This window comes from Sphaerodactylus townsendi, linkage group LG03 (assembly GCF_021028975.2).
Source record: "Sphaerodactylus townsendi isolate TG3544 linkage group LG03, MPM_Stown_v2.3, whole genome shotgun sequence".
NCBI classification, from domain to species: Eukaryota; Metazoa; Chordata; class Lepidosauria; order Squamata; family Sphaerodactylidae; genus Sphaerodactylus; species Sphaerodactylus townsendi.
Window position 1 is genome coordinate 72,252,268 of NC_059427.1, and position 120,435 is coordinate 72,372,702.

Here is a 120,435-nt window from a genome sequence, read left to right on the forward strand (position 1 = left end):
ACAAACCCTATAAAGGAATAGTGCAACTCTGATGAGAAGAGACTTTAGAGTGCTGATGTCACTTTGTATTGCCTAACAAGGGCTTTGAAAGTTTGGAGGCGAGAACGCTATTAAAGCGGAACACTATTCTGAGGGTATCTGTCACGGAAGACTACCCAAAATGCAGGCTGTGCTTGGATAATGCAGCTGACAAGTGGCAAAGAAGACCTGGGCCTCTGCCTTCCCACAGGGCTTGCATGCTACCTTTCTGTTTAGTGAAATGACCTTCCCTCCCCAGACCTTCCCTCCCCTCCTTTCAAGGAATGCTATTCAACAGTCTGATCTGTGAATTGCTCTTCTGGCACAAAATCTATTTAAATGAAAGGGCCTGTGCCAGGAAGTAGCTTCGAAATAGTACATTCCATTTACTTGGCAGTAAGTTCCTTTGATTTCCATGGAGTTTGCTTCCAAACAAGTGTGCTTAGGAGTAAAATCTACAGCAGGATCAGGCAAAAAAAATTGGTCCCATTGCCAGGGGAAAATAACATCTGTCTACAAAGATGTTGATGTGCCATTAAAAAAAAAAAGCACAGTGGACTGGCAAGATTGTACTTGGCCAGATACTGGTACAAGTTGATCCTTCACAGTTCTAGATTAGAGCTATGGCTTCTTGCCTTTGTATGCTTCTATTAGATGCACAACCAAAGGGAAGTGTTTGGCAAATGTAACATCTCCAAATTGATTGGAGACTCCAATCAATGCAAAGTGAGCTCTGTTCCAAAGTGATAGTTACCAATGTTCTCTTTGCCATGCATCTATTTAAGGCTCCCTTGGAAAGCATTCCCTACAAAGGCTCAGAAACCTGATTCAATTTGGTTTTCGATTTGGAGTTTCCTGCATGCAGTGGTAACAACAACAACAATGTTCTCTGGCTCACTTTAGGTGCTGTGCATTTGGTAATGGATTCCTGGAGCATTTAAAGAGATCGTCACAAGGCAAGGAGGCTCTCTTTTGCTGCATGTATCAGGGCTCCCTAGGGACAACATCGATAGCTATTCACTCTCAATTTATTAACAGCATCACTCATCTCACCTGAGAGTTATACGAGCCTAAGCTAGGAAAGATTTATAGCTTTCTTGACATGCTGAACTCTCACTATGAAGTCATGTTGTAATGCTGAAGTCAGAGCCAGATCACTTGCTGCCTGGAATTAAGTGCTGAAAATGAATGGCAGAAATGCAAAAAAACAGAAATTAAAAAGAAAAGCCAGGGGAAGAGTCACTTAAGCGATTCAGGCAAACATGCAAAATTATCAGACATTAGTGGAACTGTATTTTCCGTTGCATGCAAACAAGTATATCAAAGTGGCTTTGCAACCTGGGTTTCATTACACATAATAAATTGGGTAGCAAGTAAGAGGTTTAGCAATAGTGTGTTCTGTGACCAAATCATTTTTAAAGCATTTCTGCGAACTGATTGGTTTTAAAGGTTCTTGAACAGATTTGAACAGAAGGTGGGTTTTAGATCAAAGGAAAAAGGGCAGTGGCATATCTAGGGGGTGGGGTGTCATTTGACCCAGGAGCGATTCGCATCGATGACTGGGTCACATGGGGGCGCATTCTGGCCCCCTGCATCTTTCCCTCTCTCTTGCCCACCTGGTGGCTCCCCGGCCCTATCCAGTGGCTCCCAGAAGAGGCCCCACTTGAAGCTACCCACACCACTGCTGCCTGTGGAAAGGAATGCATCAGTCACACCTCCTTCACTGCCAGGCCTTTGAGCACCTGCAGAGTGGCCTCCCACCAGCCCACCTGGCAGTCCAGCCAATGCCACCCACAAGGCCCTATGCAACTCCAGCAAGGGTGCCACTTCGGCTACCTCCATCATGCTTTGCTGCTCCAGAAGCCAGCCCAGCCCTTCTGCAGGTGGTAGGCCCAGCCAGCAGGAGCATGTTGGGATGGCACCAGTGCACTTTTCCCCTGGCCTAGGGCAACCACATAGTCAATGATAATGGTCGTGCTCTGGCAAGTAAAGCAGTGGAGGGGATGGGAGCAGGGTGAGTTTGGTCAGGGGCTGGACACGGGGGGGGGCATGCTTTTGCATAGGTACACCTCTGAAAAGGGGTCTTGTCTAAAACTAGCTAATATTTACACAATCTTTTGCTGAAAATACAATGAAAAACTGGACGAATTTGTGCTTCATTTACCCTCATGTTAGTACACCCAATAAATACTTTGTTTCCAGGTTTCATCTTATAAAAAGTAGTGCCACACAAAATGAGTACTACTAGTCCACTGTTTTTCCTAAGATCACATAGCTTACGTGTTACCACCCTTCTTTCTTCATTGCTACAGTAAAGATGTTTTTCTCTCTAATACCCATTCACCATTGATACCTTGCAAATACCAAAGCCAGGTTAGGACTGAGCGTGTGCAACTTGCCCAAGGTCACCCAACACATTTCTATGGTGCAAATGGGAATTTGAACCTGAGTTTCCCATGTCCTAGTCTGACACCTTAACCACTACACCATGCTGGCTCTCCTACTGGTAAACTGGTACAGCCATGCCATTGTACATAGTGCTGTAGGATCTAAATTCAGATCTCAATGTAACTTTAGTTTTATGGGGCAATTTTAAATAAGCCATTGTGTCTTAGGCACACTGATTTATCTGGGGACTAACTTGTTTGCCTACCTCATAGCATGTGTGAAAGAGTTCATACAAGCAAGCTGCACTCTGCAGATTATGTCTCCCCACCACCTCTGCTTTTTGAATAAATCCATGGGGACTTCAAGGAGAGTCCAATCCATGATGGTACAGGGGCTACATAAAGTCCTCCAGGCACTGGGGGGAAAATCTGTACATAGATGGACCCTGAAACAGATTCCAGTAAATTGGTTCCAACATCTACCACAGTCTGCTTGAACAGAACCTGAAATACACCAGCACATTTTAATTATCTTTGAAGATAAGCAATAAACAAGTGTTCATCTGTACCTCATTGGTAGGTTCATACTGGGCATTTAGTCTGGCATTTCCATTATGCGTTCATTCAGTTTTAATAGACGCTTGCCAGGGACAGTTTGCTTCATTCTTGTTTCTCCATTTTTTTTCAGACTTGACCTGAGGCAATTTTAAAATGCATTTACAACACCAGGTTGCTTATGCGAACAGTCAAAACATTACTGCCCTTTTCCATTTTCTGCTTTTCTTCTTCTTTCAATTTAATTTATTATTTCCTACATCCCACTAGTCCCATCTTGCATTTATGAATCCACTGTAAGTTATCAGCTCTTGCTGTATGTGTGTAAGTACTAGTTTTTACTTTTTAGACAGCCAGAGCCACTGTTCTTTTCAAACTTTCAAAACATTGTTAATTTGTCATTGCATTAAATTAAATAAAAGTATGAGCAGTAGGCAGTAGATGGCTACAAAGTGATAAGCAGTGTAAAAGTTCACACACACACACACACACCAAGACTACCCATTAATTAAAGCATGCTGAGAAAACTGGTGAGCGAGGAGAGATCAGGAAGTTAGGCAGAATGCAGACAATTTGCTAAAATATTTCTCAATAGATACACTTGTTTGTTTGTTTGTTAATTTGATTTAGACCCCACGTGCTCTCCTCAACAAAGGAATTTGGAGTGGCTCACAACATACACAATATAGCATTAAAATAGATAATAAAACTGATAAATGCAAATAAACACAATGAAGAGGAAGAAGAAGAGTTTGGATTTATATCCCCCCTTTCTCTCCTGTAGGAGACTCAAAGGGGCTTACAACCTCCTTGCCCTTCCCCCTGGACAACAAACACCCTGTGAGGTAGGTGGGGCTGAGAGAGCTCCGAGAAGCTGTGACTAGCCCAAGGTCACCCAACTGGCGTGTGTGAGAGTGTACAGGCTAATCTGAATTCCCCAGATAAGCCTCCACAGCTCAGGCGGCAGAGCTGGGAATCAAACCCGGTTCCTGCAGATTAGATACATGAGCTCTTAACCTCCTACGCCACTGCTGCTCCAATAAAATATATTCTAATTAAAATTCAACCAATCATCAGCTCTGGAACAGCCCTGGACAGACAACTCATCCATTCTCTTAGTTAATTAAATGCTCCACATAACAAGACAGCCTTGCCTGCTCTGTGGAAACTTAACAAATCCCTCCTCGGGGAGCTGGTTCCAGAGAGATCAGGAACATGGCCATTCTCCTGCTTTTAACAGGCCTAGTCCTGCCTTGAAGTATCTTTTCAAGTTATTGTTGAAATGGTCACCATAAATTGAAAAGATAGTTCAAGGCAGGACTAGGCCTGTCAAAAGCAGCCATGTCTCTGATCTCCAGGGAGGCCCAACTCTACATGTGGGCAAGGCAGGGCTGGGGTGTTCTTCCCTCCCAGGCTCCCTGTGGTGGGAAAGGGGGGCACCTGGAGGCTTGATTGCTGACTGAAAACTGAAAAAGCTTGTGCCAGCTTCTGCTGTATAAAAAAGCTTGATTGTCAGCTGTGTGCTTCCTGGAGGGGGGCTGGTTCTCTGGTCACGTGACCAGATGGCATGCACCCGGAGGCATGGGTTACCCCATATCCCTGGGCAGATATGCCACTGGAAGGGGCTCATATCAGAAGAGGTAGTCCCAAAGGTATGAGGGTCCCAGACTTTTATAGGTCTTTATAGACCTTTTTTGCTCAAACCCAACATCTTGAATTGACACTGGAAACTAACTGAGCTCCCCGCAATTCTGGTGTGGGCCACTGCGAGTAGGAGAGCTGGACTAGATGGACTTTGGTCTGATCCAGCTGGCTTGTTGTTCTTATGTTCCAACTGAGTATTTCAAATGTGACAATTCACAAGTCAGATTAAATTTATGTGAACCAACCAGGAAGACCCGAGTAGCAGCCTAGTTCCTGCATTCTACACCAACTGCAGTTTCCAAAGCATCTTCAAGTACAGTGCATGGCAGTTACTCTGGTTCTTCATTCCATTGATAGGCTTTCACAGTTGAAATTTAAAAAAGAAATAGACTACTGAGGAAAGCTCCCAAATCTTTCAAGTGTAATGTAACTTTCCAGTGCTGGAAAATGGAGGTGGCTTGGAAATGGGAATGAAGGGGGGGGGGGAGGTGGGTGGTCGAGCAGGAGGAACAACTATGGTGTGGGCAGGGAGAGCTAGTGAGGGTGGAAACAAGAACCCCAAGACAAATGTTTATACATCAGGATTACCTTCATTTTCCCTGTGAAGGAAAAAAAGTTGTGCTTTGAGAGCATTCAGAAAATGCATGGAATTGCAGAAGTGAAAGGGCAGTGTGTGCTGAAGGAGGGAAATACATGTGTTCAAAAAATTTTTTAAAGCCCAATGGAAATGTATGCTGAAAACCAAGAGAACAGGTGCATAAATCGCCATACCCAAAGCCACACAATGAGTCCACAGTGGGTATTTGATGCTGTTATTGCCCAGTGAAACAAGGCAGAAGGTAAGTTTGTATTTGGCCTTTTAAAAATCTCTCCTCTGTCATAATTCAATAGATGGCCTTTGGCCAGTCCATATCTTGTATTCTCATGCTTTCATTTGCAATACGGACCTGATAATACTGAGCAGCCGACAGGGTTGTTGGAAGGATTGCAGAGATAACACTTGCCTTGAACACAAAGCTAAGTGTTAATAACATTGTTCAGTACTTTTTACATATTCATATGGAGGCCAACATTAAACTTTATTTTCTTAATTTCAATACCCCGCCCTTTCCCAGTCAAAGATGGGCTCAGGGCATAAGTTGATCGCATCAGTTTATCATACATTAAAACATTAGAACTTAAAACAATACATATTTCCATCCTCAATGGCAACTAATTGGGTATCCATAGCAGACCCCGGTACAGCCTAAGATTCTATCCCTCCCTTCATAAGTCCATTCACTGCTCAGGCAGGGGAGGAGCAGGGGCAAGGGGCCAGCAAGATGGAACGAACCCATGGTGGCCTCAACCAAAGGGTCAGTGGAACATCTCCATCTGGCAGGACCTGCTTAAATGGCTAAGATTCCACAGGGCCCTGGTGTCTAGAGGTGTAGCTCCAAGGGGGAAAGGGAGTGCGCGAAGCACCAGGTGTGCGCCCCTATGGGAGTGTGACGAGGGCGTTCCAGGGCAGGAGCGTTCCAGGGTGGGGCGGAGGACACACCAGTGCACTGGGCACTTCCCCCCCTTGCTGGGGTCAGATGACAGGGAGTTCCACCAGGCTGGAGCCAGAGCCAAAAAGGCCCTGGCTCTGGTTGAGGGTAGCTGAATGTCCTTGGGACCGGGACCACCAGGAAGTTACAACCGAAGGAACGAAGTGTCCTCCCTGGGCAGTATGCGGAGATGCAATCCCAAAGATATGAAGAAACTTGCCAAATCCTGGCCTAAAGAGAACTCTTAACCTTCCAAAAGCTGACCAGCAGGATCACTTGGGGCAGTTGCTTTTCCTCCTGCCACAGTATTTCAGCAAACAGAGAAGCTATGCTTGACACATTTTCTCCAGCAGCACTGACAACATAGTGCATTCCAAGGGCAGGGTTTGGGAAATTCTAGTCCACATAAAGAACCTGCAGTATGCCCTTCCCCCAACATGTACATATACTTTATGCTGCCAGCTCTTGCAGATAAATTATGCTCCTCTGAGTTATCCATGTAATGGAGTTTCTACTATGCATAATGGATGCAGTTGGCCGTGGCTTGGTAACAAAGTACTTTAACAACAGTATAGACTCAACTCAAGTGAGTAAACATCATCCAGTAAATATAGCATCATCTCCAAGTTTTAATATTTTAATTTTTGTTAACATCTGTAATTGAAAAAGAGTTTGGTGTAGCCCAGATATGCATAGTCAGCATTTTATACAATGAGCAACCCAGTAAAGGTATCATATTATTTGACCAGTGTATCTTCAGCATATTACGGCAGTATGTATTCTTATACAGTTCCCTCTGTCTTGGCCAGACACCAAGTATATCACAGCAAATCAGTGCTGAAATTGCAATTAATTTCATTTTGCTTAGAATAAATAAAATTAAATAAAAATTAACTATGTAAATCTCTAATTGTTAATAATTTTAAAAATGAAAAAAAGTTACACAATGGAAAACTCATGAGTTATGAATACCCAACAGTGAGTTAAGCTGGAAAGAACAAAAACATTTATTTCAGCTAATTAAGCTGAAGTAGAAGCAATTTCAGAAGGGGAAGAGTTGCCATCCTTATGTATCTGAGGCCGTTTTTGCATGGTCATAATGCCCCGGGAATTTTAGGTGCTGCAGTGATTTTTTTTCCTGGTTTCTTACTCCACATGGCTCCGCAGTTCTTCCCGGGGGTTGAGGCAGAGCCAGTACGTAATGCCCCTGCTGTTTCCGCACAACCCCAGGGGGTGAATGAGAAACCATGGATTTTAGAAAGGGGGGGGGTTGAAAGTGCCCCGAACAGGAGGGGTGCGATTCTCTCAAACACACATAGATTTTAGACCGGGGGCGGGGGGGGGTGTGTGTGCTTGAAAGTGCCTCGAATGGGAAGGGTGCGGTTCTCTCAAACTCACATGGATTTTAGACGGGGTGTGTGTGTGTTTGAAAGTGCCCCAAACAGGAGGGGAGCAATTGTCTCAAACACACATGGGTTTTAGAGGGGGTGGGGAGAGCACCGATTCTGTTAAACACCCAGCACCTCCACACTGGCAGGACGGGCCAGGAATGGGTGAGGTGTGGAAAAATGCCCCAGCCCACAGTGTTTTCTACCGCAGTGGAAGCACAGCTGGTGAGGCAAACGGAGCCTACACAGGGGCATTTCAAAAGAACCTTTAATTTGGTGGTTTTTGAAAGCTGCAGGTGGCAACGAAAGTGCAGGAAGACCCAGTGTAGCTCTTATAACCATGAAGAAATTCCAGGCTGCCTCCTGGGAGGCTCTGGCCCCAACATTGGTGCCACCAGCTGTGAAAAAATGGCCTGATTGACTCAAATTCTAGAGTCAGCTTCTAAGAGTGAGTGCAGCCCTATAGAAGGAGCTGAAGTGAAATCAACGGAGAGCCCTATACTAACTACATGATGGTAAAACAAGTGATCCAACATCACTTTTCCAATTCTCAGGGGTGGAGTCTCCTTCTTTGGAGGCATTCTAAACAGAGGCTGGATGGCCATCTGTCAAGGATGCTTTGACCGTGTCTCCGTGCATGGCAGGGTGTCAGATTTGATGGCCTTTATGGTCTCTTCCAACTTAATGATTCTGCGATTCTTTCTCTCTGAACTCTCTGCTTATTTCCCTCTACACTCCTCTCTGCCTGCTCTTGTCAGCTAGCCATCTTATAAATCAGGGGCTTGCAAAAGAAAATCTTGGAGAAACCACTTCATTGTCTGTTGCCAAGATGACGCCTCATGTGGCCCAGGTACACATGCACAGGCACACACAGGGTCTTTGGTGGCAGCGACGATTAGCTCTCAATCTAAACCATTTACTATCTAGAGGGCCTGTTAACATGAGTAATAGGAAAGAGCATTTGACTTTTCAATTATTTGATACAGTACCATCTAGTCTCCAGCCCTTAGGGGACAATCAATGGAAGAATACACTTAAGGGGGAAGTAGGGAACAGCGCTGATTGAAAACAGACCCTCCCAAATTGCAGAAATTGCAGCAAGAGCAAAACGTTCATTGAAAAAGTCTATTCCCATACTCTTTTGCTGGCAAAAGCTGCTAGGTTGTTAGCTCTAGAGACAACTATGTATGCTAACTATAGCTTGTGCAACAGAAGCAACACATCATTATTTCAAAAACAAGAATTGTGACTGATAATGACCTGTTCTCAAAAACAAGAATTGTGACTGATAATGACCTGTTTTTTAAAGGAAGCATTTAATTCCTTTCATTGCATAGATACAAGGGAAAAGGCATACCTCTGCAACTGAAGAGAATAATGATTTCCTATTACTTTAAAACAAAAGCTGGGGGAGGGGTTCAGAGGATCTGCTCCCCAGATTGCTATATCATTATGATAAAAAGCTATTCAATAACAAATTTGAAAAACTTCCTAGGGGCAGCAGTGTGGAAATAGCCACTGCCGAGGAAAGGGCATGGGAAATGGCAGCTGTGTGGATGGGACTGGGTAAATCCAAACTGTCCCACCTTCATGGCAGCCACCAGGCTTTGCTGAGATTTTCCCCAAAACTTCATAGCAAACTAGCAGGACTTCCATGCAGGCTATTTACCCAAGTCTGATGCGTTAGGAAGTAGGGGTGGAATGGGGGAAGCATTTCTGCTCTCCCCAAGGTTTCCTTGGTGTGTCTTCAGTCTTTCTCAAACATGCTTTGTTCTGAAGTTTTGGGAAAGATCACAGTAAAGCCTGGATGGCTATCACATAGGTAGAAAAGTTAGGATTTACCTGATCCCACCCACATAGTAGACATGACGGCATCCTACCATCTGGGGAAACTGGAAAACTGCCATTTCTGGCCATTTCTACAGTCAATTTACATCACTTCTGGGTTTTCTTTGGAAATGCCTGAGGGATAAAACAGGTAGCAATTGAGGTGGTGGACTTGTCTTTTGTTCCAGTGTAATTACTGAAGGAAATTTAGGTTCCACTCCAGTGGTGTCCCTAAATGGTTCTTTTCACTTCCTCAAGACAAATACATGTCTATCTCTCCTTTGTTAAATATATATAATGTGCTGCACACATGTACTAACAAGGACCCAATGGGGAGTCACAATATAACTCTTTGAGTCAAATAACTGAGATGCATTGTACTTCATTTACCTCACTAATGATGGACCAGTTTGCTAGTGAAAGATTAAAAGGAGGTAGAGGATGTCTGCAATTTTTAAAATAAAAGAGTGTCCCAATATAATTTTGTTTGCACTAAATCAATTACAGGGAAGGCAGAGGCACAGACAGCACATACAAGTATTATTTGATATCATGAAATTAAAAACATGGGCAATGAAACAGAATAACATTTCAACGGATGGCTTTGTACAAGAGACACCTAAGGTCAAACCCCTGCTCAGCCACATACTTATGGAGCAATGAGATGTCTGTTTCTATCACTCTCCTTATTCTGACACCTCAGGAGGTCACTGGCAAATTAGATTAGGATTAGGGATTTAGTTACTCCAGTTTTCCTGCTGGGGCTAATTCCTATCCTGTGGCATGCCTTAACATAATAATTAACATGCCCTAGAACCAATTAAAGGGGGATATGCCTGTAGAAAATTCACCACTGCATTGCTCAGAAGTGGCTATATACTTTTCAGCATCTGCTGTAAATCCTCTAATGTTTAGTTATGTATTATTCTTTTATTTCCTGTTTGCATATTTACATCCATTCAAAAGTCCACTTGAGCCATTTTTCTGCAGTCCCACAGCTGAATTCTATATAGTAAAAAAAAAATTTGTGATTTATAACCTTTTAATATCTTACAGAAATACATTCCAGGACTACAGGCCTGGTTGTCGGTGCAACCTAAGATCACTTTTCCAGGAGTAAGCCCTACTGAATCTCATCCCCACCCCCAGCCAGAACATAATAGATCAGAGTTGGATTCTGAATAGACCTGGTTAGGATTGCTCTCTATTATCTTCTTGTTTATTACACCAAACATTTCATTTCAAAGTACACTTACCTTTGAATATTCTCTATTTCCATTCCACCATTTAGAGATTGTGGTGACTGGAAGCAAAAAACAGGGCTTCAAACAAATACTTTCATTTCTGCCACTCAATTTCTTCATTTAAGGACAACCAAATCCCACAATTGTGTTCACAGTTCTGAAATGAAAAATTGCCTCAAATCAATTCCAACCACAAATGTTAAAAAACCCTCATCAATCCTCTCCTTAAAAACCATTCTTTCAAGTCCAAATTCTGTATGCATCTTAATTTGCTTCTGATTGCAGATAAAAGCATTTGTTACAGCTGCAAACTGTAGAAACTGTCAGAAATTGGGCTGAATCTCTGAATGGAAAAACCTATATATTTTCCTGGTGGGATAAATAGCAGCTGAGAGAGGAGGCACTTGGTGTTTGGAAAACAATACTGGGGGACATACAAGGAAAGAAGCATAGCCCCTGCAAACATGGAATTGTGCCTCTACAAAAAGTAGCAGCAAGTGGGTTAGAAGTGAGCAGAGAAATCATTCACATGTGCTGGTGTGGGTTTTCCAAATGTGTGGCAGTAATCTGCTAGTTTTTGCTCCTAATTTTACCCACATCTATTGCTAACATCTCCAGAGGCATGTCACGATAAGCTGTGTTTCTTTCTGTGACACACAACCAGACCATGACCACACAGCCTGGAAAACCCACAACAGTCAGTTGATTCTGGCCATGAAAGACTTTGCCAAACCATTCAGACACTGCTGTCCTGACAACACTCATTGCTGGTTTCACCTCTCCCCATCCCCATCCCCTCCCTTTCACAGCATAGTCATAGAAGTCCTAACCCAGTGAGAATCCTACTGGGCCATCTCCCTTTCCCTCAACAGCTACTATTCACAGTTAAACCCCAGCTCAGCTGTTAAGGAGAGGCCTCTTGAAGAGCTGAAGGGGAGGGAGAGAAAAACTGAGTTTAGCTCTGACGTTTTGAAGGCAGTGCTAAGTTCTACTTTTACACACTTGCCTGCTGGTTTTTGTTGTATTGTTATTAATTTCATAATAAAATTAAAATTAAAAAAAAAGAAGTTGAACATGGAAGCCCTCACCCTGCCTGCAGCAGTAATACATTTCCCCTTTAAGTTGGAGCAAGTACAGAACATTACATTCACAGAAGACATCCTTGTCATCTTGCCAATAGCTCACTAGGAAAAATGATACCCACTAAATGAGAAGCTGAGAAATTACCACACTTCAAAATTCATCTGTTGGATACACAGTGCTGTTCCTGGGCCAATATTTACACATCCTGTGTGGGAACTCTGTATGAAGTTTCTATTTCAGTTACTCCATAGGATTCTGACCCTGCAAGGGGAAGAGGAATATAAGTGTTTAGCCAGTAGTAACAATGACTAGACTAGAGTGACTCCTTGTCACCCAGAGATGTGGTTGCAGTCCCTGTTCCCCCAACATGCATATGAGATCACATTAGCATGACATTGATTAAGTGGCTACCTTCTGAAAGCACCTCTCCCTCTGCTTTCCTCACTGTGCAAACATACCTGGAACTCCCTGTATAGCAGACAGCTCAGAACATTTGAGGGAGGTAGCTTGTTGTACCAATAAGCAGTAGATACAAGATGCCAGTGGTCAGAAGAGAGACATTTGCAACAGTCATAATTTGAGGCGGGGGATCCGCTTCCTTGCTCACCTATGTTGGATGTATGGAGAAGTGACATAGAACATGGGTCACTGGGAGAGTGGGGAAAAAGGTAGTTGTGAATTTCCTGCATTGTGCAGGGGGGGTCGACTGGACGGTTTTGGAAGTCCCTTACAGCTCTATGTTTCTATGCATTCTCTTTGCATCCTCAGTTGGAGGAATAGAAAATCCAGGTCAGTGTTGTGTCCTCTGATGGCATACTTATAAGGGTTCTGAGCAGAGAAGTGCTGTCAATATGCTGAAACAATGTTTGTTCTCATCCTTGGCTATTTGTGCAAGGTGTTCCCGTTTTGTTTAAAGTGACCTTTCTTAAAGCTCTCATCACCAAAGTCCCTTCATATGTGTTCGAAGTAAGCATGACATGAGGCTGGAGAGATATGGTCCCATGCCACATGACCTTTTATCTGCAATATGGATATCCTCACTAGAGTTTATATAGTGCTTAGGAGAGCAGTGATGGTATCAAAGGTTGTGTCATGGTTGTATAGGCAGGGTGGGAGGCAGGCAGGGATGGGGTGCGAGCTTTACTTTTCATTCCCACTGAGTGTTTGTGCTGATGTCAGTTTCTTCACTGGCAAACTGCTATAGTGGCATCAAGAACTGCCCACCTTTGATTCCTATACCAGTGCAGCATTGGTGGTATTACTGGTATGCCAGCATATCACTGGTACAGTTGCCACACTAAGCAGTTCAACAAAGGACATTAGAATTGTGCTGTAAACGTCCAAAGTTTAACAATGGGATGTTTAATTTCATAGGTTTTATGAGCACCTTACTAAGCCCAGAGGCTGGAGGTGGGCAATTTCATTATTCTTCCTGCTTATGGCAGCCTCCTATAGCACAGTTCATTTTATTTATGAAGTTCCCCTAGCTCTCAGCAACTGATTTTCACAGTTGCAAGGACTGCTACGAAAAAGGAACCATCATGCTGGTGGGGGTGGTCCTTGGTTCAGTGGAAGAGTCTCTGCTTTGCATGCAGAAGGTCCCAGGTTCAATCTCTGGCATCTCCAGTTGAGGAGACAAGACAGCAGGTGATTTGAAAGCCCTCTGCCTGAGACCTTGGAGAACCGCTGCTGGTCTAGGTGGACAGTACTGATTTCGATGATCTGACTCAAGATAAAGCAGTTTCACGTCCATGATCCGAAAGCCTGCAGATCCGTGTCATAACGATCTGGTCACTTTTCTTACAAAATACCAACAATTTTACTGACATTTAGTACGTGGGCAATGAAGCTAATGCACATGTGCATAGACTACACCCCAAATTCATTAAAAGTTGCCCTCAAATTCTTCCCTGAAAGCACCTGAGGGAAAAAAAATAGGAACTGTGATTTATCAAGACAGGGACCAGAAAACAGGGACCAATTTTTTAAAAAATATTTAAAAAATTTAAAATTCAAAGTGGATTTTTTTTTTGCAAAAACTTGAATACAGAAAGAGAGAGCAGTCCAGGAGGGCAGGCACTAAGCTTCCAAATTTTGAGAGCAGAATAGAAGTATTAGTTAGGGGGAGAGAAACAGAAATGCATATGCTGAAGATGGAGGACAGGCCAACTACTCACTTTTTAATAAAATGTTTAAGGCAGTGAAAATGTCTAGTCAAAAACAGCAATAAAACAAGCATGAATATTAGAGAAGATGGCAACAAATCAGAAAAGTATAGCTGCAAGTCTCTGACATAACGGTGATAATGAATGTTAAAGAAATGAACAGCAGGACCTGAATCCAAATCTTATTTGAGGAATTCCAGTTCAAAGGGGGTAAGAATGTCCCTGAACAGATATGGAAAATAAAAGCATAGATAGGAATAAGATGTACATTCAGCAATACTACAATGATGACATTGACAAATATCAGTGATATCCCCCCCCCTTTTTTTTGCCATGAAGTCACAGCTGACTTAGGGTGACCTGAAGGGTTTTCAAGACAAGAGATGTTTGGAGGTGGTTTGCCATTGCCTGCCTCCACATCACAGTCCTGGTATTCTTTTGAGATCTCCTATCCAAATACTAGCCAGGGTTGGGGCTGAGAGTGTGTGTGACTGGCTAAGGTCCTTCAGCAAGTTTTCATAGTGCGAGTGGAGATTTGAACCTGGGTTTCCCATGTCCTACCTAGTCCAACATCATAACCACTACTCTATGTTGGCTTTCCTGTGCCATCAGTCACATTTTTATTTCACCTTACTCTGAGAAGCTTAGTATACAGAGGACTTTTCCACCTTTATCCTCCCCCCAACATTGTGACCTAGGTTAGGGTGTGAGATAGAAACTACCTCAAGATCATCCAGTGAATTTCCCGGCTGAGTTAGGATGCAGAGGCGTAGCAAGGGGGTAAGCACCCAGTGCATTCCACCCCTGCCCCGGAATGCCCCCACCCCGGAATGCCCCTGCCCTGCCACACCCCCACAGGGGTGCGCGCTCCAGTGCATCACGCACCCCCCCAACCCCTTGGAGCTACACCTCTGTTAGGATGATCTCAAAACCTAAAGACATCACGTAAAAAGGACATCAGGAAAATTATCACATGCTTTAGCAAATAAGAAATATTGATGTTCCTTCATTGTTTGTCTTGTTGCATTTTTTCAGTGAGAAAATAAATCCAAAAGTAACATTACAAAAGTAACATAACATTAAAGAAGTAGTTTGTAAAACAATGCAGCCCAATCCAAAGAAGCATTCTGAGAAACTCAACAGGTTACCTGGTTACTTTGGGACATTTTAGCTAGTCCTAATGAAACTGTTTACATTGTTACTTTTGGATTTCGTTCTTCTGGACAGGCACACCTTCCCGCTGTGTTTTGCTAGTTCAGTGTTTCCTAATAATTGCAATTTACTAGTGCAATAGAAATGATTAATGCTAAGGTGGCGCAACCGTATCACACGGCCTCCTACTAACCTCAGAGGTTACTTTCTGCCTAACCCCTGTAGATTAAGAAGTTCATATGTGATGCTGACTTTCTTACCAATTTGAAGAATGTCCATTTATGCATAGATCACATTTTATTTGACTGCCTGATTTGGTTATAAAAACATGCTGTTGCATTTTTGGTGAGATGGGTTTTTGCTAGAATTGGTCTCTGCTCTAATTAAAAAAACTGTGTGCAGCTAAGCTACTGTACCTTTTTCCCTGTTGGGACTAATAGTAGCTCAGGAGGGCAATTAACATACACACCACTGCCGCTGCCTCTGAAATACCTCCCCCGTTCAGTTGCTTTTAAAGAAAAGATGTTTGAAAATCTGGTCACAGATCTCCTACATTTTGTCTAGTTCAGACCTTGATGTCTAGATTTAGGTTTAAATCCTGTACATGTTAATTAAGAGGTAACCAAATGAAATCAAGTGGGACTGACCTGAAAAATTGGACTTGGATAGGATTGGACTTCAAGCAATATGCCTATCATCTCATATTACAAGATGTGATGACCAAACTTTGCAGTTTTTTGAAGGTTTCAAAATACAGCTACCCAAAGCAAAGAGATATGGACATTACAATATTTGCAGCAGCTTTTGTCAGAAACATGCTTTCTTATTAGAACAGAGAATTCCCATCGCCTACATTTCTTACAAATATTTGAAGCAGGAATTCTGGTAATACCTTGGAACTAAACTGGGCCACCCTGTCTTTTTTCCTAGTAAGAGTCCTAGGTGCTTGGAGGAAGAACAACTTTTTTTAAAAAAAGAGGAGCAGAAAAAATTAATCTCCTTAGCCTCCCCTGAAATCACTCAACTTTGATATGGTCTCCACTTAGCTTTTATCATTACCATTGCATCATTTGAGTACATGGTGCCTTATAGTTACACTGGTACTATAGAAGAGAGTTGCTTCTCCCAGGGTACTTACAATCAAAGGCCTTTCCCACATAAGTCATTTACAACATGTCTTGCTGCCAAATGCTACATTTTTTTTTTGAATTCCACATCCCCCCACCACCACCTGTTTGGTTCCGGAAACACTTTCCCTTCATTTTTGCTCATTTTTCCCCCAAGCACTTTAACCGAGATGTGTTGTTGATTGGTTTCCAAGCCACCTTCCCTTGAGTATACAATTATGTCGGAACAATCTTTAATTCTCCAACCCACTAAACACCTGGCCCTTATCAGTCACCCATGTAGTTGGCCAACCTCTCATTTGGCCATTTTCTTCTCCCCCTTCTCATCTGTTTGCAAAAGGATTTTTTAAAAAAATTATTGGGCAGAGAGAGGGGGTGTGATTGCATCAATGATAGAATACTGAGTTGCTGGGATGATTGGAAAGAGTACTAGGAATAATTGCTGCATGTAATTGGGAATTGCTACATTTGTTGTTGTTGTTATTGTTGTTGTTGTTATTGGTTTTAGATACCATACTTCCCTGCAGAGTTTGATCATGTGTTACTACAGATGAAAGTTGGCTGTAAAATGTGGTTCTTTGTATATGGGGGGGTTTTGAGAAATTTTTGGATTTCCACTTCAAAATGTAACTGCACAATAGTGCTACAGCATCTGTGCAAAAGGAAAAAAGTGGGACGGCTTTTCTTCTGCATCATCCCACCACCATCAAGAAAAGTACATTTTCAGCAGTAGTGTGTAGAATAAATGCAGCTGAAGAGATAGGGGTGAAAAACCCAAAAACTAGAAGGGGAAAGGAGGTGCACAGAATTATTTCACAGAAAATGTGTCCATGACACAAGGTTTGGCCACTGAGAAAATCTGTGGCAAGTTGTGCATGTGGAAAAGGCCTAAAGTGGGGAAAACAACAGCAGGAGGGGGGAAAGAATGTGGGCAAATGAAGTTACATGAAATTAAAACTTGGTTACTGGTGGGAATGAGGATTGAGGAGAAATGCCAAAGGCATTTGCATACAAACAGCTGCATAAAATGCTAAATGAATGAAGCATATTATTTGTACAACATCATTCCTATGCCTAAGACAGAGTCAATTAAAGAAGTCCAGTATAGATACTCAGTTGTGATTCTGAGAGATCTCCAAGCCCACCTGGCATTTGGCAGTCCTATGGCAGTCCCATGAAGGAGAAAATCTCCTATTCCTTTAATAGAGGTTTAAAATGTGTAAATGAGCAGCTACAGATTTTCACCATAAGAGAAAAATATGAGCTGGTAAATATGATCCCATTAAGCCTCTATTAAAGGAGCAGGACATTTTTTTCTCCAAGCAGTCAGCAACCCTAGCACCCAGTCACTAATTGTGTATGAAAGATAATACCTGGGCAAGTCCTAAAAGAAGAGCTAGCATGGATCCCAAAGTAAGCATGTCTACCAAAGTAAGCAATGGTGAAGGTGTAATCTAGTTATCTCTGGACAGAAGAGGAATTTAGAAACACAAGAGATTTCTATAAAAAGCCATTAAAATGAAGACAACTAACAAAAAAAACACAGATTGCAGACATAAATGTGCATTGCTAGCTGCTATAAAACAACGTTTTTCCCCCCCAGTCCTCTTAGGAAATAAGAATTTGTCTGTAAGAAATAAGTGTAGAGTGTTGCTCTCTTCTGCAAAGTGCTCTTTGCCACCCTCATAGATTATTCCTGGCTGAATCTTTTAGCATAAGCCATGGGCTTGAGTTCTTTAACCTTACAAATAAATCCTTATAGCCCAATAATTGTTGTATCTTCCCAATTTATTCATGTAATGGGCACATTAGCCTTCATCTTTTTATTGATTCTTAGCCGCTTTCTTGCTAGCAGGTTGTTCCAGAGGAGTGTAGAGATTATTAGTCTAAAATCAGACCGCTGTGCAATGATGTGATGAACTAACTTCTACTTTTCCAAGGGCTCCTCACTTAATGTCAGCTAAGTTAATCTGCAGCTCTCTCAGATGTTATCAGCTTCATGCACAGAGTATTTAATTAGCCTCCAGCTTTAAAAGGCAGCCCTGGGTGTCACTTAAAAGATGCATCTATTACACAGCAGAGTGACGGAATGAATTATGAGCTCTCATTATGAAGCCAGTCGGGAGAAATTGGATTACTGAACTCTTAGCAATCAGTACCCTTTCGCCCTTTTCACTCTGGTTTTCAAGGAAAAGCCCGAAGCGCCATCTTCTGCTCAGTAACTGGAACCAAAAATTATGTGAGCACTCAACTCTGTCCAAGGGGAATTGCTAAGAGAATGGCCGTATACATTTAGATCTAGCTCCTTGCGTGTCAGTTGAATCACTTACCTTTTCTGCTTATTTGTATAAGCCAGTAGAGCCCAAACCTTTAAACTAGCTGCCTGGAAACCAACAAAACAAGGGAATGGCAAAACTGGCACATTTACACTGGTGCTGTATGCACAGAGTTCAGAATATCTCCAGACTCAATTGCTTCTTACTCAAAAGAGGAAAGAAGTCTTCTTCTGTGTTCCTTTCCCTAATGTAGATGTCATTTGAAATGAGGACAGGACAACAGAGATTAAAAAAAAGACACAGAAGCATGAGAGTCATTTTTTTGTTCTGGGCAAATTGTTAAAGTTCAATCAACTGGAGATCAGAACACCACCAGAAATGCACAGTTGCTCTCTCTAACCTACAAACTACACGGGCATGTATCCTCTCATATATGTTCATATTTTTTCACATAAACAACTCAAACAAAATTTATGTTTAATCCTCACAACAATCTTATGCCTCAACAGGTTAGGCTAAAAGAAATTGACTGGCCCTAGGTCACACAGTGTGTTTCCATAGCAGAATGGGGATTCAGACCTGACTGTTCAGTATTTAGCCTACTGAAAGCTAAATAACCATATAAGAGAAAAAAAGCCAAGAGACAGCCTCATTCCTATCCTCAGCTACAACTTAATTAAGACACCTATAAAGGTTGTGTGGCATTCTAAAATGCAAGTATAGTAACAATGACATTAACACTCCTACTAGGGCAAAGAAAAGCCACACATTAAAAATTACAACGAAGATCAATACTAAGACGTGCTAGTATGTTTATGGGCTGAAGTGAAACTGACATTTCCAGAGAAAATAGCTTTATCCTCTGCTAAAGGTGATACAAGGTATGTTGAAATGAAGATCTGAAAGAGAAAGCATATATTAAAATGGTCTCTACCATTCAAAAGGCTGGTTGCACTTATTGAAATCAGTGGGCGTTGGCACCACTAATTATGCAGAGGACTAGGCATTAAAAGCCTGACTTTTTTTTTGCCTGGAAGATAGATTAAACCATCTATTTCTTTCAGGAGAAGGCAGAGCTACCAGAATTATAGCCCTATCTTATGCAGTCAGGCATGCCTAAGCCAACTGAAATCAATGGGCTTATGCATGCATAACTTCATAGAATCAGTTGTAAATCATACAGACCAACTGTTTTTTTAAAATATCTAGTAAGGTGGGTTTGAATCATAGCACCCTTTGAAAATACAGTATCAGTATACAGCTCTCAGTAGCATTAGAACATTTATGTCCTCAGCTAGTTCATATAGATTCAGATGCATGTTTGATATTCCACAAATAGCTGCTTTAAACGATCACAGAATATTCCCCCCAATGATAATTATAAGTCAGCCTGGTGACATCATGCTAATCAATGTCCTTGTTTTAATCGAGAGAATCTTTAACCCAACTGTACACACCTATGACGGTATTAAATTAGAATTTTAATGATAAGGGGATGACAGTATTCACATAATTTCTGAAGCAATGTGAGGAAGGAAAATTCATAATGTTATTTCTTCTGTCTCTATGGAGACACTAAAAGTTTCTAGAGGTTGCAAAACCAGCTGGTACTCTCTAAGGTGAAGGCTGCCTTTCTGAGGAGACAGAGTATGTGTACCTGAAAATATAAATAAACATATGGAAGAAGATATAAATACATACAAGAAGATATTTACAGGTGGCATACAAAAGTTGCCCCACCCAGCCAGACCCTAGATACTAATTTACAATTTTATGAAGAAATATTTTCTAGACCATTTGCTGACAAAATAGGACACTTCTAGGCAAATATGAAACCTCTTAACCCTAAATGTCCAATATAAAACTAGTGTTAGACTACGAAAGGAACAGAAAAGGAAACCAAAATCAATCCATGCACATTAACTTTTTGTACACAAGTTGCAATTCTGCAATGTCCATATGTCAGAACCTTGCTGGTAGTACCTCACTAGCCTGGGTGATTGTAATTCTCTTGTCCCATATCTGGATCCTGGAATTTAAACTCCCCTTTAAGATAGCTGTGGCCTAGTCTGGGTTGAACCCTTGCAAAAAGCAAAATGATACCTGTAAAAGCTTTACAGCACAATCTGAGGGGGTAGTAGGGAGCAGCACTGTGGTCAGGGATGGGTCAGCAACAGTGCAGCTGAGCCACCTTCTAAGCAATTAACTGTGCCGTAGCTATCTCTGGAATGGCATAAAAAAGGCATTGGCAGGGAAAAGGTATTGGAGTTTACTTCATAAAGAAGCAGATAACACACTGATTAAAAGGGCAAAAGGTACATGCTTATTTGGAAGTACATTTAGGATAGTAAAGAGGGAAAGATCATGCGGCTATCTTGCTAGCTAGGAAGTCTCTTTTCTAACTTCCGAGAAGAAGCAGGATATCTTGTTTGTCTGAAGACAAACAAGAGGTGATATAAAAGGAGTCATTAACTTTATAACCCTCTCTAGCTGACCACTTGGCTGCCCCCTGCTGGGTCGTCTTCTCAGTTTCTTTGCACATTAGACATGAAATATCTGTATCTGTCCACAGCACAATATATCTGTATCTGTCCACTTCCTCTTCTGCATCATGTTTGGACTGGAAGACTGCCTTCTTTCCAGGTGGTAGTTCTGTAAGTGTCCATGTTTTGTTTTAAGTTAATCTTCAATTTCTTCTTCTGCAGCTTTCCTCCACCTCTCTGCTTCTCTAGTAGGCATCCTTGCAATGTCCTCCCATTCTGCTCTGGAACCATTGTTCTTCTGCTCTGGAACCATTGTTGCCTTTGCAAGACAAGCATCCATGTTCATTCTGCTGGATTGCCTGAGACTTGCAGCCCCTTCTGGCTGGACAGACTCTGCAGATGCTCCATGTGTGCTGTCCATGGTGCTGACTTTTTCAGGCACTTCAAGCGCTCTGTCCATGTTATTCAGATAGACTGTGTCTGGCTGCAGCACCTGATTTTGCTCTGCTGAGATGAAGTCATTGGAATCTGCTTTCTCCTTTTTATCAACATAAACTGCATCAAAATCTTTAATTCACCAGTCTTCGGGTTAAGGATTTTGTATCCTCTGCACCCAAAGCATATTCTACAAAAATGCCTTCTTCCATTCTGAGGTCCAATTTTGAACACTTCTCTTTAAGAATATAAGCATACGCTTTTGATCTAAACACTCTCAAATGGCTCACACTGGACTTCTGCTGAAACCAAAGTTCATAGGGAGTCTTATCAGCTCCCTTGGTTGGCAGTCTGTTTTGCAAGTAAGTTGCTGTATTAAAGGCCAATATTTATCTGGCTGTTTGGCCTCAAACAACATGCATGCATTTGGCCATTTCAGAAAGCGACCTATTTTTTCTTTCAGTGGTCATTTGATGTTCAATCCTATATTCAGTTAATAATGCCTTCATTTAACTGAGCAACCTTCTCCCCCATTGTTTGAGCATACGGTCACTGGGGTCCCTTGGAATCTGTTTTTGACTAATGAAAGGTAAGCTTTAAATTTGTTCAGAACGTTGCTTTTATGTCTGAAAAAATACATCACAGTATATTTTGAAAAATCACCTATAAATGTGAAGAAATGTTTGCTTCCTAAAGGTGTCTCTATATTAAAGGGTCCACATAAATCTGTGTGATTAAGCTCCAGAGGATGCTCTACTACCAATAGGGGTTAGAGGACTGGGGGAGGAGAGAGATGCAGAAGGCAGGCCAGGGGCAGGGAACAAGTGGGAACAGGCAAAGGAGGGGGAGGGGCAATCCCAAAGGGGGCCACCAGAGGATGGAGTAAAGGACGCTCCCCTCCAGGAGCAAGCAGGCACAGGCGAGCTATTGGGGACTGGATTCGGTGCTTGGGGGGGCAAAGGGGGGGTCAATGGTGGCCCTGCTGCCCCAAGGAGGCAAAGAGGACCCCTCTGGAAAGCTCCAACAGGGGTCGTCAGCAGAAGGTGGTGGCAAGCGCTGCAGGGACCTGCAGAGAGCAGGACAGAAGATCCAAGACCCCCTCCATCCAAGCCTACCCCTCAGTAGCACCCCATGCCTCACCAAAAAAAAAAAAGCATTGGTGGCCTGAGGCTCTTGAGATGGTGACAGACAAATCCTTCATCCAGCACCAGCCTGGGAAGCAGACTTCAGCCCCTCACAGTGCCCCTCCAGCTGAATGGATGCTCACATAGATGACAACATTACGGGGCTGGGCCCCCATGCCTGAGGGCCAGAAATAGAGCCAACATCATTGTCCAGGGCAGGGGAGCTGGCCGGAGGTAACTGAGGATCCTGAGGAGTATCAACAGGAACCTGACTCTGCAGATGCCGTGGCAGGAGCTGGGCTGGCATCCACCAATGTAGAGTCAGCCTGCAGGGACAGCTCAGTTCCCTAAGTGGTCCCTGGCAACCCAGTGATGCCAAGTGAGCACAGAACCACACAGATGGTCATGGTGCTCCACTCAGGAGGGGTGTGAATCTGTAGGTGCTTGATGACAGCAGGGTCAAAAGACAGGAAGACAAGAGCCACAGCTGCAGCAGGGGGAGGGCCAATGGGAGCAGACCCCTGGTGACACAGAGACCTTAACAACCCTCCTTCCATATCAAATATCTCCAAAGAAGCCAGACATTGGCAACCTGGAACAACTGGGTTCTTTGACAGCTGATATCAGCTTGACCCTTGGGGAGATGGGAGACAAGGCAGCAGGTTTGGACTGGAGCCTTCATGGAAACATCCAGGGAATGTGGAGGGGAAAGGGCTGTATAGCAGTTGGATACTCCCACCCTGCCCAGTGAGGACAGCTGGTCAGGGAAGCCTTGGAGCCAGAGATGCTTTCCTGAGAGAAGGGGATGGTGAAGGAATCCTCCTCACTAGTGGCACCTGTGTAGGGGGAAGGGGCCAACAGTAAGAGAATGATAGAATCATAAAACTGAAAGAGACCCCAAGGGCCATCAAGTTTAACCCCCTGCAATGCAGGAACACACAATCAAAGCACTCCTGAAAGATGGCCATCCAGCCTCTCTTTAAAAACCTCCAAAGAAGGAGACCCCACCACACTCTGAGGTAGTACATTCCACTGTCAAACAGTACTTACTGTCAGGTTTTCCTGATATTTAGGTGGAATCAAATATCTAAATATGGCTATCATGATAGCCATGGTTAGATATTTGAAGGGATGTCATGTTGGTGACAGAGCAAGCTTGTTTTCTGCTGCTCCAGAGACTAGGACCAGGAATAATGGATTCAAGGTGAAGGAGTGGGGACAGGGTCCAGCCAATGAGTATGCATGCGAGACAGGAGACCTCGACACCACGACCAGCCACAACAGCAGTGGGAGTCACAGTTCTAATGAAAGAGCTGGAAGGCCATCTCAAAGGGCCAGTTTGAATGAGGGCCTCCCCAGTGCATCAGAGTTCACACTCTGGCAGAAGGAGTTGTTTCAGTGCTTCAGGCAGGAAACTTCTGTCTGTCGAGACTGCCTGATTGCAGAGAAAAAAGTGCTGAGATACACTCTCCTCCTTGGGGAGAGAGTTCTAGACATTTGGTGCCATGACAGGTTGTCACCCACCTAGTCTTAGAAGGCTGGGACACCTGAAGATGTCTGTAATGGTTGGACAGGTTCATAAGAGATTACACAATCCTTCAGGTATTTGGTCCCAAACCATATATCTGATCAATGGGTTTAAAAGAAGATTGATATGACCAGATTTATACCAAGGGAAAGATTTTATGCAGCAGAGATTTGGCATGAAGCAAGGCAAAATACTCCCCTCTTCACACATATATTCTAAAGAAGTAGGTAGTTAAGATTTATTGGTGGATATACAGTGTTAGCAGAGTTTAGCAAATACCAATAAAGACTCGGATACTAGTGAGTTACATAGTATAAAATTTTACCAGCTAAAAGGGTAGGATAACATGGAGGTAAAACAATAAATACTATACTGTATTGTTCCATATTTGAAGTTGTCTCAGCCCATGCTGCCACTGTACCTCTTGTCAGTCAGCTGATCAATGGGGTAGCACAGGAGTGTAGCTGCCACCACAGCACAAGCATCTTCACTGTGTGACTGAAGGTAAATGATAGCAGCCATTTTGTGGATGGCTGCATCTCCTATGGCAGCCATTTTGTGGATGTCCCCACCACACTGTATCAGAATTCCAAAGGTGCCTTTGAATTTGGAAAAGTTGTAACCCATGATGTAAAACAACCCTGACATTTGTGCATTTTCATTTCCTCCTCACTCATTTTTGTTGTATCTATCTTCTAAACAGCTTTAGCATGGGCCTGTCTTGTAGTTTTCTTTGCACTGTACTTTAAACAGTCTTAATGTACTCAATAAATAAACAATACCCCCACATTGCCCTTCAGTTGGTTATCTGATCAGCTGGATTGTCCCTACATTAAAAAGTGGAAGGGTCCACACTGAACATGTAAAAATACAAAATTCACTGGAGGAGGACACTTATAAATCTCTAGGAGATTCTTGTGTGCAGCAGGCAAAACCTGATGTCCAAAAAAACAAATCTAGTAATTGTTGCGGTTCTGAAATGTTATATTAAATTAGCATTTATAAAACCCTGTGAGGTTGGTTAAGCTGAGTGGCAGCATCTGATTGAGATGGGCAGAATAAAAATACACTACCAAAAAAACCCAACAACCCCAGATTCAGTCATTCGTAACTGCATGCACGATGCAGCAAAACTCCGTAGTAATTTGCTAAGTAAGAACCCATCAATTGACAGGGTTAAAAAATATAAACAAGCATAATCTCCTGTCTTCTTATCCAAAAGTACTCTCTATCTCTCTTAGCAAATATATTGAAACAATTTGCCTTGCTTCTGCCTTATTTAATGTGCTATCAAGATCTGATCTAGTAGAGGCAGACCGAGGAAAGCAACGGTCCAAACGCATCGCATTCGCGCCTGTCATGCCTGCTGTCATCTTTCAGCCAATCACCATTTTCGAATTCTTTTGTTCTTAGACGAAGATCTCCGGAGGAGCAAGAGGCTGTTGTCCAATCGGAGCTAAGCTCTGCGTCTCGCGCGCTCTGAGTGGCCTCGAGATGGAGGAAGGGCTCTGATTGGCTGGAACTGGCCACTCTGGAAAGATGGCGGCGGCCACAGTTGGGGCTGGCTCCGTAAACGCGGATTTCTCCGATTTGCGCGGCATTAAGAAACAGCTGCTGGACGTGGCAGAACGAAGTCGAGAGCGCGGGCTGCAGCATAGTGGAAAGTGGTGAGGTTGGGTTAAGTGAAGTGTCGCCTTCGTCATTTTTCTTAGTTCAGTTCTAAACAGATTGGGCTATTGCGGGTCAAGAACGTCGAGGAGAGTGCATTATTATGAAAGTTAAATGCCTGTTTTTCGGGGTTGTAGAGGGATGATCGTCTAAATGTTGAATCAGCAAGTCTTACTTCTTCACGGGTTTGTCTCCATAGAAGTACCATATGGCACCACAGATCTTTTCTATGATATAAAGCGACGGTATGCTTCGTGCAGAGAGAGTGTGTCTGTGTGCAATAGGTTACTATGGATCAGGGCAGTGAAATTAGATGTTTCTTTAATATAGTGACGTTTTTGTTGCAGGGCATCAGAGTTGGCTTTTGCCCTAGACCCACTGCCACTGAATGAATTACCTCCTGCTCCTGTACTCACAGAGGTAAGGATAGTCCATAACAGTTTTTTGTAACAGTCCAACCTCACTTGACCCTGCCATTTTGTTGTGTACTGATGGTTGTTAAAACAACCTTGATGGTTGTTAAAACAATAATGTGAAATGAACTAATAGTCTCTGTACCACCGAGTCGTTCTGCAAAACTCAAAATTATTGATTGGTGACTTGTTTGCAGAAGGAAAGGGAAATATGAAGACTTAGTACAGAAGTGTCAAATTCATAAGGAGGGCTGAATATGTCATAAACGTGATTTTATTGGGCCTGGCTGGGCTGGAGGGAAGGGTTGCCATGACTGCTGAGTTCCCAGCAGGCTTGCCAGCCCAGATCAGCGTGGGGGTGAGGGGTGGCAGCTGCCACGGCTGTTGAGTCCACAGCTGGCTTGCCAGTCCAGAGCAGCACTGGAGTGGGGTTGGGTATCTCAGAACTGGGGGAAATGGTTGGTATTGGGATGGGTGGCTGCCTAAGCTGGCAAGGCCACAGAAGGCTTGGCAGCCCAGATTGACATTGGGGGCAACTGGGGAACAGGGTGAGGTGGATGCCTGTCCAGAATGACACTGGGGGAGGAGGTTAGCACTAAGGGGTGGCTGCCTCAGCTGGCAGGTCTGCTGTGGGCTGTCCAGCCTAGATTGGTATGGGGGGTGGCTTGCCAGGACAGGTTAGGTGGGGTGGGTTCTCAGACTGATGAGTCTGCAGTGGGATGACATGGCTGTCTGGACTGGGGAGACTGCAGCAGGCTCATGAGGCCAAATCAGGAAACGAGTGGGGTAGGTACCTGGACTAGTGAGCTCAGTTGTCTCGCGACCCCTGGGCTGCATCCTTAACACCCCTGAATTAGTACATACTAAATTTATGTGCACATTTTTATTTAACAGTGAGTAATTTGGACTAAATTTGACCAGGGTGATCCTTGCTTTGGTTCTATCAAGGTTAGATTACTATAATAATTTACAAGCCCTGTTTTCTGTGCCCTTATTTTCAGTGGTGAGGTGGGTGGTGACTAGAGACAAGGCACATTCTGTGGTGGCACCTTTCCTTTTGAGGCTCACCTGGCAACTACCCTTCTCTTTTTAAGGTGCCAGGCCAAAATATTTATCTAGACTTTTAATTAAGAGGTTATCTTTAATATTACTTCTGTAGTCTTTTAGCCTGGGATTTTTTTAGGAGTCTTATTTTGAGCTGCTTCATGTTTTGTGCTGCTTCATGCTCTGACTGGGTTTTTAATTGTTAACAACCATTATTGTATTTTCTTCTATTTTACTTCTTAATCTGCTAGGAGAAGACTTAGAAACTTTCTAAAGAAATACATACAAAAATGGTTTGTTGGTGTTTGTAGTTCTGTTGGAGAACTGTAAGTGTAGTCCAAAGGTTAAAGATACATTAATTTATAAATCCCTAATAATGTTGTAAATGAGTCATTAGTAAAAGAACCATAATTTTGTGCAAGCAGTGCCATTTCTCCGAACCTTTTCTTTAGATCTGTTTGCCCTCTGAGATTTGAGACAATGGCAAGCCCCAACAACTGAATTTAATTTTCTGTTAATTGTTGTGTAGAAGCTCAAATTTTGTTCTCCAGATAAGAGGAATTTGATCTGTGTAACTGGAGTACCCTCTCAGTTTTGATGTGAGGATGCTCCTGTACTGATGGTTTGAAATAAAAGAAAACCATTTGGTATCTTATTCTGGCAATTTTCTTTGAAATATAAGAGGTGTTTTCCCCCTTTTCCTTAGGAAGATGCTCGTGATTTGGATGCGTATACCCTTGCTAAATCTTACTTTGATTTGAAAGAATATGACAGGGCTGCCTACTTTCTGCGAGGCTGCAAGAGTCAGAAGGCCTATTTCTTGTATATGTATTCCAGATACTTGGTGAGTCAGTAAGATGAAGCAACCTGATCTCTTTCGTTTTTCTGGTTTTTATCAAGGACCCTGATTTCCAGCTTTTTCTTTTCCTTTTTTTGGTAGCACCATCTAGGGAACAGATAGAGGGGGAGTAGTTGCCTCACAGCCAGGGACAGCACCTAAGGAGGGGGAGTAGTTGCCTCACAGCCAGGGACAGCACAGACATGGTGCACTGCGCCACCATCTAAGAGACTTATTGTGGCTTGACCAGCAAGTGGACAATTATACTACCCCTTTCCCCATGGAAATGGCCTATGCAGCACAATGAGTTGCTCTGCTGATTTTGCTAGCGTACGTTTGCGCCAGCAGTTGAGGAGGTTCCTGGGCCAAAACGGCTCAGAAAGCCCACTAAAGCCAGCCCAACCCCCAGGAATCCCCTCTTCAGTGCGGGCTCCTACCTCAGAGGATTTTTTCTTCCAATGTCTGCACTGCTGCCCTCGGACTCTGCTGTGCAGTGCTTCAGTGCCAGTATTATTGTCCGTGTGCCAGTGTAAATGGTTCTTGCGCCAGTGCAAGTGGCATTTACTCTGGTACTGGGTTCACGCAGCCTCTTAAAACAGTCCCTGCCCTGGATTGCGCTATAAGTTATTTTCTTCTTTTTTGTTTCTTCTATCTGAGTGTCATGGACAAATTAAAATTCCATGCTATGAAACTGTCAGAGATGTGGGACAGAATGGAAACTTTTCCTGTACTTTATTTTTCCATGGAAACCTTTCAGTTTTTAAAGATTAATTGTTTCATAACATTAACAATGAGTGGATGCTATTGCCAATACAATGTTAGGCAAGTTGGCAGTTTCAGAATTTTAATTAATGACTTCCTGCTGGTTAATCCTAGAAATTGCATATTTTGTTAATGGGACTAGATGGGCATGGTATAACTGACAATTTTAGCTTTGATTTTGATATCTCCTCTCACATAGCAAAATAGATATTGTAGTTACCAATCTATCATATGACTATGAGATGCCTCAGTGACATCTCAGTGGGTGAGAGCTAAATTCTGCTAAAATAAACGGGCAACCACATCCATGATCTATATCTGCATGGTTAATATATAGATAGTTCCCATTTTCTTTCTTAAATTTAAACAGTGTAAGGGAAGCATTTTTATCGTCTTTCCATTTTTACAAGTGTTATTTGAATAGAAATAATTTTCCCTTAAAGATTGAATGTGTTTGAAAATAACATTTAAACCACACTAGATTTTTGTTCTAATTAGTGATTTCCTATGAAGAATGTGTTGCTGTTGGCACATAAAATTAACAGGAGGCACATTTATTGTATTAACTCAATATAAATAAAAATCAATATGCTGAATCAGGTCACGTTTTATTTAGAATACCAGATGATTTCTCTTAATATTTTCCAATTCTAATTTTTCTGGAAAAACTCTTTTATCACTAGAAATTGCTTCCTCTTAAAATTATTTTTTTCTGTGTGCAGTCAGGTGAAAAAAAGAAGGATGATGAAACAGTGGATAGTCTAGGTAAGGAATCAAAACAAATTTTCATCAATGTGGTTGTGGTACATATGTCATAACCTTTATACTTAAGATAGCAGTGACAATCTGCCCTGCTGTACTAGGAATTGACAAAATGCCACTTGTGGGATTGTACAAGGTTATGTGATACAGTAGAAGAGTGAAACAGGCAGAAGAAAAACCAGAAACAATGCCTCTATGCCTCATTTTACTTATTTTTCAACCATCATAGATCAGCTACATTGGTGCAAATCTGTGTTCTTAATTCTTGTGAGTAAGAAACAGACCATAGTAAAATGAGCCTGTACCACTTGTATCAAACAAGATGTTGTCATGCTTGCAAATTGTTTAGTGTGCTGAGGGAGATATGTACATGTTCTAAGAAGGGCAGGAATTGATAGGTCATGGTTTGTAAGCATTCTTTGGCTTCTGAGGTGCTTTAGTAACTGACAGAATGGGATTAAACATACAAAGTGAGTTTGATAGCTGTGCAGGTATCTAAATGTGCATCCTCTCACCACTATATCACACTAGTCTGCTTTGTATTACTGTATTCTATTGTGTTAATATTCCTGGAGAATATTAATGTTTAATTATCACATTCAACATTCTAATGAAAATAGTTCACAAAAGAGGTACTAGAATGTTGAGTTTTGGAAAAATTACTTACTGGTAGGTAAGGATAGCTGCTCACAATTTTTTTTTAAGATTGCATGGATTGCCTCTGAGGTGAATGTGACCATCATCAGGGACAGGTCTTCTCACATGTTATGTTCTTTAAGCCTGTTTGTCTACAATAATTATGTATATCTTGCATGGAAGATTTTGAATGTTTGGCTTAGAAATACAGAGCAAATAATGGCATCTAAAAGTACCAAATGGGGCTGATGTGAAACATGGAAGACTGACAGAATTCATCTGTATTGCTAAAAGGAGAGATCAGTGAATCGAAATCTATAGGTGTGGGTTATTGTAGCTGTTCATTCTAACCTCAAAATCTGTTCAGCATGTGCTAGTACTATACACATTTAGATTTTGTAGGTGTCAGTGGGGTGTTAAAGGCTGATTTCTTTCTTTGCAGGTCCATTAGAAAAGGGACAGGTGAAGAATGAGATTCTAAGAGAGTTACGGGTAGAGCTTAGCAAGAAACACAAAGCACGAGAGTTGGATGGATTTGGACTTTATCTGTAAGTATCAAAGATCTGCTTTGCTATACTGTGTGGGGAGTGCTGTACTTTGGTATCAACATATGGGAGTGGGATTGTGAAAGGAGCAGAGCTTTTTCTTGTTGTGTGCAAAATGTCAGATTAGAACACAGTGCTAGCATGCACACCCTCTTGTCTGGTTGTGTTTTTCTCGCTTTTTGCACCCTACCAGGTTTGGAGTGGTTTTGCGAAAGCTGGATTTAGTGAAAGAGGCCATTGATGTGTTTGTTGAAGCTACCCATGTTTTGCCGTTGCACTGGGGAGCCTGGCTGGAGCTTTGTAACTTGATCACAGACAAAGAGATGGTAATTTGTGGGTTATTCAGGTTGGTGGTGATGGTGGTAATAATTTCAGCTTCCTCCACCCCTTGACCCCACAGCCTTTAACTGTGCTATGGTTGTTATTGTTCTTGATTATATTCCTTATTCAAAAACATTCGGTTTGGCTAGCAAATCTTTGGTGGGTGAGTATAACTTGGAGTCATTCATCTTCATTCTTTCTCTGGGTCTATTCAAGTGAATGGGTGTATGACTCCTGTTCTTTGCTTTTCCTGTGGTACTTGGGACCTGCTCCAGTAATATTCTCTATGTGTCCCTCTTCTGTTTGGTCATTGTTGTTAGCTGAAGTTCCTGTCCTTGCCAGATACCTGGATGAAGGAGTTCTTCCTGGCACACGAAACACATAGCTGAAGAATAGCAGTGCCTCTGTAGAAGCCCCAGAGTCTCATTTTGTGCCTTTCCAAGAGCACCTACATTATCTCCCAGATTGCAGTAGCCTATCACAATATCCGAGGTCAGTGAACACTAGTTTAGGCCTGGATAATATTCTATTTGTTATTTTCTCCTTAGTTGCACTTGCTTTAGTGTGTGTCTTTGTTTCTCCAGATATTGATAAAGCTCTGTCCATCTTCAATGAACTAAGAAAGCAAGATCCTTACAGGATAGAAAATATGGACACCTTTTCTAATCTACTTTATGTCAGGGTAAGTATCGTTTTCTGTACATTTTCTTGAAATGTATCATATCTGCCTTACTTCAGTCATAAATGAACCACAGTGTAATAATTTGCATTCTGAATTTTTCATTCTATGTCTCCAGAACACTAACAACATGATTTTAAGAGTATTCCTTTTTGTGTCGAGTAGGATAGTTCCTATTAAGTTTGCTGAGAACTGCAAACTTAAAACGTATGGCCGTAAGGATATGTTGGGCATAAGCAGATATATTTGACCAGGATGACATAAAAATGTTAACTATAGCAAGGAATTGATGGAGTGATCAAACAGAACCAAGAAACAATAATCATCACATTGAGAATATACTAAAATGCTTAGAACTAGTTTGTTATGGCACTGTGGCGGATTCTGCACTGGCTGGGGCAGCGGCGTTCCACTGGAATATATGATGCCGGTGGAGCCCTGGGGCCCTTCACACAGCTTGGCAAGGAGAGAAGGTGAGTGTGGGGGAAAATGGAGGCGTTGAGAAGCAGCGCTTCCAAGGCAGTTCTGTTTGCATGGCACTGGCAGGGAAACAGCGTTTCCCCAGGAAAATCATGGCACTGCCTCGATTCAGAGGCGGTGGCCGTGCAAACAGCACCCCTGGAATGGTTTTTTACGCTGTTTTTCACCCTTGTGGAATCCGCCTGTGAGTGTTAGATGCAATTGCCTGAAGTGTTTGGTGGTCAGTATTGCTTATGGCTTCCAGATTTCCCAAGTCACTAATATTTTGGTTCCTTTTTTCATTCCTGCTTAAGTATTACAGTAATGGGACTGAGCTACTTTATCTTTAAAATAGTGTTACATTATAAGAGATACCTGATATTAGTTTATACTGTAGTCTCTATTTGATCCTTGTGTTTTGAGTGACTTTATCATCCAGTAGGAAAGATAACAACATTATTTCACTAGGCCTCATTTTGATAGCTGCAGTTTTGAAGGTTCTGGGTCTCTGGAAGCAACTTATTGGAATACTCCTTACCAAATGCCAAAGTAGAATCTCAGAGTTGTTTGTCCTTCACTGCCCATGCAAGGATTTTGGAAGGCTATGATTCCATTCCCTTGTTCTTGTGCTTATCACCTTCTTTCACTAGAGTATGAAACCCGAACTGAGCTATTTGGCTCACAACCTGTGTGAGATCGACAAGTACCGTGTTGAGACCTGCTGTGTGATTGGTGAGGGACTTCTCTTCACACTTATTTAAAGGGGGATTGGAGGAAGTGGCTTGATTCTTTTTTAACATGATGTGTTAGTAGTGCTATTGGTTCCAGCTCTTATATGTCCTTTTGCTCATTGGCAATTTTGCCTTTGCTGTAGGCAACTACTATAGTTTGCGCTCCCAGCATGAGAAAGCAGCCCTCTACTTCCAGAGAGCATTGAAACTGAATCCTCGGTATCTTGGAGCGTGGACTCTCATGGGACATGAATACATGGAAATGAAGAACACATCAGCAGCTATTCAGGCATACAGGTTTGACAGAGGAGCAGAAGATGTGTAGCTCTGGCTTGTGCTAAGTGTAGGCAGTGGCTTACTTAGATCCTTTTCCAATAGTATCTCCTGTTCCTTTCCTTCTGACTAATCTGTTTGTTCCATCTTACAGATTCAGACCAATATATACATTTAATTGTCTATCTCCATGAGTGCCATCTACCTTACACTTTCAAAAAAGTCCTTTCCCTCTTCTCATAGACATGCCATAGAAGTAAACAAAAGAGACTACAGAGCGTGGTATGGTCTGGGGCAAACATATGAGATCCTCAAGATGCCATTTTACTGTCTCTATTACTATCGACGGGCCCATCAACTCAGGTAAAATTACCCAATATAATTATACTTCTTACCAGCCACATCTGGTTCTTCCTACCACTGTTGGTGTGGAAGTCAGATTACTATGAACTAACTAAGGTTTTTATTTGGAGCCTCCAACAATGTTAGTGATGTGCCTTGCTGTGGCCATCTGCCATTCATAAATCTTGCTGTGGATTCAATAGAGAAGGAAATGTTAACTGTCATTTAAAAATCACTACAACACTGATTTTCATTTTATAGCAAAATTTTGGCACACTGTACAACTTCCTGCATCTTCATACTTTTTGTGGGCAATATCCTGACTCTAGTACACTAAGTTTTTAGACTTTTTTTGGTTACCAGTTCTGAGCTTCTGGGAAAAGTGAAATAAATTTGTATTAAAAACTAAATTTGGGCGGGGGGGGGGTGGCAGGGGGAGGTCCAAATATTAAAGAAAGAGAGAGAGCTTAAAAAATAACATTTGAGTGGCAAAGTTTGGATTTTTTGGGACCATGTCCTGGATGGTTTACTCTCTGGTACTGGAGCATAGAAGAGAGAACTTGGTGTATTAATGAATTTTGGGATGAGATATAGATTAGTCTAAGATAACTTTGCAGTTCTGAGTTTGTCGGGTCTTTCGTCAGCTCTCCTGTCCTCTGTTGTTTGCAGACCAAATGATTCTCGTATGCTGGTTGCTCTTGGAGAATGTTATGAGAAATTAAATCAGCTGGTGGAAGCTAAAAAGGTAAAAACTCAGAATATGTGGGATCTTATGCCATGAATTTTAAGGGTTTTAACTAGAATAGACTTTTACATTCAGTATTTCAAAAACTTTTGTACTGTGTTCCTCTTGCTGTTCTTTCATGAGAATAAATTGGTAAATGTAACTTTGTTTGGCTGGACCATATAAATCACAATATCAGTTTTTGGTATCTTTCACCAATGGATGCTTTTTAAAGTAAATTTCCATGACCTCACTGTGCAATAGGGATTTGTCATTCAGATAGCTTCCTTGTTGGCTTCAGTCCTAAGAGTTCCAAAAAGGATGGTGAGATGCTGTTTTCTCCCTTAGAACTCTTTAAGTTATATTGGAGTTACAACAATAGAATAATTCCAGTGTTATGGTGTCATTGATGTGTGTTATTCTGTCACCTCTGATAGAAGGAGAGAGTGGAGGTGTGATTATTGCCTCTATTCTGGACTAAACCCTTCACATTCGTTTTGACTGTTCTTTCTTGACAGTGTTACTGGAGAGCATATGCTGTGGGGGATGTTGAGAAAATGGCATTGGTGAAACTAGCAAAGTGAGTAGTGACTGGTGTTTTTTACAGTTTCTAATTGTGTTTGACTTCAGGATTGGTCTCCAGTAATATTAGCATGCAATGCTGTTCACCTGAATTTACAAATGCAGTCTTGAAAATGCTTTGATATGGCAAACTCAAGTATTTATGCATTCCTTTAACAGTGTAAAGTACTATTTGGCCCAATGAATGGGGGTTCATATCTGACAAACTCCATGGGTTCAGTTCTGCCTTATAATGAGATGTAGAGTTCAGATCTGTAAACTCCATACTGAAAGAGAGTAATAGGTAGATTCTGTTCTAGTGGGTAGGAGCAAGTGTTTGTGTATCATATAACCAAGGACAATCTTTCCTCCCTTTATAGGCTTCATGAACAGATGAATGAATCAGAACAAGCTGCTCAGTGCTATATTAAATACATCCAAGATATCTATTCTTGTGGGGTGAGTCAGATCTAACATGACTTTAGAAATGAAAAAGACAAGGATATATGACCCAGGGGGGAAACTCTGGGTGAGCATAGTCTACCTAATTATCATTTTGTGTGGATTATTTATCCTTTCACTTGTGTTAGATTCTCAGTATTTAACAAAAGTCCTGTAGCACCTGAAATACTAACAATATTTATTTCAATAAGAGATAAACATTGACACCACTGGAAGTTTATTTTACTATAACAGAAAATAAAATTCCAGTGGTGTCAATGTTTATCTCTTATTGAAATAAATATTGTTAATATTTAAGGTGCTCCTGGACTTTGGAAAAAGATATTCTGTCATAAATTGTCACCCGAACCCTAATGCTAACCCCAAACCTGACAATGACCGTGGCCCTAGTCCGAGTCTGCGCCCTAGTACTCAATGGAACCCTTACCCGCATCTTAGTCCCTGCCCCAGCCTTAACCTTAACCCTAACTTGGTCTTAAAAAATAATGTATTCAATCATAAATTTTCATCTGAATCCTTACTGTGACCCAAAACTTGATATGGACCATAGCCCTAGTCCTAGTCCGTGTCCTAGAATGCAATGTAACCCTAATGTGAATCTGATCCCTGCCCTTCACTTAACCCTATCACTAGATTTGTTTTTTAAAAAATCATTCCATGATAAATTGTGACACTAAGGCTAAACCGAAATCTGAAACTGACCATAGTCCTAGTCCTACTCCTCGACCCAGAGCTCAACATAATCCAAGTTGGTGCCCAAGTTCCTGCCCTAGCCTTAACCCTAACTTATGTTTTTTGGGGAAAAAATCAGTCATAAATTGTCACCCAAACCCTAACTCTGCCCCAAAACCTGACACGGACCATAGGCCTAGTCCTATTCCATCCCCTAGAACGTAATGAAACCTTAACTCAAATCCAATCCCCTGCCCTAGACTTAACCCTAACTTTGTTTTTAAAAAATCATTCCGTGATCAATTGTGACACACTTAACTGAAATCTGAAACTGAAGCTCTAGTCCTTGCCCCAGAGCTCAACCTAACCCGAGCCATAGCCTGAGTTCCTGCCCTAGCCTTGACCCTAACCCTAACTTATGTTTTTGGAAAAAAAATATTCAGTCATAAATTGTTACCCGAACCCTAACGCTAACCCCAAAACTAACAGTGACCGTAGCCCTAGTCCTAGTCTACGCCCTAGAACTCAATGTAGTCTGAATTCCACCTGCAGTACGGCCAAAATCTAAATGTCCTTATCCTGCTCTAGGAAATAGTGGAACATCTAGAAGTGAGTACTGCCTTCCGCTATCTGGCACAATACTACTTCAAGTGCAAACTGTGGGATGAAGCTTCAGCCTGTGCCCAGAAATGCTGCGCATTCAATGACGTGAGTTCACATTGGGTCTTTGGTAGATTACTTTACTGGAAACTTTTGTCTCCCTTACATGTTGTCCATAGTGATCTTTGTTACCATCTTGACGTCATTCTCAATAATATAAAGGCTATTTGTGTATGGTTAGAGCAAACATTCCATACAACACCAGCATTGGTCAAGAGTGTTATGGGAAAAAATGATACCTTTCCTTGCTGGGAACTCCCTTAGACCCATGGTGGCGAACCTTTGGCACTCCAAATGTTATGGACTACAATTCCCATCAGCCCCTGCCAGCATGGCCAATTGTGGTCCATAACATCTGGAGTGCCAAGAATTGTAGTCCATAACATCTGGAGTGCCAAAGGTTCGCCACCACTGCCTTAGACCAAGGGTTCATCATCAGTCTTCTGTTCATCCCCACACTGGGATTGCTCAGATGCAGGCCAGCCTTAGGTGAAGTTCTAGAGCTTCAACACTTGAGGGCACACACGTGGCCATTGGTCTCATGCGCATTCCCTCTCAAATGGCTACTTGACCAACAACTAACGCCCTCTACCCTCAGTTTCTTTGTTGCCACAGATGGGAAAAGTTTTTCAGAGCATCTCTCTTCAGCTGAGCTCCAGTTCTCCCCACTTCTTCCAATGTAATACTAGGGCAATAACCAAATCCCTTACAATCAGCCTGGTATCACCCGTGCAGTCTAGCACATGGGGAAGAGAAATGTTAAGAGAAATATCCCAGAGTAATAGATTGTACTAAGTGAAACCAAAAAGTTATTATTAAAAGGTTTATTGTTAAAAAGAGAGAGCGCGGGGGGGGGGGAAGCGTGGCTGGGTTAGAAAAGGGTGGAAAAAGGCAAAACAAAAATACAGGGAAAAACACAGCAACAGCAACAGCACAGATTCAAATGAATTCCAACAAGCTGGAAATCTGATAAAAGTCTCACAGTAGAATGTTGGGAAGACAAAATCAGAAAATATGCTTCTATGGCCAAATTAACTAATCTTGTAAATTGACACTCAAAACATGAATTTGATGAGAAATGGAGTCTTTCCTTTTTATACAAATCTGAATCAACTATGAAAAAACAAGATAAGTCAAGGATTGAAAATTAATAATGTCTAAGATATAATAATTGGACTAGTAAAAATGCTTTGGAGCAAACAAATGACAAATATTCTAAGACCTTATAAGGTCTCTCTAGTAATCAAAAAATGCTCTTTTGGGATCCATTATGTAATATGTACTTAATATAATGGTGGGTATATATCTTTTATGTTGTAATATCAACTATTTTCTATTATTTTTTCTGATCTGTTTAATGTATGCTAGAAAATAATAATAAGAATATTAAACACAGGTTTAAACAAAAAGCAATATAGTTGCACATTGCTTCTGCTGTAGCTGGTTCCTTGTGGTAACAAAAAGTTGGAGTTCCAAACCCCTACTCAACTTCCTGTGGACACAGTTTCCATAGAAGATGGAGAACTGAAGACCGGGAAAAACACCCAAAGTGCAGATATTTATGCTAAATGGAGTTGGTCCTAAATGAGCCTCCTTTCTAAGATAAAGAGTGAATTTCTTCAGTCCCACATGAATCCCTATTTCTAATATCAGAGCTACTTTTGCCAATCAGAGCCATACCCTGTAGTCATCCCCGCAGGGTCGTCGCTAAGGAAGAGGCGAGACGCGGAGGTTTCATCTGGTGGAGATCGCCAGCAGCGGGAGCGCGGGGGTCCGTGTTCCTAGCGAGTCTCCCGCATGCTGGTTCCTGGCACCTTTTATTATGATTCTCATGGGGGCGTGTAGAAGGGCGGAACGGGAGAGTCCGGGAGAGCGGGAGATCATCATGTGATGCATGATCTCACCTGGCTGCTACGTGCGGAGAGGAGCGTAAGCGTCTGGGCCTAATCCTCACCTGGGGGCAAGACCATTGTCCCTTTGTCCGACGCCTCGTGACTGAGCTTCAGTGATAGTTCATGACCTGTGACTCATAGGGGATGAGGAGTGGGGGTGCGGTGGTAACCCAGAAGGTCAGAGGGATGAGCTTGGTGTGCCAACGTTCTACCACGGTGCTGCTGGGTCAGCAGTGCATTACTACAATACCCCACCTCCATCAAGTACCTGGTAATGACTCAGAACTTTCATGGTAAATATCTGTCCATTGTAAACTGGTTTGTCCTTTGTCCAAAAGAAATCAGCAGTACAATCCAGAACAGAGTTACTCCAGTCTAAACCCATTGACTTCAGTGGGGTTAGACTGGAGTAACTGTTCTGGATTGCCCTGTAAGTCCAGATGCTCTAGGTAGGACACCTGAATGTTATTAATTTCCTCATACAAAGGAAGTTGGTTAAGTACAGGAGTTCTAGCAGATAATAACTATATTACTTTTACCTGGTTAAAACCTGAGGGAAGTCTGATACCTACTGTACAAACTGTTCCTGATCAGGGAAGAAGTTGTGACTCTCTGCATGTTAAGCAGAGGCTCTACCACTTGAGATGTAGCCCCTTCCCCCTACATCAAGAGAAAGGTGGGGGAAGATCACCTCCATTAACTCCTTCCATTAATTTTTACAGCCTGTTATGCTCCTATGCTGTTTTTTCTTGTTGTCTGACTGGCTGTTCTGATTGGGTTGATATCAGCTTTATTTGCTTGTAATATATTTTTATGTTCTAAGCCACTTCTAGCAAATTCTATGGAGAAGTGGTTAAGAAATGCTCAAAAATGTGGAGGCTGGTCAATTATTTAAATCTAAATCATTGTCTTTGTATTGGAGTCTTGAAAAAAATGTTTGTTCAACATTTACAACCCTCCTACTAATTCCTAATGACTAAGGTGATTTGCACTGTATTTACTAGTAAAATATAAAATAGCCAACACCACTGAAACAAAAATGGTTTGTGCTGCATGCAAGAGAACTGGTATTGCTGAGGAAAAGTTAACATAGCATATTTTGTTATAGTATCTGTTTTACCCTTTTGTAAATGCAGTTTTCTTTCTCCTCTAGACACGAGAAGAAGGGAAGGCTCTCTTGCGGCAAATCTTACAGCTACGCAACCAAGGGGAAACGTCATCCACGGAGATTGCCACACCTTTTTTCCTCCCTTCCTCGCTATCTGCTAACAATACTCCAACACGCCGTGTATCTCCACTAAACTTGTCGAACATTACACCATAAATGGTTCCTGCTGGGTAGACCATCTGAAAACCTGATTTTGCTTGGCACGTCTCTAGGGAAGGGTCTCAATTGAGTGCTGTCTTCATTAGAGGACTGAACGCTGACATTGTTGAGGATAGCTGATGTACTGCTCAAAAGATGAGTGGCACAGATTGAGCCTCTGTATGGAGTGAACTGCTTTTAATCAGCCACCTTTGTATTAGTAGGATACTTCAGTATAAGAGACTTCTTTCCCTGTGTTGAAATTTAGTTGGAATTCCTCCTCTGCCAGTGTTATTTTCACTATATCCCATTTCAAGGCATCATAACCACATGCTTTAACAGTCCAGCACAAACAGATTGGTTCTCATTGGAAGGGTAAATAGTGCCTTACACTAAATTGAGACAGAAGGAATAAATCATTACACCTCTACACTCTCATCTGTTTGCTGGGTGCTTCTGAGTTTTGAAGCAGAGCAGTTGTCTTTTGCTAGCTGGGAAGAAAAAAATCCATGCAAAAGGAGATGGGAGGAGAAGATGAGTCATAGCGCAAGTGTTGTTTCTGTGGACAACAAGTGCATTTGGGGCAATGTAAGAGGGCAAGGATGGGGGAAAGGCCAACAATTGTATATGAGTTTAGCCTGCGTTGAAGCTGTTGTGCAGCTTTATGATGCAGCCTAATGTGATAATGCAAGTAAAAGATGGCCTATCAACATTTCTTTAAGCTCCAAGTACAGTGTTCTCATTTGTTTCATTTACGCTGACTGTAGAAAGACCAGCTCTATCTGGAGAGGAAAACATTTCAGTTGCCCTTTTGTCTCTCAGGGACACTTATTTGGAGCATCCATGGTTCACTTCTCTCAACTGGGAACTGGTGCGTGGTAGAGCAGTGCTGCACCAGGGTGCGTATTTCAAATGCTGAATATGATCTTGCAAACTAAAATAATGGTTGTGATCAATTTTCATTGCAACAGACTAGTATAATGGAACAACAATTATATATGGCTTTGCAGCACCAAAAAAGAAAAGAGTTCAGGCTTGCAGAACAAAGACATTGTATGTGTTTTAATGGCTGACTTCCTAGTATAATTAAGAAACCTTATTTGGTTTCATTCACCGTTACATTTTTATCAATGTTGTTGTCCTTTTTTTGTGAAACAAATATGGCTTCTTTGTGTACAGCAGAGAGGTTACAATGGTTTGTCTTACTTTATTGATTTCATCTGATTCATTTTTATTCTGCTTTTCATCATTCCCCACCCTGCCCCGTGAGCAGGCACTCACTGGCCATATTTTCTACTTGCCACCTATATAGGAAACAACCATCATGAGGTAACCTATAATGGTCAGATTAATCAGACCTATTAATAAAAAGGAACACAATTCTTTAAACAGTTTTATGTTGTTGCTTGTAAACGTCAGTTTACATCAGTGGATGGATAGAACACTGCAAGCTGTTTTGTGTTTAACGGAGCCCCACCATCCACTAACCAGGCATAAAATGGCAGTTCATGGGGCAAAGCTAGACATAAGACAGGGAGGTGGGTGGATATTGTCAGAAAAATGTCTTTTTCTTTTAAACATTCACAGAAAAGTTTTTACAACTTACCTTTCTTCAAGCCCCATCCAAAGGTGGGAGCCAAATCATGCTACACACCTGTTCTGGCAGATTTGCCCTCCCTGGGGTAAGCCCAGCAGAGGGGAAGAAATGTTGGCAGGTGGCAGTTGCTGTGCCCCCCCCCCCCCCAGCGCATCAAACCTCCCACACTGCTGCTATCCATGTTGATGCAGTGGGGATGTTAGGAGGATGGAGGTGACGTTAGTCTGCTTCCTCCCTGGTTTTGCACCAGTTACACAATGACTATGTCACCTTTTGGGTAGCATAAGTTCATTAAGCCCAATGAAGGCTTTCTAGCTGCAAGGTTTTTTCTTTGTTGTTGGTCTTTCCACGCCACTGGGAAGCCCTCTTGGCCGTTACAGTGCCATGTCCCACTGCTGGGGCTCTGGATTGGGTTGCCGTTCTCCCTAAGCATCCTTCTCATGGTACAAATAGAATTAAGGGACAGGTGGCTTCAGAAGATAGGTTCAGGAAAGGAATTAACTAGGAACAATTAATGAACCATAAGAATATTAAAATTGCAGTTGAAGAAAGGAATTATATTTTTATTTATTTTTCGATTTATAAACCGCCCATCCCCAATTATAGGACAGCAAATATGAGATCTATTGACTATAAAGGAAGCTATGGCTCTCAGTCTGCAAGACCTGAGCAAGGCTGTTAATTATAGGATGTTTTGGAGGACATTGGTTCATAGGGTCACCAGAAGTCAGAAGTGTCTTGACAGCACTTTGTGCATGCGCACACAAATTGTGGGAGCATTTAAAAAATACAAAACAAAAATCACTAACATTTAAGGAAAGAGTTGCCTTTTAAACCTGGGGAACACTGAAGCCGGTACAGAAGTACCTCCCATAAAGCGTTTCATTATAATGATTTTTGTCCTGGCTGTAGGAGGGTTGAAAGTGATGCAGCATTGCTGCAGGTGGGATAGTCCCTAATGCGTTTGGATATCTGTAAAAGATGAACATGCCTGAGAATGGGGCCTCAGTAGGCATGGTGGGGTGACAGAGACTGGGACTGTCACTCTCCCAGAAGGGAGGCCATACTTGGAGGGTGACCAGGGGTTCTTCCCAAGATGCCTGGAGCTTAACAGAGGCAGTTGTGTGCACTTAACTCTTGCACCTGTAGCCTCCCAACAGACCAAAACAGACCTGCTCCTGCAGCTCCAGCTGATTTCAGATGCTGAAAATACTGCCAGGGAGGCTCAGGAGCTGCTCCTTCCTCTGCACCAGTCTCTTATCAGAATTGAGCTCATCTGTGCTTTAAACAGGAGTTGCCCCTGGGACTTGCAACAGCAACATCTGGTTTAGTTTGCTTCTTAGCATTCAGTTTTCAAGGGTATAATTACCCAAATCACTAGCAAAAGCATCTCCTTGCTAATACAGAGAAAAAAACATACATTTTAGGGTGAAATTATAATTGTGATCTTTTATCGTATGTATACTGGAGTTGAGATAAAGACCAGTGTTTAGAAGGATGAGGGGGAATAAGTTTTTCAAAAATAAAAATACATTTTTATTTTGTTAACAGAAGAGAAAATAGGTTTAAAGGTGTGAGCAGTTTGCAACGTAACAATGGTAATTTACAGAACGGAAAGATGCTGGAAAGCAGTTAAAGCCCTTTGCTAGCAAGCTGCCTGCTTATAGAAGGACAACAGAAGGGGGGAGAATTAAAAATAGAAAAGCCTGGTCTCTTGCAAGAAGGATGAAGGGTTCTTTGGCAATGATCAGAGAATGAAATTGACCTGATAGGAGAAAGAGCACTTTAAAGTGGGTCTCTATAGTGGAGAAGCAGAGAAGCCAACTGTGGAGCTGGCGTAACCGGATGAATTCCAAACCAGCTACAAAAAGTTGGAGCTAAGGAGTAACTTCTTATACAACTTTGCCAAGAATGGGGGGGAGAAAGGGTGTTGGCATGAGAGGTGGACTAGTTTGAAAAGCAAGTCTTTGTCAGCATTGCAAAGGGGAGTTTTCCCCTTTTTTGCACTACAATATTCTTTTGGGGAGTCTGAAAGGTTAGATATCTCAAGTATCTGAAATATCTGGATGGTTATTTTACATGATTGAATCAGAAACATTCCTGCCCAGCCATTAAAATAAGGAGGAAAGAGCTGAGATGGACCATTGTTTATTGTTTTAGATATTTGGGTGGTTGCCTTAGATTGAATTACCAGGGAGGAGCCTCTGAGGTCCTTGGGGGAAATAGCCCTCCAGTTGACTCCCACCAGAGATGGGCTTTTGCATGATTTATGGATGAACTCATCAGTGGTAGGAAATAGTGCCTTTCCTTGCTGGGAAACTCCCTCGTTAGATTAAGGGGTCTCTGGAAAATACTCTGGTAATGTACCACCACTCAGGACTTTCTGAGAATCTCTAGATCGTCCTACTCTTCCAACGCAATACTAGGACAATAACAAAATCACTTATAATCACCTTGGTAGTACCCATGCAGCCTAGCACATTGGGAAGAGATTAAGAGAAATAGCCCAGAGTGATAGATTACACTAAATGAAGCTAAAAATATTTATAAGAAGATTTATTGTTAAAAAAAAATAAAAAGAGAGGAAAGGGAAAAGCTGGTTGCCACTCTGAGCCTGGCCTTTGGCTGGGAAGACTGGGGTAGTATGTTTAATAAAATAATGGATCCAGAAAGGGTGGAGAAGGCAAGACAAAAACGCAGGGAAAAACACAGCAACCACACAGATTCAAACAAAAAGCAAAACAGTTGTGCTGAGCTAAGCACATTATGCTTCAACTCCTCCCTTAGAGCTCCTGCTGAGTTCCTTGTGGTAACAAAAACTTGAAGGTATCCTAAACCCTTTCCTGTGGACCTGATTTATGCAAAAGACTGAAAACTGAAGACAAGGGAAAATCCCAAATGTGCAGCTATTTATGCTAAATGGAGCTGGACCTAAACCAGCCTCCATTCTAAGACTAACAAGTGGATTTCTCCAATCTCAGGCAAATCCCCATCTTTGCTGTCAGAGGCTACAGTCAGAGCCATATCTCACCTCCATCAAGCACTCCGTAATGGCTCTTCATTTTTATAACTGTAACTGGTTTAAACTGGCTTGTCCTTTGTCCCAAAGGGATCAAGTCTGCCAGGACGGTCCAATGTGGGATGGATCTAAATACATTTACTGTAATGTAATCCAAGGGCCTCCAGATGTTCTAGATGGGACTCTTGAGTCTTGGCTAGTTTTAGGAGCTGCCCCACATTCCTTAATGTCTTCAGTGTGACTCACTCTCATTTTTATATTGATTTAATAGACTCCTTTCATTGCTAAACCCATGCTAAGATGTGCATGTGTGCAGGGGGGCTTAAATGCTACCAAAAACCAGGGCCTCAGGGACATCCATAATCAGTTTAAACAGATATTACTGTATCTAATTTGTTGATGTATTCATATGTATAAGAACAGCAGCTTGTGCATTTGAGCAAATTCTTAGCTTTTTCACTTCAGTATAAAAACCAGATTAACAGCCTGATTCTATGCAAATTAATTCTTAGAAGAGTTATCAACCTGAAGTGACAATGTACATTATCACCAACTCCCCAAAGATAGTTGGACCTACCGGGAATCCCTACTCTAGCCCTTCTGGGTCTAAACAACAAACCAAACTAAAAGGTTACACACTCACAAGGTGATTCCCAAAGCAAATTACTTCAGTAGCTGCAGCCAATTTATTGGGCCAACATACTGGATTCAGATTAAAGGCTCCTAACAAAATATAATTAAAGGGGTTTGTTAAAACGACACACAGGAATATACAAACGAGCAAAGAATAGAGAGAATAAAATAACAAAGTTTGGTAGCAAATCCTACTTAGCAAGGCAAAGGCCAAGATCCTTTCAGAATCCAAAATCTATAGGTTCCAGTTGTCCTGACCCACCTTAGCCAAAGTACCCAAAGGCAAGACCCATGTCCAAAAGCTAACACTATAATGAAGGATCTTTGGTTCATGCCTTGCAATCTACGATGGCATGATTTGGACTAGTCAGTCAAATGTAGGCCCAATGGTTTAATCCAACTGACCATTGATGCTACTGACCAGATGTTGTAACCAGTCAGAGGAGATTGCCAATTAGTATCTGGTGCTCTATAGTTACATCAGATCCAGTTAATGTTCCCAGGAACTAGATGGAACGTGTAGGACATCTTAGAGTGGCCTTGAAACATTTAGGTCAGGTTAGGCCTCCAGGATCTGTCTTCTCATCTCTCCCTGTGAGCTACTGTCAGCTCAATCTTGGCTCTTGGGGAACAGAAGACTTTCATGGTCTATAGGTCTCATGCCTGAACCCATTTCAGTTTGAACAAGACTATGGAAGAGGTCTAGTGTCTTCACAGATATGTCTGCAGTTTTAGTTGTCCATACCTTCGTTGGTTTGTCCTCATATTGGCAACAGTTGTCTGGAAATGCTTGGAATACAAGCAGCAACCATGAATTAGTATCAGTAAAATACAAGTGGGGACCTGCAAGGACCTTGCAGGGTGGGGATATCCTATTTCCCCTTGCATTTCCTCCCATCTCTTCCTCTCTGTCAGCCTTACCCCCTTCACCTTCTATGGAGTCACCGTAATTCAGCTGCAATTTGATAACACTTTTCCCCACCAAAATATAGACCCCACATTCTGATGATGTTGGCCAGGATACAAATTATTGTGCACCAGAATACCAGGAAAATTAAATGAATGTGGTATTTGATTATTTTAAAACTGCTAAAACAAGGTAGCTTTATTGCATGGTTAGTACTTTGTTCATTAGAGGTCTCTTCATATTGATTATATCAACCTACTCTGTGCTTATTAGACTGTATGATATGCATTGAATCTCAGTGAGAAAGACTATAATACAGTAGACAACAGTGCAAGACACATTTATTATATAGATAGAATATGGCAATGAATACAGACTTAGCATGCAAAAACACTTGTATAAGAAAGTTGCTCAAAAATGTTCGGATTCCATGTACACTTGAGTAGCAGCTGGCCTGAAATAGAGGACATGCATAGTACTCCTGTTTGGGGCACCCAGGATATATTGTTTGCTCAGGCCTTAACATATGAATAAACACACATTTATATACAGAAAATGTAAAGCCAGCAACCAGTTGCTGGCAGTTATACCACAGGATGAAAAAAGCATTCATTCAGCGCTTTTTGCCAAAGGCCAAGGTTTTGAAAGGGGGTGATCTACGAGAACGCAGGATGCGACTATAGGGGCTCTCTACAACAGCAGGCCTGGCTGTTGAGCGAGTCAGGAAGTTGTGTAAGAAAGGTTTCTTGACGGGAGGTTGACTTTGAGGCTGCATGTTTTCATTGTTGGCACAGAACCGTTTCTTGATGGCTGGGGTTGGGGCAGCTTGGAGTTTTTGAACAGTATGGTACTGCTCAGCAATGCAGGCTGCCTTCTTCCGCAGATCTAGCTTCACCAGCATCATATTGTTTTGAAGCTCAGCCAAAGTTTGATCCTGGAAAAAAAACAAGGCATTTGATTTTGTAGATATAACTACATTGACAGTACCTATCAGATTGCAAAGATATAGTTTTATAATAATCGCACCTTCAAGACCTGCTACCAACATTTGGGAAATTCTAGCTCAGCCTTCTTCCTGACACATTAACTTAAAAATGTACAGGGAATTTATGGAGAAATAGATCCCAAATGGTACAGTCCAGCAACAGATGCCATGGTTTGGATTCACTGGAATGTTTCCATGGGCAGATGGATTTAGGCTAAAGTGTAACTTTCTCACTCGTCTCCTCCTGCTGCCCCCTGAAATGCAGCACCTGGTGGACACCCCCTACAGAACAGGATTTCACAAGATGTTTTGAACCACACAGGGACTATCATTACATCATTCTTGGAGGGCAAAAATCATTTTACCTCAGAAACACTCAAGTGGATCCATACCCTTGCATGAGGGTGCTGACCATGGTATTTACAGCCCAATCCAAATGGGGGGGGGGGGGAGAGAGAGACAGCTTGTGGGAGTGAAAGAGGCCTGCACCAGCATGTCTGCCCACCCTGTGGTGTAAGGGCCACCTATGCCAGCAGAGAGAGAAAACATACCCAAACCCAGAAGGGCCTGCCACCCCAAGGCTATGCTGGCGAAATAGAGCACTTTAGTTGGCTTCCACTGGGGTTTCAGCATGGGAATGCCCCCGCCCCAGCAGCAGACTTAATGCCACTGGAAAATATAGCATGTCATTTTCCCCAATAGGGCTATTTGAACAGCAGGAGGTTTTTAAGTTTTGCTGCCTGAAACCCCTTTGGAGGCGGAATGGCATGGCTCACATTGCACAGTCACCAGCTGCCATGGAACTTCTCCCTCCACCCCCCAGATTGAGCGGTTAGTTTAGCTCAGCTACTCGGGGAATTGAAATGGTTACTTGAAGCTAGAAATGGCTTATACTTGCAATAACTTTGAAGTAAAATTTAGTTTGTAATTTAACAAAAAGGTCTCAAGTAGTTGCCAATTGTTCTGTTACTTCACACTGGAGAAGAGTCTCAGTTGCTCCTGGTCAGCAATTTATTCAAGCATCAGTCTTCCTCCTGAGTATGTATTGCTCATTGCAGGGGTCTTCACACTTTCTGAATGTGCAGGGACCTTTGGAATTCTGACACAGGGCAGTGGGAACAACCACAAAATGGCTGCCACAGAAGGCGCCACCAACCACAAACGTTCGGAAAGTTAGGATATGTACAACTAATAACAATGCTTCGAAATTTCAGGTAGAAGATCCTGTTAAACAGAACATTATTTTTAAATTCAGCCACATAATGAATATCCTTGTGTTGTGTTGCTGGCTGCTGCCAAAGCAACATTTTTAAAGATCTGCATAGTTAATCAGAAGCCATGTTGGACAAAATATCTGTAGCATTAAGTTCCAGACTTCTCCCTGAATCCACAAGGTAAACATGATACTCAAAATTCTAGTAAGATTATCTTAACTACCCAGGATAGCTTCTTTAATTGCTCCATGGCTGACTCAAAGTTACATTCTTTACCTGTTTGACCAGGATGTCATCGCACATAGACAGGGTCTCACGGAGTTTTCCAGCACTTGTGCTGTGACAACATGCTCTTTCTGCTGACTGAAGTGACTCCCCAATTCGCTGCAGCTCAGAACGCAGCATCCTCACATTCTGGAGGGGAACATGGTTAGCATAAAGTCACACTGATTTCTCTCCACATCCCGCCCCCTGGGAAACTGAACTACAGCAGAAAACCCTACTTGAGAAGTGCATCCACAAGTGACGGATGAGGTGTTCGGACACCCTGTATGTCATGGGGAGCAGTACACTGTAAAGAGGAATGCAAAAGCAGTCAGGATTCATTTACTAAGAAGATGCAGTTACCTTTTGACCTTCTTCCAGCTTCCGGTCCACATCTACAGTGATGGCCTTTGCCGAAGGTGGTGGCTCCACCATTTTTCGGTATTTGCGTAGCTCTGAAGGGCAGAACATAATCAGAGCTTAACTCAGGAACTAAAAAAATCTATGTCAGAGATCAGCCTTGAAGTTTGGTTTCAATAGTAAATCATAGAAAAGGAACATGACACAAAACATACATAAAGTGCCTTTCCTTCAACAACTAACTACACACCTACTTAAGTTAAGAGCAAAAAGATGATCTTAAGCCCTGGCATTTTTCCCCCTTTAAGAAAGCAGTTAAGAACTGGTTTAGCTCCTTTACATCCTTTTAGCCATTATACCATTCCAAATTTCTGACCAGAAATCACATACAGCCAAGAGCAAAATCACTTTTATCATGGGAACTGGTAAGAGTGTAAGACACTCATTGTCTCTGTCTACCACATTTTGCTTTCCACTGCCTCAAATTCTGTAAAGTTGTTACCAATAATTGGGGTAAGCAGTTTCGTAAACAAAGCCCTCCTATGGAAATCCCCCAACATACCTGTCCAAATCCTACAAGATGGTAAGTGGTGGGGGGAGGAGAAAGATCAAGAGGCCAGAAGTGACCATGTAAGTTTTAAAAAAAACCCAACAGTGAATGATAAACTATTCTACTCCAAAAGCACAAAGAATACCAAGGATGTCCAGAGTTCCTGTTGGGCAAAACCCCTAACTGTACTCCACGACTGACTGGCATGTCACCAGCAGAATCCAGGTTTCCGAGTTAATAGAGTTAATAGTATGTTTTTTGTGGCTCATGATGCAAGAATTGCTCTCCTGCTACAGACCAGCTTGGTGGTTACTGAATTCATTCCTCACCTTCTTTAGCTGTACTCAGCTCAGCCTGGTACTGCTCTAGCTTGACTTTTGTCTCCTCCAGTTCCTGTTGCAGGGTGGATGCTGCCACTACCCGTTTGGATCTGCGCTGTGCCTCCTCTGGCTCCTGTTGCTTTCCCACTTGGAGTTCTTGTTGTTGTTTTGCTTCTTGCAAGGCAGCTTCCAGTTCTTCTATCTTCTCGTCCCGGTCCTGAGAGGAAAAACCCCCCACAAAACTGATATTAGAGAAGAGAAAGCTGCATTTTTCTTGCAGCTTGCCTGCTTTGAGACAGCCAAGGGAAAGTGGACAGATGTCATCAATCTGAGAGAGGCAGCCTTGGGAACTGATAGGCCGCAGTAATCAAAATCAGTGGGGATGGGCAGCTTGAACTCTAGAGAAGGACTCTGTCAGGCCTCATTTTCACAGCTGTTCATCCTCTCACGTACCTCAATCTGCTCTTGATAGTAATCGGTCAGCAACTCCTTTAGATGGGTCAACTTATCTTCATACATATTCTCTAGAATCTCTTTTTGGGCATCCACCTGCTCACTGCAGGAGACAAGAGTGCAGGTGTGAAAAACAGCAGACGACAAGGTAGGAAACAAAAGTTTCACACAGAGGCTGTCTGGAATAGGGAGATGCTGGAATCCGCTGTACCTGCTTGACTGCTGCCTCTGTTGAAGTTGCTCCATCATCTCATTGCAAATCTCATCACGGAGATGCATTTCCAGCATCAGCTTCTCCTGGCGCTCCTTCAGCAGCAGACTTTGCACAGCCTCAACCACACGCATCAGGTCCTGGGGGTGGGCACAGAATGCAGAGCATATGACCATCATGGCCTACCAGAACAACCGACATTACAAAGTACAAGATTCTATCACTGGGCCAATTAGATATTTGATCAGTTTTGGAGGCTTTTCTCAAAGGCCAGAAATGCCTGGCTTGACATCAGAAGAATCTTTGCAATTTTTTTCTTGATGAGACACAGAAGAATAAGAACTGAAAGTCAAACTAAGCCTAATGGTCTATCCCTTGTTCAGTTGTCTGGGCCAGAACACATGTGCTGGGCTGGGTAAACAAGAGGAGTTCAAGATACTTCCACTCCTGTACTTGCCACCCACAAACTCGTCATGGTGTAGAACAGGAGTGTCCAACTCTGGCCCTCCACATGTTCATAGACTACAATTCCCCAGTAGGGGCTGATGAGAATCATAGTCCATGAACATCTGGAGGGCCAAAGTTGGACACCCATGGTGTACAGTACCAGTGGCGACAAAGGACAAACCACCACTTACCTCTTTTTCATACACGGTCACATCTGTTTCATCCTCACTCTCTTCATCAGGTTCTGTTTTTTGAACCGAGGATGCTGCAGGGACCCCTTTTAGTCTAATGCTCTGTTCCTTGAGAAGAGACTGAATGGTCAGCAGTCCCACCTTTGAGGGAGCTTGTATAAGCTGGAAGGTAAGTTTTGCCATTAGCAGGAAACAGCACACAGACTGCCATTCTTGCCCAAGGCAAGAGAATTGCCACACTTTGCTGGGACTGTAAACTGAGTGCTTCTGAGCATGAGAAATTATCTTTATGTCCAAGCAAAAGAATTTTGAAAGGCTTCTGAGTGTTTTCAGAGTGCTTTCTTTTAACAGAAGCAGACCTTTTTAAAAAGGTCAAAATGATGAATGTGGCTTTCAGCAAGTTATTTCCTCTGAATACCACCATATTTTTACAGTCTCATATTTTAGAAAATAATGAACAAAATGGCAGAGAGACAGAGGGGGAGAGAGAAATAGGTAATGTGTTAAAAGAAGGGAGAAACAGGTACCCAATTCTGTACACCCTTGTAGCTAGTCATAATCTGCCCCAGGTGCTTCCAGGCTCACCTGGGTGGCAACAGCAGAGAACTTAGCCACATGCAGAGTCTCATCGTATGAGGAGGCACATGGACTCATATTGACAATCATACAGGACTGTCCTCGCCCTGTGAAGTATCCTTGGAACACACGAGATAGCTTGCTGTTGCGGAAGGGCACAACGCTCTGTTTCACTCTGAGACCAGAAGATAAGATTCTGTGAGCTCCAGAAACAGCAACAGAAAAGCACCAACACAACCTCCCCCAGACCCTGCAAAAAACAACCAACCAACCAACCCCAACGAGCTTCAGAGCACCTAAATGCAGCTAGCAATCTCTCCAACAGTACTGGTGTCAGTACAGAAGAATTCCCCTTTCCTTGCTAGAAAGACAGATGCTGGGAATAACTCCAGCTTACCTGGCCTGCTGGTTCTGGCGCAGCACAGTGAGGCAACGCCCCAGTGTGTGCAAAGAAGTGTTGATATTATTTGCCTCCTTCATGCGATCCCCAGCCCTCTGTTCTTTGCAGCGTTCAGAGCCAGCAAGGTCACACAATGACAGCCTAGGAAGAGAGGCAGGGCAATGTCAGCACTGGGGCCAAGGACGACAAGCCCTGCCTTCCCTTTTGTAGTTAGGTTTTCCTTCAGGTTAGAGATCCTCCGCAAGACACAGCCAGGCAAGACCCAGTAACAGTCCAAGAATTTCAGTGATACCATTAGGTTGCTCTTCTCCAGATGGGCACAACACAGAGGGCAAACTCTGGCACATTACAAAAACAGGGGAAAGCCTCTAAAAACATTTACACTGACCCACTGTACGCATGTCATTTTCAAAAAGGCTTCCTTGTTATACCTCTTGATAGTTTCTCCCCAGCGGTCATCTCCATGGAACACAGTGGAAAACATGCATCACGCCCCCCCGCCCTTCAGTCAATTAACAAGGATAGATCCACAAAACCCCTCTTCTCCAGTATGACTCACTCGCTAATCTTTTGGTCCATTTCGTCACTGGTTGTCCGTAGGTGTAGAATTCGAATGGAGAAGATGCTGTGACTTCAGGGAACCAGAGGGGAAGAAAGAGCACAAATTGAGACACACTCTTACACAGCAGTTGCCTTGGGACTGCTGCCTTACACTCTTTCATAAGTAAAGAGCGCCCCCCCCATTCCAAAGGACTGGCTTCAACCCCACTGCAGACCTGCGGCTAGAATTCTGGTTCATGTGGGTGCTAGCAAAGCTTTGGTTTCTTCGGCCCAGTTTCAGCAGTTTCCAGGCTTCATCAGCATCCTGAACATTGATCCAGGTCAGATCTGAAACAGGAAGCAGAGATCAAGCATCTGAAGGAGTCGGTTTCAAGGGGACATCTCCTGTGGATAAGTGATTTAGATTGTAAGAGTAGGATTCGGGAAACCTAAGCTTACACTCCAACTCTGCCGTTAGGTGCGCAAAGTGACCTTGGGCTAGTAATTCACGTGCTAACCTACTTTGCAGGACTGTTGCAAAGATAAAAAGGGAAAAGGACAACCACATATGCTAACCGGAGTCCTTGGAGGAACTAAACAGACAGATACAGGGCAACATCTACAAATCGCTGCTCAACCCAGCAGGAGCATCACAATTCATCAGAGGAGCTATATTTGTGCTATTATACAGCCCACATTATCACTACAGGTGATCTCTACCTTTGATGTAGGGGTTGCCAGTCTGATCCTCACACAGCCGCAGGCTGGGCCTCTTGCGGGATGAACTGACCACACTTATGTCCAACAAGTCATAAATCAGCTCATTGTAGATCTCAAAAAAGGAGACCCAGATGGAAAATTGCACATCCTCATTAGCCAGCAGTGAGATATTATCTGGGTCAACGCAGTGAGGACCAGTCTCTGTTGATGAAAACCCAGAAAGCTGTTGGTTAAGGTAAAGTGTCTCAAGCAAACTCAGTTTGCCTCAATAGATAAGACTTTCTGAAAATCTATCCCAAAGACGTGTTGTCATTCCTCTAGCTAGACCTGGCAGCTCACAACTGCTTTTCTCCAGTTATGATGCCTAATGAAAGAACGAATTTTCCCCAATGAAATCTCCCACATGCCTCTGATTGTTAAAGGAGGGACAGCTTCTAATTTAGGAGATCGCATGCAATTCAGATGTTTATAGAGGCCCATTAGTAATAGAACAGCTTTATTATAGACAGAAGACAAACCACTGAACAGAAGAAATCCAAAGGCTGTATACACAAAACATGCTGATATATCTCCATAACCTGCTCTACAACAGAGTTTCTGGTAGACTTTATACTTGCTGAAAAGTTTCTTTTACTTCACTCTTTGCTTGAGGGCTTAAGATTTGAGGTTCTGTATCTCCTGGTGAATTCCTGTACCCAGCTTAATTTTCAGAAAGGAGGAAAATCCCTGCCCCCAAAACTGAGGTTTAGGACAGTAGATACCTTCTAGCAAGTTGGAGGTTGTTTGATGGGTAGAGTTGCAGGTAGATGAGAGTCCACCCACACCACTGTCAATGCTAGTTCCTGTGCCGCAACTCTTATTCACAGAAGTAAACAGATCCTCCTACAAAGTCAGAAGAAAAAGCACTAAATCCCTGAGAAGGGTACCTTCTTTGATGTCACAGACTCCATTAGGGGCATGGAATACGCACCTCTTTCATCTTGCCACACAAGAGGTTCTGCTTCTTGGTTTCCTCCTGACAAACCTGTTTGCTGTCCAGCTGGATTACTTCACAGGAACGGAAGGGCTTCAGGTCTGTGTCCCGATACAGCTGTCTCCCAATGCTGCTGAATATCATTGCCAAAGAGCGAGGAAGGATCCCCCCATCAGTACCACATCCTACAAGCCAAGAAAAGAGAAAGGAGTTGAGAAATCTAGCCAAGTAGCTTCTGTTGAACAGAGAATGTTTCTCATACCAGAAGGGACTAGATGCTTCTTACCCTGGACAGTATAGGTCTTCCCTGAATTCGTGACTCCATATGTGTAAACAAGCCAGTTTTGTCCATGAAGAACATCCTTCACTACTTCCTTCATTGTTGCATCAAAAAAAGCTTTCTGGCCAACCTCTGGTCCAAAGACCTGCAATCCCAAATCCACGTAGGTTAGTTCTCTTTTGTTAGGTTAAAGTGTTTTTAAAAATCAGGAGTTTAGGGCTATTCACCATTTTCCCACTATATCTCTAGTGCCCCTTGCTGAGGTTCTGAAAAAACCAAGAGTATTATTCAAGAGCTTCTAAGAAAATTTCGTTTCAGAGGGTAGCCAAATACCCCTACCACCTTTTCACTGGGATATAAGACTCAGATATCTCCACTGCAACTTGTACCAGACAAAGGGAGCTTTGACATCTAAAAACCTACATCCCAAAAATCTGATGGACTCAAATCTAGTTGAGAGAACTGTGGTCCATTCTGGAGACCCAGAACATTGATGGGTCCATATCTCTTCAGAATCCAAGTACATACCTGGGTGAAGGTGAATTTATGCAGTGCCTGACCAATCCCTCGTTCGGTGTTTTTCATGGTGAAGGAGTCCTTGGGTGCTTTAAGTAAAAGGGTCTCAGAATTCTCAATACAGATGCAGCCCTGAGTAACAACAGTTAATATTTAAGGTTTTCTGTTTTCTGCCACAGTAGAAAAGGCCACTACTGTGGGCATATTGAATTTGCTCAGAAACATTCTTCCCCTCCATGTTGCACAAGAACATGGTTGATGTGGTCACTGACCCTACTTTGTCCCAGTCACTCACTTGATCCTCTGGTTTTTCCATCTCAGCTGGAGTCAGGGGCCTCACCCTTGCATACACTTTCACTTTCCTATTGTCATCAGAAGCAGCCTATCAAAGAAGTTGCAGAGAATTATAGATATCCATTACACTTACACAAAGGTATGTCTGGCTTTGCTATCCTGTTTTTTCTTATTATTGTTAATATTTCAGTCCGTTGGCTTCTTCCACTGCAATGTTACCCCCTGAACTCAGCAGGGAACAGACAGGACCATGATGCATATTTAAAGTAACAGTTCATATTAACACTAATTTTATTAATTCAGAGCTTATTGTAGAGGCCAAGGCCCATTGCTAAAAGCTAGCTGGCTTCCCCCATCAGTACAAGTCGTACCAACCGTCTTTTGAATCATGCCTCACATTATTCTCACCTGCTCATGGCTTGAAGAGATGGAAGAGAAATCTGGCAGAAGAGATCGGCAGAAGGAAGCTCCGCATTCTGCTGCAGTGGATTCCAGGACAAGAGCAGCTTCATCTTCACCATCAGAAATCAGCCCTCCTGGGGAGACAAGACCTTGGGCCATAGCAACCACTGGCTGTTACTGCAAGAGATGCACACACATGAAAAAGAGATGGTCAAAACAGAAGCAGAGGATCCACTCAAACTTCATGCTCCTTTCCAGCTCCAACAGCAACACTATAATTACTAAGTGGGAGTGGCATGTGGGGACCTAGAGAATGCCCATCTCCCTGAGGCCACAGGAAGCTCATCCCATTCAAAAACAAATGGGGATTGCTACCTGGGTCCCAATACCACAACAAGTTTCCTAATCACTCCCTAACTTCATCAAACACACTCCCTCCTGGCATACAGAGCTGAGGTGCAACAAAAATCAAGCAAGTTCATGGATAGGGGATAGTGAGAATGCCTCCTTGCCCTGCCCTTTCTCTCCTCTTCCAACTTCACGAGTTTCCACTGCTAATAAATCTAGCCATAAATCTGGAAGATACTGGGGGAGTATTTTCAACTGAAGTAAAGGCATTTGATGAAAACTTTAGGATTATTTTTTGGAAGTACAAATAAGAGAAAACTTTTCAAAAAAATAAGCTGCTGAATATAAATTTAAAGAATATGAAAAAATAATAAGAGCAGACAAAAATTGTCTGACAGATTTATGTGAGTTATACAATAAAAAATAGAGAAATTTAACCATTACGTTACAAACTGAACTATAAACCCTGAGCTAATTCATACCTCAAAAGAAGAACAGCTGCAAAAGTGCTTTTGATTCTGTTTCCCTTTAGGTTTTTAGTAGCTTTATGGTCATCCACTTTTTAATAAAGGTATTTCTTTTTGAGCTAAAATAATTTATTATTTCTCCTAGCAGTATAGAATCCTGGTAAACGAGTTGAGAGTTATTAAGAATTTAATCATTCAGTCAAAAGGGGGGAAAGTTCTTCAGCTTCTTAAAAGAAAGGTGGAGACATCATGGCTATGTTCTAATGTAATGACAAACCATGACTATGGGAACAAGCTTCTGAAGTTCTTGGATTCCAATGCTCAAGTTACTTTCACAAGGAACTTAAAGATGAGAATCTTATGCATTCTTGGCAAGCTGAAAGTTCATGCCTTCAATGCTTGAGTCACGTGAGGATGAGAGTATTATGAGTCTCAGAATTTCAAAGGCTCATTGTCCTACCTGACACAGTAGGCTGCAATCCATGAAAACTCATAGTGAAATAAAGCTATAACAATTTTTTTTTCGCTTTGCTGAATTTGAATGCAGTCCAGATAATTCTAGGGCTTGCTTATTTGGGACAGCCATTTGAATTACTTAGTTTGTCTGAAATTGCCAAATCATTTCAAACTCATGGTGACCCTATAATTAATCACCAACAAAAGGTCCCATCATGGTCATGTCTTGCAAGCTGAAAGCCATGGCTTTCTTGATTGAGTCAACCAATCTCATATTGAGTTTTTCTTTTTTCTTGCTGCCCAACTTTTCCTAGCATTATCGTTACCAGTGAATCTTGTCTTCTCATGATGTGACCAAAGTCAAATAGTCTCAGTCTAGTCATTTTAGCTTCTATGATGAATGCAGGCTTGATTTCTCCCCAGAAGCTATAATGACTAAAGCAAGGTTATTGTACTTTGTCTTAGGAAGAATTTGATTTAAATCACTAGTCAGTAAGGCTTGTTTTAAATCATGGCTTTCTACATAAAGATTCATTCTTGATGGCATAATCTTAATGTTTACAACCAGATGAAGGTTTCATTGTTAGAATAAGAACTATTTGGATTCGTTTTACAGTTATATTAAAAAATTACCAATTTGCTTATACTATTAGAAATAGATAATAATGACATTAGAGGTATCTTCAGTTTCATTTGGGCCATTAGGCCTCGCTGAGCATTCTGCATGCCTTATCCATAGGTAGAGGAATTTCAATAAAATATTCCCAAATTGGGTCCCTTTTACAGCCTGTTGCCATTATAGATTTTCTCCCTCAGAAAGAGGACAATATGATGCACCTCAGGCTATACATACAAAGATGTGCACCTCAGGCTATACACACAAAGATCCCAAGGCTTGTGGAGTATTCTGCCCAAAAGGATTCATGCTTGCCCCTCCCTTCTCACACTTAGCTCCTTGTGCAGCTCTATTCCACTCCAAACAATCTTCTGTTCATTGAACTTCATAAAACTTGGTAGTTAAGAGGTAAAGGGTTGATTCTAGGTATATACATTTGCAAAGGGACAATGAGATTAAAACTTTTCTCTCACTTATGGCCCTTGCCTGGGCCTGGTGGAACTCCCTACTACCTGACATCAAGGCTCAGAGGAACCTTAGTCAGTTTCACAGGGCCTGCAAAATGGAGATGTTCCATCTGGCCTCCCTGTACTATCTTGTACTAACTTGCTAGCCTCCTTTTACTAACCCCCTCCTTTAGGCTATAGCAGGACCCTTGATGGATACCCTAATAGAATTTTAATTCTTAGTCACCATCACATTTGTCTTACTGTTTTTAATATTTATTGTGATCTTATTGCTTTTATGATTGTTGATTATATCTGAATTTGATGTTTTTATGTTGTTTAAATATGTGTGTAAGGTGCCCTGAGCTCAGCCTTTGGCTGGGAAAAGGCAGGAATTTCATAAAATTAAAGTAAATAAATAAAATAAACTCTATATGTTTATTTTATAGCATTTTTAATGTGAAGAAGAAACATGTTATTTCTGCAAACACACACATTCACAGTTTTGAGAACTGCAAAACCAAGCATCTGTGATAATATCGTCTAGAGGGAAAAACTGCCCAAAATAATCTTACTGTAACCTTTGGAAGAGCATGACATTGTGAACAAATGAATGGAATTCATTTACCAAAAACATTAAGCACTGCATGAATAACAGTATCATGCTGCATAGTTAAAAGCTATTATGAAAAACCTTTGCAGTATAACTTACCTTAAACAGAAAACAGTTTAAACTATTTTCAGACAGATTTCTCCTCAAAAAGCATTTTATTTTAAAAATCCATTTAACGTTTTTAAAAAATGATTTTTATTTACCTTGCTTTGTATGGAATTAAGTACAATTCATATTGCATATTCTCCCACAAAATTAAAATACCATAAATATTAAACCCAATGTATATTTTTTCCATAGTAGCTTTGGCAAATGTATTGTCGTCATCAATAGCAGATGGAGTTCTATGACTTTTAATATAAAATCCTTTCATGGAATACGCAACAGTCTATTATATGTTTCAGAGGGGAGTTGTTTTGGTCTGCAGTAGAAGAGCTAGATTTGAGCCCATTACCCCCTTAGTGACCAGAACATGTATGCGTTCCAGAATTAAAGCTTGGAAAAAGTAGTACCTGAGAATGGAAACTTTGGTTCTCAAAAGCTCACACCCTGAAAATCTTGTTAAGTCTCCAAGGTACCTAGACTCAAATCGAGTTTTTATAATCTGTTACTTTTGGAGCTGTTGCTGCACATGAAGCACCAGGACAGTGCAGTGATCACTCAGTTGTAAAAAAAAAGTCCTCTTTCTGTTATGTGACTCGGAGGTCCTATGCTTACAATTTAGCAGGCCTCATGCTAGTATGTGGGGGGTTAAAGGTGGGTCCTCGTCCGGAAAGTTTGAAGACCACAGAGCTATACAAGAAGCCTGGAAATGTTTGTTTGATATTTTTCTTACAATAAAGAGAGGTTTGGTTTCATCGCATCTTGTATTTATTGCTAAACAAACCTGGACTAGTTGTGGGTTTTAGCTCTTTTCGAGCTAAACAAACCTGGTCTACCAGATCACGGCCACACAACCCGGAAAACCCACAACAATCAGTTGAATCCGGCCATGAAAGCCTTCGACAAAACATGGACTACATTAATAGAGTAACCATCATTTGCACAAAGGGGCTAGATGGTAGAAACGCGATGCACCAAATCGCTTGCCGCGTGGTGATACGGACAAGATTCAAGTAATGCACGTTAGCTAAACAACTTTCATTGCATTCTGCACGAACAATCACCAAACAACTCACATGATTTAAGCAATTAAGGCCATTACAATGGACCCTTAAAAAAAAAAAACAGAACTCCCTCCTTATTTAGCCAGCCCTCGAGATATACTCTTTGAAGTCTTTGAAAGTTACAGCAGTTTCATTCATGCAGAAAAGAAGCCCAGAGCCCACATTCATTAAAAATGCAAATCCGGGACTCCGGCAACGAATAGACCAGGCAAGGACATCTTCCCTCCAGCTCCTCAACTGGGAGCCCAAAATGAAACCAAGCCCCGGCGTCTCACCCAGCCCCTCACTCACCCAACCCTTCGCCCGGTTAGTCCTCCGACGGATCCTCCAGTTTCCGTAAAGACCACGAGCGACGGCCGAGCTCAAGACAGTCTAGCTGGTTCAAATCTCGCAGCCGACCCGCTAAACCAATCAGAGCGCAGAACACAAAAGTTTCCCAATCACAGGCGTCGACAGAGAGGCCGGCCTAAGGGACGGATGGGGAGGGGCTAAGCGGTTATCTCCCATTTTGGAAAGGAACCAATACTTGCAAGCAGCTGTTGGCTTTGTTTTTCGTGCTTCGCCAGTCGTGGGAGCGGGGGGGGTCGGGGTGGATGGGCGTGAAGCGATGCAATGCAATTGCAGCCCGGGGAGCAAGAGAAACGACAGCTTGAGTTCGTTCCAAGGCTTTTCTATATGGTCGACCTCGCGAGACTCCCGGAGTCTACTGAATGAATTGTATTAAGTTGATTGTGTATACATTTCCTTCCGGAATGTGAATAAAACGGAGCCACCCCGAACCAGATTTCTGGAGCCGACTGTTTTGTTCAGTCTTGCCCAATTCCCCGGAGCCGACTGTTTTGTTCAGTCTTGCCCAATTCCACATATGACTTCCATCTATTCAGGGCATGTAATCAATTACATAGCATTTTTGGAGGTCAAAACCACTTTTTTTTCCACCAGTGGATAAATTGGTTGGATCGAACTCCCTGCTTCAGTAGTGTTAGCAGGACAACAAGCAACATTCTCCAGCCCCTTCCTCAAAACTGTGGGTTAGCCATTATCTTGATTCCATGTCTTGTAATGAAGGAACAGTGAATTTTCCAGCACTTGTTATGAAGAGGCAAACAGGCATCAGCATCTATCCATAAGGGAGCCAGGCTGGCATTGACCACTTGATTGAGGAGACAACTGAAAATAAGCTGTGTTCCAGGGAGCCAATACGGGTTTCATTCATACCAATACTGAATCTGTTTGTCTTCAAACTGCAGGAAAGTCCATTTTGCTTTTGTTGCAAGCAGACTAACATGGTAACTTTCTGGAACGGGATGGTTTCAGTGTTGTAAGCAGCAAAGATACTTTGTTTTCTTACAATAAAGTAACTTGTTATTCTCCCAATGCGCCCCCCCCCCCCCCCCCCCCCCGGTGTTCTGCCCAGTGACAGAACAACTGCCTTGCATCCAGAAGTTCCAGCTGAAATCTGGTTAGTAAATTTTGGCTTTCACTGCCTCTGACCCTGGAAACCCCAGAGCAGATGGACCAATGCTTTGACTTGTAAGAAAGGTTTATATATTCAGTTTTAATATTTTCTTAAAAGGAAGCCAACAGGGCTAAAACAGCATGAACAGAAACATCTGGAAACAGATACAGACAAGACTTATTCTGTAAAAATATAGAATTGGATTCAGTGCAAGGACCTAGCCAAGTCCATATGGAGATTCCCACTCTTCCTGGCTCTTTTGTCCCCTCAGCAGCCATTTTGACCATCAGTGGAGTTCTGCTCACACAAAAAAACAGGAAGGAACCATTTCTTTCAGCCTCCCCATGGCAGCTCCCCCATTTCAGCCTCCCCATGCAGCTTCCCCATTTGGCTATCACTCCCCATGTTGGAAATGGCTGCTGGAGAAAGGAAAGATCTGGGCAGGTCCATGTCTGTGTGTGCTTTCTACTGATGGATTGCAGGATCTAACTCATACATTGCTACCTGCTCACATTGGAGAGACCTTTAGGCATTCAGCTTGCAGACCACCCTTGGTATCTGCTATAGCCAGTCCTTTTGATTTGGAAGAAGCTGGGGGTGAGTGTGTGAGAGAGTGAAACAGGTAAATCTCTCATCAACAAACAACTTTTCCCTAAAGAAAGATTCAGGGTAGCAAAGTTGAACTTGCATTTCTTAATTATGAAGTAGCGATATACGTCTGATTCTTCAGCACCTATAAGGAAAAAGAAGACAGTAAGTCTCCGAAATCAGTTTCTCAAACTAGCTTTTGTCTGTGTTATACAAGCACCCTTCATGGGAGGCGGTATTAGGATGAAAGTCCAATATAGAAATGGTTGGAATAAATATGGGAACAAATACAATTAGAAATTTTTGACATAATGTCAAGAAACCAAATATGGCAAGAAAAATAAAAAAAATATGAAGTGGATCTGGACTGAATACAAGACTGGTTAAACGAAATTGGAATCACAGAAGAAAACTGGAAAAGAAGATTTGAAAGAATGGACCTGCTGCTGCACATTTAAAGAAGAAAAGGAAGGGGGGGAAGGGGGTAAAAGGATATGGAGGATGAAATATAAAGATGTATAACATAAATTTGTAACAACCCAAAATATCAATAAATATTTTTTAAAAAGGATGAAAGTCCATTCACTGTTTCTATCAGAAACCTCATCTCTACCTTCCAGATGGGAAGGTCTGCTCATTACTGGGTAAGCCAAAGGGGTTTTCATGTTGACATGAGTATCAATGCAATCCTAAGAGTATTGTTCTGAGAATGTGCCAGTTCATAGCCTAGAGTAGGACTCTGCGTGGAACTGCTTAGGGTTGTTCTCTGCCTCACATTTGGGAGGCTTAAGCAGGGGTGCTGTATCTAAGACTATCTTGCAAATAAATCATTTGAATCTTGGCCCACTGGGGCTATGGCAAGAGAATAACTGATGTGACTACTCCTCATCTGACTCTCACCTTCTCACAAAGGCTCGCATCTCTTCTGAGCACAGCAGTGCCTCTCCCAGCATCTGGAGCTGCTCCAGGACTTCCTGTTGCATCTCCACAGCAATGCGATGTATGTGGTGGTTGGAACTGTTGTACATGACTGCATTCTGGAACATCAGCATGAGGTCATGCTGAAACTGGACCATGTTTTGAATCAGGCCCTTGGAGAGGCTTTTTTTTATGCTGGAAAGATCCACTGGCCTTCAGGAAGCAAGAAGAAGCAGATCTCAGTTCATAGGAACCAACATGCATAGCACTTTTACAGAGCTCCCCACGGCATCTGAATGGTAGATCCCACCCCTGTCCAAACCAATGTACAGTGAAGATGCCACTTAATGAAAAGTGCAGTGTTTAAGAGCAGAAGGAAAATGTAAAAGCAGAACTTGAGGAGATATCCCACCCACCCCTATCTTCCCTGGAAGAAAGAAACAAGGACAGAAACTCTGGAGCTTGAGGCTAGAAAAGTGGGATCACTGATGCCCTCAGAAAGCAAGCAGTTAGCATGAGCACTCAAGTGTCCATCTGTTATTTCTTTCAGTGGAAAGAGCCACTGAAAATCATGTTCAAGCCCAGCTCTCCCTCCTTCTTCCCAGCAACTGGGACCTAGCTGACCTTTTCACGACATCTTTGTATCCAGGAGCTTGCTTCTCTGACACTGGTTTCAGGAACGGACCACTATATCTAGACAGGGAAAGCAGGATGAGATGAAGGGATCTACCAGTTTTTTTTCATGTACTTTGCCTCACAGTCAGTATGACACAAGGCTTCATTTTTAATTACTATCAGTTAGGAATCATGACAAACTTGCAGGAAAGAGATGGGCCAGATGTGCAGGACAGAATCTATTGTACTCTTGCACTGGGCAGCTGTGCTATGCACGCAAACTCAGGAAATCTGGCTGGAATATAACTGGTTTAGTGCACCAGATTTTGGCCAAGGGATAAATTAAACAGGTGTCCTGCATTTCATTATTAACCCGTAGCCTTAATCTGACTTTCAGAGACTGCTATTCCAACTCTGGCCTCCCCACATCTTTGCTGATGCCCTTTAAGCCTGATCCACAGCATTCCTGTTCTTCTAGATGTGTGCATATGCTCACACACAATACTTTTCAGCTCTACTTATTATTCTCAGTGTTCATGTAATTCTTGTCAAAATTTCTTTTGTTTTATTTCTGTGCCTCCCTGTCCAGTACTAATCCTGACATGCTACCTGAATGCTTCTGCTTCTTCAGTTTATAGGCCAATTCTCCCACTCTGTGTGTAATATACCATCAAGTCACAGCCAAATTATGGTGACAGCAGCAAGGGGCTTTCATGGCAAGTGAGGAGCAGAGGTAGTTTTCATGGCCATCCTCTGCAGAGTCTTGCTTGGTGGTCTTCCATTCAAGTACTGACCTTACTTAGTTTTTGAGATCTTAAGAGACCATAGAATCCACCTCCCCGCTTCACAGTCTCACTACTACCTTCTTAATAAACATTGGCTGTGTGCAACTGTTCCTTTTCCCCAATTGTGATGGTGAAAGTTATGCAGTTTTCACACAACAAGCCTGCATGAAAATTCAATTTTGAGAACTGCTGGATTTTGGGATCATGAAGCAAGTCTGATGTAATTTCTGCATAGCCAAGGCTGGCTTGATCTCATCAGATTTTTGGAACTAAGCAGGGTAAGCCCTGGTTAGCATTTGAATGGGAGACCATCCAGAAAATCCAGGGTTGTAACACAGAAGCATACAATGGCAAACCTCTGAACTTTGCTTGCCTTGAAAACCCTAAGGCCGTGGTGGCGAACCTATGGCACTCCAGATGTTCATGAACTACAATTCCCATCAGCCCCTGCCAGCACGGCCAATTGCCATGATGGGAATTGTAGTTCATGAACATCTGGAGTGCCATACGTTCACCACCACTGCCCTAAGGGGTCGCCATGAGTCACTTGTTACTTGAGGGCAGAAAACAAAGCAAAACAAGGAGGCTAGAGGCTCAAGAAAATGGTCAGGAAGGATTCTGCTCAGAGCAAACCAACTATGCAAACAATTGTATCTCTAAAGACACAAGCAAGCCTTTGCGCCAAAGCAAACAAAACAGAGACAAATTACCAGATGGCACCAGCTCTGGCGTATAAGTTACAATGGATATAAAGGGAAATGCTAGAGTCCAGTGGTGGCGAACATTTGGCACTCCAGATGTTATGGACTACAATTCCCATCAGCCCCTGCCAGCATGGCCAATTGGCCGTGCTGGCAGGGGCTGATGGGAATTGTAGTCCATAACATCTGGAGTGCCAAAGGTTCGCCACCACAGTGCTAGACTGGAGGTACCCTTAATTCCTCTTCCTTTCCCTAGACCTCAGAAACACACCTGTGACCAGCTACCATCTTCCAAATGGACAGCAGGGTCTTTTTGAAAAGCAAACGCTGTGCGAGGGGATCATCTTGGCTCATGTGTACCCTGCACAAACAAGAAATATAAAGAGGTGTGAGGTGGTGGGATAATAACAAACATTGCTTCTTTTTGCATTCTAAACTGTGACAGGAAAAGTTGCAGTTTGTCTCAAAAAAGAAAAAGGAATTTGCTTTGAGGATACATATCACTGGATCATTTGAGAAGGAAGGGTTAGCTAACCCTTTGCCACTCCCAACAGGGACTTTATATAGATAATCATCAGGGCTGGGAATGTTTAATTTCATTCACAATTGACAAAGCAGGCTTTTCCTCCTCTTTATGTCACTGCAGGTGTTTTGGCAGGTTTTTCACTGGCTCCCTTGGAGTCCTGACTTTTCCTGTTTTTTCATTCCAGGCTTTGTCTGCTCCTGACCTCTTGCTCTTTAGCCACTCTCTTCTGCCATGGACTGAAAGAGGACAAACACTTTCACCTTAGGAAGAAGCTGACATATGGAGATGGACCAATGTTTATACTGCCAGGGGGGCTTGAGATCCCTCCGTTCTCCTTGAACTAGAAGTTTTCATACTCTGTGAGGAAATGACAAAACCCCTCTGATGTCCAAGCACCTGTCTCTTGGCTGGTGGGTTTGGGTGGGTCTGTGAAGTCAATACGTAGACTAAGATCCTTCTGCACAAGTGGGGGAGAGAACTGAAAAGTAATGCTTCTTTGTCTGAGGGGGAGCACATCCAGTAGAAGGATCTTCTTAATGCACACAATGATCTGCATCTTCCAGGTGGGACAAGAGAACAAATGCCAGGTACTTTAGTTCTCCTACTTAGGTTAGAATTCTCTCTCTGTTTCATTTCCTTTGTTGGAATCCGCACCGTAATTTCTGCAGCCTGTATATCCCCTAGAGATATGCTAGTAGAATATAGTTTTTATTTGTTTGAGATAGCCTTGATTTCTACATACATCCATTACTATGGCTAACATTACCAAAACAGGTCTATCTTAATGTTCCTCCTGTCATGAAACCAGTGAAGGGGTAAATACCAGGAGGAGGTATGGTAGCAACCAAAGGGGAAGGCCATCCCAAAGCTCTTAGGAGAGAGTTGAAGAGCAGCAAGGGATCCCTAAGAAGACACGTTGGTTTCTGTCAACCAGAACTGCTCCCCTCCTCCTTATCTTCAAGCAGAGCTGGGTCTTACTCACTCACTTGATGGATGATTGTCCAAGCCAGGAGTGAGAGCAGGCAGGCAAATACTGAGGGTAGAGAATTTTTATGCGTGGCTTTGGATTTTTCATCACTACCAAAGGGGGATATTTCCATTGTATACATGGTCCCTGCCTTCAGCATTTCACTGCCTGGGCTGTGTGCATAAATATTCTACTAGGGAATGGGACATCATAGGAGAATGGAATACAGGAAACATGAGTTAACCCAGTGGTTCTCAACCTTCCGACCATGACCCTTTAATACAGTTCCTCATGTTGTGGTGACCCCAAACCCTAACATTTATCCATTTTACAGATGGCGAACAATGATGCAGAGACCTGTAGGCGACCCCTGTAAAAGGGTCGTTCAACCCCCAAAGGGGTCGCAACCCACAGGTTGAGAACCGCTGAGTTAACCTGTGCTTCTTCTCTTACATTTTGTATCATTTGAAGCTACTCAGCCTTCAGAAATCCAGAGCTATTTCTGATATCATAATTCTCTTAACTTTCTTGATATCCATTTCTCTACCCTTTGTGGGCCAGTGTATTGTGGAAAGTTGCTTTATTTAGTATGAGCTCCTCTTTGTTGATGATACCACAGTTAGAGTGTTTGTGACCAGTTTTAGACCTCCAAATAAGCAATACTCACAAAGGCAAGGAGACAGTACTTGTAGAAGGAGAACTTGTTGTGGAAATTTCACAGGGACTGAAGTCATCATTGCTGTAGCTCAGATGGAAGTCACTATCATTCCAGTCCTCAAGTTGCTCTTCAGAGTTTCCCACATCCATCTCCTGTAAATAAAAGGGATCAGATCACTTGGCAAAGCAGTACCGGGAATTCCCAAACCAAAGGCCAGAGATGCATGCTGAAAGGTGCAACAAGAATTCAGATTAGGGAGTTGCAGGTCTCCACACCACTGAACATCCAACCCTAAGCCCAGCTATGTCTCCAAGCAGCTTGTTCTTATCTTCTTTTTCCCCCACGAAAACCCTTCCTTATTGCTAACCCTCAAAGTTCTTCCCCTTGTTCTTTGCTGACTTCAACGTGAATCACACCATATCAATTCTTGCAGAATACTCTGAATGTCCTTAAATGAAGAAATGAGGCACTGAAACAGGGAATAACTTGGTCTATTCATGCAATCTACTCTAGTAATAGTTCTCTAAGCCACTTTTTTGCTTACTTCGAGGGTTTGTGGAACCTCTTCCTTCAATGTTCTCCAATTGAAGGAAGCCTGATTCATAAGCTCTGTTGAATTCACTTCATCTTGACCCGTTTCTCCTGTACTCTCCACTAATACATGTAACTCCTTTTCTGAATTCCTTTCAAGGACCTTAAACTTGCTGTCCTGAGTCTCTCCTGCTTCTTCACACAGATCCTGAAATTCTTCAGTTTTCTTTGTTCCCCACCTCATGAGTGGTTCCTCTTCCAACATCTGCAGGGCCCATTTTTCCTTTCCTTGGGGAGATTTCTCCCCTGTCTGCTCTTTTAAGACCTGTAGTGGACATTCTTCCTTGAGCTCTTCCTCTTTCAGAATTGGAGATCCCCTTGCATCTATGTGAGCCAGGACTCCATTCCCTTTCTGCTCCCCAGTACTACAAATGTCTTGAGGACTTTGGGACAGCAATGTGTTGCTAATGCAGAGTGGTTCCATCAGGTGTGTCACCTGTAATGGAGGATAACATTTTAACAGCTGACAACTATATAATAGAACCAATAGTTGATCAGAATAGGTGAGTTGGTTCTTTCAATTAAAAGCTTCTTACCTCCTAATACAGTGGTGGCGAACCTTTGGCACTCCAGATGTTATGGACTACAATTCCCATCAGCCCCTGCCAGCATAGCTAACTGGCCATGCTGGCAGGGGCTGATGGGAATTGTAGTCCACAACATCTGGAGTGCCAAAAGTTCGCCACCACGGCCCTAATAGGTGCATTTTGGCAAGGTTGTTGGGATAATATACAAAGCCAAAACATAAACCAGCATGATGTTAGTATAAGATTTGCTTTAGTATCCAGGCAGAGAAAGCACAGCTGTGCCTTTAACACCACTATGAAGGCACCTGTGACATTTATCCCTCAGCCTCTAGGTGTCTCCACACTACTGCAGGTAAGAACATTTCTACTGGAAGATACCAAACCTTGACAGAAAGCACCAGCATTTCCGATCTCTCCAGCCAGGTCAGTCAAGTGGCCTGAAGTTCCACTAGGAAATCACCACCTCTTATTCCTATTCAGGCACCTAATACGGCAGTCCTACCTCTGTTAGGAACCTCAAGAGAACATCCTGTTTGAACTTCCCTGCTTCTTCTTGGTCCTCCTCACTGGTACTGTGCCATGCCAGGGGATCACTACTTTCCATCTGGCTATCTTCCTCTGGGCTGCTGCTTTCCTCTAGCTCCTCAGCAGTTTCTTCAGTCTTTCTCCAGCAGCTAAAATCCAGATCAATGCTAGAGTCTGTAGAGCCAAGAAGAGACTGGCAGCAGCTGCTCTTTTCAGACTCCGTGAAGAAATCATCAACTTTGGATTCCACCCATGTCCACACATGACCCATCTGCAAAGGTTTGTGAGACAGAAAGAGGGTTTTGTCACTCACGTTATAGTTCTACTCCTATCACAGGTGGCAAAGAATGCCCTGTGGAAGCCTGACTGATTCCTGAGCCCAGTCCTTGAAGGACACTTTCTGCTGTTGTAAACAACATTTTTAGCTATGTCACATAAGACAGCATTTGTCAAAATTATCCTCAGCTTCTAATTGGCCTTGATTCTCAGTGAGAAAGGAAGGGTATAAATAAGTTAAATACATAATTGTCTATAGAACCTTGTGCCATCCAAAACCAATACTCATTCTGTTACAGGAACTCCAAATAGTGAGTCAAGATACTCCAGTGGGTTACTAGAAGCCTGAGGGTAAGTTATCACATTTGCAGGACTGAAGATATTGCAGCTCTAAAAGCTAAAGAGGTTTTGGGGGGTGGGATTAAAAGGAAAAGATGAAAATGCAATGTTGCAGCTCATTTCATCAAAACCTTTAGAAGCTATTTTCTTATCCATGCTCAGACTTGAGTCAGAACTCAAACCTTTATCTGAATCCTAGCTTGATAGTAAACTGTGTGTAAAATACAAGTATCACAACCCTTTCAAAACTATGATAACAACTGTACATTGGGAAACTTGTAGTGATTGTGATGGGCTCATCTAACCACGCCCATTCTCAAACTTTTATCTCTTGATTCTTCTACAGAACAATGCTAGAAAGTTTTTGCTGACAAACACAAAGCTGGCAATTACCATTAAAAGGTACCTGATTTTATTTTTGTTTGTGGTGATCTTAACTTTAGTAGGATCAAGTTGATGAGATATATATATTGCTGGCAGATGCCACATTTAAATGCATGCCAGCTACTTAGCATGATAGGAAAATGCCAAAAATCACATACCCATTTGTACTCCTCAGTCTAAAAAGCCTTTTGCACAGTAAGGAGAAAAAATGTATTGAAGATAAATGAGCAGGCATAAAATTCTCAGGCTTAGGATTTTTCCTGACATGTGGCAAACGTTATTTACCTGCGACTGAGGAATGCTTGAAAATAATTGAATTTGGTGTAAAACTAGATTCACTCTCCCTGCTGTTCACACAATTGTTGAAGCGATGGAAGCGGCATGCTCGGAGAAGCCCAGACCTTTTGTGGGCATGAGGGGGCACTACAGATCCTCTAACCAGGAAGTGAAATATTATTTTTTAAATAAATTCCCCAAGGGTCCACAAGCTAGAGCTGGCCTTGCGCAGAAGCTCCATGAACTCTTGACCTGGGATGTTAACATAGCTTTGAAGGCTGCCCCATCAGAAGCAATGCTACAAGCCAACTTCATCAAGTTTCCTTGCACTAGGAATGTGGTCTGTGGCCATCGGCAATTCTTTGCCCTGTTTAGCCACTTCAAATGTGAATATAAGTAAGAGCATAAACAGTGTACTCCATATGTGTAAAGAAGCACTCAGAAAAGGTACCAAAATTTATTCTCCACATAAATTCTACTGTAGAAGTACATGTTAAGCCAAGGGAATGAGGAATAACACACACGTTTTACAACTTGAACAGCCTCAGAGAGTATGGGAACTAGACAATAAATGCCTATTGTTACCCACGGGAAGGAAAGTACCCTTATTTATGGTGAAAGGAGGGCTATTTGCCATACTACCAGAAAAGGGCACTATGAGGTACTTTTATTTATTATATTTATAAACCACCTTCCCCCGCAGGGCTCAGGGCAGTGAACAACAACAATAAAACATTACAACAACAATCATAAAAACATAAAGCGCATAAAGCAGCGTAAAACTTTAAAATAATACAAGATTAACAATAAATGGCATCACTCAACTCATTATACGTCCCAGGGAGGCCACTAATATCAACAATTAAATCAGTTCAGATCGGGCTGGCCAGATGTAAAAAGCCTGGCAGAACAGCTCCATTTTACAGGCCCTGCAGAAACCATTCAAGTCCCACAGGGCCCTGATCTCCCGGGGAGGGGGGGGGGCGTGTTCCATAAAGGTCCTGGTCCTTATAGTGGCCAGCTAGATGTCTTTTGGTCCTAGGGACCACCAGCAATTTTTTCTCTGACAAACAGGGAGTTCTTAAGGGGCAGTAGTGTAGCTATAAAGGTGTGAGGGGCATGTGGTGCACCAGGCGTGTGCTGGTGGGGGCAGAAAATCGCCCCTGCTCCCTTCCCCCTGCCCAGCCTGGCCCGTTTTCAGCTGGCAGAAAGCTGTTTTCAGTTGGAAGAAAAAGGTAAGTGGGGTGGGGCCCGGGAACCATTTTGCCCCGGGTGCCATTTTCTCCCCCTATGCCCCTGGTACAGGGAGAGGCTGTCCTGCAGGTATGCAAGTCCAAGACTGCTCAGAGCCTTAAAGGCCATTACCAGAACTTTGAACATGATCCAGTACTCGATCGGCAGTCAATGGAGATGATACAGGACCGGAGTAATCCAATCCCTATATGATGCTCCGGTAAGGAGCCTGGCTGCCACACGCTGCACGAGCTTCAATTTTCGGGTCACAGAAAAAAGGCAGCCCAGCATAGAATGAGTTACAATAGTCCAACCTGGAGGTGACTGCTGCATGGACTACTGTGGTCAGATCAGAACAGGAGAGATACAGAGCCAACTACTGTGCCTGCCGCAGATGGTAAAAAACTGCTTGCACAGTCCTGATGACATGAGACTTGAACAAAAGGGCCAAGTCTAAAGTGATCCACAGGTTTTTGATGGACAAGGCCAGATGTAAAGCCTCACCATCAAGTGTAGGCAGACTGAAAACCACTGGTTGCTCCCCCCCCCGACCCACCCACAGAACCTCCGTCTTCGCTAGATATCCTGACCAAGGGTCCTAAAGGCCAAGGAAGCTCAACAGATGCCACTGGGGCCTCACCCCCACACCCCATTTCTGGACAGAGCCTCTCCCAGCTGGGGAAGAGTTAAAAGATTCAGTGCACTCACTGCAAACTATAGAAACTCACAGGAAAAAGAGTGAAGTCTGTAAGGACCGTTGTCTGTTTTAGGAGTCCAGCTGTCTTGTGCCCATTTTTCAAGGAGAAACGGCAAGGTAAGATCAGCAATCCAAAACACCAATTTAATTCTTGGTTTTGGTTCTTTTCTTAGTTTCTGTAAGAACTGTAGCCTTGTTTTGATACATATTCCCATGTCTCTATGTTCGTGGTTGATAGGAGTGCTTTCTAGTCAAAGATCTCCCTTTCTTTTTGAAGGTATCAGACTGACTAAACTACTCACATGTGGAGTCTGGCTGATGGCAGAAATGTGCTAGGGCAAAATGAAATGGTACCAGGGTTGCCCTATAACTATGCTCAAGTCCTCTCACAACCATGATTTCCTCAGCCTCTCAGAGGCTCATAGCTAGAAAAGCAGGCAGGAGGAATGATCAGGATTCAAGTTACTGTGGCAAACATTTGTTCCATGATCAGAGGTAATACAGACATAAGGAAGCATGCAGTTGCAAGGGAGAATCGGTAAAAGAAAATCCTCCTATTATCCCTTGTACCTGTGGCCTGGAATAGTGACCTGAATAGAAGGAAAGCTTGGTAGAACTAACCTCCCACGGAATTAGGGCAACTTGCTAGCGTGTGTAGTTACCTAGGCTTCCCTCTGGAAACATTTCCAGCAGCATACAGAGACGTGAATCTCTGCAATCTCTCACTACATGAGCACATTCTGTCAAAGTTTCAGGGAGGCTAGAAAAGGAACGATCCTCAGCCACCTGTACTTTTATAATGTGGTCAAATAATTTTCTACAATAAATGGACCCATTTTGAACTGCCATTTTACACACAACTCTTGCCATATACTGGATCAAACTATCGACGCATCAGAGTCTGTGCTGTCTACTGAGACGGAAAGCAGTTCTCTTAAGGTGAAACTTTCACATCACCTAGTCCCTGATCACTTCAACTGGAGATGCCAGGCATTGAACTGGGGATCTTCCGCATGCTAAGCAGTTGCTCTGCCACAGCCCTTCCCCTTATTTCAACAGCTGTAAGGTTCAATCCTTGGCTTTCTCGAACTTGAAGAAAAGGGGTTCTGAAGTAACAGGTAAATGCTGTTCACCTACAGCCCAGAAATGGTACCAGTCAGGATAAACAGTGCTGGCTTAGATGGCCCCATGATACAAATCAGTATAAGCCAGTTCCTTATCATATTTTAGGCCTGATTTTCTTCTGAGGAAAAAAGAGGCAGAAGTACATGGCGCCAATTGGTACACTGTCAATATAGCCGGTGCATAGGTATATAAAGTGGACACACTTCTTTGGCCTGTGCTATTGCTTTATCCAATAAATCTCAGTCAATTCAAATGTTCAGAAATAGCATGCGGTAACAGTCCTCATAAGAATAAATTACTACTAGACTGGATAGCCCAGGTTAACCTGACCATGTTTGATCTCAGAAAATAAGCATCTGGGCTAGTATTTGGAACACCAGGGTTGTGATGCAGAGTCATAGCAGTGGCAAACCACCTTGGAACGTCTCTTGCCTTGAAAACCCTACAGGGTCGCCATAAATGAATTATGACTTAATGGTACCAAAAAACAAAACAAAAACAAGATTGCAGCAATGGAATGACAAAATAAATACTCCCTGAGTTTTTTTAACCCCTCTGTTCATAGAAACTTGCATGCCCATGGTAAGAGGTTTTAGCCTTGTTTGCTTCTTGTCTTTCCATGTGCAGCATGCCTTTTTTCTTTCACAAAGAAAAACATCCAATTATTTGTTGCCGCAGTCTGAAGTGATTCAGTTGAGGAAAGACAATATCGTATGCTACTTCTGCATGTTTCAATTGGCAGGAATGTGTTTATGTAAAGTCTGGTATTTCATGAGAACCATTCCCTCTTACGGTCTTCAACCACATTAGCTCTCCCTTGGTATACAACTTGCTAGCCCAGAAGGGGGAGATGCGTTTGAGAGTTACTATGTGCTTATGTAACCTAATGATAGGACTAGGTCCACGAACATGAAATAAGGGCATGCCAGTGCTTATAATGTTGACCTCCCCAGCAGAGATGTACACAAATCAATGCAACCACACATAAAAACCACACACGTTGCAAAACAGAATTCTCTTCTACAGTTTAATATACACATTTACACTCCACTAATACAAAAAATATGCACACTTCACATTACAGTACATACTAGCCACCAGTTGCTAGCTAATAGGAGGATACTAAAAAAGCCCCAGTAGTGCTGCCTTACAACAGGCAGTGGGGTGCTGGCTTGCTCCTGGGATATCCCCAGTAACACATTCTAGAAAACTGGCCAATTCCAGAAGCTGCCCTTTCCTGTCTGTAGCAGTTTCCCCTTGGCTTCAGGAAAGTTCTTGGGTCCAGTTTGTTGCCTTCATCTTCATTTCTTCATCTTCATGTCTGCTTCGATAGCACAACGGCGCCCTCTGGTCCCCCCATCCTAATCAAAATGCAAAGACAAAGGGGAAAGTAAGTGTTGTTAGCAAGCCTTAGGACAAGGACGACTGACTGTTATCATCTGTGTTACCAGGAGAGAGTCAAGACATGAACAGGCAATGCTGTTCTCCTTCCTAAATGATCTGCAGCAATGTGATTCCCTTGTGCAATGTTGTGGGGGTTAGTGTGTCAATGGAGGGAAGAAGAGACAATGGGGCAGGAATGGTTCACACTTGCTTGGTGACTCTTTTTGGCAAGGATACAGTGCTGCTTTTGCCCCATGTGTAAAGGTCCAAGTTGTTTCCTCCAGTGGGCAGAAAGGAATGCTGGCTAACATACCTGATCCAACTGGTGATCTTTACAGAAGTTCTTTTCCTTGAGCGTGGCCCTGGCACTATCTCCCTAGCATCTCCTCACAGTGGCTTTCCATGAATGTAGGGCAACGAGAGAGTTTACATCCATCTGCTGCCCTCTCCAATTGGCTGCCTTTCCTCATGGGCTGTTCTGCCTTTAACAGACAAGTGTTAGAAAATGATACAACTCCCCACCCACCCCAATTACCTTGGGCTGAAGAAAATTGGATGAAACACTTCCTAGGCAAATCAACAGAATTCTTAATGCAGAAACGTGGCCATTATTATTAATATTAGCTTCACTTAAGTCTATCTTCCTCACTGGAGACACTGGAATATCTAGGAGGAGCAAGGGGGTCTCAAGCCCTAGGCATCACTTCTTGGGGCTGCATTTATCACCCCACCCCCACCCTCATAACTGCACCCGGGGTCTGGAGTTTGGGACTGGGACGTAGTTAAAGGTCGGCAAGCCTTGCTTACTCTGCCTGCAATCTCCATGTGGGGCTGGCCCCAAACCTAATCTCCACCTGGAGATGGGAGCAGCAAGAGCCCATTTGAGCCTGGCTGGGGTCAGGCTTGAATCCAACTCTGTTGTAGCCTGTAGCTCAGAGCTAGATCCAAGACTGGCCCCAGCCGTGGCCAGACTGAAGCCGGCTACTCTTATCCCTCTAGCTTGATACCGATGGATCCGTCTCTCAACTCAATATTGGGTTGGAGATGAAGCTTGGGATCCAAGAGCTGGATCCAAGCCTGGCCCCAGCTGGACTCAAATGGGCTCTTGCTGCTCCCATCTCCACATGGAGATTGGGCATGGGGCCAGCCCCACATTCAATCTCCTCATGGAGATGGGGAGCCCAGCTGGCCCTGTTCACAATCTTTGCAATCTCCACATGGAGATTGCTGGTGGGGCGAGAAGGGGTCACTGGCTTTCAAGCTATTTGGGGGGGGGGGGGGGCAGTATGCCCAGGCTATCCGCAGGCCCTATTTTAAGTAGATATGTCCCTGCAAGAGGATTGGAGATTACTCAGTCAATGGTTGCCTACATTTCTGTAGAAAGAATGAGTGAATACACCTATAGTCTCCTTGTTGTGCACACCTTTGTGAATTACCTTCTCTGACGAGCGCTAGGGGCAGCGAAGACTTGAACATGATGTTCTGAGAAGTGTGTAAGAAACTGCAATTTATACGTAACTTTCTCTTTAGAAGAGTTGCCTGTTGTTTACGCATTCTATTCCTAAATGGCCAGAACAGCAGAAATAACCCTGTACAATACTTATGACAGCACAATGTTTGATAGGCAACAGTCAGATTTTAATCTTACAATGCAAATATAGGATGAGAGATATTTCCTGGATGGCCATGCAGCTCATCCATGAGCAGGTTCAGGATCCAAACTGATGTGTTCTACACCCTCTTATACGAACTGAAATGGAACTGGCTAAAACTGAGCAACCCCTGCGTTGCTTTTCCTACAGTGTGCCCAGAGCTGAACTCAATGGACAAGAGGTACTTGGAAACTTAGAAGACTATTTTAAATGGGTTGTCTTTTCGTTGGCTAGTTAGCAAACACTATAAGACATGATGAAAAGGCTCAGATATTGATAAGCCTGGCATCATGAAGGATAAAAAGGATTAGGACTGCTCGAAGTGTGTTTTGTTGTGCCATGAAGTCTATATTTAATGTAAAATATATGAAGATCTTATAAAGTGCCAGACTTCCTAGATTCCAGGGAAACCAATGATTCTAATGAAACTCTTCAGTGTTTTAACAAGGAATCATTTTGGGGAAGCTGCTCTGTGTTCTTTTGCCATTTGGTAGTGGACTAAACTGTCAGATCCAGGGTCTTCTCTATTAGACATAATAATGTCTTGAATTCGCCACCCAGGGAAACGTCTGGCCATCTCCATTCTGACTTCCACAAGGTTTGCCAAAACCTTCTCATTTAATAAAAAGGCCTTCAAGCTAGAGAAGTGTCATTGGGCTAGTGGAGCTGCTTCATTTTAGACACTATACTGACATTTGCTGATTGTTTTAAGCCAATGAGGGAATTCTATTAAATGTTTATTGTGGTGTTTCTTTTCATCTGGAATGGTTGAGAACTTTATGCTGGATTGAAATGTTAGAAGTGAATAGTTAAAACCATATATAGGATTCTTGAGGCACAAGGAGAGAGCTGCAAGCCAAGGATACTACTGAGTAATACAGAATGTAATGCGTTGTTTTACCATCAAAGCAAAATGCAGAAGATTTTGGTGTGTCAACACAAATCCAGAACAACAGAACACACATTGGGAAAAAGAAAGGAAGGGGCCTGCAGTGAAAAATAATCAAAACCTTCTTTCCTAGCAGGTAGTCCTGGCCCCAGTCACATCCAGTTGCCAGGGATTTTCCTGCCCTGGCCCCAGTCTGGTGGATCTCTGATGAATGAGACCTGGGTCCTGAGGAACTTGGGTCAGTTCTGCAGGGCCTGTAAGATCTATGGTTGAGAGCAGTGATGGTTAGACATCAATTGTCCTCTCTTGCTAGACCCTTCAAGTGTTTGTATCCTCTGCTGTTACTTGCTGTGACCTTTATGGGTTTTTGCTCATCCAGAAGAGAAATTATTAGGTGAAACCTTTTAAATAATTTTTAGATTGTTACAATTAATCTGCGTTTTAATTATTAATGCATAATTCTATCATTATAAGAGGATATTGACTCTATAATTTATTTTTAATGATTTATATGGTTGTTAGCCACCGACAGCCTGACTTCCATTGGGAAAAGGTGGGATGGAAACTGAATAAAAATAAAGCCACCAACAGTCCACTGGAGCCAAAGGAGCTCAATACATATCTTACACTTCATTGAGACGACTCCATCCCTATAGTAATGTTAAGAAGCCCTCATTTTACCATATTCCCCCTTGGTACAAATGCTACACAAAACTGAACAATTAAATACTTACAAAAAGAGAAAGGAGAAATGCAGGAGAGCCCATGGGGACACTGTCCTGTTAGAAGACAAACAGGAGTGATCAGATTTGACAGAAACAAGCACAAAGAAACTGCCTGACTTCCACTGCAGTTATAGCTCAATACTCCGTCCCATTCCCTCTAAGGGGCACTTCTCACATAGCCGACATGATGAATTGCTACACAAGATACCAAATTACAGGGGCTGCTAGCTTGGCTACAGAAAGGGCTCCAGAACAATTAATTTCCCTCAGCCTGTCTGCATTTGTTATTGGCGGCCCTGCATACCCAAGGATCAGGAAGCTCTTAGTTCAGAAGTTGCTATCAGACAGGCTGATAAACTAAACACCAAGTGATCTGCCTCAGTTGAGCTTGATGGTGGCAGGTAAAATTATGTCCTTTCCAGTTCTTGGCTGGTAAAATTCTTTGCTTCAGTATGGCTTTAAACTCTCCACTCAGATTATACCTTAGAACTGATCTCCACAGACTGACAATGCAATCCTAGGGAGAGTTACTCTAGCCTAAGTCCATTGAAGTGAAGGAGCTCAGACTGGAGTAACTCTCCACAGGATTTCATTGTAAATCACCATTCTTTGGGAACAACCTTTCACTCCAAAGACCGAGCCACCCTTTTCGGAGAACTCAACTCTGAAGGACTGCTAGAAGTGGGAGACTGTAACAGCCATCTTCATTACTTAACAACTCAAAGACAAACATATTTCTATTCCAATAGATATTTTAATTGGATTTCAAAGCTACTTGAACCCCACCCTGTGGATTTACAGTGTAACAAATGACTTGAACCATCTTCCCCAAATAAAGCCAAGGATCAGCAGCTGATTAGCCCCCACCTTCTCTGAAGCATCTTGTTTCCGAGTGGAATCTCGTCCACGCAGACTTTTTGCACTGATCCCAGACTCAGACGTCTGCATGATCAGCTGTGTGGCTAGAAATTGCTGCAAGAAACCACATAACAGCTATTAGGGTTCTCAACATGATTGCATGTTAGTGGCTTTGCTACCACAACGTTGGACTTTTCAGTTACTGGTTTGTTTCTAAGCCTGCATTCCTTTTAGGAATGATAAGTCAGCAGGTTACATCATTTCTTTCTATCAGAATTTGACAAGCCAATGAGACATTCAAGATGTCAAAAGGAGCAGGCCTCTTTCCTAATTTTGATCAGCACCTCCCCACACTAGATCAGGAAATGAATACTGCCCTGACTGTGCCTTTACCTGAATCTGTTCCAAGACATCTCGCTGCATTTCTACAGCCATGTGGTACACATCATGGTCAGAGCTGTTGTACATGACAGCATTCTGGAACATTAGCATGATATCTCGTTGGAACTCTGCCGTGGTCCGGATCAGCCCATTTTCAATATTTTTTTTAATAGTTGATAAATCCATTGGCCTGTCACCAGTAAAGTAATCAAGCTGTTAGCTTTGACAACAGGATTTACTTTTAAAAATTCAGTTTGCAAAAGACAAGAGGCAACAACTTTTAAAACCAGCTGATCTGATTCCCTTCTTTCTCTCTCAAGCATCCAAATTATCTTCACTATGACCTTAAGCCATTTCATTATTGCTTTGCGCTAATGCCTTAACTTCCTACCTTACATTATTTTTAAATCTCCAGTTTTAAACTTGTTTTGACATTCCATCTTTCCTCCCCCCCCCTTTTTTTTTTACCTTCTGCAGCTTTAAGCTTCATTCCTTTCTCACTTACTGTTGTAAGCGGCTCTGAACAACTTTGAAAAATGGGATATAAATATTTTTAAAATAAATATATTCTATAAGTATTCCCAGGTAATTGACTGTACCGGTGCTAGGCTGAACAGATCCTCCCAAGGTTCTAAATGAACAATGCTTTGCTTCTCTCTGGAATGTCTCATACCCACTGAGAAACAATACTGATCTCTAAGAGACTGAATCAATATTAGCACAGAAATGGTTACTGACCTCTGTACAATACTGTGGTATCCTGGTGCTATATCATCAGTTACAGGCTGCAAGAAGACATTGGCATATCTGTATAAGGAAACAGACATCAGTGAGTCCTTATAAAATAAGACAACTGGCTGTTGAAAACCAAGTAGACACTAAGCCAAGATGGCAGCACAGTCCCCACGTACAGAAGTGCTGATCAGTCTTCTCACCCATTTGTTCAACATATTAGAGTCAAGGAATTCTGCAGTCTGAAACCCCACATTCCACAACTTGGTTCATACTAAAAAGTGTCCCCATTTTGTCTATTTGTTTGGGCCAGTTCTACCAAACTGGAGAGGCAGAATTGGGACATGTGAAACATGGGCAACTACAGATATGAAAAATCAGATGCACAAAGTGGGAATTGCAATATGTGATGATATGCTACCAACTTGCTTTGAAAGTATTTGATTTAGTCTATTGAACATCTTTTCATCCAACGATGTTTTAGAGTGCATAGAAAGACATCAGATAAACTAATTATCCTAAATTCATAAAAATATCTCAGGAATTGTTTCCCTCTTCAATCAAGTTCAAATGCCTTCTGGAAGAGAAAATTTTTAAATTCAGCCTGAAAGGCCTATATACAGATGGTGTCAGCTGAATGAATGATCATGAATGAAGCTCTGTCCCCTTCAATTCTTGGGGGACAGAGCTTCATTCATAATGAAGGGAGGCCCTCCCATGAGCCTCAGTAAACTTAATCTCAGCTAAGCTAATGCTATCCATGAATTTTGGAACTCAGCCAACCAACACTTCCTCTGAGTTTTCCAACATATCCACAAAGACTTGTCAACATGTTGGTATATGAGACACCTTGGATTCTCAAACTATTACAGAGGCTGCCAGATTTTGTGCTAAAAATTTCCATGGAACTTCAAATGCTGGAGAATTAAAAGCATGAAGCCTTTCCTTTACTTTCTCAAATGCCGAAGGTTGGGGGGGCTCCTTTCCTCTGACTACTTTCCTGAAAGAATGGCACAGAGTTTGGGGACTGTCAACTTACCTGTGATTGGCTGCTGCTCTCCAAACCAGCATAATTGCTTTTTTCCAAATTTTCTGGGCTTGAATGGCTTCCTGATCCTCACTGCAAACAGAGCTGGAGGGAGAAAATCACTGGTCAGATCAGGACATAGACAGACCCCAAAATTAAATCAAAACAGGCAGAGTTCCACCAGGCAACTAGCCAGGACTCCTCACTAAACAGCCCCCACCTGCCCACACTTCTCCATGCAAGGGAAAGAAGGATGTCTCTCTTCCTAGCAGCTGGAGTCTAACTATGAAGCTCCTCCACACAGCAACACAATTAAAAAAACAAAAGCCTTACAGTGACAGGAGTCAGAGCTAGTTTATACTACAGACCAATGGTTAGTCCTGAACCTCTCAGGAGGCCAGAGGCACGATCTAGAATGTCTACAAGTAGCTGTAGGTTCACCAATACTCACAACTGTGAGGAGGCAGGGCTGCTGGGGATGGAGTCAGCCAGTGTGTGAGACTGCAAAGGTGCATTATGGATACTGAAGCCATCATCGCTCTCACTCACAGGGGGCTCATTGTCCATTTCTGAAAGATATCCCTCACCCTGATCTTCCTCTTTGGGTTCCTCCAGACTGGCAGCCTCGCTGGCACCATCCTCCTCATCCTCTTCACCCTGAGCATCCTGAGGTACAGGATTAAAATTCCAGCAATCAGCATGACCAGCTGCCAGTAACAGCACCTAGGCCAGCCTCCAAGATGACCACAGTGGGGAAAGCAAAAGGACTCTAGCTACCACTAAGCCGTTCTAGAGTCACATGGTCAATCATCCCCATCACAGCTAAAAGATACTCTGGGAGAGGCTTTTTTTAGCTAGCGGTGGCCCCTTGAAAGCTGCAGGAAAGGCATGACCCCTACTTTGGAAAAGGTTAACTAAAATATTCCTTCCAGTCTATACTATGAGTAGTCAGCACACCCCTGAGACAGCACCATGCACCAGTTCTGGCTAGCTCAATCTCTGGACTCTTAACAGCTAACAACTACTCTCAATATAAATGTGTCAAGTGATTCTGGATTTTAAAAAATACCTTCACCTGGTTTTCAAAAAGAGCTTGGGCTTCCTCCTTCATTGATTCTGGAAAGAGGAAAATAAGAACAGTTTTATGCTAAGGAGTAGTTGTGGTTTCTCGCCCAGCTTGGAATAGCCACTTACAAGGACTTCCAGGCCATCAGGTCCCCCGCTCCCCAGTCCCCTAGCAAACCATTCTCTTTCTCCATCAATCTAATCAGGTTACCTGAGAGGTCATATTTGTGGTGAAGGTCTGGCTGTGAGGAGTCTTCACTTGCACTTGGAACATGTGGAGAGGAAGTATCATCATCAAGGGGGAGCTAGGAAGAAACACAGAATATCCTAAAGTATTAGGACTTCCCCCACCCCCCTTTCCTGAGCTTATCATGCAGCCACTAAATATGATTAAGGCCTATATAATGAAAATAGCAACAGCAACCTGGTTGCCTATATAGAAAAGCAGTTCACGTTCAGGCATCAGATTTCCCAAAAACCTAACATATAGCCAGAGCTGGGGGCATGTCGCAGTCCTGCAGGAGTGAAATAAAAATGCAGAATGTGGCACCAGATAAAGATTTCAGTGTCTCTGTCTTCACCGTTTTCACAAAAGCAACTAGAAAAACGACTCCCTGCAACCATTTGGGCAATGTTGGCGGCAACCTCAGAATCTAGAACAGTAGACGGGGAAGATTTCTGTGGGGTTGTGGCTTCAGTGATCACCACCCCTCCCCTTGCCTAGCAAAAGCAGGATGAATTAAGCAGCAGCAATGTACAGGTGTTCTCGGTTTGCATATAAGCAGTGGGATCTGAGGCTGTCTGGGTGTGGAACTGTTATTTTATATGTGGTAAATATAGTCTTGAATACGACCAATGAAATCGCCAGGTCTCTGTTCTATGCACGCTCGCTGAAAGGAGCATCAGACCAATGGCCTCTCCCCGCTTGTTCTTCACTTGCCCACTCAATAGTCCCAAAGAAGCCTCCTCAACCACATACCTCTGACTTCACTGTGGCATGCTGCACTTCCTCTTTTGACGATTCTACCTCCATTTCAGAACTCTGAACGCCAGCAACTGCTGCCTGCCGTTCCTCAGAGACACGGCCCCTCAGATCAGGGGCTTCGTTTGTTCTGGTCACTTCCTCAGAGCCCAAATGTATCTGCTCCTGCTCTGCAGGCTCTGTTTTTATTTCTGTCCCCAGATCCCCAATGCTAATCAGATCTCTGATCCCTTTAGCTTCAGATTCCTCACAGTCAGCTCTCTCTTGCTTTATGGTCATAGCCATTTGGGGAATCTGATTCTGCTTCTCGTGCTCCTGTTGGATTGGATGTTCTCGCTGGATTGGATGTTCCCAGGGGCTAGTCAATGACTGGGGGTCCTCGATCTCTTCACAAAAAGACAAAGCAGCCTCAACTGCTGCCACATCCAAGACTTCAGGATGGTCATCCACCTATACCAAAGCAATAACAGATCATGACATACAGGTGCACTCAGTATCTGAGGCTAGAAAGGTGGCAACCTGAAAAAGGGCCTTCTCAGTACTGGCACCAAAACTTTAGAATTGCCTCCCCAGGGATATTCGTCTATCTTCGGCCAGGGAATGAAGACTTTTTATTTCATTTGGCATTCCCTCCTTCCTGTTGGTGTTTTTAATCATTGATATTTCTCTGGGTCTATATGTGTGTGTATTATTTTAAAAGGTTGATTTTAATGTCTTCTCTTTGCTGCCTTGTGAGGCCTCTGAATAGAAAGGTGGTATAAAAATGTTCAACAACAACAACTAGAACAGTAAAGCTCTTGCAGAGAAGGCAGCAGAGACTACGCCTCTTCCATTCTAAAGGTGAGGGTAAAGAATTGTAAGAAAGAGCAAAAAGTGAAATATTTGTATTTTTAAGATTGTCCAAAGTAGGCAATAGCGTTGTAGCAGGTTGGGGACCAAAGCATTAAAGCCCACCTAAACAACTGCTTGCAGATGTGGAATATCATAATGGGTGTGAAGTGTCCCTTTGAAAACAAGTTATTTTCACTGCTGGCAATACACTTCGAAACATAAGATTAGAAACCCCGTATGCCACATAGCAGTAAGCTGCTGTCCTCTCTGTCAAAACCAAGGTCAGCTTTCATATTTAAAGCCCCATCTCAAAAAGCTTCCCTGGAATGGTCTGACATCCTTTAAAAACAATGGAAATGCATCACTAATTCATTTAGTGCATCATCATGGCTACAAGACAAGACATTAGAAGAAATAATAGAAATGAAGTTTCAGGTTGACTACTACAGACTGAAGTTTGCGTTCTAAAAAGGAAAGCTACCTTGTAAAGGCTATAGAAATGCTCAGGTTTGCTTTTACCCAAGGACTGAAATCCACCCAAAAGAAGTGCTACAAAGCTTTAGAAAGTTGCTCAGACTTTAACAGTTCTCAGTATGAAGGAAGTCCATTCTTAGGGAACCATTATGAAAAATGCCTCTCCGTGTATCTTTGACACATACATTTTTTGCACAGAGAATCCAAACAAGAAAGGTTTCTTCATAAGGCTCTATGACTTGAAGTTGGGGAAGGGGCAAGGGACGGCCTCTGATCTTGGGGTGCGCTTTGAAGATGTGCTAAGTACCTCTGCAGTCAGAGCAAGCTGACAGGGGGAACTTCTCCCTCTCCCAAAAAGGCTAGAACTGGAGGGTGTTCAATGAAGCTGATGGGCAGTAGATTCAGGACAGACAAAAAGATATACTTCTTTAAAAAGAGACTGATTAAAATGTGGAATTTGCTGCCACAGGATGCAGGGATGGCCACAGCCATAGACAGCTTTAAAAGGAAATTAGACAGATCCATGAAGGATAGGCCTATCAGTGGCTGCCAGCCATGGTAACTAAAGGGCAGTCAGCCTCTGAATCCCAGTGCCAGGAGGCAACATCAGGCGAAGGCCTCAGCCTCTATGCCTTGTTGCTAGACCTTCAGATAAACAGTCTGGCAGTGTGTGACAGGATGCTGGATTAGATAGACCACTAGTCTGATCCACTAGCAGAGACATGACCTTTCCCTGAGTCAGGGAAGGAGTAGGGTTATGCTGACCAGAAAGACCAGCCAAATTTGCAGACCTCTCTTCTAGGTCACTTTCACAGCCAATTCACAAGTTACAGAGTCCGTATGGCTGGTTGACACAAGTGATCTAGGAGTGCCCAATCTGAAGCTCTTGATTTGAATTTGGACTACAACACATGGGAAGAAGCCACTTAAGTTTGTCCCCCACCATGCCATTTTCCATTTTACCAGTCTGAAACACACTGGGGAGCCTGCATTTGCTCTGTTAGGGAGGTGTACCTGCAGCTGTCAGTGCACCCAAGTTTACCCAACAGGGCAAATAGCTGCTCCCTGGGCCCACTTCAGGTTGGGAAAACAGTAATGGAGGAGTGGCACACTTAAGCACCTTCTCTCCCTGTGCAAAATTGGGCCCCAAAACATCTTGGAATTGAGTTCCCAGTGGGAAACTCCCCATGCTATCTGACTGAAAGTCCTAAAGTATGCCATAAAGGCTTAATAACATATGAGCTGAATTACAGTTCAGTACCTCTAGATTCAAAGAAGGAGTTAATGAGAGAGAAATGTACTGGGGATCAAGGAATTACTTAAAGCTATAGATGTAAACAGCTTTACACACCTTGTCTTCAATGATGGCTATGATATCCCCAACAGTCTCAAAGTCCAGTTCTTCCCCAGTATAGGAAGGCTCTTCCCCTGCATAGGAAACTGCAATATCCATCTTCTCAGCCAGATCTAGGTCTTCCTTCCCATCCATGTGGTCTTTGGAAGTCCCTACAGCAACCGATGCCCCAGAGCCCAGGCACTCTTTCTTGATGGAATCAATGATCATGGAAATTTCACTGCTGTCCATTGACACTGTCACAGAGTGAGGATCGGGCACTGCCTCCATGGGAACACACGCGTTGGGCTGACTCACTGGACAAGAGTGACAAGTCAAGTGAAAGCCTGGCAGCTGTGGCAACCAGCAGGTGGGTCAGATCAAGAAATCAAAAGCATTCTACAGCCCCGAATCAAAGGCACAATCCCCACCAATCACAGATGGATTCTAAACAGGAACTGACTCATAGCCTAGCTGAGTTCCCCTCACTCCCTCAACCCAAATCATCCTTCCATTTACTCATGTATTTTCACTGAAACCCTGGGTGCTTCTTCTCAACTATCTCCATACCATTATTTGCCCCTCTGACTCTTGGGATCAAACATTTTACTATGGATATGGCCAAAGCCCCTGTTCATACACCCCTTCCGCTGACCCTAAAGGAAATCTTCTTTAAGGCAGCAAGTGACATATGAGTGCAAGGACGCACCTGACACTACACTTTCAGGAGTTGCGGTTGGTGGCACAGCAGGTGGTGCTGGTAGTGTGGGCACCGTGACTAAAGTTGTCTGAGACACGGATTCTACAGGGGGAGGCAGACGTTTGGCTGGAGGTTCACTGGCGGCAGCAGAAAAGGAAGCAAGCGATGTGGTGAACTGTGCTGGACCAGCTTCTAAAAGGCGGGAAAGAGTAGGAGCACCTACCAAAGGATGAAGATGGGAAAGGCACATTAGCCAAGAAGCAACTGCTACTCAGGCCAACAAAGCAAGCAAACCCTGGGCTCTTCGTAGAGCCCATGCTCCAGGGCTATAATTGTGACACATATGCCAAACTGGATACAAACAGCAGCCTTCAGAGTCTGTTGAAGTCCCTAGAACATCCCAAGGGCACTGTAATGGAAAACCTGGCAACACATGGTATCAGTAATGGAAATCTATTCTGCACCTAAGTGACTGAAGCCTGTGGTAAATCCACCCATTATTCAATGGAAAATTAATAACATTGGTGTGCTATGTCTTGATTTGCTTGTTCACATCCCAACATTTGGGAACTTAAAGAAGTCACAAAACACTGATATGGATTAAATGGTTTAAAGCAAGCAAGGGAAATACACACTACAGATACACACTACAGAGTAAGGGCACAGGGAACAGCAGCACACAAGGGGAGCTACATGGGGCTTCCATAACATCTGACTAGCTAGCAGATACCCAAGTCTTCAGCTGACAAAGTTGAATTAGAAATCCTACTGGTACCATTGCAGTGGAATTTTCTGCAACGATCACAGATTTCCCCCCACTTTCCTCTTCTCCCAGCAGTCATTTTCCATCCAGGAAAGCAGATTTCCAATGCCAGAAATGATGCTTGGAGGAGGAAAAAGCAGGAAAGATTCACAACAACCAGCACCATCCACTGATGGATCACTGGATCCAACCCATAAGTGTCACGTTCTAAGTATATTTACTTAAACATTTCTACCCCCTCTACTATTTTTTCTCATAATCTTTATCACAATCACAATGATTACTTATTTTCAAGGGACCAAGATACTTGGAAGACCAATTCTCGATCAGAGTCAGGATTCTGTTGTTAAGGGCACGTAAAGAAGACAAAGTTTGATACAGACTCAAAAGAGAGGGCGGTGTATACATTGTGCAAAGAATGGCAGCAATTTGATGGCAAGAAGAACTTTGCCACCTATATAAAATATAAACACTGACATAATTTGCGAGAAGAAGCAGAGGGCTACACAGATATCCACAGCTCACCAGGACCAATAACATTCCTATACTCTTCCCTCCCATCTCTTCAAGCATCTTGAAGTTTTGCAAGAATTACTCACATACTTTTAAACTTATTTTTGTACCTTTAAGGGGCTAGAAAATGTCCTTTGAAAACAAAGTTCGAATTCCTGGTCTACTTAAAACTAGGCACTTTGCAATCAAAAAGAAGAGCAAAAACATGGACCTGGCTCCAGAGGCCAATTTAAAAGACGAACTAAAGGTAGGAAAAGGAAACTGGAAGGGACAGAAAATTAAACTACTCTGCTAAACAGGGTCCACCATCACAGAAAGTTGCTTTGGGATTTAGGTAAGAGAAGAAGTGCTTTGAATAAAAAGAAATGGCAGAACAAATACCAGTGCAATGCAAATATGTACCACAGATGAGGAGCAGAGTGATTTAGAAAGGAGACCATTCTGAACTGAACATGAAAGAGAAATGAAAGCCATTCACAAAGCAAGAATGACATGATTAAAGCTACCCAACAAACATAATCTCTCCTCTAAAACCTCTGCCTACTTTTCAAGGTCTTTCCTTCATAGAATCAAAGCTTTAAAAAATAACCTAGCAACATCCCAACAATATAAGCAGCAGAAAGAAGAAACAATCACCATAGCATTCCTGAGACTTACCAGAAGCAGCAGTAGATGCAGGAATGGTAGTAGAAGCCAACTGCATTTCACCACCATGCAGCACTGGAAGGACCCCTCCAACATCCAGGAGGATACTAGAGCTGCTTGCATGACCAGAAACCACTGCTAGCTCACTCTCACCAACCTGCCAAAGAACAGAAGATGTGTATAGGTTAAAAATCAACTCACAGACTGCTCCCCATCCTGCATACACAATATAAGGCCTCTCTTCTGTACCACGGCAGCAGTACTACAAGCCCCCAAAACCTGTTTCCAAGTATTTGCTATCACTCTGCTGACATGGTCGTATCCTCTGGTTGTTATCCAGCAGCACAGAATCAAGGTGCTCTGTTGGGTGGACAAAGTCAGCACAGCGCTGATGTGGGGGGAGCAGGGATCAGAACAAAACAAAAAACATCCGGTGTTTCTACTCATACAGAAAGGACACTGTACATCTCGCAACGGACCAAGAAACTTGTTATCTGAGCTCATTTAACTTGTTTAATGCTACAACCCTCCCAACCCAAAAACTAATTAAAAAAAACAAGGAGGGTAACATTCACAGATTTCACTTGGGAACCCTAGGGGTCCTTTTTTAGACATTTCCCTAGCACACAAAAGAAGTACAAATGAGGATCAAGTATGCCACCAAAAATCATGGAAAGTGAGGAATATCTAAGACATATATGATAAAATAAACCCTGGCCATTCTGTATTTAGCAACAGCATGAGCGTTCCCTGAGCAAAGGTGTGATATCCAGTCTCCTTGGGGACTAGAGATGCCATCCCCACCCCTGCATTTATGCATGGCAATGCCATGTAGGTAGCACAAGTTACCCCTGTAGGCCGCAGAGCTCTCCTCCCCCATCCCTTAATGACATGTAAACAAGCTCCAGGGGTGGGCAAGGAAGGGACGGCAGTGGGGAAAGAGAATGGTCCAATGAGCCATAAGGAAATTCTCCTGCATGGAATAATTTGTGTCCATGCAGGAGGAAGTATCCCCACCTGAACACATGAAAAATATGACATCCAAACCACTGCAAATATGCAATTTTTAAAAACGTGATTAGCAAGGAAACAGCTGTTTGATTATGAAAGGTTATCTGCACAGATTCAGCTGTCACCTTTTTAACAGCTGATACATACCACTTTATTTTAGTGAATGTATGTTATCAGTCCCTTCTTCTCCCACATCAATATCATATCAATGGTGGTGTAATTTATTTTTTAAAAATTCTAGCACCCCCCTCCCAAAACTACAGGTGACTTACAACATGCATCAGTATTTAAGTACCTATTGAAATGGGCCAAGAGGAAGCATCCAATGTACTGGCATTGCTAAAGCTAACTGGGTGTGGATCTAATCAGTTCCTTTGGATGGGAAGCTCATATAAGAGCAGGATCTAAACATAAATTTAAAAAAACACCCCAGTTCATTACAAGAAAATTAAAATTATGAGCAATATGCCACTGCATTTCTTCAACAAGCTGCATTGCAGCCTCAGTGGTAGTATAAGTGGTTATAGGCACAAACTATGAGCTAGAAATTCCTGGCTCAAATATTACCTCAGCCACAAACTCACTGAGGAGAGAGCTGGGAAAGACTCTTTTTCCTTCTTTCTCCAGAGTTTCAGTAGTGAGATAATCAAAATTCTTTGGTCTAGAAAAAGTGTGCATAAGTAGGATGCTTCTGGCTCCTCAACCTAGGAAGATCCCTTAACACCCAGTCAGACTATCAAAGTCAGTCTTGCCTACTCTGACTGGCAGCAGCTCTCCAAGGTATTAGGTTTCAGCAGGTAACATCACCTGCTACCACACTCTTTTACTAAAGGAGATCCTGGGGATTGAAGTTGGGGATCTTTTGCAAGCCAAGCAGAAGCTCTATCACTGAGTCACTGTCCCACAAGTCAGAGACCTGTCTAAGCTTTCACTTTTCAAAACTGCTGGTTCTTTTTGTAGTGAAAGTCAGTCACAGAGATTCACCAGGATTATTGCATATGTAAGCAGTGAACTCCATACCAGCCTGGGGCTTGTGGGCAGGAGGCTGCCTTTCTTCAGCAGCTCTGAAAGCAGAGGAGAAGGAGGCGGAGTTGCTTTCTGTCCTATCATCTTTTTCTGGGCTGAATCATCTGTGACTGGGGTCATGGGGGCATCCAGTGAGGTGGAGCCCATAGGGGTGTCAGGGATCCCAATGAAGGAGGCAACTGGGGTGTTGGGCAATGTCCCTGGAGTTACCTGAGAAAGAGAAAAACCACACTGTTCAAAGCCACATCCTCATCATCTTGACAAGTCCCACTGATTCCACCCACCAGGGCCAGTGACCCAGCAAACCTCAAGCACCTCCTCCATCATTCTTGCTCCCCTTACCCCTTTGTGTATCTCTGCCTTTATATGTCTACTCTAACCAAAACATTTTTCACTGCCTTGCCACAAAGCAGACTTTGTTCTCGGGGCAACTTGTTGACATGACAAAAAGAAAAAAAATAAGATAGAGAAAGGCATATATAGCTCATCTGGTCTTGGCGCACTCTACAGATGGCTACATACTATAGGTTTTACATTTTTGCCAAATCCTTACCCCTGGACTAGCCTCTTCTACCGTGGGCTGAGACAAGTCCCCGAGAGTGTAGTCTCCTCCTGGTGAGGTTGAGCCTGCTGGAGAGCGGACCATCATTCCTGGCACTCTTCGTGATGGATTCTTAACTGCCTGACGAGCTGGAAGGAAATTCAATTTCAAAGCTGTAGTCCAGACAATCACACTGAGAAACAGGAAATCCAAGTACAAACTGACAGGACAGTCAACCACCAAATCAAACATTAAGCTACTTGAACTCTTGTGGCTACTTCCATCATAAAGATTCTCTGAATGTGGTAACAATAGGAAACATTACCAGTAGCAAACTTTACCAGTAACAAAAACACTGATCACTAATCATGAACAGCTTTTTCATTGCTAAAACCCTTACTTTGGGACTCGCATCTCAAAACCTGTGCTCCAGCTCTACAAGCTTGTGTGTTTTCTGCACACACTGGATTTCACCATTTCTAAATGTTCTCATACAAATAAGCTAAGTTATAGTAGACAAGCAATCTCAGCTAACCTTGATAAGCAGCATCAGTAGCTTTCCTCTTCACCTCTGCCTCTTCTTCTTCCATTCTTTTTTTCCTAAAGCAATTCAGCAGACCTCAAGGTTACTGAGTGCTAATCAATGCCTTCCCACCAACACAATGAGTTATAGCTCAGATAAACTCAAGTGTGATTTGTTATCCATGACCAAGCTATTATCTAGAAATTTCAAGTGTGATTTTCATCCGTGATCCAAGTCACTATCTAGAAATTTCACTCAAAGTTTTATTCTAAAGGGTATGAAGGCTTCAAACACATGGGATCTCGCCAATGCAAATACTGAAGAGCACTCCCCCTCCCCATAATGTGTGCATAACTGGTTTAGAACCACAGCAAAAGCCTACAGCAGGGTGACACAGTGATCAATTAACTAGTCAAATATTGGTAATATTCCATGAAGCTATAATGCAGGCTGATTACCTTTTTTACTTCACTGGAAAGTCATTTGCTCACAACAAATGCATTTTGTTGAGCAGCTACTACTAAAACTTTGCTTTCTTTATGTTACAATGTCATTACTTTTGGAACCATAGGTCGACCCTAGTGCTAGGATACCAAAAACGACAGAACCATTCAATCGATCAGTTGTTGTGGGTTTTCCGGACTGTGTGGCTGTGGTCTAGTAGATCTTGTTCCTAACATTTTGCCTGCATCTGTGGCTGGCATCTTCAGAGGTGTATCAGAGAGAAGTCTGTTACACACTGTGTCCAGTGAGAAGGAAATGTTTAGTGGGGCATATATTGTCCATGTCTCAGGGTGGGGAACTTTTGTGTGGAACTTGCTATGCAAAGGTGTGGTTGATAGTATTGTATTGTGGGTGGGGGTTTTCAGTCCGGGGAGTGATTCACATTTGCATTCCCTGCTGTAGCAGCAGTATTGGTGAATGCAAATCCTGTGTCTGGGTGGAGTCCATTATCCATGAACTTAGCATGCCCTTGGCCTTTGATTCTGGTGTTTTTAATTACTGGTAGCCAAGTTTTGTTAATTCTCAGAGTTTCTTCCTTCTTGTTGAAGTTCCTTGGTGTTTGTGGATTTCAATGGCCTCCCTGCGTAGTCTGACATATTTCCATGTTTTCAAATAAAATGTTATGTCCAGTTTTATTTAGAGCATCTACTGCTCTATTTAGAGCATCTACTGCAGATTTTTCAGGATGGTTAAGCCGACAGTGTCTTTCATTCTCCTTAATATGAGACTGAATGCTATGTTTTGTAGTTTCAAAGTAGACCTTTCCACAACTGCAGGGTATGCGATAAGACTCCTTCAGAAGTGAGGGGATATCTCTTGTCCTTGGCTGAGTGTAGAATCTGCTGTATTTTTCTGGCAGGTTTGAAGACTGTTTGTAGGTTATGTTTTTTTAATCAGTTTCCCTATTTGATCTGTGATTCCCTTGAGGTATAGTAGAAATAATTTTCCCTGTGGGGGGCTGTTTCTCCTCAGTCTTCTGGGTTTCTTTGCATCTTAAAGCTCTTCTGATTTCAGTTTTGGAGTAGCATTAGCGTGCAGAGCCCAGTCTAGATTATTGATTTCATCAGGGAGGAGGTGAGGTTCACAAATTTGTTTTGCACGATCTGTCAAAGTTTTGATTATACTCCTTTTATGTTGTGGTTGGTGGTTGGAGTTTTTATGTAGATACCGGTCTCTGTGTGTAAGTTTTCTGTATACTGTGTGGCCCAATTGATGGTTGGGTTTGCAAAAGACCAAAACATCTAAAAAAGGAAGTTTTCCTTCTTCGTCAGTTTCCATGATAAATTGGATGTTTGGGTGGATGCCGTTAAGGTGGTCCAGAAAATTCAGCAGTTCTTCCTCACCATGGCTCCAGATTGTAAAAGTGTCATCCACAAATTGGAACCAAGTTGTGGGTTTCCTGGGTGCTGTTTTGAGGGCTTGTTTCTCAAAATGTTCCATGTAAAAATTGGCTATCCCATGGCTGCCCCCTCTGTCTGCTCATAGTAATCATTGTCCCATTGGAAGTGGCTGGTTGTTAGGCAGTGTTGAAACAAAGTTATGTCATTTGGAAAAATCCAGCCGATGAGTGCAAATGTGTCATTCACTGGAGCTTTGGTGAACAGTGAGACAACTTCAAAGCTAATAAGTCTGTTGCTAGGGTTGAGATGGAGACTGCTAATATTTCGATGAAGTGGGCTGAGTCTTTAACATAATGAAAAACCCCACCCGCAATACAATGCAGTCAACCACACCTTTGCATAGCAAGTTCCACCCAAACACTTACTGATTGGTTCCCCACCCTGGTACATGGACATTATATACCCCACTAAATATTCCCTTCTCATGTGACACAGGGTGTAACAGACTTCTCTCTGTGATACACCTCTGAAGATGCCAGACACAGATCCAGGTAAAATGCTAGGAACAAGATCTACCAGACCACGGTCACATAGTCCAGAAAACCCACAACTACTGATTAATTGAACAACCAGCTGAATCCGGCCATGAAAGCCTTCGACAATACATTCAATCGATCTTTCTTGTTAATTCGCTACATTTTTTTAACATTGTGAACTTCTTGAGAGGCAATGGCTGCATGCTGAGAACACTTTTAAACAGCATTGAGACAGGATATGCACAAACCTATCCAGCCACCAGCATAATTCTGGCACCTTGCCTTCCTGCCTTGCTTCTGATGCAAAAAATTACAGTGAGAAACTAACTCTAGTTTAAAACTGCAGCTCAAATGGGACTGATTCCGTTTCATGATAGCTCCCATGAATTTTCACGTCTCAAGTGACTGGGATTCTAACTGGAATTCTCAGGAGTGAAACAGAAAGAGAAGCGAAGCATGCATGTGGGCTTGGGAAAGCATCATGCCTTAATGCCAGTTAAAAGTGACATCAGAATTCAGTCAATGAAATTAATTTATTTCTGTAATTGACTTAGATACCAAATAGGCAGGGTCATACTGCCCACGAGGACAGGGGGGTTAAATGACCCCAGGCGCCTTGGGCCGGGGGCACAAAATCACCCCCATCCCCTCCTCCCCCGGGGTCAGTTGACCCACGCACCCGTCTCCATGGGTGGTATGAGGCGCCCGTCCAAGCTGCCTCATTCCCTCCCCAGGCCCTTGGGGGCAGGGCTTGGAGGTGGGGGCTCGGCAGCTCGGACAGGCATTATGGCAGGCCACCTCTTGGGTCACCTGCCGGGCCCTGCCCCCCCGCAGGCCGGCTTCTGCCCTTCCCAGGGCCTGCAGGAGGCGCCTGCATGGAGGCGGGGGTGGCCGCTCAGGGCAGGGGGTGGCTCAGATGGGTGCCGTGGCAGCTGACCGGCTCAGGAGCTGGCATGCTGCTGCAGTGTCCAAGTGCTGGGGGGGCACAGGGCCGGTGCCCCCCCCGAAAGAGGTGTTGTCCCCAGGCGTCATTTCTTCCCGATACGCCTCTGCAAATAGGTTAATGATTAACATGTCTGTTCTCAAAAAAGATTATGCTTTTAAAAAACTCAACAAGTCTTTAACAAGTCAAATGCTTAACCATAGACCTAAATAAATTTCCCTTTCAGGTTCAATCTTAAAGTTTAGAAGTTCCAGTAAAACCCAAGGACAGAGTCCTAGAACTCAGAAATACAATCCCAGATAGAACAGTCACAGGGTAGTAATAAGATAACCCACACCACAATGTCATTGCACAGTTCCTCCAGCCTGTGATCCATGTGCCCCGCCTGTATCAGTTCCGCATCCCTCTTCAGCTGCCTGCAGAGACAACAAAAACAGAACTCATGTTCTATGTCATTATCAACACATCATCAACACATCCTGAAGCAGCCAAGAAATACCCAATATTATGACTTATTGGGTAGATACCTGTACTTCTCTTGTGTCTCCTTGATCATCTTCTTTAGCTCCTCAACCCGTTCTGCTGTCAGTTTTCTCACAATAACATCTTCCACAGTTTCTACCACTTCTCCTTTCTCACCACGCTTTCTTCTACACCAAAAAGAAGGAAAAATAATCTAAGGTCTGAGATTTGGTATGCCCAATCCTCCAAGACAAAATGCCTTTCCTCCACATCAAACCCACCACCCTGTTGTTCAGACCCATTGATGGTCCTCCTTTTTGCTCTTCTGCAACTCCTAGGAACTATTATATTAAAAGATAAGTTTATACTTTAGTATTCAATTACAGTTCCTACAGCACAACTCTATAAGCCTGACTGCTTGAAAGCAAGTCCTGTTGATTTCAATGGTATCTACTCTAAAGTCAACATGCCTAAGATCATTCATTCAGTTAGCCACTTTGGAATGCAATACTGAGCAGTAGAAACTATGCCACAGACATTTCAAAAAGCCTACTTCCCCAATCCTGGTAAATAATTAAGGAAACAAATGTATATAAGCAATTTGTTACAGGGCAAAAACCAATACACATGATTAAACTTTGACACTCTAGGCTTCCCCTATTCTTTCTTGAAGAGTGTGAAAGATTCACCACCCAGTACATCAGAGTTTATATGTATCTGGGTAACTGAACTGAAACTTTATTATGAATGTTGTCCAGGTGAGCTGCCAATTGCCTTTGACAAAATCATGTTAGCTGTCAATTCTCACAAAACCACTTTCATAAGAAGTTTCAAACTCCAGCATATTTATAAGCATTTGTTTGTGTGTTTGTTTTGAAGTCACAGCAGTGTGGTATACTTTCTACTCAAACTAGACAGTGGGAATGTGTTCAGATGTTCCAACTACTCTTCCATTCTCCCTTCCAACACAATTCTGAGTGTTGATGTTCCCCCATCCTCTGGTTGAGCGTGGCATGTCCTCTGAATAAAATGGAATTGGCTTTTGAAATTAGATGTCCAAATAGAATTTGTGAGTGGATGCACAAAACCTACAAAGATATTATTACACACACCCATACAATTTAACAAAGAAAGAAAAGCAGGAAGGATATGAAGCAGGTTGTTGTCTATGAAGCAAAACGTGTAAGAAATAAGATTCTGATGCAACAGCCAGTATAAGAAAACGGCCCAAACATAATGAAATGAACAAATTAGGAAAAGCAAAGGAAAAGAAGATTGAGTATAACTAAATGCCTCATGTCTGTATGTTACCACAGAATTTAGCTATGGCCCAAACATAACCAAACAGGTAATCTGGAAATAAATTTCATCTCCTATGCCCAAGATGTCACCTCCAGTTCTAAAACAGCTACAACGTTTAATGCAATGACTTCCCTTCCACCCTTGCCCCCTTTAAAAGAGAAGGAAAACAAACACACAATTTGGTCTTTGCACTCACTTAGGTGTCTCAGTTGTCTCCAGGAGTTCAGAATACTGGGATGCACAGTGCTAAAAAAACACATACAATTTTCAGAGAATAATAACTGACAAATACTTCTAAGTATCTTCATACCCTGATAGAAAACCTACTGTAATTTGTCAAATAACACCAAGATGCATACTGCTGAACCCTATTCTAACACTGCCCTTTAAGAGGTAGGAAAAGATATAAGTTGACTGTAGAAAACGTATTCTGTAATATTTGGACAGAGACTCTCTCCTACAGTTATAGTAAGTAATACTGCCAGCATGTTTAAATATCATGTTAATCTTTAACTGGAACTATCGTGTATATGCCAATAAAGGCTTATTGAATTGAATATCATGTTAATCTTTATAAGATTGAACGTACTGAATTTGCTAATAGTGCATTACCGTTAAACATATCATAGCATATTAATTGTTGCCAAAATATTTATATTTAAACAATACTGAAAATGTTGCACATGTGTCTCAGTGCTTGCACAAATGTCTCAATTCCTTCACTGGAAAAGTCAAGAGTCCTCAGATCGTCTTGTGCTGTACATTTGGAATAAGTGAAATGTTTTGTAAGATGAGGTTTTCCTCAGACAAAAAGAGAAAATATTTCATAGGAGTTTACTTCCCCAGTGCTCCCGCAAGTTTTTCATTGAAAGAAAGGGAAAAAAACTGGTTTCTGATTTTTTCTTCAGGTCTTCACATCTCTAATGCCCAGTTCAGCATGGAAGTAGGTCCACATAGTGAGCTCTTGGGAAGATATTTCTCAATAATGAAATGAAGGACAATAGGAAAATGTATGCACCTTACCTTCTGAGAAAACCAATCAGGTGGGCGGCCTGGCTCTGCAAAGGGTTTGATGGCTCTGCTGACAGACACCCTAGAAAAGAAAATAAGTGGAAATAAGATTAACCTTCCCTTTACTGGAAAGATAAAGAAGTGAAAAGCTCATGTTGGGTTCACTAGGTGGGGGGGAGAATGGAAATATATGCAACATAACACTCATCTATATCCCAGCTCAAGAACACACTAACGGTATATTAATTTAAAATCCTTCTTCTATATTGCATGAATACTCCCCCATATTCTATTCCTATTTACTAAAATCCAGAATAACCATCACTAGAGATTCAGTATTTCCAACTGCTTACCTAATTTCATCTTGTTCCACAAGAGTAAATAAGGAATACCATGAAAGCAATATCCAAACAGTAACAAACAGAACTGCTGAAAATATTGCTCTAAGCTCAAGGTCAGAGAGTCATGCACATAAACTCACAAATCTTCAGGCTTTTACTAACTTTTAATAACAATGTATCAAAGGTAAAGTGAGCTAGTTAGTATCATGGTTTAAAGGATAAACGCATCTAGTTGTCATTACTGTTTCATGTTGCCATCAAAATCAGTGCAAACGATGCAGAATTCAGCAGCATTCAAACAAACAGCTCAGTAACTCCTGAAATGATTAAGAAGATGACTAAACAAAACAAGTCTCTGCTTGAGGTTCATGAAGAGGTTGTCTTTCTTCCATATGTGGTGGACTTGTAAAAAAATCAAGAAGTACTGGATAGAAGTACACACGAAAATGCAAAAAATAATTAAAATTTCCTCTTCCTGCCAAAACAATGTTAATGGGCATCTTACCAGAAAACCTCCCTAAGAAGCTTAATGAACTATGTTGACATTTATTAACTGCAGCAAGAGTAATAATTGCATCTAGTTGGAAAATTGATAAAAATCTTAAAACAGAATTTTGGGAAGATAAAATCAGAGAATATGCTATAATGGCTAAAATAACAAAATTTGTAAACAGATGGTCAAAACATTAATTTGATGAGAAATTGGAACTTTATTTATTATTTGAAGTTGAATTGATTATGTAGAAATAATAATAACTGGAAGATTATTAACTTGCTAATGACTAAGATACATGAGATTGTTTAGTAATGATGCTGCAGAGCCAGTGGTCAGAAGGTAGTGAATTTTAAGACTTTATAATAGTTTCCCTGATAATACCAGATTTGTTATTTCAAGATTCAATGTGTTATTTTTATATCTAGACAGATCTGGAGTAGATGTATTACTTTTTTCTGTTTTCTGTTTTGTCTTTGTCTTGAATATTGTCCTTTTTCTATCTCCCTTTCATAATTCTCTATTTTGTTTGTCACTTATACTGTGAAATTTTTTTTTAAAAAAAACAATGAGCTTAGCATAGCAGGTCTTTCCCTTTCAATTGTTATCAATTACACTAATTCTACTGCTCAAGGCTAGTCTGTGTACAGACATAATGATATCCATTCAAACATTTTCTAGGATACCACTGGGAAGACCACTTAGCAGCAAGTTCTCACAAGCATCAATAACAACTAACTTACCAGTTCTGGTCTCCACTCCTCATGACAGAAGAAGCCAAGCATAGCTTCTCCCGGATAGACCATGGCTCTGTAGGTCCAACACTCAGCAGCTTGTGCTCTGTCAGGAATGACAAATAAACAGTAGTGTTGAAACCTAATCATATACCCCAGAAAGGGATTCTTCTCACCCAACTGCACCTAATCTACCTCAATTCATGCAGCTTGCCAAAAGCAAACATGATGGTCCTTTCCTGAGGCATTTTTCAATACACATGGGAAAGAGATGGCAGAATACTGAGATGACTGAGTAGGCTGTACCACTTAAACCTACAGATGTAGAATCTGTTAGTTTTGCTGAAGTTAAAAATTAACTGTTCTCTTAGTTGTGCTATTTTTCTGTTAGCACAGTTTTTCCATGCAGACACAGACAATCTGGAGGGAAGTGGTCCGTCTATCACCCCATTAACAACTTGTTCTACCAGTTCATTCTCATTCATCTGCGAACCAAGTCAGCACCTTTGCAAGATACATTCTCAATCCCTTTAAAATTACCTCCCCGCAGAAAAACACTAAGAATGTTAATTAGCCCACTTCCCCAGAAAATTGTGGGGTGTGTGTGCCATGACCACTCTTCTTAAAACTCTTGTGGATGTAACACATCAGTAAGAATCCATAACTGGAGAGCCCATTTCTTGTAGTTTGCTTTTTAAAAAAATTGTGACACTTGATTAGTTAATCTTTGCTTGGCATGAAGATGTAAGAAATCGAAAAGCCAAGCCTGTCTCGTTTCATAAATGAATGACGCTACCTTATACTGAACACTGGTTTACCAAGATCAGGTATTGGTTACTCTGGCTGGACAGCGACTCAGGTGAAAAATTTCACGTCACCTATATAGTGACGTGCTTGATAACTGAGACTGAACTTTCCAGAGTTAAAACAAACACTCTGCTACTAATCCATAGTTACTTTCCCATAGCTGTTAGGAGGACCGAAACCTTAATTTTTAATTTCTTTTCAAGCCAACCTCTTACCCTGGCCTACCATATCCCTCCCACCCTTAAAGAAAGGCCTTCACTCACTACCCGTCCCGGCCGCCATTTTCCTCCAGGAGCAGCCAGGCACGCTGCTTGCTGGGAAATAGGCTCTTATGCCCGTAGCGGCTTCATCCGGCTGAACAGTGGGTGGTTCTTATTTCTCAAGCTCGCTTCCTTATTGGTTGATTGAGGAGAAAAGCTTGTGATTGGCGATAAGGTGAGAAGCGTTTTGGGTCGTCTGTTGTGTTTTTCCTCCCAGGGTTCTTTGCTGTGGCGTGGAACCGGAAGTGTAGCTGCAAGGGCGCGTGAGCGTGTGGTCTTTCTCCTGCGAGCATGGGCCGAAGCAAGCATCAGGAATGCGGGGAAGCGCCTGAACCGGAGCCGGAGGAAACCCCGGAACGGTCCTACCAGGAGCTGGTGGAGAACGTGAATGCGATTGCGCGGCCGCTGGCCTCCCGGAAGCTCACGCGCAGACTTTACAAGTGCATTAAGAAAGGTGTGGGGCAAAGGAAGACGTCCGTGGAGGGGCTGGTCTTAGAAGGAGGAATGAGGCGAGGGGGGAAAGAGCTCCCATTTGGGGTTTCGTGCTAAAAGTCTCCCATTTCGTTTATAGCGGCGAAGCATAAACAGATCCGACGCGGGGTGAAAGAGGTCCAAAAATTCCTCAATAAAGGCGAGAAGGGGTAAATACTCTTATTTATTACCATTTTCTACTATCTTTTCTATCTGATAACTTCCAGGTATGTTGAGACTCTATCTATTACACTGTGTGTACTCTATGGTACGAATAGCATAGGGGTAGTCGTGTTGATTCCTTTTCTGCCTTGCTGCTCTTTATGCCTGTAACTGTCTCTCAGAAAACCTGCTTGGTGTTATTTTTTCACTTCCCGTGTTCCTCAACACTCACCTTTTCTCTGAAGCCTTTAGCACAATAGTTTGGAGGCAAACAGCACGACTTGTGATAATTTAAAAGGCAGACATTGTAGTAACAGAAGTAAAATATGATCTAGAAGCCTTCGTGGCTAGCCAAAGTTTTCTGGTTTTAACGTAGGCCAGGCAAGACATACACACACCAAGATAATTAAAGAACCCAGTTGATGTACACCCCTTTGTTTCTGTCTGATAATTTCTCTAAAGAAAGGAGATTAAAATACGCGGTGAAAGCTGTTAGCTTTCTGTAACAGGGTCTGATGTAATGTTTAAGGGAGCTTATGAATTTTGCTGAAGGTGTATTAAATTTTTTTAAAAATAGGTTATATATTAGGATTAAAACGGTTTTAGATAATAGCTATTCCATTTATAAGTTAATAAATGTATTAATGGAATTTATATAACATATTCTTGATTATGAATGAATAGAAAAAACTATGTTTGTTGTGCCTTTAAAGTTGATAAGCCTCTGCTTCACACAATGTTTTAGAAAAAGCCTAGCTGCTCAGGAAGAATTGAGAACCTGCCTGAAGACTCCTACTGAGATTTAGCCACACTCCCTAAACTTGATATATTACATACGGTTGGATGGCCAGAATGGAAGAGAACTCTTAGATGGTTAATTGGAAGTGCTATATTGAAGTGTAAAGTTTCGCCATGACGTGTATGAGATTTATTTCATTAGATTTCATAGACTGCCTCATCCCCGGAGGGCTCTAGGCTTTGTTTTGATGTATTCTTAGCCCTTTCTTATAAAAAAGGACGTACTTTCTTTGTTAATCCAGTTCTCTCCTGTTTGGCACTAAAATCTCTGATGAATAAAATTTATTATCTCAAGCCTCTTGTCTCCTGGCATTCCGTGCCTTCCCCTGCCAGAGTAAAAGTTAGACTGCATGTTGCTTCTCAGAGCAACAACATGACAAGCAGGAAACAAAATCTCCCAAGCACACTGGATTCTGATTTTGATTGGACCATGATACAGGAGAACTTCACCCCCACCCCCGTTGTTTGCCTGGGCTGAAATAGTGGTGGGGGTGCATGAGCAGTTTTCAGTGTACCTGCAACTCTGCAGTGAGACGAACAGTGCCACTGGGGCTACTTCAGGCTGGGGAAACAAAGGCTTGTGCAAAAACACCTTACAGTGTCTGACTTTGAGTTCTATACTCTACTGAAACTAAACTTAGGTATGTAAGAGTGGAATACATTACTGCTGTTGCTGCTTATCCTTATATTTATTTATTTATTTATTTATTTTATTGAACTTATAGGCTGCCTTATCCCCGGAGGGCTCAAGGCGGCTCACAACATGGCTGTTACATCAAACAGCAGGTCAACAGCATAAAATACTAAAATCATTAAAACCTAAGCAGCAGTTTACAGCGAGAAACTGTAAGTCAACAAACCCGATTTATAAAATAGTTTAAGACAGGCGCCCCGTCAAGGCCAAAAAAGAAAAAAGGAGGGGAGGAGGTAGACCGGGCCTGCGATGGCATTTATAAGTAAAGCAGGCCCAGCTATAATAGGATGGAACGGCAGCCTCAATTTTGATTTCAATGTCAGTGTTGGTAGGGGGCAGTAGATCCACGGCTGGCCTCCCCAAAAGCCCGGTGGAAGAGCTCCGTCTTGCAGGCCCTACGGAACTCGTTAAGGTCCCGCAGGGCCCGCACCGCCAGAGGTAAAGCATTCCACCAGGCAGGGGCCAGAGCCGTAAAGGCTCTGGCCCGGGTTGAGGCCAGCCGTATCATTGCAGGACCAGGGGTCACCAGTAAATCCGCCGTTGCCGAGCGCAGCGACCTATGTGGGACATAAGGGGTGATGCGGTCCCGCAGGTATGTGGGCCCCATGCCGCGTAAGGCCTTAAAGGTTAATACCAGCACCTTGAAAACGATCCGGAACTCCACTGGAAGCCAGTGCAGACGGCACAGCACAGGGGTAATATGGTCCGAATAACCACCACCTGTTAGAAGCCGTGCCGCTGCATTCTGGACCAGCTTCAGCTTCCGGATCAGTCGCAAGGGAAGGCCCGTGTAGAGCCGAAGTTACAATCAATCCAACCTCGAGGTGACCAGCCGATGGATCACAGTGGCCAGGTCGGACTGGGAGAGATAGGGAGCCAGCCGCCGCGCCTGGCGAAGGTGGAAAAACGCAACCTGGGTAACATGGGCCACCTGGCTCTCCATTGATAATGAAGAGTCCAGGCGGACCCCCAGGCTGTGAGCCAGAGATGTTGGGGTCAACATGACCCCCTCCAGATTAGGCGGCTGAAATTCCCTCGGTCTCTCCCCCCGGCCCAGCCAAAGGACCTCCGTCTTCGTTGGATTAAGCTTTAACCTACTCTGTCTCAACCAACCAGCAACCGACTCCTTCCTCGCTCTGGTGTCTCACTTTATTCCCCCTTCTATACTATAAGTGCCTCTGGGCAATGATCTGTCTTCCTGCACTCTGTATGTTGATGCTGACATATTAGCAATCACTTAGGTAGTTTCAGGTATGTTATATTATTGCCAACTTCTAACAGCTTATTTTTTCTTTAAAAAGGATCACAGTCCTTGCAGGAGATACATTACCTATTGATGTGTATTGTCACATCCCCATCATGTGTGAAGACCGGAATCTTCCATACGTCTATATTCCTTCCAAAACGGTACTATAGAATTAAGAGTATGGAAAGGGAATTGTTAAGCTTTTTTTCCTGCAGCTCAGTACTTTTATCAATGTCTTGGATGATGGAATAGAGGGCATGTTAATCAGATTTGCATGCTAATCAAAGATGAGGGCATACTAATCAAAGATGACACTAAATTAGGAGGGATAGCTAATACTCAGAGGACAGGGTCAGAATTCAAAATGACCTGGACAGATTAGAGAGCTGGGCCAAAATTAATTTCAACAGATAAATGTGAGATACTACACTTAAGCAGAAATGGAATACAGATACAGATGGGTGACAACTGGTTTGACAACAGTACATGTGAAAGGGGTCTGGGAGTCTTAGTAGACCACAAACTAAACATGAGTCAGCAGTGTGATGCGGCAGCCAAGAAAGCCAGTGTAATTCTGGGGTGCATCAATAGGAGTATAGTGTTTACATCGATGGATATAATAATACTTCTCTATTCTGCATTGGTCAGATCTCACCTGGAATACTATGTCCAGTTCTGGGCACCACAGTGCAGAAAGGATATTGACAAGCTAGTACGGGTCCAGAGGAGGGCAACCAAAATGGTAAAAGGTCTGCCCTATGAGGAGAGACTTAGGGAGCTGGGTATGTTTAGTCTGGAGAAGAGAAGGTTAAGGGATGACATGATAGCCATGTTTCAGTATTTGAATATTCTATAGTACCGTTTAAAAGGGAGCAAGCTTGTTTTCTGTTGCTCCAGAGTAACTGATTCAAGGTACAGGAAAAGAGATTCCAGCTGAACATTAGGAAGAACTTCCTGACAATAAGGGCTGTTTACAGTGAAATACACTGCCTTAGAGTATGGTGGAGTTTCCTTCTTTGGAGGCTTTTAAACAGAGGCTGGAGGGCCAAGTGTCAGGAATGCTTTGATTATGTATTCCTGCATGGCAGGGGGTTGGAATTGATGTCCCTTGGGGCAGTGGTGGGGCTACAAGGGGGTGGGGGGTGCACTGGGTGCACGCCTGGGACGGCACGGAAAATCGCCCCCAGACCTACTATCTTTTCTTCTCTTACCTTAGTTCTTTTACTTTTCCTAGAGTTAGGCTGAAAGTGCCTGTTTCATTAGTAATAGGCTAAAAACGGCCTGAGGAACTACAGTATAGTTCCCATCAGGCCATTTTTAAGCCTGAACTGCGAATAGGCCTTTTTTTCAGCCTGAAAAAGTCCTAGAAAAACGAAAGGAACTAAGGTAAGTGTGGGAAGGGGGGGCCATGGGTGGGGAGTGGAAAATATAGACTGTGCACCAGACGCAGTTTTGCCCAGCTACGCCTCTGCCTTGGGGTCTCTTTCAATTCCATGATTCTATGTCAAATCAGCAGAATAGGCATAGTACTGCTAAACTGTCTCTGAAATGCTAGCTTAACATTATGCTTGTGCAGTTGTTTAGAAACTGTTTAAAACTGGACTCCAAATTCTTCCCTGGCCTGGGCTCAGATATTAAATCAGCAGCAAAGGGATGACCGAGGATTTTTTGTACTAGATCTTCTCTACAGATAATTTTTTAAGATTAGGGGCATTACTCTGTTAGCACGAAGCTGTGCAAATACTCAAATTTCCTGCATGTAAAGCAGCCAGATTATCTTCACAGTAATGCTGCTTTCAACAAGATGCAGCCATAGTCAGAATCTCAAAATTCTGTGCCAGGAAGGCAGACTTGCTTCTCTTTGTTATTTGGGTTGTCATCTTTTTAAACGTACACATCAGCCCTTTTATTGGTTCACTATTGCTGAAATCTCTGTTTATTTTGTCTGCTCATTCTCACAAGTCCCATATTACAGTTTGTATGCGTTGCTCCTTACATCATGTGGTCCTGCATCCTGACATTTGCCTTCTTGCACTTTGTATTCTGAAATAAATGACTGCTTCACATGCATCTCAGTGTGACCATATTGTACTTGTGAATAGGCCTGTGCAGTAGTGAAGATGTGTGCTTGTTTTGGGGCTAATGGGAAACTGTCACAAGTTATCTTGGAAATGAATTTTGCTTTCCTGTGGTTTCTTTTAGGACTTAGGAGCAGCTGCAGGTTCAAAACGCCCAACATGTGTGATCATGATCAAGCCACATGAAGAATATCAGGAAACCTATGATGAGTGCTTGGAAGAGGTGGAGGCTCTTCCTCTCCCCTTGTGAGAAACGTTGATGGAAGAGGCTTTAAGGACTGACGTGACTGTTCCCTACTTGTAGCTTCTCTGCAAATGAGACAAGTGACTGAATATTAATGTTAAAACTGTGGATAAAGAAGCTGGCTGTTTTCTGTCCCCTTTGTGCTGAACAGTGAAGTTGGCATCACCAGTAGCCTTAAAAGGCAAACTCGTCACTGGCTTGGAAAAAAATCAGCTGAATATTCTATCCTGAGTGGTGCAAAGTGGTGTGTGTTAATGACTGTATTTTGGACCAAATCTAGCCTAAGGAGTTTACCATCCTGCTCTAAAACAGATGTTCTCCTTTAGGGAGTCTAAGAGGATTAAAGTATTTTCTACTATCTTGAAATGTTGTTCATTCTTTTAACAGCTCATGCCCTATGGTAATTGCCCAGTTCAGCTGTCTTCGCTCACCCGACCACCAGCAGATGACTTAATAACCTCAAAAGACTAAAATGCCTGTCCTAGCAAAAGCCATCTCCATCTCCTCTGCTCAAAGGGTGGAATTTGTGTTTTCCTCTGTAAAGTACAACACTGTTATGTAATGCAATCAACAAAATGCTACACCAGAGAAAAGTATCTTCTGGTTTTTATCACAAAAATCAAATCCCAAGTCAGGTTGGAAAGAAGTTTATTTAGTTGTATTTCTTTGCCATCCTTCTCTTGTTGTGGCAATTGGGATACTCCAAGCAGAAGGTAGGAGATCCCCTTCCTGCATTCTTACATGCAATGGGACAAAACCCCTTTTTAAATTAATAGACCACAAATTAATAGACCTTTGTAAATTTATCCTTCTCAAGGCCTGTGTTGATTGTTGCCACAGCTATTTCAGGAAAATTATTTAGAACATATTACAGCCCTGTTTCGAAAGCTCATTTAGCAGAAACTGGCTCTCAAATAGTCACGGCTGCCTTTAAGCTAAAATACTTGGATCTTGTCTGTAGGATCCTTTCTCAAGTATTTTGTATATGCTGTCCTATAACCTTAGCAATTTTCTCCAGATAAGCCCAGTTATGGAGTTCCACATCATAAAATTACCACTTGTAGCATTTTCTCAGGCAAGCTAAAGGATGAAAACATCTTAAGTGTCTTTCTGGCAGTGGTTCCAGCTTTCTCCCCATAATAATGTGGTATTGGTATTCTGCCTCTAGTTAAGCTTAAGAGGCCTCGCCACCTTTGTTTATATACTGCTGAGCATTTTTATCTGTTAAGCTACAGAATTACTTGGAATTGAATTGTTGACAAAGTCATGATGAGGAAAGAACTGCATATTATCTTTCCTATATCCATCAAGCTAAGTATTCTAATGCCCCAGATTTCTCATCCTGCAGCAGAAATCCTAGTTCTTCCAATTTATACTAATCTATAACAGATAGCACACCACAACATAAGGATTTCTACCTTACTAAAGATACAAGTTGGTTTCTAAATATGTACTATCAGCAGGTTTGAAAGTTTTTCTGATGAGATTGTTATCTGTGTCCAGGGATTTTATAGCAAGAGGCATTCAGTAATGACACATGCATCCTTCACATCTATGTGAAAAGGCTGCATTTTAAACCAATCTCCTCCCCCAAAATTCACAAATCATTGTTAGTGTCTCAGTTACTGTCCTTTTCTCTTCCATTTATTTTAAAACTTTCCTCAGAAGGTCAGCACTAAGTTCTAAAGATGTCTGTTTTAACTTTTAAGTTTCTTTAAAACAATTTCCCTTTTTAGATACATAACTTTTTTCTTTCCAACTGATCAAAACAAGATGACAGAAATTTTATTTTCAAGGTATTATGAAGTGGCAGAAGCAGCTCTTTATTAATTGTGTAACTGTATCCCCAGCAAGAATAGATCTGCCATGGGGACAGGGCAGAATATCTTACTAGAAAGCTGCTCAGCTAAGCCCCCCCATGAAGAAGCCTGGAAGCTGAGACAGTAGTGCCATGTGTACACAATCACATGCTGTAGCTGACAGCACCCATAGGAAACCACTCTCCTCTGACCCAGGAAGCTGCTGTTCTGCCTCACTGAGCAAGCAGCAGCTTTCAGGACTATATGAGTTAGTGCAGCAGGCTAATGTCAACTCCTGCAGGCAAATAAGACCTCCCATCAAACCCTGTCCCAAAAGCTTATTCCTTCTGTCCATTTTCCCAGCACCACCTTCAAAGAATGTGATTATCAAAAGATGAGGCGTTTCCCATCGGCTGGGTTTTGCTCCATAGGGCAATATGGACATTTCAACCTGTAATAAAAACACAAAACAGCAATTAGAAAGAGCTCTGAGTACTGGCCAGCAACACATATAAAAGTACCACTAGGAGCCCATTTTATGGGGAGAGTAGTTTATAAATGGAAGAAAAAAGAAGAAGAAAAAGAAAGTTGGGAGAGAGGCCCTTTCTGTGGTCTTTTCCACAATTGACCAGCAAATCCCAAGACCACTGTTCCACTGTACATTTTTCTAGCAAGAACAAAGTCAATTTCAATCTGGGGACTTCAGATGTAGATCCTACCTTAGCAATTGCAGGCAGCAGTGCTGGAGTTCTCACTAAAGGTGGTATAGTGCTTCCCAGCAGCAGGCAGCAGACATTGTGCTGCTGAAGTATGGTGGTAATCCCAAGATAACAAATAAAAGTAAAGAGTCTGACTTTCTACATCCTTCTAGCGCAGGGGTCTGCAACCTACGGCTCTCCAGATGTTCATGGACTACAATTCCCATCAGCCCCTGCCACCATGGTCAATTGGCCATGGTGGCAGGGGCTGATGGGAATTGTAGTCCATGAACATCTGGAGAGCCGCAGGTTGCAGACCTCTGTTCTAGCGGGTCTCAGCACCTAAAGTATTTTCAGTGTAATTACAGAACAGCCTGATGATGGCATAGTATCTGATCCTTAGGTGGGTTTATCATACAACAATTCTCAGAATTCCATGCAAAAACATGGTTTGGTAACTATCACTCACTTTCCTCCATTGATGAGTTTGTTCAGAGCATCACGAGAGATGACATGTCCACAGATGAGCTTAATGGGTGGGTTGGAGTCTGTTGTCTGCTGGCGTAAGATAGGGCACGCAAAGACCGAATGGTACCAGCACTTCATCCCCAGTTCAATCTCAATCTGTTAGAGTAACAGGAGAATCAGCCCCCTCCCTGCTTCTTTCTCAAGGAACTCCCCCCACCACAACCTACAGGTACTCCACCACAATACCCTTTCCCACAATGGGTCAGGCACTCACAGGCAGCTCATCCTTGTGGCTCCAAACGCCTGTGCACTGTCTCTGCTCAATCACAGCTTTGATGTTCATCAGAACTGGTAGCGCTACACATCCTGCGGCAAAACTGCACAGAGAGAGGGAACTCAGCACTGCCCAGCTCTGCGCCCCATCCCACCGACATCAGGCTTTACCTGACACTCAGGGGAGACTCCACGGAGAGGCCCAACAAGGCACAAGCATCACGAGTGAAAGTCTCACAAATCTCAGTCCAGTGGCTGTCGTCTAACAAGTGCCTGTATGGAGAGTTCTTTAGGCCCAAGCGTAAGTATACCAGACTGCCCATCATCACCTGAATCTCTAGGTAGCAAGACACAGAAAGCACCACTCACATTAACATGTTTTCACTAATGTGATATTCTGCTCTATGACCCAATTCTCAGGAGCTGATTTGTTCCATTCACTGGGTCAAATCAGTCTCAAGCCAATAATTGCATTTTTAGGAAAGGAAATCCCATATCTTCCTCCACTAAAAGGTGGTTAAAACCCTTTGTTGGCAAAGAGCTACCCTTTAAAGGCCAAACTTAGTAACTGACTCCATTGGACCTAACGAGGTCCAATAAAATTTGGCCCACTATAACTCCTGATGAGAAATGTATCGTATTGGACTGTATTTCTCACTGGAGAAATGTATTGGACTGTATTTCTCACTGGAGGAAATTCTGGCAGGAAAGATTAATCTCTCCCAAGATAACCACTCCAAGAGGCCAGTGCCAAAGTAGGTTTACAAACAGCCTCACCTTGCTGGTGCAGGTGAGCAAAAGGCTGAAAATGGCGTGCATAGCTCAGGGCCTCTAGCTCCTTGCCAGGACCACCAGCAAGAAGCCTGATGAAGTGGAGTCGATGTAACCGGAACTCTAGAGAGCTGTTCAGTTCTGTCAGCTGCTGTCTGTGAAATATTGCCCAACTGGGCAAAGGACATCATTGCTTAGTACCAGAAAGAAAACATGATGGAGCAGTTGTTACACCAAGAAGATAGTCTTCAAATTACATATTTACAGAGAAGCTTTCTTCGGGCAGGTAGAGAATGCTAGCAATGTCCTCCTCATGCTCTGGTTCACAAAGTTTGAAGAGAGACAAGAACAGAGACCAAGAACAATATTCATTGTCAAGGACCAATATATTCTAAACTTTGTTGGAGGGTCAAAACCAGTGGGAGAAACAAGTTCTCAATACTTTTCTAAATATAAAGAGGGACAAACCCCAAGAGGTTTACTTTCTAGGAACAAGCTTTGGTTTGGGTTTAGACTCGTGTTTCTCTGTGTGCAAGCAATTTCACCCACAGAGCCTGATTTTCCTGTAAGGGAGGCAGGAAAGTCATGCTTCGCAGCAGAAATTCTTGTACTGACAGAAAAAAATAATGTTAATCTGGATCCAATCCGTTTCAAGCATCCTTGTGTTGAAACTTATGCTCTACTATAAGCAATCTTTTCGAGAAATACAGAAGGAGGGAGAACAATCCTCAGGAGGAAAAACTATACAAAAGTGTTTCATTCTTACCTCAAGGCTGGCTCCAAGTCCTGTTTGTGTAGCGCTTCTAGTATGCTGTTAAGTTCAAGAAATGGCTTTTTGAAATCTACATCTACATTCATGGTGGACTCCTGTGGACAAAAAAATCTAAAAGTTGAATGAGGACACATCTCCATTCCTTTTGTCAAAGACGCAGAGCAGAAACAGAAATATCCCCAGAGGGAGGTTTCAGTAGAGTTTGTTGATTTGCAGGCAAGATGAAAAAAAACAACAACAGGCAGTTAGCTGTATTTCACAATAAATCCAGTTAGCAGGGTCAGGCTGCTGTTTCCCTTACCCTTGTAGGCAAGATACAGAAAGTCTAGTAGAACTCTTGCATGAGTGCCAATCAATGGTTAATAAGCACAGAACAATGCAGAGCTATGGTCATCAGTTCAGCATACCATATAAAAGCTATTAGAACTTGTATTTCCTTTAATTCTAGTACCTGACACAGCTCCTCAGCCACTCCAAGCATCCCTTGTTGGTAAAGGTGTTCTATAATGGCCAGCACCAGGATCTGTTTCTCTTGGGATTCCCAGACCATTGCAGGAACAATGCCACATAAATCTGCATCAAAATTCTGGAACAGAGGTAGGGGGAGGGGAACAACCATTGCAGAGCGTCATCAGGAAGCCCCACTAACAATCAGTTTTCCAAAAGCCAAAACAGATGTGGGATATTTTTTTCAGTTCTTCTACCCGCCCTAAATAATAATGAATGGATGCCATCGCCAGTACAATATTACAAGAGTTTGGCTTAATGGCTCTCCCATGTGGTAGAAGGAATATTGTAATCACCAATTTGATATGGAACTTACAAATAATGCAAGTGATGCTACAGAGAACATTAGTGAGACCAAGTGCCCCAATTACTTCCATGGAAGACAATTAATATTGTTAAAGTAGATGGACAACTGTATCCACAGAATAACACAGTAAAATTACTGTGCAAACAGTTTTAGAGTCTAGATTTCCCCTCATGTATTTTCCTAAGAAAAATAAGTTTCCACATAAAATTTTCAATCTATTATACATACGTAGCATTTCAGTCCAAGTATTTGTTACTAAATATAAATCATGAAGTACTTTTAAAATTTTGTTTACTAGATATGAATCAAAATACACATGCTAAATCACATCACACACTGTTTAAGGCACACTGTTTAAGCACTATCAGAGACGTAGGTAAGGAGGGGTCCCGGGTTCAACCCGCCCATTACATGTCCGAAGCTCTACCCCCAGTTTGTGTTTTTTTGTATTTTAGTGTGTTTTTTTCCGTTTTTGGCCTGCAGGGCACAGAGTTTTTAGGCTAGGAATTTTTTGGTAGACTCTTCTGATGATACCACCCAGGTTTGGTGAGGTTTGGTTCAGGGGGTACAAAGTTATGGACTCCCAAAGGGGGTGCCCTCATCCCCCATTGTTTTTAACGGGAGCTAATAGAAGATGGGGGCTACACCTTTGAGGGTCCATAACTTTGGACCCCATGAACCAAACTTCACCAAACATAGGTGGTATCATCAGGAGAGTCTTCTAAAGATACCCTGAAAGTTTGGTGCTGCTAGCTTAACAATTACACCCCTGACAGCAAGCACCCCCCAAATTTCCCCAGATTCTCCTTTTAAATCCACCCCCTTCGGCATGGATTTAAAGGGAGAATCTGAGGTCCCCAGTTTAAACATTGAAAGTGATGCTGTTTCAGGGTGGGGGAGAATCCACCCCAAAACAGCATCATTTTCAATGTTGTTTTAACTGGGGACCCTAGATTCTCCCTTTAAGGTGGATTTAAAAGGAGAACCTAGGCCCCCTAGTTTAAACACCATTGAAAGTGATGCTGTTTGGGGGTGGATTCCAGCATCATAGCATCCGCCCATGCTTCCCCTCCCCCGCAAAACTCAGGTTTTGCACCAGGCTCCATTTTCCCTAGCTCCCCCTCTGCCCAGAGGGGAGGGCAGAAGGGACCCCAGCCGGTGGGGGGGGGGGGCAGATGGAGCAGGGGAGTCTGCCATCCCTGGTCTCGGAGAGCTGCTTTTATAAGCACTGGGGCAGGGCTTGGAGGGTGTAGCCCCACCCCAGGAATCGGTGGGGGCATAGCCCTGCTTTGCAAACCCACCCCATAAAAATCTATAACTACGTCACTGAGCGCTATGTTGAAGAACTATTATTAAATCTCACTCCCTGATATTTTGTGATTGGTTCTGCCTCTCATAGGAGCCATTTTGTGGTTGCACCCATCACAGTATGACAGTATTCCAAAGGCACCCACAGGTTAAAAAATGTCAAAGATAATGAATCCTCCAATGTTTTCAACTCATATCCCTCAGCCTCCTCAAAACAAAATTCCTGGTATTGAAAGGATGGTGATGACAGGGAAACAAAACTTGTTCAACAAATACAAAACACACAAGTTTGTATGATGAATTGCAGTTTAGTTAATCTGATTTCCTGGAACAAAATTTGATATTCCCTCATGTGGAATCCAGATTTTTGTATAATACGCATGGGGAAAGAAACTGGTTTTGGGACCTAGCAGAATACAAAAACTTTTTTCTGCCTGCACGATAGCAGGGTATTCTGACTGTAGTGTGGATGCCACCAAAAGAAAAAATAGTGGGATCAGAAGATACGCATTACACTCAGTTACAGTGGCCAGTGCTTCATGAATGAACTTCATGTTGCGTGACTGAACATAAGCTTACATTTCCTCCTAAAAACCTAACTACGCAATATCTGTACTGAAATGCCTTCGTTCCCATCTTCTTGAAATCTAGAGCTAAGCTGATTGATATACTCACCCTGTCAATTGCCTTGCCCACCCTAGAAATACTGCTGTGAATGTCTTTGTGATCTGAAGCTAGATTCTGCACAGTATCCTTGATCTTCTTGCAGCACTGGGACATGACCAGGGACAGCGTGGCAGACAGTGGTGTTTGTTGTAAGGCTGCAGTAGGAGAAAGTGTTGATATTTTAAATAAGAAGAGCCATAACTGAGTCATAGAGCATCTGCTTGGCATGCAGAAGACCTCATGTTCAATTCCCAGTATCTTCACTTATAAGGACTAAGTAGAGGTGATGTGAAAGACCTGGACTTGAGACCCTGGATGGTGGCTGCCACTCTGGGTGGATTCACATAAGTACAGATTGTCGAACAGTTTATAGGCCCTCCCAACAAGAGGTTTTCTTGCTCACAGCTGCCATCTGGAAACAGCTTAGTACAACGGAACCAAAATCTTTCCTCCCATGTTTAGAGTAACTTAGATTCAACATGACCAGATCCAATGCATTACAAAACTTTCCCCTACTGTCTGTATACAGCAGCAGCAAGAGTGGAATCTTAATGTTCAAAAACGAATGACAAATAACCATTATAGTATAATACAAAACAGGTGGAAGAACACCCCAACCAGATAAGAGATATATTTCCTCTCTTCTTCTAGTCTACTAGTAGGAAAGAGAGATCAACAGATAGGAAGAGAGTTGCTTCAGAGTGATGCACAGCCTTTATTCTCAATCCAGCCTACCAAGTCTTGCTCTCTGTAGTCCCACATGCAGATGTGAGACAAGCGGCAACCAGAGGCAGGGCTTTTTCAGTGTTGGCACTTCACCTTTGGAATGTCTTTCATAAGAACATAAGAACAAGCCAGCTGGATCAGACCAGAGTCCATCTAGTCCAGCTCTCTGCTACTCGCAGTGGCCCACCAGGTGCCTTTGGGAGCTTACCTGCAGGAGGTGAAAGCAATGGCCTTCTGCGGCTGTTGCTCCCGATCACCTGGTCTGTTAAGGCATTTGCAATCTCAGATCAAAGAGGATCAAGATTGGTAGCCATAAATCGACTTCTCCTCCATAAATCTGTCCAAGCCCCTTTTAAAGCTATCCAGGTTAGTGGCCATCACCACCTCCTGTGGCAGCATATTCCAAACACCAATCACACACTGCGTGAAGAAGTGTTTCCTTTTATTAGTCCTAATTCTTCCCCCCAGCATTTTCAATGAATGCCCCCTGGTTCTAGTATTGTGAGAAAGAGAGAAAAATTTCTCTCTGTCAATATTTTCTACCCCATGCATAATTTTATAGACTTCAATCATATCCCCCCTCAGTCGTCTCCTCTACAAACTAAACAGTCCCAAACGCTGCAGCCTCTCCTCATAGGGAAGGTGCTCCAGTCCCTCAATCATCCTCGTTGCCCTTCTCTGCACTTTTTCTATCTCCTCAATATCCTTTTTGAGATGCAGCGACCAGAACTGGACACAGTACTCCGAGTGCGGTAGCACCACTGCTTTATATAAGGGCATGACAATCTTTGCAGTTTTATTATCAATTCCTTTTCTAATGATGCCCAGCATAGAGTTTGCCTTTCCCCTTGAAGATTGTCTGGCACCTGCCTTAATGCCCTTTCAGCAAGAGTCCAAAACATTTCTTTATACCCAAAAAGTATAAAGAGTTTTAAGAGAGGGGTTCCATCTTTTGAATTGTGTTTATGGTCTGCTTCTAGTGTGAGGACAGTTTCATTAATGTCATTTTAAGCTGTTGAATGTTTTTATTTTTTTGTATGGCTTATTATTTGTATTTTTGAAGAAAAACAGGAATGAACATTAGACTTTTTGATCTATGTCAAGCAGGTCTGTGGGGAGATGGCATATATGTTTTCTAAATGAACATCATTCTCAAGTCCAAAACAGTTTTAGCTGTCAGGAGCTAGGCATTCCCACAGCAGGGCAGATTTCCAAGTCCATCTCGTTCAAGTACATTAGTTTTGTTTTTTCAATATTTTCTGCAACTTTTAAAAAGAAAATGAGATCAAAGGGAATTTTAGGGTTTTTTTTACATAGTTGAGTTTGGAAAGCATTCTAAGAAGCCTGCTGCCTCAATTCTTTGCTGTTTTCCACCCTCATTGTATTGATTTGTACTTCTGACACAATCTAATACACACAGAGCCACACTTAAACCTACTAATAGCAATTTAGGCTATGTTACATTTATTCCAAATAAAGCCACACTGACAGTAATGGGCCTCACTCCAAATTTAAGCATGAAACAGGATGCCGAATGATTCATAATGGAATAGATCTTGTTTCAAATGAGCTCTCCTTGTAAGATTCTCCCCCCAGCCCCCTCAGTTGTGTAAAGAAATCAGCCCTGAAAGAGATACACTTTTGTGAATCTAATCGGGTTGCCAATAATCCTGGAGAAAAATTACCTATCCATTTAATAGAGGTGTAATGTGTGGAAATGGGCAGGTGACGCTTTTCTTGGCATGCAGATAAATAACAGCACCTAGTAAATAACACCCCGTTAAGCCTCCATTAAATGGACACGGCACCTTCCCCCTCCAGGCAGCTAACAATTCTAGGTCATCCCTGATTTAGGAACGACTATACTGGAACAAATTCGACTGGGCACCACAGGTCTCCTGTTGTCTTTGGACCTCTGCAGAAGTTCGAGATGCAACCTCTCCCTCCCTCCCGCTTGCTGGCTGCACGCGCCTCTGCCTCCGGGCGGGAGAGGACAGGTGGCCCACGCACCTGCAGTGCTCAGCTCCTCCCTCAGCTGGCTGACGTAAACCAGCAGCTCCTCCAGGCCTCGCTCGCAATGCTGGCCGTAGCAAAGGAACTTCTGCAGCACTTTGTCCAGCTCCCGCTCCACGCAGGCGCACCGCTCCATTGGCCCGGCCGCCTTCCCTGCGCCGCACGACCTGGAGGCGGAAGAAGGGCGTTCAATCCATCGCCGACTTCGCGAGAGGTCCCGGCAAGGATCAGGGGCGCTCAGCCTGTGGTCCTCACTGGCCGATCCCACCGGATGGGTTAGAGAAGAAACAGTCGCTGGAAAAATACGTCGCTCCGGGCGTGCAACACAGAGGGGATGCGTGTCAAGGCTGGCTATGGGAACATGACATCTCGGAGTCGGGAAGTGCCCAAGCTGAGAGGGGCAAGACCCCGGAGACGTCTGCTTGGCGCAAACAAAGCTTGGGCTGGGAAGATACTGCCCTCTCGAGAAATCACCCCCTCCCGCTGGAATGGCACAGCCCTTTATTGGTAGGTGTAAAGACTGGACTGAGCTATTTCGAAGAAGGCGGGGTGGAGAACGGAGAAAAAGGGGAAACTAACCTGAGAGTTGAGGAATGGGAGTCCCGGATAACAGGTTGACCTTATGTGTTGCCGTCCTGTTTCCCCTGATGTAGTCCTGTATGGGTATAAAGTTCTCTAAAGATGGGGCAAACCATCCTCATTTGGATGGGGTGTGCCTGGAATGAACCATAAACTGGTAGCAGCTGGGTGGAACAAACCATGTGGCTCTTGTAAATTAGGGGGTGAAGTCCTGGGCTGGATTGAACCATTCTGTAGCGAATCAGAGCTGCTTCTTTTTCGAGAACCCTGCGTGGAGCCGGAGATTACTTTAGGCAGTGTTTTGTCCGTCTGCGGAAAAGCAATGAGATGGATCAAACCTCAGTGGTTTCACTAGTGACACAGTCCGGACACTCTTTGCTTAGGTGTTCTAAGGTGTTTCTGTTGATTTTTCAAATTTAGGAGTCATGGGACAGCAGAAGACTTTGATAGTGTTTAGAATGCAACCCCAGCAACTTTTCCATTTAACTGTTCTAGTGGAGTCTATAAGAGATTGCCTTCAGTCCAGAAACTTCAGCAGATCCAGAATATGATGCCCTTGAAGAAAGTGGAGCATATTTCATAGATGAGACCTCTGTAGGTTTCTAGCCATATCTAAGTTGAGGGACATTGCCATTCCTTGATGCTTAGTTTTGAGCCAAAACAAAGATGCTGTAAACAACCTAGAATGAAGCCATTTGAGGGAATGCCTTGCACTTATAAGAACTGAGATCTTAATGAGTATGTGGGGGCCATTTCATTGCTGAGCAAGCTAAAGTTTTTAGAATGTGGAAATGCTGCTTTGATGGGTCAGTTGGTTACACCTGCATAACTTTGGTTTTGCATCTGGGGACAAAAGTTTACATGCAGAAATTAAAATGCCCTTTTAAAAAGCCATTATTACACTCACTGATATCCCGCACCAGGAACAGCAATTTCCTCTTAGCTTGGAGTCTTTGTTGCTTTGTTTATGTGTGCCATCAAGTCACAGCTGGTTTATGATGACCCTGTAGGGTTTTCACAGCAAGCCTGCTTCTGCATGGGCTGAGGGTGTTCTAAGAGAACTGTGAGTGGCTCCATTGCTTTAGCAAATATTTATTATTATTATCCTGCATCCCACCAGACAGTTTTCTTACAGTGCCCTTAAGTTAAAAAAAATTCTGCTAACCTATTGGATTATGCAGCATACTATTGTTTTTGTTTTATTGACATCACTGTTTTTATCTTTATTCTATGCCAGTTTTGGAACTGTGTAGCTAAAAAATAGTTTTCCAAGAGAAATAATAAGAATCCAGCTTCATTCGCAGACTACAGGGGAAAGCCAAGATCCTAAATCTGGCATGATTTTCTAATGTTTTCAAAACATCTTATAATTAATTGCAATATCAATTGTTTTCATGTTTATAGTCACTACAGTGTTCTGTTGGATGGTGGTAATTTTAGTGCACAAAGTAAAGCACCAGACTTTTCTCCTGTGATCTGTCAAATGGTTAATTTCTTTTGAATAAAGAAGAGGAAGCGTATTTCTTATCTGCCTCACTGTCAAAACTTAAGCTCCTCAGGGCATAGGACTTTTTTTCTGATGTTATTCTGTTTGCTATGACGTGAGAGAGTCTTGTAGCACTTTAAAGGTATTTAATAACCTTTCATGGCCTAGAGCTCATTTCATCAGGTACGTGACTATTAGCAGATACACTCATCATGCTATAATGATAGCTTCAGTTGTCTCAAGGCGCACTCTCTTCATCATATTGAGGTCTGGGGCCTCAAAATGTGTTATGTTCCTTTACCTAACCGCCTTCTGAGATTATTTCCTCAGCAGGCTGGTAGGCAGTGGTCCTTAGCCTAGTACACACAATAGCAATATACAAAACTTGAAAGAAACACTCAAGGCATCACTTGGGTGCTGTGTGGTTAGGAAGGGTTTGGTTGCATTTTAGACAGAGTCTCTCTTGACGCTTTCGCCTGCATCTGTGGCTGGCATCTTCTGTGAGGATCAGCCACAGGATGGCAAGTAGCGGTAAACGTCAGGAGAGAATGCTGCTAGAACACGGCCATACAGCCCGGAAACCACACAGCACCCAAGTGATTCCGGCCGTGAAAGCCTTCGACAATACTCAAGGCATCACTTTGCTTTTCTGAATTGCTCTCAGCTGGGGCAAGGCATACAAAAGCTTTAAACCAAGAAAAACAAACCATATCAGTGTAGGTGTTTGAAGACACTTCTTTCCTTCCTCATAAATGTGTGAACAAAATGTCTGTCACACCTTGATGGGAAGTTTTGTAGCTTTGTATGCATAATGCCCCAGATTTGGTGCTTTGCAGAACTGCTGTCAGTACTGTCAGTCAAAACAGTACCTATTGGACTGTCCTCGATGCCCTCTTTGTTGTCCCATCTTATCAGGAGAGTGATGGTGATCTGTTCAGAGCTTTGTTGGTTGTTTATTTGGACAGTTACATCTTATTTTTCTCCCTAGTGGGGATTCAATACAGCTGACAGCATCAGTTTCTCTTCTTCCATTTTAAGACATATTATGCTTGTCTGCACCGTAGGAGAGGCTGTAGAGACTAGGTTTCTGGGCTTGAAGCCAAGGAGGAAAAACTGCTGTTAGAAACCTTTGGTGGAAGCACATATCTGGCCAAGGATTACTACAGGGACCAGGACCCCTGAACTCTCCAAGGGTTTTTGGATCACAGCAGTAGCACTGTAGCCTTCCTCATATCAGTGGCAGCTGCCGGGGCCCCAGCTGCTTAGAGGGAATGAATCAGTCCTATGGAATTCAGGAAACTGGTTTGTCCGGCATCCCTAAGAGGTGGACACTCCCGCTTCTTCCTGCGACGCCTCAACTCTTCCCTGTGGCATCTGAGCCAGCAGCTTGGTTTCTGGCTCTGCTGCCAAGTTTTGGTGCCGCCCTCTCTTGGGTTGTTCTTCACCTCCCCACAGTTCTAATTGATGGGTGGAAACCTGCTGCAGGGATTTTGGAGTGAGGCGCCAACAGAACCCAGGACTGGCGTGGGCATATAGAAACAAACAAGTGATTTCAACAGCCAGCTGTCCCACAAGAAAAACGAGCCCAGCCTTAGCAGTTCCCTGAGATGAAGGGAGTCAAATCCAGCCAAACTGCTAGGAAGCACATCCCCTTTCCTGGTGGTGTATTCTTATGCAATACACCTTTTTAATGCAGTCCCTTTCTATCACTCACTAAGATAGCCAAGCCTGTGGCTTGGACACTGGCCATGTACACATCATAGCTATTCAATAATGTAATTAGATTTCTGGAGGTGATGGGGAGGTGACAGTGAAGTTCAGCCGGCTTATCAGATGAATAAATTATCACATGATTAGATGCTTCAACTCCTGTATAATTTGGAGAAGATTTTGCAGGGAAGAACTTGCAGACCCTTAGGATTGGATCCTTCCATTCTGAATAAAGGTCCTTACTTCAATAAAATGCATAAGATCAGCTTTCCTGATCTAATCAACTGATGGTTAAAGATGTGAGACAACCACCTCCAAGTATCTTATTGATGGCAGCGAAAAGCTGGGCCAGTTATTGCAGCAGGGATCATGGAGAAATATGCAAGTGATGCATCTGAATGCCTTAGGACTCCTTCCAACCAGAATCACATACATTCCTGAATAATGATCAGGGATAAGAATCAATCATAACAGGGTCATACAAAACATATTTAAGCGGCCTCTCAGGATTAGTGCACTATATTAGGTCATGGCAATCTAAAAGCAACATGGTTTGAGAGTGTTGATAGCATCTTTGCATTAGGAATGTATGAAAACAGCTCTTTGGCTTCACTCCCTCAATTACTTGAACATTCTCTTCTGGGAATGGAGGCATCATACTCTTGCCAAAGGCTTTACCAACTTACTGTTGTGTTTGTGTGTGTAAAGTTCCAGTAGGTCGCAGTCAACCCCAGCAACGGGCTTTCAAGGCAAGTGAGGATCCAAGGTGTAGTATTAACCCTGCTTAGTTTCCAAGATCTGATATTTACCAGTGATGGCGAACCTTTTGGGCTCAGCATGACAAAAATTTGGAAAATGCCTAACTTGACTCAGCTGGCTGTCCCCACCCCCACCCCCCAACAAAGGAGAAACATATTCATTTATTTTAAAAATCACAGTTCAATCATGTGTGGTGCTATGTATTATATTGAGAAATGTCAGATAATTACAAAAATGACTCAAA

General features: G+C 42.8%; 6 protein-coding genes across 11 annotated transcripts; 2 read left to right on the forward strand and 4 right to left on the reverse strand.

The window, feature by feature from the left end:
- The first annotated feature begins 25,471 nt into the window (after positions 1-25,471).
- Positions 25,472-41,104, forward strand: CDC23 (cell division cycle 23). Its single transcript, XM_048490548.1, is given in 16 exon segments — positions 25,472-25,632; positions 25,981-26,053; positions 27,797-27,934; positions 29,413-29,455; positions 30,531-30,636; positions 30,827-30,959; positions 31,275-31,446; positions 31,539-31,636; positions 32,743-32,824; positions 32,967-33,120; positions 33,340-33,459; positions 34,108-34,183; positions 34,681-34,742; positions 35,104-35,182; positions 36,446-36,565; positions 39,563-41,104. Coding segments are annotated over 16 exon segments (1,755 nt in total). The 5' UTR covers positions 25,472-25,504; the 3' UTR covers positions 39,734-41,104.
- A 5,091-nt stretch (positions 41,105-46,195) lies between these two features.
- On the reverse strand, positions 46,196-60,091 carry KIF20A (kinesin family member 20A). Its single transcript, XM_048491867.1, has 19 exons — positions 59,971-60,091; positions 55,574-55,744; positions 55,167-55,253; positions 54,884-55,003; positions 54,362-54,500; positions 54,073-54,260; positions 53,864-53,984; positions 53,103-53,303; positions 52,619-52,730; positions 52,402-52,473; positions 51,840-51,983; positions 51,452-51,617; positions 50,867-51,028; positions 50,229-50,368; positions 50,018-50,120; positions 49,574-49,781; positions 48,698-48,789; positions 48,347-48,484; positions 46,196-46,805 (listed from the first exon to the last, which is right to left on the reverse strand). Exons 2-19 carry the CDS (start codon positions 55,724-55,726, stop codon positions 46,485-46,487), a joined length of 2,667 nt encoding a protein of 888 aa, XP_048347824.1. The 5' UTR covers positions 55,727-55,744; positions 59,971-60,091; the 3' UTR covers positions 46,196-46,484.
- Positions 60,092-61,228: 1,137 nt separating this feature from the next.
- LOC125427798 (bromodomain-containing protein 8-like) lies at positions 61,229-68,810 on the reverse strand. Its single transcript, XM_048487353.1, has 7 exons — positions 68,517-68,810; positions 67,441-67,923; positions 66,906-67,048; positions 65,017-65,106; positions 63,269-63,337; positions 62,627-62,857; positions 61,229-61,871 (listed from the first exon to the last, which is right to left on the reverse strand). The coding sequence occupies exons 1-7, from the start codon at positions 68,808-68,810 to the stop codon at positions 61,865-61,867; spliced, it is 1,317 nt and encodes a 438-aa protein (XP_048343310.1). The 3' UTR covers positions 61,229-61,864.
- Positions 68,811-73,882: 5,072 nt separating this feature from the next.
- On the reverse strand, positions 73,883-99,800 carry BRD8 (bromodomain containing 8). Of its 5 annotated transcripts, none has more exons than XM_048490099.1 (22): positions 99,660-99,800; positions 98,599-98,695; positions 97,034-97,103; positions 96,207-96,256; positions 94,774-94,896; positions 94,582-94,662; positions 90,936-91,000; positions 90,413-90,549; positions 89,854-90,069; positions 87,835-87,979; positions 85,911-86,120; positions 85,220-85,518; positions 82,561-83,013; positions 81,793-81,886; positions 81,586-81,632; positions 80,968-81,182; positions 80,529-80,621; positions 79,496-79,564; positions 78,770-78,947; positions 78,386-78,490; positions 77,528-77,572; positions 73,883-74,230 (listed from the first exon to the last, which is right to left on the reverse strand). In XM_048490099.1, exons 1-22 carry the CDS (start codon positions 99,676-99,678, stop codon positions 74,171-74,173), a joined length of 2,871 nt encoding a protein of 956 aa, XP_048346056.1. In that variant the 5' UTR covers positions 99,679-99,800; the 3' UTR covers positions 73,883-74,170. The 5 variants fall into 5 exon arrangements, with proteins under 5 accessions (XP_048346056.1, XP_048346058.1, XP_048346057.1 ...); XM_048490101.1 differs by having other exon boundaries at positions 81,592-81,632; positions 99,660-99,799; XM_048490100.1 differs by having other exon boundaries at positions 99,663-99,701.
- Positions 99,801-99,867: 67 nt separating this feature from the next.
- NHP2 (NHP2 ribonucleoprotein) lies at positions 99,868-105,715 on the forward strand. The gene is made up of 4 exons (XM_048490107.1): positions 99,868-100,110; positions 100,228-100,297; positions 103,083-103,188; positions 105,230-105,715. The coding sequence occupies exons 1-4, from the start codon at positions 99,948-99,950 to the stop codon at positions 105,353-105,355; spliced, it is 465 nt and encodes a 154-aa protein (XP_048346064.1). The 5' UTR covers positions 99,868-99,947; the 3' UTR covers positions 105,356-105,715.
- Positions 105,716-105,980: 265 nt separating this feature from the next.
- RMND5B (required for meiotic nuclear division 5 homolog B) lies at positions 105,981-116,447 on the reverse strand. 2 transcript variants are annotated; one of them, XM_048490105.1, is made up of 10 exons: positions 116,237-116,447; positions 115,655-115,911; positions 112,928-113,073; positions 110,582-110,716; positions 110,125-110,225; positions 109,365-109,531; positions 108,759-108,924; positions 108,589-108,691; positions 108,316-108,470; positions 105,981-107,599 (listed from the first exon to the last, which is right to left on the reverse strand). In XM_048490105.1, the coding sequence occupies exons 2-10, from the start codon at positions 115,791-115,793 to the stop codon at positions 107,536-107,538; spliced, it is 1,176 nt and encodes a 391-aa protein (XP_048346062.1). In that variant the 5' UTR covers positions 115,794-115,911; positions 116,237-116,447; the 3' UTR covers positions 105,981-107,535. The 2 variants fall into 2 exon arrangements, with proteins under 2 accessions (XP_048346062.1, XP_048346063.1); XM_048490106.1 differs by having other exon boundaries at positions 115,655-115,824; positions 116,237-116,446.
- Between the last annotated feature and the right edge of the window lie 3,988 nt (positions 116,448-120,435).

Excerpts from the sequence above, each read along its gene's own strand:
- KIF20A (XM_048491867.1), bottom strand. The coding sequence starts at position 55,726 with ATGGCCCAAGGTCTTGTCTCCCCAGGAGGGCTGATTTCTGATGGTGAA. Across the intron at positions 49,782-50,017 it reads ACTATCAAGAGCAGATTGAG|GACCGGGACGAGAAGATAGA; the intron begins GTACGTGAGAGG and ends TTTTCCTCTCAG. Across the intron at positions 48,485-48,697 it reads AGCTGGAAGAAGGTCAAAAG|AATGTGAGGATGCTGCGTTC; the intron begins GTAACTGCATCT and ends GTTCCCCTCCAG.
- LOC125427798 (XM_048487353.1), bottom strand. The coding sequence starts at position 68,810 with ATGGGTCATGTGTGGACATGGGTGGAATCCAAAGTTGATGATTTCTTC. Across the intron at positions 63,338-65,016 it reads AAGATGGTAGCTGGTCACAG|ATATAGTGGTCCGTTCCTGA; the intron begins GTGTGTTTCTGA and ends TTCCCTGTCTAG. Across the intron at positions 62,858-63,268 it reads TACAAAGATGTCGTGAAAAG|GCCAGTGGATCTTTCCAGCA; the intron begins GTCAGCTAGGTC and ends TGCTTCCTGAAG.
- BRD8 (XM_048490099.1), bottom strand. Across the intron at positions 81,887-82,560 it reads ATGCCACAGTGAAGTCAGAG|CTCCCCCTTGATGATGATAC; the intron begins GTATGTGGTTGA and ends GTTTCTTCCTAG. Across the intron at positions 77,573-78,385 it reads AACAAGATGCTTCAGAGAAG|GACAGTGTCCCCATGGGCTC; the intron begins GTGGGGGCTAAT and ends GTCTTCTAACAG.
- NHP2 (XM_048490107.1), top strand. The coding sequence starts at position 99,948 with ATGGGCCGAAGCAAGCATCAGGAATGCGGGGAAGCGCCTGAACCGGAG. Across the intron at positions 100,111-100,227 it reads TTACAAGTGCATTAAGAAAG|CGGCGAAGCATAAACAGATC; the intron begins GTGTGGGGCAAA and ends TTTCGTTTATAG. Across the intron at positions 103,189-105,229 it reads TCTATATTCCTTCCAAAACG|GACTTAGGAGCAGCTGCAGG; the intron begins GTACTATAGAAT and ends GGTTTCTTTTAG.
- RMND5B (XM_048490105.1), bottom strand. The coding sequence starts at position 115,793 with ATGGAGCGGTGCGCCTGCGTGGAGCGGGAGCTGGACAAAGTGCTGCAG. Across the intron at positions 110,226-110,581 it reads TGGCTGAGGAGCTGTGTCAG|GAGTCCACCATGAATGTAGA; the intron begins GTACTAGAATTA and ends TTTTGTCCACAG. Across the intron at positions 109,532-110,124 it reads GACTTGGAGCCAGCCTTGAG|TTGGGCAATATTTCACAGAC; the intron begins GTAAGAATGAAA and ends TCCTTTGCCCAG.